The following is a 144,179-nucleotide window of genomic DNA, read 5'->3' as shown; positions in this document are numbered from 1 at the left end:
TAACTTATGGTAAGTGTGTTGAGGCGGGGAGCCGGTGGGTGGCTCAGCGGTCTCAGTCCTGCTCCCAGGGGACTTCAGCTTCTCCAGCCTGGGCATATGCAGAGATCTCCTCATACAGATCTCCTCCACAGGTCTCGATCCCCAAGCCCTGGGTCAGACAGAGGGATGGGAAGACGGTGTTTTAGTACTTTACATCTATTTTTATGTGAGTCCCATTCAGGGCGTACAAACCTGAGGAAACCTGAGGAATCCTAGATGAAAAGCAACAATCTGCTTTTGTGGTTTTTAAGGTTCAAGAGTCAAAGCACAGTAAAATTTGTTGTCTCAGTACATCAGTTTTAAGGCCTGTGTACTTCATTTGCATGACTGATAGATAAAGATGTACAGCTGCTCAATGCCATGGCAGAGTAGCTCACATTCAAAGTTAAACATCTTGAATCGTCGTCTTGCAATATGAGTTTTACAAAAAGACAATAATACAAAACACATTTCTTTCACTGCTGCTTTGCACAGCTCTGGTGTCATTCTAAAGAAAAACATTTGAGCTAACTAGAGGATCTCACATTCACATCCATGCAGTGAAATAAAGTGACATGACAGGAAAACACTTGGCTTTGAAAGACCTGCTGTGTTAGAATAAGACAAAGACTGTGGCTGCATGCTCACTGAAGCAAGTACTGAAGTGTGTGTGTGCCTTTGTGTGTGTGTGTGTGTGTGTGTGTGCCTGTGTGTGTGTGTGCCTGTGTGTGTGTGTGTGTCTAACCTGGCTATTCAGCATGGTGTGTGTGTGTCTGTACATGTTTTTGTGTGAACATATTACAGAATACGTATGACAACTTAAATAGAATCATGAATAGTAGTGATTTCTAGATTTCTATATTATAATAACTATTATTAATACAGCAATTCCAACCAACCTCATAGATGTGATCAGTTTCAGGCTCTTCATAAATGGAATCCCTTTTCTTCATCTGTAAAAAAAGAAAATAAATGAAAACCGTAAGTAAATAAGGGCATGTACAACATAACTGTAATGGGGAACATAAAGTTATTATGAAAATAAAATATTTAAGTTAAGCTTGAAATTAACACAAACCACCAGCAAAATAAAGGTAAATTTGCAGTGGCTGGTGAGTATGCCTATTCTACTAGCCATTTTTATGGCTATGTCTATTCTATTCTGTTCTGTTCTGTTCTGTTCTGTTCTGTTCTATTCTATTCTATTCTATTCTATTCTATTCTATTCTATTCTGTTCTGTTCTGTTCTGTTCTGTTCTGTTCTGTTCTAATAACAACCTTGGCAGAACAGTAATTCAAATGGATGGTGAGAATGAAGTTCTGAATCCACCAGCCACTGTGGCTGATTGGTTGATTAGTTTCATGTCCTTATCTCTAGCCTTTAAATTTAGCTTGATGCATAAAATGGATATGAATACTGTTATACACATGCTCAGTTTTACATTGTCCGATCACTTCACTCTGGTGTTCAGTGCTTCTTGTCACTCACCATTAAATGGTTGCGTAGCAGAGGGGCAGCAACACATATGGCCAACAGCAGGCCCTGGAGGATCATGAGGCCGTCCTTCAACTGGCTCCTGTAGACCACCGCCTCAAGACTGGTGACTCCTGTGTGAGGCGAGAGAGATGTGTGTGAAGTGGGTGTTGGGGAAAAGTCTAATGGCAGATACTGGTGCAGATATTAGTTAAAAAAGCAACACTTAAGGTAGTGATCCATTGTATTTCTGTAGATCAGATCTGAATAATACTTTATATAAGACAAGATTAGATAAGATAAGATAAGACAAGATAAGATAGCACTTTATTGATCCTCTTGGGGAAATTATATGTCAGATGATATAAGGGGGTTTGAGATTGGAGTGGAGATTCCTTCGCCTGATCAATCATTTGATTATCAGCAGTGTATCAAATGAAGCCTGTTGGGGAACCCTGAGCCTGCTTTTTTTCTGCAACCAATAAAGACACACACGTAGATAGTACATGCTCCATACAGTTACAATAGCTGAAATATTGTTCCAGCCCCTTACTGGCAACTTGCAGTTCGGTCCCTGGTCCCCATATATTGTTCAACTTGCAGTAGTACACTGCGCTGTCAGTAATGCGCAATTTCTTGAGGGTGATGGAGGCGTTGCTGTTGCCCTCTGTCCTATTGTAGATGTGGATCCGCTCTCCGGCATATACTGGGGTTCTGGCCTCACGCTTCACTTTGTAGTCGGTGGCCCTGAACCACTCTACATGGGCCGTCTTGTTTTTTTCTCCGCCCACACAGTAAATGATCACCGCTTTTTGGTTGGTTTTCACCCCATAGAACCGGGGCTTCTGGCTGACCTGTCGAGCCACTGTGGGGGAGAAAGAGGGTGAATTGTTAAACACTTTCTGGACATTACGACACAGTTATAGCGGCACAGTCACTTTTAATCGTGACAAAGAATGGAATATCTTAGTATCTTTCACAGAAATATATTAAAATAACCAAGGAGACATCAGTTCATTAACATGACAATGACTGTTCTTATACACTCTTTGTCTCAGAAGGCAACTTCCTCATTTGCCCCCAGATGGCCAGGAAGTGCTGGTAATGGAGCCGAAGTCAAAAATAACATGCAAAACACTTGTATGCAGTGTAAATGTGATCATACAGACTTAAAAAATAAAATTACAACTAAATTACTGTGTGAAGTAGTGGCACAATGGTATGCACTAGTCTATAATAACACTGTAACAATATTCTGCATGTTACTAATATTGATATTTGTTGCTAATATTAATATTGATTTTTGCATAATTTGCTACATTCCTGTCGCTAATCAAAATGATGTTAGAGTGAGAGTTTACATTTACCTGAGAGATTGACCAAAGCAAGCCCATAGCATCCAATCAGCAGCCAGCGCATGGTGAAAAACAGAAGTAAAATATTCCTAATGCAGATGTATACAAGTTGGCATTCCTCTACAGTCATGAAAGGCTTGTGTGCAGGGGGAAGAGGTTCCTGCACCACTGGGTGTGTTGACTGCTTGGTTCTACACACCCATTAATGGCAGGCAAATGAGGGGAAGAACCAGAGTCCCACCACAACAACTCTGAACAACATGTAACTTCCTAATGAGCCCCAAACTTGAAAGACAATAACATTTACATTAAAATCCTGTCCAATTTCCAACATTGATATATTAATCAGAACCTGATCAATGGTTTCCCAAGAAGAACGATGATGGTGGTGGCATTGACAGATAAAACCTGGAGAAGCCTATGTTCACTGACAATCGGCTAATTTAGAGACTGACTGGAGATCCATACAATGTTGGAGCTATTAGATCCAAATGGACCTTATTTATTACTGCGTTCACAGTTATGAGCCAGTAAATGTGCACATGCAAAACCATCCTAGGTAGGCTACTACCACATTGTCAGTTCCCCATTCATCATCAATGGAGTAGCTCCAGGATTTGTCTTTTGATGACTTACACGATTTCATGATATCTATCTTGGCTCTCACATCTAGTTTCGCAATAGACTTGTTGATGTTCACAGAAATATAGTAAAAATTATATTTTAGAGAGGTTTTTTGACTTTATAGCATATTATCATCTTGTCTTCATTAGACTGCATCAGTGGCGTGCACGAGGACCGGTGGCGCGCAGCACCTGCCCTTTTGTGATCAGATGATCTTTTGATTCGTGACTTTTTTCCTCCTTACACTCCAACAGTCAAGCCCAGGCAGCGATTAAAACTCGTCGTTTCAACACAATAACACTCACTAATTAGCTATTGAGCACTTATCACGACATTTCGGTTATAATATTCCATTTGAAACTTTTCATAGCGTTGCTCTCACACTTTTGCCTGGGTCCAGACAACTCACACTTCCTTATTTAGGCTACTTTGCTGGCTGCCGGGTTCAAGTCACATCGGAAGAACGTTATTTTGTGCCGAAAGCTTTCTTCACTTGGTTTTAATCACTGCAACGTCCACATCCACAATCATTTGTACGTATTAAGTTAAAAAATCAATCATAAACGAGCAACCGCGGATATTTCTCGCTTTGAGTGGGTGTAGTTGATTGTATTCGTGTGAATCTAACTGATAATTGTGATTTTCAATACTTTGGACCGCCAACATCGGTGGATTTGCTGCTTGTGTTGACACACTTCGTTGGAAAATATCACCCCACATATCCTACTTATAGGCCTGATTACCACTAGGAGGTTGACATAAACGTTTTTCTCCCACTGGGAAGCCCGTATTTACGGAACATCCGGAGAACGCAGCATCAAAGCACTTGACCGGTCTATAGGCAGGTCCCGTTGTGAGTCCCAGAGTGAGTGTTGAAATAGGCTACTTTTTGGATTCAGCTGAAGGTGTAAAGTAGCCTATGTGTAAGTGAAAAAGCACATCATATCAAAAGTCTCTTAAATAACTGGATTTAATTGCATACTACTGAATGAAGAGTTTAATAGGTAGGCTACTAGTGCAGTGCCCGTTCGCGCCGCTGCGGCACAGAGCGCTGTTCGCTTGTTTGTTCAAAGTTTATTAATATTGACCGTGTCGCGTGTCCAAATTGCACCAAATTCACCAAAGTCGATCGGACGAACGGTTCTCGAGATATGCGACGGACACACACACACACACACACACACACACACACACACACACACAGACAGGTTCCTTGCTTTATAGTATGATTACATCGTCAATTTGTGATAATTCCTCGCAATCAGGTCCATTAGCCCCTTTTCTCTGCTGTTAAACTGGTTGGGGATAAAAAGGGCTTCAGTAAGGGTCACTTAGATGGAAGAGCTGATGTTGGGTAAGCAAAAAGCAATCACATGTTAGTGACGACTCAGATTGAGCAACTAGGCCTATTCTAATATATCTATCACGTTTAGTCTTTAGTGCCCTTTTATAGCTTGACAGCACCTGTCCTTGTGAGTTGTATTTATTTTTATTTTACCAGGTAAATCTAATTTAGATTAAGAGTCTTGGCCAAGAAAACCTGGCCAAGAAAAAAGCATCAAAAAGATTCATAAAAGATGCCTCAAACTATTACAAGGTTAATAAATAAACAGAACAAAGACAGTTTCCAATAGAGTCCATCTTCAGGCCCTTCATTAGCATTTTAAATTCTCCCACAGAGATCAGATTCGACAGCTTTAGGTCATTCTGTAATGAGTTCAGAATACATGAAGGTCTTTTACCAAGGTCAGAACAGACATTCAGACCAGACAACAGGAACAACTTGTGGCTACAACCAATCATTTCCTAGAATGAAAGAAAGTAAAACAGAAAGAACCCAAATTTGAATTTCAACTTTTTAAAAAGACAATCAATGTGAGGTTTAAAGGATAGATGATCATCAATTAAGATACCCAGGTATTTGTAACTGAACACTAACTCAAACTGCGTGCCTTGTGCGATGTTAGTCTGTCCATGACACTGTTTTGGATGCAACTTCATCAACAAACAAGGTGCTTTTAGTGCAAGTGCAGTCATGAGTGAACTATTCATAACCAGGTCATCCAAGCTGATCACGTTTCCCTAATTTGAAAGGGGATATGTACCAAACTGTCACTGTCTCAGCTTCCACCTTCTGTTGTACGTAGTCTGGTCGATTTACATACAGTGTGGGAGCTGGTGATAGACCACTGTTTCCATCATCAACTTTCATTTGTCAGATTCTGCCAGGGCCCAGATGTATGCTGAAGGGGAATACCTCTCTCACACAGTAATGGTAATAAAAGATGATTCAGAGGATCAGGCTTCGATAGGATAGGTTACAGTTCAGAGTCCACTGAAAATATACAAACCTTTCATTTTCGATTGGGGATAGTGGCTGTCCTAAATCATGTAAGTTGTACCTTTCCATCCACAGAAGCAGCAAAAATAGGGATAAATAAAGTGGTGAACCGTTCAGCATCACCTGTAAACAAGCACTGTAAACACAGCAGCCACAGGTGGGAACTGTACTTAATGTTTGATGGACATCAAGGTTGGACTGGGCGATATTGACAAAATCAAATATCACAATATTTTAGACCGAATACCTCGATATCGATAATGTGACCATATTTTGGGGATGAATATTCCTGCTTTCATAAGATATTTACACACAAGGAAATATGGAAAATTAATAATGATCATTAGTAATCAGGAATGTGTACTCAGTAATAAGTAATGTGGATATGATGAGCGGGTAAAGCCAATCATTGTTCATTTTACTCAGCCAGAGCAGGCTAATAAGTTCACAAAATTGTGTGACTTTACTGTAACTCAGCCTTGAAGATTTTATTACGAAAACCAAAATCCCAGATGATATCTAGTCTCATATCACAATATCGATATTATTGCCCAGCCCTACATCAAGAACTGTTGGTGAAGAAGTTAAGCAGCATGCTGAAAGTCACTGGCTGCAGGACTGAAAGCAGCCAAACTCATTTCCAAAGCACTAATCCAGCTGAGCGCACATCCTTCTATCTAAAGCGTCCTGGCACCGGGCAAGGTACTGCTTAGTGTGCAACCTCAAAAATATGCAAATAAATCACAGAGGCCCCCCTTATCTCTCGTAAAAGGCAGTGCTTATTTTGACTGTTGACATGGGGACAGTCCAACACAAAAAATAAGGAAGCGACCAGGCAGATAGGGCAAATGAGTTGTGTACTGATACAGTGTAATGGGAGAAAAAACAGGGTTCCTCAATGCTTCTGTACTGAAGATGAAAACATGACAAATGGAAGAATACTCCAAAAAGCAAACACAAACACAATTCAACCTGGCTCTTTTGAGCAACTGACACTGCTGACAGGACTACTAGTTACCTGTGAAAGCCATCTCCCTGCTGAGTTAAAAATAAAAGGTGTGAAAGAATTGAGAGTTGCCAGTCCACAGGGCCAGCAGAGGGCCTCAGTGTAAACATTACCAAGCAGCACATACAGTCGCTAGTACTGACAACACATAGAAACACACTGCTTACTTTTCCCCATGAGTAATGATTTATTCTAACAACATAGTTCAATTTTTTTACAATAATAAAATAATATAAATATACAATACAGAAGAAGAAAAAGTCTAAAAAAAAAGTAAAACTTCCACCAATGAGCGCATAAGTAGGCTATGTACAGGCAACACTGACTGTGGGTGTACCAGTTAAGCTCTCCCTCCATCAAAAATGTAAACAAAGGTGTATATATCGTCTAGATAATTCATAAGATTGTACCATCAGAGGAGAATACAGCCGAATGGTGCAGCGGCGCAGTGGATCTCGAGTGGGATCGCTGCCGGTCTCATTACACACTTCTGACAGGAATAACTGCCATGCTGCGGCAGCACGATAAGACAAAGAGACCCCCTTGCAGTTGATACATTCATTTTTTTCCCCAGGGTTAAATGTTAAAACAGAGTGAAGCACATAAACAAGGTGCTCTGTTTCTGAAGAGAGACAACCTCCTTACAACAAAGCTAGAAAACTGTAAAAGTGCTTATGTCATTCATTTATAGTTTCAGAGTAAGACATTTTAAATCAGTTAAGACTTACATGACAGTAAGTGAAGCAACTTTTCAACATGAGGACAGACTTGAAATGCAAAGATCCATTGGGCTTAAAGTGGCTTTTTCTATTGAAACTGAAATATACTGTAAAGTTATACATTTTGTGTAATTAAAAAGCAAATTTGTATATATATAATATATATATAATAATAATAATAATATAATATATAATATATATATAATTTGTATATATATAATTTGTATAATATTTCAGCTATGGAGTAGTTTATTTTGTAAATATCTAAATAAGCGTGATTATCTAAATGTTAGAAAGTGGCATTTTCCCTTAATTTCAGGAAGCAAGGAAGTCATGTATTTTATCCAAAACTACAGTTAGCTTCCTTTAAGTTGGCAAGCAAAATGTTGAATCAAATCAAAGGACAAACACTGCACTTGATCACACACAAGACAAAAGTCCATTTCCCATGTACGTACCAAAGTAACATTACTATAATTGAGTGATTTAGTAGACAAACGTAGAAAACAGATAAAACAAACATCTGTCGTACAACCAAGTTCATGTAAACATCGCATATAAAGTCAACAGTCACAGATAGCCTCACAACCTGAAAAGTGAAATGGAAACCCACCCAAGGGAAAAAACAAGTGAATGCTTGCTTTGCTGAAAATGGGAGATGCACAAGATCAGTAACTTTGAGATAATCTAATATCTGAGAGAACAAAAAGCACAAACAGAACATTTATGAGACATGCATATATTAGTGATGGGATCATCTTGGAGACAGGAGGGTCTCTCAGTTACACAGTCAACTGCTCTAACGTGACCTGGAGGGGATATAAATAGTGCAATGTAAACTGGGTCTTTTTGAATGAGCCTGTTAGCATGTTACTCCGTGTATCAAGGGGCATTGATTGATGGTGACTGCCTGAGCTGGCCCACATTATTGTTAACTAATAATAGTCAGTCAGGTTGATAGAGATCAGGGTTTCACTGGTGGATTGGGATAAATCCAGTCCAGATAAGCCTTACTTTTTAGATATCAATTTATATGTTACAAAGTAGTAGTGTATACGGCTAATAGTGTATACGGCTAATTGAAATAATTTGCATGTGGATCCCTCACACTGATGAGATTCCACATAAAAGTGACTTAAAGTAAGCAGGAAAAGGAATTTGCTCAGTTTTATTTTTCAAAAATGAAAACAAATAAATTGACTTCCAATTGTACCATTTAGCAATTACAGTAAAATACTGAAATGTGAGTTTCAGTGTAGCTCTCATGATGAAGTAGTGCTGGGTTTTCTTTAAAAACACCTTATGTATACCAATTTAATTTTCAAATATAGCTCTGTTAGAGAGTTGGAAAATAACGCTGCGTTCACATAATATGGGAAGAAGCGAAAGAATGTTGTTGCTACAACTTGGACGCGTTTTTGTTTGACTTGTTAGCACACCTACATTTACAATAATTTTTAATTATGAATCTAAAATCAACTATAAACAAACTGTAGCAGACACTACTGGATTTTTGTAAGTAGTCTTGATTGGATTACTGTGAATATAATTGATCATTTTGATTTTTGTTATCTTGGACCACTGACATCAGTGGATTCGCTGCAGTGCTTGTCACCTGTGTTGACATTCTTCTGCAATTTGTAATACCAAGTGGAAAATTTTGGAGACTACAAAAAAAATCCCACATCCTACTTGTAAGTGCCACTAGGAGGTTGACATGAATGGCTTTTCCCATTCAGCAGGTGGTATTTATGGTAAATCCCGCATGACGTGAACGCAGCATCAGATCCCATAATAATAATAATAATAATAATAATAATTCATCTTTTTTCATGTGATATTCAGGTTGTTCTTTGGCAAAAAAACGGGGTGCATGGTTTGGTTCTCTAGTAATAGCCATCCAAAAAGAAAAACTTTATTGCTAAGGGCATGCATTAAACTCTCATTTGGGAATTGAGTTTACATATAAATGTTATGGGGAACTACTTTTTAGACTTCTCAGAAATGTCAGGTGAGCAAAACCTTGCTGTGTCATGTATTTCAAAGTTGCTTTTTCACTGGACATAATCTATCACTTCACAGGTTCTTGTCCACAGTGACCTGATATTGCCTTAACCCAACAACAGCAACAAAAACTAAACTGTGGAAGAAACTAACTATGGCCTTAATTCACAACTGAAATGTCAATCAAAATACTTTTTGCCCCCACCTGAATGCAAGGAGACAAGCATCACAGGCACAGAAAATGGGTTTGTACAGGCAAATTTGCTGGGTTGTACACTGAATTTCTGCCTGTGTCATTTGACTTAAATATTCTTCGCATTTAACATTCAACAAAGTGATGTTGATTTAAGGTTATTTACCTCTCCTATCCAGTTGGTGGCTACTTTAGCTATCAATGGCTATCAGCAGAGAATCAAACCATGTACTCCACTTGGTTCTTAACCCACAGTCCAAAAAGCCGCTTAAATATCACATGAAAACACAGGAATCATTTGTTAAGTTTATTAATATAAAATGCAAACATTCATTAGCATTAGACATCTCTTCATCTCTCAAGTGGGAAAAGTCAACTACATTAGCGACACTTTCCCTTAACTGCTAACACTACTTCCTCAATTGGTGAAAAAAATAGTAGGAAGACCTAATTAATTCCCTTGTGCTGTTTGTTATACAATCGACTCTCGTAAGTTTTCCTGTAAGACGAAGACCTTTCGGTGTGGGGCAGAATGTAACACAACCTCACTGGTGATCTCTACAGGTACAACCATGAGATTCGGCCCGATGGGTTCTGGACCATTCTGGGACCCTGTGGTGCATGACAGTGTCTCTGGTGTGACAGGCTCTTGGCTCAGTAGGGACTGCAAAGCAGCCTGCTCCATCTCCTCTGCGAGGTCCGCGTTGCTCCCATAAAGCACTCCCAACTTTAGTGCGAGCAGCCCCTGCCTCTCTGGCGGATCCTCGTCTTCGTCCTTTCTCTTCAGCCTCTTGGAGCGGCGCATAAAGGAAGCGTGGCGTATGGAGCGTTTCAGCAGGCGGCTGCGGTACGCCCTCTGAATGACCACGGCGGCCATCTCCTCTTCTTTGCGGCGCAGCGTTGTGGTAATGGGCGCGAAGGAGTCTGAGGTGGGGTTGCTCATGATGAACTTAGCCTGGATGCTCTCCCGCATCGCTGCCATCTCCACCGTATCTCCCAAGACCATCTCGGTGACAGCCAGCAGGATGTCCAAGCAGTGGATCCTGTCCCCAATCACCAGGGGCAGGTCCATTTCAATCAGACGAAGCCGGTTGGGCTTGGCCACCTTCAACGGCTCCTGCAGGGCGTCACAAAAATCTGACAGCCGGCTGTAGTCGATGAACTGAGTGCCTTCCGTGTCAAACTTCTCCCAAGTCTCATTGAACATCTCAAAGTCGTCCTCGCACAGCAGGTCGCCGCTCTCTTCCTGGGCCACATTGAAGTTCTCCAAGATGATGGCAATGTACATGTTGACCACCACTAAGAACGAGATGATGATGTAGCTGCAGAAGAACATGATGCCCATGCCCGGGTTGCCGCAGTTACCCCTTACATCCGAGCCTGGGTTCTCAAAGTCTGGCTCACAGTCTGGATACTCCCTGTTCAGGATGGGGAGCAAAAGCCCGTCCCAGCCCGCCGATGTTGTAATCTCAAACAAGCAGATAATGCTGCCGCCGAATGTCTCAAAGTTAAAGATGTCATCGATTCCAGCCTGCTTTTTGACATAGGCAAAGTTAGACATGGCAAATATGGAGAAGATGAACATGATGAGGAAGAGCAGGAGACCAATATTGAATAGGGCGGGCAGTGACATCATCAGAGCAAACAGCAGCGTTCGAATGCCCTTGGCTCCTTTAATAAGACGCAGAATCCTGCCTATTCTGGCCAGTCTGATCACTCTGAACAGAGTGGGTGACACAAAGTATTTCTCAATGAGGTCTGAAAGCATTATACCTGAAATAAAAGGAGATGCACTGCAGTTAGGGGGGATATCTTTACATCCATGCTTTGAATAAAGGCTGTTTAAACATAATTGCAATTCACTTTCCAATCAATATAATTCAAAGCTGTATTAATGTATTAGATACCCACCAGATATAGACAAGATGACCACAACAAAATCAAAAATGTTCCATCCATTGGTGAAGAAGTAATATCGGAGGGCAAACAACTTTAACAGACACTCTCCGGTGAAGACGACAATGAAGGCGAGGTTGACTTTAAAGAGGAAATCCTCCTTCTCTGCACTTTGGTCGTCCGTCTCCACCATCATGGTCACCATGTTGAGGCAGATCAGGACCATGATGAAGATGTCAAAGAACTGCTGACTGATCAAGTCAAACACCACGCCTTGGATTGGGTTCTTCAGGTCAGAGGGAGACAGGGGGGTTGGGAAGGCAGGGGACAGAAACACAAATTCCATGGGGTCATTTGGGCTGTTCACACCACTGCTGTGCAGAAAAGGTTAATCCTGAGGTCAGTGATGACACCGTCATGCCACACATGCCGAGCTGATGTCTCATTGGCTTGGCTTCCCTTGTTGATACATATAAATCTCAATGCAGTTAGATAACAATTTAGATTCATTAGAAGAAAATATGGCATGCATCACAACACACTTATTACTAATATTATCACTGACTGAAATAAAAATGTGGTTATAAATGAATACCGTAACATACTGTTGGTCGTGGAATTGGCTTCTGTGGCTTCTTGGAACCAAGTTTCTTCATGGCGTCGTAGTATTTTTTTTGCTCCTCAGTCATAAAGATGTCTTTATCTCCAAAGTGCAGACACAACAGAATATAAAGCTCATTATGGGGATCCATATATGAAATGACAACAGTTGTGTGCTTTAAACTGAAACACAGGTGTAATTTATAGAGAAATCTGGCATTCCAACAGTTGGAATTTCTTAATTCAAGCAGCGTGATACTTATCTTTTTCTTTTGCTGGTTGAAATTGTCAATAATGACACCAATGAAGAGATTGAGTGTGAAGAATGAGCCAAAGATGATGAAGATGACAAAGTACATGTACATGTAGAGGTTGATCTCATAAGAAGGTTGATCCTCAACCTAAAAGGAAGCAGAAATTTCATCTTATTATTTTGGGGAGAGTGGGCACCCCGCCCCTTCACAATTTTGTTTTTATTAGGTAGGAAATATGAGTGGGATACAGAGTAGGGGAGATCAGTATAGAAGGTTATGGTGGAATTCGATCCTAGCCAGGAAAGGCACGCGTTGATCCAGAGACGGGACTCACTTCACCATCACCATCTGCACTACAAGGTCTGATCATGTACATATCCAATTATGTCAGAATGCAGAGTGGTAAGAGAAGGCGAAGGGGAGGGAATCTATATGAACCCCCCAGCTAAGCAGCTGGATTTATTTTTTGGCTGCACTCCAAGAAGTTTTTTATATGGCCAGAAAAAAATTGACTTAATGTACTTACTGTCTTTGCCAATGAAGGCTATTTACTGCCCTTTATTTTCTTGTTCTATAAAATCATTTCAAAATACAGTTATTTGGGGATTTAATTACTCCATTCTTGGATAATTACTGAATTATTTTAAAGTAGAGAAGTAGAGAAAAATCAGATTTTCTTTGTGAATTAATAAAATGAAAATACTTGCATTCAAGCACAACAACCTTTTTTGAGAGTGTTTATTGCCTTTATTTAAAAAGGTACTATAAATTGCCTCAATGGCTATTCTTAATACTATTAAGTCATTTTCTAACACACCAAAAGCAAAGTATATAGAGTGACACAATTTGATGAAACGGGGGCAATGTAGACAGACAAAAGAAATTCCAAATAATTACATTAAAAAAAAGACTTAGGAACCTGGTAATATCCTGGGAACAAACAATGCTTCATTCAAGGTTTAGTACTTAGGGAGACTGTAAAAGGAAGTTACCAACAAACTGAATGTTCAATACAGTAAAATATTGAAATTGTAAACAATATCTACCTCTCTTGAGTCAACTGCAGCATACATGATGTCCATCCAACCTTTAAATGTTGCCTGCAAACAGAAAGCATTGTTTCAAGGAAAATGTATAGATCTGTTTCACAGTCTATCGTATCAGCAGTGTGTTCAAACCACAACAACCTTTTTTTTGTGCATATCATTGAACCAGTCTTGCTCACCACTTGAAGCAGGGACAGATAGCCCAGTCCAACATTGTCAAAGTTGACCTTGACGTTGACCCAGCGGGCCTCCTGCGTGGCTTCTTTGATGGCCATGCAGTCGCTGAAGTTGTTGACCTCAGTCATGGGGAAAAGCTCCTCTGTGGTGGTGTTGATGCAGCGGTAGAACTTTCCAGCAAACAGGTTGACCCCCATGATGCTGAAGATGAGCCAGAAGATCAGACACACCAGCAGCACATTGAAGATGGAGGGAATGGCTCCAACTAGAGCATTCACCACCACCTGCCCAGCAGAGAGGATGTTGTTTCAATGTAAACAGTTACTGCAGTGAAAACAACACTCTAAAACAATATCAGTCAACGGCATTACACCAATATCAACAACAATCATGCATTTTTATCCATAAAGTACTTTCACAACAAGTAGCATTCATCTCAAAATATATTCACACAATAATAATAGATTACGTACATCATATATGCCAACATATGTTAAAAGTCAGGGCACTTTTTTGGTTAGATTTAATTCCCCAAAGAGTCTTTTGTTTGCAAGAGTAAGTAACAAATTTGCTATGAGCCATTACTATGCTCATTCAATGCCATCAATCACACTGGTAGGCTTACCTCAGTCAACTCTGTTACAGCACCCATGGTGTAAGCATGCAGTCAACAAACATGGTAAGGGAAAGCCAGTCAAGTTAGTATAAGAGTGCATTAAACATCATATGTTTGGCATCTTGTACATCAATGCTAGGCATGCACATCATTCAAACTTTGTACAGTACTCAGGTATACTATGTGCATAAGATTCAAAATTAAATTAGGATCAATATCCAATAACTCACCCTCATCCCTTCAAATCTTGACAGTGCCCGAAGAGGCCTTAGGGCCCTGAGTGTTCGGAGAGATTTGATTGGTCCAAGATCAGAGTAGCCCAGCCAGTTGGCAAATAAACTAATGAGGGAAACCTGTGGCAGAATCGAAACATTTCCTATTCAAGTGTTACCACTGAGTTTATCTGAAAAAACCTGTTCCATGCCAAACTGAAAATGTTCAACTAACTAATGAAGAGTAAAACACTTTCTTCTGTTGAATTTATACACACAGGCCAGCATTAAAAGAAGATTTCAAAACTTACATCTACGATGAAGAAGTCCAACCAACACCATGCGTTGGTGAAGTAGGTCTTGAAGCCATATGCCACCCATTTAAGGAGCATCTCAATGATAAAGACGTAGGTGAACACTTTATCGGCATACTCAAGAATAATTTTGATGGTTCGGCGTCTTTCTATGTGTACGTCTTCAAAGGCCTGCCAAAAGTAGATACATGAGACACTTCAAGTCTTGACAGTATCATAAAACTTTTTCTAAATTTGTTGCACTGATGACAACACTCACCAGAGCTCCACTACTGAGGAGGATCATAAAGATGATGAAGGTCTCAAACCAGTCATGCTCCACGATGGTGAAGCAGGTCCTGCGGAGGTTCCACCAGCTCTTGCCTTTACCTTGTGTGATGTCAACAGTTAAACATGGCCAGCGCCTCACACAGTCTGAAGGGAGAGGGATATCAAAATTAACTCTTTGTCTAGTGTCATATCCATGATTAGTCCAAAAGATGCCAGATTGGATGTCTAAAAGGTGAGCACTGGTACTAATACCTGCAGCCAAATGATTTGCTATATTTCAGAGCAATTTCTGCATTTTTGTCTATGAGGGCACAAACACACACAAGCACTGCTATGAACAAAATACAGTGTGTTTATCATACCGTCAGTGAAGCAGGCCTCTGGGTCCACTGGCTCAGGCTCTTCCTCTTCCTCCACCTCTGGTTCAGGCTCAGGTGGTCGGTAGTCCACTGTGCTGCACACTGAAGAATCCCCATCATCATCCAGCGCACCCATCAGCTAGCCAAGAGACAAAAGAGAGGCTGAGTTACTAAGCCACCAGCAAAATGAAACATAATTACTATTTCCATTTTTTTTTTCAAGCAGAAATCTGTTTAATCATCTTCACATGGATCTGAACTGGTAGCAAGGGTTGCTTTTGGTCATAAATGTAGAGACACTCAAGATCATTTTGAGTTTATCTACAGAGTTACTCACTTTGACAAATCCTGGTAAATGATGTGCAGCTTGTAACATTTCCTGAAAAAGCACAGGAGCAGGAAAGGAACTGTTTTTAATGAGTGTTCATGAGCAGCAAGGCAACAAATGAGGAATACTCAAACATGTTTTTCCTCCTGCATTAATAAGGCTACATTAATTAGCCTCTTACAAGACGTGGCTGGATGGGAAATAGAACCTTATAAGCTGAAATGAAGTTTCTGAGAGAATAACTTTCTATAATTTTAAATATTTAACCTCAAAATATATACCCGTTTATTCCTACTGAGGATCAAGAGCCTATCCCAGCATGCATTGGGCTGAATGCAGGGAAACACCTTGGATAGGTTGCCAGTCCATCACTGGGCGAACACACTGACAGACAAAAACTCACACCTAGGGGCAATTTAGAGACAACAATTCACCTATCTTGCATGTTTTTAGACTGTGGGAGGAAACCCACGCAAACATGGGGAGAACACGCAAACTCCACACAGAAAAGGACCAGGGCCGAGATTGGAGAACGTTCAGTCTGTACAAATAGCAATCCGTGTCCACTGGGAACACGAGGATAACAGCAGCACCCAGGTTACGTTTAAAGGGATACTGGCATGTTGCCATCTTATGGTTCATAGCTGTTAGTATTACAAGGACAGCAAAGCTTATAATCAGTGTTGGTACAAGAGCACACCCTCCATTGTTAGAGATATTACTGTATATTGCTAACAGGAAGAAGCTGTCCTGTTTCTCTATTTCTGCTGTGTGTCCACTGCAAATTTCAGCCCAGTGAACATCAAAATCTACTGACAGAAACTAAACATAGAAGTGAGAAACATTTTCAATGGTGTCATCTTGCAAGTTCCCCATTGACATTTAATTCAAAGACTTAAGCCGCTGCAACAGCTTTCAGACATTTTTCGTTTGGTTGCTAAGAGTTTGAACTCCTGGCTGTTGGTGTGATGTTTTCATCAGCCATGTTCAGCTGTCAACACATGATGAGCGGTCTAGGCTGTCCTCACCATGCCGATACGTCATCATGGAAGCGTTCATATCAGGAAGGAATACAAATAGGGACATACAAATAAAAAAATGGCACTTCTTCTTATACAACCAAGAAGAGAACAAGCATGTCATTTGTGATCATTTTCAATCCATTTAGCTCTGTGAATCCAAATACAAAAGCCTAATTTGCCAAGCCAGGTATTACACTCCTACGTGAAAGTAGGATGCGAGCTAAAATACCACTGTGGCTGATGGAACTAATAGGTGTTGTATCACAAACTGAACTGTCTAAGATGAAAAGAATAAATTCCAAATTATGCTTCAGGGGGACACATAAACATATATTTTGCCTTAAAGCTTTTCTATGTGACCACTCTGATTAATTCTATTCTGATAAGTACAGCTGGGAAATGCTAGAAATATTTAAGACAAGAAAGTCCAGGTTAATTCAAGCATCAACAGCCATAGATAGATAGATAGATAGATAGATAGACAGACATGTTGGTTAAGGTTAAACAGGTTGTTCAGTTTCCTTACATCTATTTTTCCTACCATGTGCTGCTGGTTATTTTCCTCATCTGAAATCTCAGAGGCATCATCATCATTCTTGTCATCCTCATCATCCTCCCCAAGGTTTTCAAAGTCTGACTCTCCCTGGGCAATCGGCACATTGAGACTGAGCTCTCCATCCACTATGAATCCAGAAGGCCGGCCTTCAACTAAACAATTAGTTATCCCATCTGCCATTTTCAAACTCTGACTGGTGTCCAAGTGGTTCATTTCAATGCCCTCCATTTTATCGTCCGTATCCTCTGGCTGGCCCTCTTCAGGCTCCTTGGGCTTTCTGCCCAGTATCTGTAGGACCAATCCAACGATGAAGGCTTTGACCCAGTCAATGCCCCGTGTGATCCTGCCAATGGCTATCTGGAGGTTGTTCATCTCTCCGTCGTCGTCCCCTGCTGAGAGGTTGTCTCCGCTGAATGAACTGAGCAGCAAGGCCAGGAAGAGGTTCAGCACCTGAGGACAAAGATGTGGCATGGGCATGTGAAGGAGGGATGGAGGAATCGAGAAATATGCACTTAAAAATTTAAAGTTGACATTGGAAGCATAAAGTTAGATTTTCAAACAAAAGACAGCTACAAAACAGAAACAAATTCAAAACGCTGCATTAAGTAATGCCTCAAGCAACGATGCTCATGCTATCGGGCCTGTTCCTCTTGTACCTTCAAAAGATGAGCGGAAAAGGTGATTGTTACCTGATGTACCATGAAAAGTTGGAAAAGAAAAACCTTCCCATGCAGGATATGCATGGTCTTTCTTTAGTATGTTGGTCTATTTATAGCAAATAGCTAGAATTTATCTGTTTATGTGTGTAGTCAGTGGTTGAGAATTAAATTGTCCTAAATGAGACACATTTTTCTATAATTAAAAGTCAATGCATACCAACTAAATTTTTGAGGTGTTTTGGTCCTATAAGAATTCCTGCTGGAAATGTGATCGTCAAATTGCAAGTGAACAGAGAATGTATCATGGAATCACTTTAGTTACTGAGTATTGATACATGCTGATGTTTTTAATCACTGATCGGTCGCTTTGGCCAAACTGTGCCTACAACACTGACCTACACACAAAACTCTTGAGTGGCTCAAATACACATCGCGTATCAAGTTGGCCTTGTGATGGCACATCGATAAATATTATGTTGTCTGCCGCCTGTTGCAGAGGCAGCTATCTTTAGTGTCTAAAACCTGTTAGTCAATTTCTCGGTTCCTATTTCCCAGGTTTAGCGGGAGATCATGGTTACACGGGCCGGGGGCAGGCTGATCTCTCGCATTCCAGGGTAGGAGCTGTGAATCAGTAAGGGGGCTGAGGGAAAGGCTGAGCTGGACAAAACACAAGCCCCACACTGAGGAGGGGAGGAGCTGGAAGGGGAGTGGGAACAGAGGAATTTTGAGGAAAAACGGCAGTTGTAGCAGATGAGAGCAGAAGGACAGCTTAAAGGTGAACATCCATCAATTAAAGAATTTATATATGTTATTGCTATAGTCTAGGACAGCCGTTCAATATTTATGATCATGAACAACTTCAGACAACGAATGAAGGACTTACTTGGTGGATCCATGGAATATTTGTGTGTATATGTGAAGAAGCTTTACTTTTTTTTGTAGTGTTGTCACCAGATAATGTACCATGATTCCCAGAAGATTCCCCCGGGTGCTTTCCCAGTTGCCTTTAATATCATTCTGCTTGGAGCAGTTCCAGTGTGCCTGATAACATCAGAGGTTGAGTCTTCCTTTTCAGGTTTCTAGTGTTGAAAGAGAGTTCCTTATGTCCGTAAATGATGATTGGACTATTTCATACTTTAGGAATTACATATAGCAATTCTAAAATGGAGCGGTTTTCCACTTAAAGAAGAGGAATTGGGGGAGTGGGCCAGGCATAAAGCCAATAAAGTATAGTAATGTAACAGGTGCCGAAATTAAGAATAGAGGTGAGATCTTGGGGTTTCAGGAATGGTTTTGGAACAAGAAAGATAACAGCGAACAGCACAATACGACCAGTATGTTGACCATGAAAATGAGAGTAAATCCACTGTGCTCAATATGCTGCAGCATTGATGAGGCAATGTGATTACCTCTCCATCAATTAGAGTTCAATCTGCTATCGCATGGCTTTTCCCCAACAGCCAGTCCCCTGCCCCCTGACTCTGCTCGCTCAGCTGTCTGTGTTTGTTCCCTCTGTGGCGGCATGCTTACTTGAGCTGGATCTTAGCACTTACTCAAGGTCAAAACCACTGTTTGCTGGCTCATGTCATTTGATTTAAATAGAAACCCTCTCCCGTTAACTGTGTAAGTATGTAATTTGTCTTTGGGGCAGTGCAGACAGTGTGCATTTATGCTTAACTTTAAGTATGGGTGTAGGGTTGGATGGTGGGGGGCGATGGGGGGTGTGAGTATGAGACACAAAAAAGCCATGGTAGTTTTGGCACAGTGCGGTGCAATGCTTTTGTTAGCTCATGGCGATGAGACATTTCCTTTTCATTTCTATGAATAACCCAACAGGAAATGCTTTGGGCTCTTGTCATTAAATATGATGCTTGATATGATGCCTGTATGTGATCGTCTGCATGTCCTTCTGTGAGGCCAAGATACAATGTCAGGGACAGTTCTTGCATGCTCCAGACATTGTGAATTCTTTACTTTGCACCATATGAGTTTTGCTGTTTCTTCATGCCAACTCACCCACTCACTGTGTGAACCGAACAGCTTGATTCAACTTGATTTCAATCAATCAGTTATTATCTATTTATCTGAATGATAGGTGTTAATATTCTTTTATATATACAGTATATCCTCATAACATCTGTGTTAACTAGGTCCATATACTGTATAACTCAATTACATTTCTGTTTCTGATTACCTGTCAAAAAATCTCTTGTGTGATGAGATTCTGTCATGGATATGCTGTGCTCATACTATACTTTATTATAATGCTGTAATGCCCCCCAGTGGAAACAGTTTTATCCCCCAGCTGCCCGTCTGTCCTTGGCATCCTGCGGCTGCGGGGTTAACAATAGACTGCTGAGACTTGCTGACCACAAAATCTCCTGGCATTATAATATGATAACTGTTAGATTTAGAGAGATTTTAGAATACAGTTTGCCAGCTTTACAACTTGACAGTAGTGACAGTTGTTCAGAGTTTAGGTATTGCATGTGTTGTTGAAAGGCAGTGTATGGAATGACCATCTACTTAAAGGATTTATCTTGAATAAGCACTGACTATATATTTATACTGCCATTCATGAACCTAAGAGCGCCATAATCTTAACTTTCATTCTGCTTCAATACAGCCACATGAATAATTCATTTTTATTTTACTCGTATTATATCCTAAAGGAGCAAATATTTCTGTCAAAAGAAATTGAATTGCCTACCAGAACATCAGTCCTTTCTGTTCACTAATACACAGGTCAGACTGAGAATTCAGGTTTAAGGGTTAGGACAGTGATTAGTAGTGAATGAGCATTGTTGCACTTACCACCAGATTTCCGATGACCATGACCATCATGAAGACGACTAGGCACATCCCAGCTCCGGCCACCTCCATGCAGTCCCACATGGTCTCGATCCACTCGCCGCAGAGAATGCGAAAGACAATGAGGAAAGAGTGGAAGAAGTCGTTCATGTGCCAGCGTGGCAACTCACAGTCCGTGGCAATCTTGCACACGCAGTCCTTGTAGCTCTTGCCAAAGAGTTGCATGCCCACCACCGCAAAGATGAAGACGATGATGGCCAGCACCAAAGTCAGGTTTCCTAAAGCTCCTACCGAGTTGCCAATGATCTTGATCAGCATGTTGAGCGTGGGCCAGGACTTGGCCAGTTTGAAGACACGAAGCTACCTCCAACACAGGACAGACGTAAACAGAGTGACAAGAAAGACAGTGAATATTCATGGGAAGTAATGTCATTGTGGTAAATGGTTATCAAGAAATTCAAACAGTGTGTCTTACCAAACGGAAGGACCTGAGAACGGAAAGGCCCTGGACATTAGCCAGCCCTAACTCCACCAGACTGAGTGAGACAATGATGCTGTCGAAAATGTTCCAGCCGACTTGGAAGTAGTAATACGGGTCCATGGCGATAAGCTTAAAGACCATTTCTGCTGTGAAGATCCCAGTGAAAACCTAAAAGGGGGATAAAATCTTTTACATGGACTGACAAAATAAAGTCAGAGACGTTGGATCTTTTCTGCAACATGACTTTAAATTTCAAGTGGTACATATTCACCAGATTCCCCACTGAGAGCATGTTGTCAAACTGTGGGGTCATGGGATAGTGCTCCATGGCCATGAAGAGGGTGTTGAGCACGATGCAGATGGTAATGGCCAGGTCGACGAAAGGGTCCATCACCACAAAGTGCACCCAATTTTTAAAGACCACCCAATGCACGCAGCAGTCCCACTTCAGGAAGGTGTCAGCGAACTTGTACCAGCCAGGTGGACAAGGCCTCTGAGCCTCCTCCAGCTCTAGACGAAGACAGAGAGAAAAAAAAGGTGTGTAGCTTCATTAATTCTGTAAAACAAGATGAATGAGAGGGAATAGTAAGCATAGATTAAAAAGCCCCCAGGAGGGATATGGGTGATTGACCAGCATTTAGTAAACCAATATTATTTCTGCAGGTCACTATGAACTCTTGATAAGTGACAGATTATTGAGCATACTGGATATTTTAGGTAGGCTACCATCAATTCTTTATAAGCGTATGGTTTATCCCTTGGTGGTATGCAGGATACAGTTAAGGCTCTGAAACAGAATGCAATGATGAGTGACATTAAAATTCATGTCTTGTCTGTGCCAAGTCATAGTTAGGCTGAAATAGCCCAGGCTTAACACCTTGAGGGCATGTCACTGAATGTTGACAGGAATCTCTCCCCCACACAATGTGATTAACACAACTATGTGGCAAACTCTAGACAATGCTACTGAATTGGCCTTGGATAACTGAGTGCACAATGTTAACAACTGCATGATAATCTAAGCAATTACAGCTCACATTAGAGCATTGCCTGTATGAACTCAGAACTAAGCCCCATCTACAGTCCACTAAGGGACTTGACACTTCTCCTACATGCTTATGCTCTGTTGCTTAGCCACAAAACAGTGCCTTGAAATGGACAATATGATATGATAATATAGATATTTTAGTGAGATCAAACCCATCAAGCCTATAAAATATTCAAAAATGTAAGACTTGGTAGAGCAAAAGATTTACAAATACATAGAGATACTGTATGACAATTAACTATGCTTTATGATTAGTATATGTAAAATTATTCATGATTAGTCACAATGTCAAGTTTCTTTCTCCAGTGGTACTGTACCTTCCATGGCTGCTGCGGTCAGCACAGTCAAAGCACTAGCAGTTCTCTGTTTCAGGCCTGGTTCCTCCAGATGCAGCATGCTGTGCACAGAGCCTAATGACTTCTTCCTGCGTTCATCCTCTGTAGTGGACTGTAAGATACGTTGATAAACTCAGAATTCATCTAAATTTGTCAGTTAATAGCCCATGAGCTCACCACTAACTTCATAGCCCCAGAGAACCTCATAGTCAGAAATCAAGGTCAGCTCAATAAAGCTACCAAACTTCTCTCTGGAGACACAGATATTTTGGCTGGCTTGGCAAGTAGCTGGCTGCCAATTGTCTGACAGACTATGGGACACCTGACATCTTAACTATGCATATGACCAATCAGCGCATTCAATAAAACCTGGGTGTAGGTGACATCATTTACACCAGGAAGCACATTCTGTTTGGAAGGAAGTACAATCTGTTTGATTCTGTTGAAAGCCAGAGAGTGTCAGTCAAATTTCCACAGTGCTGACAGTTATAATAATTTGGGTGACTTTACATTAACAGGTCCTTTGTTAAATTATATAATGATATTTAGAAATGTAATTCTCATTGCACTGGACCTTTAAAGTAAAGGTAAATGGATCAAAGGCTTTTTGAAACACCCAAATCCACTAGACCAATTATGCTGCATTCTAAAAACAATACATGAGTAAAATAAAGCCACCTGCATTTTCACTTGCACCTAGCCAAATTCTTGCCTTTGAAATTTTAACCTAACCAAGTAAACTATGGCAGGATAGTGCGAGACTAACCTCATCCATGGTGGGCACTCGGTTGATGATCAGACGGGGAACGAGCCTCCCATTACAATCCTTGACAACTTCAGTGTCTCCAAGGCTCCATTCGTCATCTGCCAACTCAGACGCTGTGTGAAGACTGAGCGACTTCCTACTGGTTAGAGTTGCCTGGCTCCCACCAAGATGGCCCTGCTAGGTAACAGACACTTCTCATTTGGTAACAATGGACACTTCAGGTTCTACCTTTTAGCATTTTCAACACTCTTGGTATCAAGCTCACAACTGCAACTACTACTTTATCAAACTAAAAGCATAGCCATTTTATTGTAATTTTGTTCAGGGGACAAAAAAATAATTTCCATATTTTTGGCTGGGCAAGCAGGTGGCAGCAACCTCAGCTGGCAACCATCCAGTTTAATTAGCAGTAAGCTTAATTGGTTAATTTACCATGGAGGTTAGCGACTAGCTAGCTTGCTTTGATTATGGTAGCTCACACAGGCCACAAGTGTTGAGGCTGTAAACAGATATGTCAGACTAAATAGAGACATATGATTAGCTGTGTGGTTAGCTGTCACCTCATTGCTTGTGATAGCTACCTGCTCTTGATTCTTGAGTTGCTCTAGAAGCCGCTGGAACTCCTCCTCTTTCTCTCTGGCCTCTCTCTGAGTTGCCTCATTTTGCTCATCATAAGCCATGGCTACCACAGCCAGGATGAGGTTGATGAGGTAGAAGGAGCCCAGAAAGATAATCACCACAAAGAACAGCATGTACGTCTTTCCAGCTGCCCGTAGAATCTGCATATGGAACAAAATGAAGCTACGAGAACTAAGGACACAATTTTAAATCGTTTCAGGTTCTAAGTTTAGATTTTAAAAATGAAAATGATGTGAGGTTTCATAATGTATGACCACAGAAGTCTTTAATGAATTTGTTACAAATGAAAGAAGTGCCAACCAGCTGGAAAAGGTTCTCCCAGTAGTCCTGAGTCATTAGTCTGAACAGAGCCAGGAAGGCCCAGCCAAAGGAGTCAAAGCTGGTATAGCCAAAGTTGGGGTTCCTCCCAGCCTTCATGCATGTGAATCCTTCTGGGCACTTTCTGTCAATGGGATAGTGGTGAACAGTCAGTTTGCTATGAATCCCTCCCTGCCACTGAACCATCCCCCACCCTCCACCCTTCTATCTCTTTAAAAATGTTTAAGTAGCCAAGGCCCAGACATACTAACATAACATACATAAAAGCATCGCTTAAATGTAAGCTTTAAAATTGACCAGACAAAATTAGCATGGTAGCATGGATGATATAAAGTAACATACCCAGCATCAGAGCTGTTTCCACAAATAAGAGCATCTGGGCTGCCTTCCAAATAATAGTGATTCTCTATAACCAAATCAGAAAAGAAACAGAATCAAATCCATTCCACTGAGGACAAAATGCTTAAAATAGCAGAGATGACTTGCGCTAAACCTACCAGTATTAACAATATATTCCATGAAGTCGAAAGTACTGTTGGAATATGCTGTATTATTGAAATCCATGGTATTATTGAAATCCATGGTATTATTGAAAGACAGGGTGTCGTTGAATATGGAAGTGGAGTTGAAAAATGTTTCATTTGTTTGGATGGGCCATCGCACACATTTATTGCGCAGATTTCCCATGAAAAGTTGAAGGCCAATAAGGGCAAAAACAGCAAGGGCAAAGACAGTAAGAATCATCACATCCACCATTTTCTTCACTGACTGGATCAAGGCACCCACAATGGTTTTCAAACCTGACGAAATACAACGGACATGTCAGTGAAAGTCCAAACAGCTTGAAAACAAAAACATATGCTCACAAATATAACAAATTATTAATAAACTGTATAGTACACACGAAATAAGGACTGCAAATTTCAATGAAAAAATGAGAATCAAATGATGAAATGGCAAAGTTATATACTCACTCCATATATAAAGCTATATCCTCACTTACATACTGACACACACTCAATGAACATCTCCCACTTCTTTAGAACATAAAAAACAGCTTAACAACCAAGCGTTTAATACATAAAGGAAAAATGTACCAGGAATCACAGTAATTGTTTTAAGGGCTCGAAGTACACGAAATGTCCTGAGGGCCGACACATTGCCAAGGTCAACAAACTCAGTGATGTATCTGAGGAGAGACAGACACGATGAATCAAATATGAATTCCTGTTCATAGTCCTATTCTGCACTGAAATATCTGAACTGTTAATACAAAAATGCACACAAAGTAAAAAAGGACACACACAACACAAGACTTATCTTTAGTAGATGATGTTTTAACAGTGTTTAGATTGGTCCACTTCTTGATAACATTACATTTCTGTTATCAAATGAATTAACTCGGTTAGATAAATGTGCACTCAGATACTTACGCCATGCTGATCACCATGAAATCCAGCCAATTCCATGGATCTCGAAGGAATGTAAAAGATCCAACACAGAAACCTCTAGACAACACTTTGGTTGTTGCCTCGAAGGTATAAATACCAGTAAAAACATACCTGGAAGGAAATTGTGCACCATAACTTTCTAAAGAACAAAACATCAAGTACAAGTTGTAGAAAATTTAATACAAACATAAGTGACGGCAAAAATACAACAGCAATATACTCACTCAACAGTTTTACTCCATGCTGGTGGGTTGCTCATGGTCATGAATACACAATTCGACAGAATGGTAATCATGATGAACATGCTAAATAATTTGATTCAGAGTTAAGGAAACTGACTTGGATATAACATATATATACTGTATATAAGCAGAATTGTCTCCTAACTTCATCTTTCATTCATCATTCACCACCCACAGCACTTCACATTTGGTTCAAACTTAAACACACTAAATAACTTGCAAACACTGGAAAGAGCAGCAGAAAGGATATGAATGTATGAGAATTTTGATGGCTCCTCTCCTAACAATACTAAAGGGGCTCAGAATGTAGCAAGCCGATTCAGCATTGAACCTGAAGATTGTGTTTCCTCTGGTGATTACAATGAATGTCTGAAAAACACAAAGAAACATTTTGTATATGGCTGCACACAGATATTCCAACTTCTAAAATAACAGCAAAATAAATAAATAAGTGATGACAGTCCTGAAATAATACACTAAGATTCAACTGTAAAGCATGCATACCAGTTATTCAGACGTATGCGTTGCATGAAGGATATTGTTTGCAGCTGTAATAACTAATGGAAATATATGTCAAGTGATACATCCTGCCACATTACAAGGGTATGTAAGGAAGGCAGTAAATATAGAATAGGAGTCAAGCTCATTAAACACCCAAGTGTGCACTGTGGCTGTGTGTTGGGCTTTCACTGCTATCAGCTGGGCCTGGGTGTGCCGGGACTGACTTTCTGCGCTTTGTAGAAGGGGTCCAAGTCCTCCAGAGGGGTGTTGAGCAGCTCTGGCGGAGGGTCTCCGTAGATCATGGGCAAACTCTTGCCCGCCTCCAGATCAGTGTTCGGGGCTGTTGGCCCTTCCTCCTCATGGCCGTCTACTTCTGCGGCCCTTTTCCTTTCCTCCACGAGCCTCTCGATCTCCGCCAGCGATTCTGGGGTGAAGAGGCGGAACGCATGGGTGCCTTGGTGAGGGAGCAGGGCCATCTTCGCATCGCGAAGGGATACCACCACACCGGGGTCTCTCTAGAGGGAGCTGGAGAGAGCGGTAGGAGTGAATACAGAGAGCACAGTAGTCACCCTGTCATATCCTGTCATCCACAGAACATCACCGATAGCAGTTCCATCATTTTCTCTGATGTGATATGGTCACCAAACGTACTGTATATACACAGCAGAGAGAGCTCACAGCTAATGTTGTAGAAATGTGACACAAAAATACAGTTGAGCAAAACATTATTTATGACCGTAGACAACATCATGCTACACAACATATCATTTACATACAGTAAATAAACCACAGTAAATAAACCACATTAAGTTTCACACAAACCTCAAACAACAGACCAAGTGCAGACCATATTAAAGGGCAAATCGGGTATTGCAAAAAGCTTAGAGAAGAATGAGTAATTGATTCTTTTAAAGCTTGTGTGCAATGCGGTGTAACATTTTGATTTGATTTGATTTGATTTAATTCATCTGACAACTTAAAAAACACATGAACCATTAAGAACAATTTACTTCCATTGTGGTCTTCATGATATAAAGATTGTAATGCAGGACCATGTGTGAAAGGTAGCATTGTGTGTGTGTGTGTGTGTGTGTGTGTGTGTGTGTGTGTGTGTGTGTGTAGCATCTGTGGTTTATGGTTTATGTCTCTGTGTGTGTTGGTAACGATCACAGGCCTAGTCGCCTTGATCTACGTCCAACCCGCCTCCCCCCGCCCCACCCCATTCCTACCCTCCACCCTATCCACCCTATGCCCTACATCCCTAACCCTGCACCCATCCCCCCACTACGCCACGAGCAGGATGGAAGGTGGCCCACGTAAAAGTGTCAAGGTAATGACAAAGTGACGAGTCGCGCTCAGGACGGGCAGTCAGGGCTTTGACACGATACTTTCCCACAGTACCAAAGAAACCCTGACATTACTTGTGTACATCAGATTACTTATTAGTTTAGCAGACGCTCCGTATCCTGGCCAAGTGGCTTTGCTTACATCCTTGACGTGTTTAGCAACTAGTCGAGACCATTTGGTTTCCTCAGGAGCAGCTAAGGTTAGGCACCTGCTATCAGAATCATAATACAATGCTCAATTTTCTAATCCTTGTATGGAATCCACTGAAATGTACATCTGAACAGTGAAACCATACCATCAACATAGAATGGACACTGCAATATAAAACAAAAGACATCACTTGTATCATATTTCTTCACTGTTATGTAATAATATACATTTAACCTGAAGGTGTTATTTTATCAATAAAGAACTATGTATGAAGGTGCCTGAACTAAATTAATTGGGTAAAACTATTCGCAAGTTAGTAACAATATCGCTATGCAAAAATGTATTACAAATGATTTTGCTTTAATGAAGATGTTCATTTGAACATTACACTTCAAAATGTATTTTATTGACAAAACACAATATGATCTTGCTAAAACTTGACGTATTCCTTAGAAGGAAATGGATTTGCGGGTACTTATGCACAGTATAACAAATGCCCTCTAAAAGCACAAATCATTTATAAAAGCAACTCAAATTCATATAGCATCACATTTTTGGTTGTCACCTTGTGACATCACCACTTTCAGTAATATCTATTAAATGAAAGTTGAATGTATGAGTTTTCTGAAACTGAGATACAGATTGTATTAATTAAAAAACACAAGGAGGACCAGAGATTATATAGACAACAATATAGACACTAAAACAGATAAAGGAGCCGGTAACAGACTCTATAGACTCTGTAGAGAGTAGAGTCCCTGAGTTCACACATAAGATACAGAGGGCAGACTGGGCTATGAACATGGCAACAAGAAATACACAGACTGATGCACAGCGATAGCCACTGATGAAGCATACATGCATACACACTCACACAAGCTCACTTAAACAGAAAATCACGCATTCACACACACACGAGGACACGCACACACTCACACAGATACAGTGGCTGCCCAGCTGCTACAGGCAATCAAGACGGAGCGTCATGTTACAGAAGCCCGATGACTCTGCTCATTCCTTCCTGGCTGAGCCGTCGCTCTCTGCCTCACATCCCTCCGATAAACAGGACGGCGTGCCAACTTAACTTACCAGGCTAACTCCTCGCTCCACCACCTTCTATTTTACACGGGGCCCCAAACCCACCGAGCTTCCGCCTCCACACCCTTACCCACACTTACACCCATCCACCCCCTCGCTACATGACACCTTTCATACTACTCAAACATCCATCATTCCTCCTAAGCCCCATCACTCAGGCTCCCATCAGCAACGCCCCCTTTCCAATTCCCACACTCTCTCTCTCACACACACACACACTCATGCACACACACACTCACGCACACACGTGCACGCACACACACACACACACACACATACACACACAAAATAGACACTCTGTTCTCCTTAAACAAACCACTACTCCGTCTGTATTTCCTTTTTCCTGCCCAAAACAACCCTTTGGGTTTATTACCGATATCGACTGGGTCGCACAGTGCCACTGCGGTCACTTGTGAACGAGGCATCCTGGGCCATCCAACTCCTTCTTCTATTCCCTCCCTCCCCTTCTCATGACCTAGCCTCCCCCTCATCATCCCATTTCAAGACCCCCATTCTGGGAGTCATGGGCCCCGCTGCCTTGGACCATGGGCCAGCCTTAAAATACACATCCTGAGAATGGATTTGTTTCTCCGTGGCTTATGGGAACCATTTCCTGATCACATTATGTCACATCATTAACAGTGAGGCCATCAAAAGTCATCGTTTAAAAATCCAGGTCCCTTTGTTGAAAGCTTGGCAAAGAAAAAAAAAAGAAAGTTCTTTGCTGAAAGGCGATGATATAGCTGGTGTGGGCTTGAGCCAGTACTGCCTTGTCTCCTGTGTCAATTAAGTAAATAATACGTTTTGGCGCCATGTTAACATTTGTAGCTACGTCTGTAAGTGTACATTTCTCCACACTGAAGAGCCAAGGGTAAGGGCCTAAAGTTAGAAAAGAAGGATATTCAATATCAGTCAAAATAGATTCTGTATATCAGGCTCAAACTCATCATTAAATATATTTAACTACAACATTAAGTGCTAATGCCCAGAAAATATAGTCCTGTCTCAATTTCAGTTTCATCTGATATAAGCAGAAGCAAACGACTTGAAGTACATATTAAATGTCATTAAAATGATCTACAGAGTCTGACTGAAGACAGTTTCATGACAATGCTCCTTTGGTCTCTGGGGGAAATCATACTATATGGACAGGTGGCAAGCTGCGGGAGAGGGAATTCAAGATTTCTGAAGCTCCCTCGGACAGTAACATATGTCACCTTGCATGTCAGTGAAGGCCATGCTGCCATGTGACATTCCGGTTGAGGATATAGACGGTGTAATGTAGACACCCCTTCGTTACACTAGCCGGCCGTGGAATGTGAATGCCAATATTCCTATCCGGAAACTAACTGAACCAGCTTTGGGCTTTTGTCAAAAGGGCAGCATGAGTTCATACAGCAAGAGATGTTGTGCTATATACCCGTCAACATGTGACAAACTTCATTTCATTGGTTTTCTGTGTCTTGGGTGTTAAGTAGTCAAATTACCAAATGTCATCAGTGAAATGTGAGAACAGAAAATTACTCGCTGCGCTTCTTTTGGAACTCCAAACATACAAGTATAAAAAAATATTGCCTCAAAATCTAGACTACTTCCTGGTTCATCTTGAGAGATGAGTCACAATTCTTCTTCACTGTTCTTTACTAGGATAGCTGTGATTTTAGCTGAAAGTGTTAAGTGCTTTATGCATTGTGATACCATAGGAGGTTTATGTACCTAAAATATTAATGCCATGTTAGCTTAATTCTGGTTCCCCTAAGATGCCTGGAATTTAGTGCAAGTAGAGGCATGCCAAATGCCAACATTGAACTGCACACATCTCAATCCACAGCTTTACAGCACTTACCATGCCTGGAATGTGGTTAAGTTGTAAACGAAAGATCTACAGAGCAAACAAGGGCTTTTATCCACACGTCCTTTGACATTTGCAGTGCCCCTGTTCCCCTATTTTCTCACGGGGTCAAATCGCAACACTAGTTCGCTCTCTCCCTGCTCTCTTCAACACCCTGTCACCCACCAGTTAACCTTGTATTTCAAACCCTATAGGGGGCCACATTAACAGACCTCTCCGCCTGTTACTACTTCCTACCGTGGCATTGTATGTTGCCACTACATGCAGTGGGAGGCACGGTGCATACTTCAAAACTATTCAGTAGGAATAGCAAGTATGGTATTCTCACATGCATTATGTCCATGCTGAGAGGACAGCTGCTGTCATTCATGGTATGCCTCTGTCGCTGCATGCCGAGGAGCTGTGAAGACCCGGAGTAATCTCCCTGCTGCAGACAGCAGATGGCTATCAAGCACATATAGGCCTACTGAATATTAAATCCAGACTTTAATTGGAGTACAGAGCCATCAATGTGTGTGTTTGGCTGACTACGGACTTAAATGTTTCACCACAACTATTTTCTCTTAATCTAATAATTTCAAATAGCCTAGATCATGCTAGAAAGACAGCTGTAGGCCTATAATTATTGAATATGGTCCATGTAATGAATGGGTTTGAGAGTGGTACATCCTTTGCTGTTCTCTCTCTGCACTGCTGCCTACTCGCCTTTTTGATAGAGAACATGTAGTCCTACAGTCCAATATTTCCCAGGTTGGTGACCAGAATCTCATCTCATCATAACACCGTTATGCGAAAAAACACCTGTTTATTGGTTAAGCCTTTGATCAGAACGTTCCCTGTACAGAGCAAAAATGGAAGAACAGCAACATCAGTGGATAATGAGAGCATATTAATAAAATGTTACCAACAGAACCTGAGCTTTTATCGTTAGGGTACTAAAATAACATGGTCTAGGATCTAAATTTGTATAAGACTAGCCATATCAAATAAATAAGCTAGAAATTACGCTGCTTTGGTATAAACATGTCAACACAAATCTAATACAACAATCCAAATAGATTTCTTGTATCTCAAATTGACCCATTTGGCCCTTTGCACTGACAGCACAGAAGTCTGAGAAGACTAGATAGGGCCAAGTGATACGGGGAATATTCCATCCAGCTTGTGAGAGACCAGGGGGAGCTATTATCATATTCATTACACCAATCAAGTCCTTTGAAAGGCACTGGTGTCTGGAAAGTGGCTGCTTATGTATTACAACAAGTCAAGCCAAAGACCAGAGAGACCTGCTCGTAAAACCTGAACCAACCAAACATGACGATATGATGGCCTGTTATGATCGCTATACAGTTTAAAAGGAAACAGACTAGATTATCAGAGACAGTTCAACATTCATGTACAAAATATTATTCATGTATCATGTGGTATACAATATTCTCATGGGATCAATCAAAACCATGGATGGAAGAGAACTATGATGAATTGGAAAGCTCAGCAACTGAGACAGTAAATTTCGAGAGGAAAAATGGTTTCCTTATCTTTAACCTTATTTCACCCTTTGACTACTCTGGAAAATACAGCGGCCTAGCCAAGCAGTCACATGGGTTCACTTGGTGAAAGAAACTCAAAACCAACACCTTCTGCGTCCAAGAACATGTGATGCGAGACACACACACACACACTCAGGCAGAGGAAGACCACTGCTACATCTTTACACAGAAATGCATGTAGCACCTATCATATAGTGTTGAAACCTACGAGAAATTGTGTATTTTCTGCCATCTATTGCATGTTTGTTGATAAAAGTATGATTTTCAGCGGAGGATGCAGTTTAGAGAAGATTCAGCCCAAATAATAATAAGCAGAAAAACATTTAAGACTGAAATAATACAATGTGCAAACAAAACCCACTTGCACAAAGGAAAGTAAAAACACCACCTGATGATCCCCATCCATCTTGAAATCTGCATGGGCCCTGTTAGGGCTCCATTGTAGGGACCCATCCTGTTACATAACACTTGGTGCACTGCTGACAGGATCTAATATGAACAGGAGCTACCACCAATCTCCACGTCTTCCAGGGTGTCCAGGGATCCGCTTCGCCTGGGGCCTGGCTGTCTCCATAGTCCCACACGTCTGATTTGGGCAACATGGATTAGCGGCAGAGAAATGGTGGGGTATGAGCATCCACAGCATCACAGTATCTTGCCCATCTGCCATGAAGACACAGGCTAAAAATAAAACTTTTCCCTCATGGGAGGAGGCATGGTGGGGATTGAGAAGGTTGAAATCGCCCGCACTGGCCAAAGGACCTTCGCACCTGACATGTGCGTTGGATGAGACATTCACCTGGCAGGTGAAGACGTGGGCTTGTTGTGATGCTCGTGTGCAATATCCCCTATGGTGGGAACAGTGTGATAACCTATTGGGACACCATATACAGTATATGCCCCATACCACTGCATGCACACATACACGTATACAAATGTGACTAAACTGGCACATACACACGTTTGAAAACACTGTTGAGAAGCCATAAATCTACCAATCCAAAATTTGACCTAAGCTCAATTACATGTCCATGTTTATTATTAGAACAAAGGTGGTTATATTAAAAGGTGTCTTTGCCTTTCTTTTCTTCGGCATTGCCTGTGGTCAACTAAGTATTTTGTGTGCCAAGACAACAAACAATTTGCGCGGGTATACAATAAGAAAATATAAAATGTAATTCTGTCTTCTAATTGACAACTTTATGAAACAATAGCCAAATAATTCACTATTGCTCAACTATATTAGCTGAGCAGCCAAGTAACTTTCACCACAGTCCAATGAGACTAGGAGGAAAACCCAACCATTACTCAAAATCATTCTCTATTTTCACCATACTACCTTAAAGTTGAGATGATGTAAAATTAAGCCATCTCAAGCCAGGAAGGAGAAACATAAATATAAAAGCCGGATATCTATCGACCAGGGAAGACATTTAAAAATAGCACTAAAAGGTAAACAATCGAGCAAAGCTACTCGAAACTTGTAAGTTAAACCCCTTCAACCAGACAGGACACTTTCATATTCTGAGAAACATGCAGGACTCATCTTCAGACTCCACAACCCATGCAACACCAAAGAGGGCAGGTGGCGGTTTACCTTGCAAAATTAATATTTCCACAGAATTTAGGAAACTTCTGAAAAAAAAATCAAGTCTTCCGTGAAGCCTTTTTACTGAGGACGTAATTCTGCCCTTCTGGCAGCCAGTGCGGGCTGCAGGACAGCTGTTGCTGACGCAGTGGTGTCTTAGTGAAACCTGAGAGTTGCTCCAGGTAGGATCAACGCGTCCGGACCTTCTGACACTTCAACTGCGAAACAGGTTCTCACACAGCTGGTCGCTCCTCCACGCGCTTCTGTCGGCTTTTCTTTTATTTGGCTTACAGTCAACACCTAAACGGAACAGAGGTGTGTCGTAAGGAATGACAGTTTTCTTGTCATCAAGTATTCTCTGAATTGCCGATTGCGACGTGGGATAGTGTGCCTGCTGACACCGTGGATCAGTGCGCACAGTTTATTAACCAGTGCGTGTTTCTGTTCAGTTGCAGTTGCATGAAAAGATGAGGCTGCAAGATGTAGGATGGTACAGAATAAAAACAAATCTATTGCCTTTTTTCTTCAGATGAAGTGAAGGAAATGCATCTGAAAGACCGTAATTTACTGCGCCCTCGCCTATTGTACATGCACTTGATTAAATAATGTATCATTTTCATAATGTATCCTCACGTTTTTGTTGTTGAACTTTGCAACTTGTAGGACCTACATTTGAATAGGAAGATTTGCAAAAATAAACCGTACGTTTAGCAACATGTAGTTGTATATTATTGTATTATTATTGTATAATATTTGTGAATGTGCAAAAAAGATCTGTAGGCTAATAGCACAAAAACTTTTGCGCACATAAAAATACACAGACAGCCCAATTTTACAAGTAGCAATTTTTTGGCAGATAGGCCTATGTGATGCTTCCACATGATGAGCCAATGGGGACGCAGGATTTTACATCATTTCTGACTATCCCACTTGGTTGCCAGTTGTTCTTATTACAAGCTGAATGTTTTCAGAGAGTAATGGAGGAAAATTAAATGGAAAATGGGAGGAAGAGTGACTGACAACCAATGCTGGGTCTGTCAGTTCCTGAGGGATTCCAGATTCAGTTTTTCGATTTATACAAACAAATTTGTCATAAACAATTATCTTCCTGAACTGTACCAGAACTATTTCTATATAATTAGCTATATCATACAGATTATTGCAGTGATAATTGTAAAAGAAGCCCACGCCTACTTACTGTTAATAAATTAATTTATTTGTATGGATTTGTCTGTACTCTGATTATAATAAAGATGGAGCAGTCAGTTCCTTGTTGCTGAGTGGTGAACACAACCACCAGAGGGCAGCATGGTGGCTTTCAATTCCCTTGACAGTCTCATGTTTTGTTGATGGACTTACCCATTCTCCCTAATCCCCTTGTTCAAAGCAACAGATAGGCCTACATGTCTTGAAAAAATTGAGGACACAACATTACATTACATTTTAACTCCATACACCTTCTTAGAATAAATTAACAGGAGACTGACAGCAGCTCCCAAAGTGTTCATAGGACCCCAAGTAGATATTTGTCTAGGGACTCAGATCTGAGAAGGTTTTGGCCAGCAGATGTCCATCTGAAAAAAACTTTATACTTGATGATGTAGCAGAGGATGGCCATGCTCAGATTTCACTTTCTCTCAGTGCAGTCAATTGTTCATTTGTCCTTCATTTTGGGAACCATACTTGACTCAATGTCAGAGAGCACAAAGAAGGCCAATCACTTGGCATATCCTCTCTGTATGGTTTGCAGTGCATTGCTGGATCAGCAGTCTGAAATAGATTATTGCTCCTGAATTGGAGACTGACTTGTTGGACACACAGAAGTTTTTTGTGTTTTTCTACTACTAAAATAAGATTTATTCTGTAGTGCTCCTGTCAGTTGTGAACCAGCGAATGTTTATGCAGTGATGTAGTCGTAAACAAAAAGGTGGGTAGGCCTAAACTATGACCTCCAATCATTGATCAACATAAAGCAAATAACCACCAATATAAATAAAAGCATTTGCATCTACAGCATTAATATGCACTTTCCATTGTTTCTTAAAATACCACATCTTCATATAGCATACATCAGTTTGATACTATGATGTGTGCTACAGATTTGTTTCAGAAAACAACTCTATTTTGCAAATAAAGAGTTGGGTAAACTGAGTTTAGTATAGCCTCGCCCCTGCCCATAAAAGATACCCCTGGGTTGTCTATTCATAACTACTATTTATTTTCCCACTTTTCAGTTCATTAAATTTGTAATTAACGTTACCATATTTCCATCAGTCATGAAGCCGCCATAATGGTTACTGTTGTCATGGAAACGGTGATTCAGATTCTAGTTACGTCTACATCTACGTCTACGTCCATACCTCAGTAGCGAGAGTGAAAAGGTTAATTTGCTCAATTGATATGTTTTATATTATAGGGCCGATATGAAGCACCCGAGGTAACTGTCGTGAAAATAATTTGATAACCTTGTTTTACTCTCAACTGCATACCAGACTTGAACTTGCTTTCCAGTGCTGTTTTCTGTCTAACTCCACTTCTCCCTTCCCTTCTGAGGGCAGGTGAGTTTAGGAATGGGAATGAATAACTAACGTTAATTAAATTTACTTTACTTTTTTTAATCAGTGATTTTACTTCTGCTGTTTTGGCAAATGCGAGTTAGCAACGTGCTCAAATTCACCAAAACAATTAGCCAAATAGCCAACTAGCTAGGCGCGGTCATTGGCCGTCAACAGCCAATCAAATGTCCGCACTTCCTTGTCTTCATACCGCTATAACGTTAGCTAGCTTTGCCGGGCAAATGCAAAATGGACGAGAATTTCGTCACAGCTATCAAAGCTTCTCACTTCTCAACAACTTTTATTTGAAGGACCAAAACAGTGCTTGGAGAATGGTTGAATCCATCGTGGAGGTTCATTGTAAGCTTTGAAATAATGTTATTGAGTCTTTTTTCTGTTTAGTTTTGACTGATGCTACCTAATTAGTGCTTGCTAGCTAACTATATATGTTGACTGTTGTGAAAGGCAATAATAATAATAGAGCAGCGAAAAATGCATGTTTTACCTGTTCAAAACTTTGTAGCTTGAGGAGACCGCTACATAGACGCAATCTGGGGCTCTTGCACCGTCTACAGTCAGTCAAAATAGAGCGACCCATCTATGGTAACATATGGAAGTAAACCGGTTTCAAAATATTACTGCAGAGCGTGGTAGTGACCCAATATTTTCGAGCACATCCGGTGACATTTGTGGTTCACGTGCAAGCGAGAGATGAAGAGTCATGCTTGGCTGGTAGCAACTATTTGAATTTCATTGGTTTATTTATGTGTAACAGCTTAGCTATGTACTGTATGTAGTATTTGTAGGATTTTGTGTAGTTTAAAAACCATTTTGAAGGAAGATATAGAAAATTAAAGCTTGAAACTGATAATTTCTGTTTGAAATAAGAGAGAGAGGGCGTAGAGAGACGTCTGGGTAAAGTGATAGAAACCTTATACCCTTCAGTTCTACCACACACTCCTTTGCCTGTGGAAAAATAGTTGAAAATACCAGTATCAACATTAACATTCGCCCGGGAGCTTTGACCTCTATGTTGCCTAAGAGAAAGTTGTGCTGTGAATAACCATCTGACCTCATCCACAGCAGACCTCTTAAAATTTGCCTACAAAGCAAACAGGACTGGGGGTGCAACTCTCATCATGGTCAATATACATAGTTAGTTGCCAAGCACTTACAACAAGCCAAGGCCTTTGCACAGATTCTCTTTATTGATTTTAGTTCAGCTTTTAATACAATACAAATTCATATGCTTCTGCAGCGACTTCTCGACTTGGGTCTGAATGGGGGCCTCATACACTGGATTAAGGACTTTTTAACTGATTACCTTTAGAGAGTGTGTATTAAAGGAGTATTAAATGATAAGTAAATGAAACTTGTTATTGTTAATAGGCTACAGCTGGAAAAATAATAGACAGACAGCAAAAGCAACTGGATGAGTACAACTCAACTGTACTCAACAAGTCTGAAAATAACCCAAGTCACCTCCTCCACCATGAGTTTGAGATCCAACGTTCAGCCTGGCGCGTTGTCGATGTCCAACCTCTGTAAGGTCTTTAATCCCTAAGGCAGTCAGCATCCTCAACAAGATGAACTATTGCAACTGCATTGTACTGAATTGGTTTGTGTCTGCCCTGCATCAGTACTGTTGTTGTATATGTGTGTACTTTCAATTAATGTTTTTACTTTGTCTGAGATGAGCCTGAGTACAAATTTCCAGCCTAGGTTGGACAATAAATTTCTTTTGTATTCTATTGTATTCTATAATAGATGAAGAAGCCATATCTCTGGTGATAGGAGAACTACCAGAAGTAGGACAATATTGTGTTGGAGGACCAGAGAGACCAGAGCCTGAACTCTCCTCATTTCCTGGTACCCAAGAAGAGCATCAACATAAGGCTGATCTTGGACCTTTACTCTCTCACTGCATGCAAGGTATTTTATTGCAATTTGAAAATGAATATGTAGCTGCTCAGCAACAACAGAAACAGCATTGGTTGTCACTTTTACAGTACATTTTCAAGGCTTATAAAAACACAAGCCAAATTCAGCTTTTAATTGGTAGAACTTGCACCCATGTACTCTACTCAGACCACATCACTTGGATAGACAAAAATTACGTAAAATCCAGTGACCCCATTGGCTCGTCACATGGAAGTGTGAAAGTTCTGTCAAAATTCCATGTATGTTTCAGTACATGTAGAATTTGTAGACAGCATGTCACGTGTAGATCTGAGTTGTGTGTGTTTTTTCTTTGTGTACATTGTACAACTACAAACCCTAACTCATTCAAAAATGGTGATATATACAACAACATAAACATTTATGAAAATCAGGTTATGGATTTGGCTTTATTTTTGCAAATCTTTTTTACACATTCACAACTACAAGTACACCTCTGTAGACTTGGGTCAGTCTAAATCAACCCCAGCTGCGTATGGGCCGATAGGCGGAAAAAGGGACCAACATTTTTGATTGGACTTCATAAAACAGCCACTATATGCTCAGTGAAAGGGGAGGGGATTGCGTCAGTGCGCTTCATACACTTTGATTGGGTGAGGAACCCTGTCAATGTGAAGGCTATATTTGGCTGAAAGGTGTGTAGCATGATTATACAAGGAAAATGATATCTGTGATTACAAACGTTTAACTGGGTGTCATCGGATTCTTGGAAACGGAGCCTGCTGCAATTTTCCCATATTCGTCTCTCCATGCGTGCAAACTGTCCAGTTAAGGATTGCACATAAAATTACAGAAGGTGCTGTTAATCCATTCACAAGTCATCAGAAACTTAAAACTGATTCTTAGATTCATGCCAACTTTGTTTACAACTTTGTTTACACAGCAATTTTATGAGATTCTTAAAATACTCTTGGTCAGACTAATAATAATAACGTTGTCAGTGAGACTATAATTTACAGCATGAAACATGGCATAATATCAAAGAAATATCTAAAAAAAAAAATCTTATTTATAAAGGATGACTTTCCAACTAACAGACACCACCTTCTCTCAACCTCATCTGTCCTCTTTCCATTTGCTGCCTCCCTCCTGTGTTGATTTAGATAAAACAGCTGAACAGAAATCTAATCCTAGGCTCTCTTACTCCACGATGACAATGTTGCAATACTGACACAAAATGAACAGGCGTGTGTTGGAAGGGTTGGACTGATGAGCACAGTGGCACTACCTTGTGTGACTGCTTCTAGACATGAGGCCTATACTGTGCACAAATAGTCTATGGCATTTTAACTGATGAATAAATAATCTAGTCATGTATATACACTTCACTTTTCAATGAAGAATAGAAGAATTAGTTAGAGAGTAGCTCCATGTGCTGTACACAACAAATCTGGCTTGTTTTATACATTGCTAACTGTTAACTATTGATCTCTTTTTTTCTATGGTTAACTAGTGCCATCCTCTGGTAAATAAAGACAGGTGCACTACACAGGAGTACTACACACTTCACAGGATTGCATTGAAGCCTAAAGGCCTCAGTACCCTTCCATAATGGCTGTAAGGGGTGGGTGTTAAGGCCTGTAGGCTACCTGCCAAGTGTTGCTAGAGAAAGCATTAATAAATGGTACATAGTGAGAGAATAATTAAATTTACTGGGCCATAGTTGTCAAGGAATAACTAAAAACTTAATGAGTAAACCCCTTTAAAGTAAATTTGTGTACCTGTTATAACTTACATTCCCTACGTTACATTGAAACTACATTAAAAGTAATGGTCAGGAAAGAGAGTAAACTCATTTAAAGAGAATGAACAAGTGCAAAGCTACAAATGTGGAAAGAAAAATCATCCACTTCATCATCTTTATCTTGAGGTTAGGGGACATATTCTTGGGTTGGCAGATTGATGGCATTGGTTTTAGTCTCAGGCCAGCATCCTCTCATCATCTTCTGAATTTCATTTTGGACCTGAAAGAAAATAAACATTTCTTAATGCTGGTTCATTTTGACAAACTTGGCATTGATGAAATAGTACTGTATTGTGCTACCTTAGCGTACCTCTCCATTTAAAAAGCAGTACAACAAGGCAACAATAAACCCCTGTAACAAAATGAAAAATGCAAGTTATGTAAGTAATGTAATTAGATTGTCAATAATACAGTCTTTATCAAAAACCGTGTTTCAGCATACAGTAACTCCTGTAATAAACAGTGAATCGTGAAGACTTTGGATCATATATTAGTAACTCATCTAGTTACAGTATCTATTGAGTGATTGGTAGGTTGAAGGATCCGGTACCTGGAAGGAGCCTAAAACCAATTCCAGGTAGAGTCGGGGCCCTATGCCAACATGCTCCGGGAACAGGGCAAAGACCACGTAGTGTATGCCAAATAGAGGGATGAGCAGCAGAGTGGACCGAACTAGCCTCCTGCAGAGGGCAGCAGACAACGGGAAAGGAGTGTTATAGACTGAAAGGGAGTGTGAGATATTGAATAGGAGAAAAATTATTCAGTTGTGTTTTTTTTGAATGGATGGAGAGAATAATTTAATTTGTGAGAATAATGAATAAACTAAAGTGGGGCAATGAGCAGATTGGCATTCACACTTAAAACATCCAGTCTTACTTGTATGGTGGTCTTTCACTTTGGTTCAAATGTGTAGCCTTTGTCTTCTGAACAACAATCCTGATGATGTTCGTGAAGATCAGAAGGTTTATCTGGAGACCACATAACAATAATACCAAGGACTGTAACCTGTGGTGAGAGAAGTCCTGAAATCCTGTTTGCATGTTTTCTGCATGAACTATTTCCTTGTCATTGTGCATGCTAGACGAATGTAGAGAGGTAATAGAAAGGATATTTGCTTTGAAATGATAACATAACATGATCACTTGAAAAATGAAAATAATCCCCAAATTGTAAAAGCCTAGTAGCCACACTTTGTGATTTATCCTGATGAGATGGGTGTATTTTTATATAAAAACTTTAAAAATGTTTGTGCAGCTTTAATATATTGCTAAAGAAATACTTTATTGTCTCTCTTTCTAGTTTATGCTTCACATTTCTCCTTATATAGTTTAGCAAATCTAATGATAAAGAAATGAATGAATGAATGAAAGGTGTGTAGGCTACTACAAGTCTTACAAAGATAGAGAGTAGGATGGGAGTCTTGATTATCCACCACAAACCACTATCCAGGTTATCCCAGCACCTGTGTATACAGAAACAATATCTTGCATTAATATAAAATGAAATAGATTGTCTAAATATAGTAGTATATACAGTGTGTCCAATTGTATATAGAACATTTGCCTGTTGACTTTTACTTACCCCTCATTATCAAACTGGCTTTTTAGCAGGGCCCAGGTTACAATGGTTACTGATGGAGTACCTACAAAAAAAATCAGACATGCTAAAGTAAAGGCAAACACAGGTGCACAGACAGACACAAGCACATGTACATACACAGCTTACCCCAACCTGTGATGGTGTAGACCCAAAAGAGCTTCCTCTTTTGACTGAAGGTGAAGAGCAGCAGGGTCTGCAGGTAGAGGCCCTCCACCAGCAGCCAGAAGAAATTAGCCAAAACACAATACTGGAAGAACGTCACTGCTGCTTTACACTTCATCTGATAGGAAACAAAGGACACTTGATGGAGTTTCTTGCACTGGAGGTCACAGTACAGTTAAACTCTAAATTGTAAATACAGGCTTATAGCATTTCCAATTGTGATCATTTTAGTTTTGTATTAAGGCTTGATTGATATATTAATATATTGACCTTTCACCAATATATCAGTATCAGTAAGATATCAAAAATATACATTAAGGTTAGCACAAAATCATGATATTTACACACAACGATTTATAGTTGTTTATATTGTTCAATATCGTATCGGTATCAGGCCCAAGAGTCACGTGTAGGCCCCAACCTTACTGTGGAAACTGTACAGTGGTCCATGCTCTTGTCTGCAAACAACACTGCATCTTTGATAAATACAGCCAGGCTTCGGAGCATGAAGGTTGAGAACAGGTTGAGGTGGATGTAGGTGCGTGTACACAGCAATGTCCTGTGATATAATGTATAAAAGGATACAAAATGCAGTGAATGTGAATTTGATATACAGAATATCTTTCTGACTTGATTCATTTCCTCTAGCCTTGTACTAATTTCGACCATTTCTTTTAAAGTGGATCACTATCATTTTATGTTTAAATTTTAGATTTAAACACCTTGATCATCATTTCTGATTCTACTTATCCATGTAAGGAATAGTTTTCAGATGTCAAAGCCAACCTGAAGAAGCAGAAAACCAGAATGGCAATGAAGAGAGCAGCCAGAGAAACTCCATATCCAACACTGTAGATCAGCTTCAGAGTATGAAAGTAATTTTGCTGGAACAAAAGATGAAATATTTAGCAGGCAGAACCTAAGTCATGGCTCCCCTGTTGGCAAAAGTGTGGATGTGCTTTTGATTTTGTTGAAACCCTTTGGTGAAAAGGGATCAGCTGGGCACAGAGAATGCATGCATTAGCAAACTCAAGCAGCCAGTAAATTTGACAGAATGAAGTACACAGTATTTAGTGATGAAATTAAAGTTTTAAGTATACAGTAATCCCTCCATTTTGTATGTACCTCTTTCCCTGTATCCTCTTCTTCCTCATAACCCTCATAATAACAGGCTATGTAATATGGCAAGCTTGGCTGACTCCATCCTTGGACTGTACAATTCCTTGTGATGAGAACTGTAAAGAAAACATTTGAAGACATTGTGGGACCCTGCCAGTATTCAGACTTGTACAATTCAAAGAGTGCAATACAATCTTTAGGTCTAATTTCTTTTTCAGGTACTCCCTCAGTAATTAAGCTGGTCTGGATCGTTCTTAAACAGCAAATTCGACAATGAATGGCGAGTAAATATCAAAATATCGCAGTATACCATTGAACACCATCACCACTGCTATCTATATTATACAGTCTATAAGCTTACCGCTCTTTAGTTAAATGAAAATACCACTGACTTATTTCCTTCATTACACCTCCACCCATCTCTGTATCAGTACACTTATTAAGCATCCTGGTTGTTTTGAGGAGCCATGGATGATGTAATGTTTACCTGGAGGAGTGTCAGGCTTCAGCAGGGGGAGAGGACAGTGGACGGAGATGCTTTCCCCTTGGGAGGCGGCTGGCCAACAACTCACTCCATCCCACTCCATCGCACAACCTAACACTCAAATAAATTAGTAAACGTCTACATATGTCTGCTGAGACTGACACAGAAAAGATTGTATTCATTTTGCAGTTTTGAACATATGTCAGTCATCCTCTTTTCTTTCAGCTAATTTATGACATTTTCTGTAGTCCAGAGGAACATGTACCTGTAGTTTTATTATCGGTTGATCGCAGTGATGCTTTACTAGTGGTCTGCATCTTGAGTTTACATTTGTTTTCTTTCTCCAGGAGATGGTGAACAATGGAACATTCTGGATGAGTTGAATTAACCTGACAGAGAAACACAGTCACAAAACCACAGATTAATTAGTTATTTATTCAATCTGCCCATTATTTCCGTGGAGGCACACCTTAGTTTACATATTGCACAAGGGATAGTTACAGCGCATCCTGCTGGTTGATGAACCATTAACCATTACAACGATGCATATTTCTGCAAGAAAGCTGACCATGTAGAGATCAAATTTTAAACAAAAATCACTAGCTCAACCTTAATATTTTTTATGCACAGTTCACATTATTTATGGCACACTGGTTACAAGAATTCCTCTGAAAATGTAAGTGACTTACCATGTATCTTGCATTTATTAGCATGTAAATGACAGCAGCCAACCTGATGTCCATGGTTTCCAGTGATAAAACACTAAACAACTTTCCACTCAGTCTTAGCAGTCTCTGAGATGGTTGTCGTCAAACAAAAGGATACAAATCCATGGCAACATCCCAAATGGGATAGCCGCATTTCTGTTGTATGACCATTTTCTTATCTTAAATGGCTGACCATGTTCCTGCACTTTAAAAAATGCTCTATGGTTCAAGATATGGCTTTCAAATGTTTCCTCTTCAGAATTTGTTCACCTGCTTTCTCTGTGCAGGTGGACTGATGTGGGACTTTTTGCAGACCTCAAATCATGCATGGCATGACTGAACTTACATCTCTGTCATAAAAGCATGACATCACCTGGGAAGTATTCAGACCAACTTGAAATGACACAAACACAAACAGAAAACAACTTTTATGCAATGCATAATTTATGGCATATACTGTAGGCGTAATTGTGGACTGCTTTAGAACAAAAGACATGGTAACCATATGGAATCATGTGGTTTTTAAGATCTTTGTAATCTGAGCTACAGGCATGGTTTGTGGTCTATCCATAATTGAAAAAGGGCAAGTCTTCCCAGTGTAGGAATAATCATGCAATATTCAACAAAATGCTAAGAACAAGGTGGAAATCAAATACAGGGAAGGTAAACAGAAGGCATACCTACTAGTCCTGATTCATACTGTTAGAAGAGCACAAGTGGAGTCTAGTAATAGGTATTGCATAGATACATGAGCTCATCGTTCTGACCTTTGAATTGTTGAGCTTTGTCGTAACATAGAGGAAAACATTTTCTTTAATTTAAACGTATTGAGGAAACTCCTAAAACTGCCACCACTATGGCATGTCTTCCACTCCAACCCTGCAGTATTCTTCCCCGTAGTTGGCTGTCCAAACTTGGTCATAGGAGTCTCTACCTCCATTGATCATTCATGGATGTATGGTGCAGCACACTACTATATCTGTCCCCAGGGTGCAGTGGCATGTTGGGGGGCAGAAGGTGGACCACATATGGTTTCATGCTTCATAAAGTGTGTGTCTGTGTATGATGAAGCTTTACATTCTCATTATTGTTCTACTATACCTCTCGTTACCGTGGGCAGAGGTGGTGAAATGTTTCAGATTTACAGTGTATATACGATACGTTCAGACATATAGCAGTAACAAGACCAAAATAGAAACAAGGTGTGGTACAACAGCCTGCAATCCCTGAGGACATAGTCCACATCTGTAGAGAGAAATGGTGCCAACAAAGCACAAGCAGAACAAATAGGGGGATATGTTCTCCAACCCCACAATATTTATTTATTTGATTGCCATCATAGGAGTATATTTTCCCAGTTGAATTTGCAGCAAAGTGTGTAAAGAAACTAAACATGAAAACTATGCTAGTTTCAAGCTCGCCGCCTGTTTTGTCTGTGTAGCTGACCAATATAACAGCTTAAAGTATCAAACCCAAGTATATCAGTTGTACATTCTAAATTTCAATGTCACATGAACGGCAAAACTCAAGAAGTCCCAAGGCATCCTGCTTAGGCCTATAAATGATTTTATTCTCAGAGGGGGTGAATCTTGAAGTACATGACATCCACACTGCACCTATTACTTTTTAAACGTGCCACTATAAGTAGTGGCTCATTTTTCAGTTTCATACCAACAAGTTGATGTGTTGACAGCATACTAAGAGGCATTCACAACAAATTCAAAGGTCATCAAACTGGGAAGTGCAATCTCCTGACTCTACTTTTCTTCTAGAGGGCAGAGGACTTACAGCTGTGTGAAAAGGAGTGTTCCACAGTGTGATAGAATAGAATATAACTGATGTCAGTGTTGTCTGTGTTGCCGGTTCAGCAGCCAGTGACAACAGATGCTTTGTCTAGGGCTAAAAATGGCTCCTGTTAAAGCTTGTAAAGGTCTTAATTAAGCATTAATCACTCTGTGTCATTGCTAGCTTTACAGCATAATCTTTGCTGTAGCAAGTCCATTGTAGCATATATTTATATTAAGTGTAAATATAGCACTTGCATGCATTTAGTCTATGGGTTTTTTAGTTGTCTTCTACCAAAAATGAATCTCAGACATTATCTTTAATTTATTCAATATGAAGACAGAAGCAGAGCTCTGTCCTGTACTTTCCACTGGGTGTTGTATGTGTATCAATTAGATGAGACAACAACAGTGACTCTGCTATCAGCAAACAGATTAAAGGCCTGTGGACAGCTGACTGTCCACAGGCCATTTAATAAAATTCCATTTAATAAAATTAAATGGAAAAAATGCTTGCGCGATGGATGATATTGATACTGTGGACATGGCTTCTTTGTACACAATTTCCTTATCAGCATATCAAACAAATCCAGAAATTGGGCCTGGGAGGATTAGATGCCAATACTTAGTATTTTCCCTGAATATAATGGACATAGTATTTCCAATATGCACCTTGATTTTGTTGACCAGAGGCTCTGCAAAGCACCAGATTATCTTTTTGGAGGCTATCTGACAGCTTTCGTCTGACAAATGCAGTCTCAGCAACAGAAAAATTGTGACTTTTAGATTTTTTTAATGATATGTTGTGCAGCTGCTGCATTACCCTAACACCAGTATGGCCAGTGTTTATTTACAAAATAATGATTTCATGCAGGACTGGGGCTGTCTGAGGAAGACGCAGATCTGGTGCCTATGGATCTCCTCACCTTCAACAATGAAGGTGAGGAGATTGATGCTCAATATCTCCCTCTAGTGTTTGGGCCTAGTTTGGGTCCTCTACCATCAATTCAGCCAATTTATCATTTACATTCTCCATCATTTGTAAACTACCTCATGTTTGGTTGACAAATCATGCAGTATCATTATGTTACATTTGAATAAGATGTTTTTGAGAGTTGTATGATTATCTTTTAACAGTGTACTTCATTTTCATGTAGTTGAAATATGCTCATGTCAACTTAAAGTTGAAGATAACTGATATTTGAGACCAGCCTCAAATTTTTTACCAACTGGATTATGTCATGAAAACATATGGAATATAACTGATGGAGAGCGATAGAGAAAGAGAGTAATTTAACAGTAAGCCAGGAATTAACACAACTTGTTCATTTGATTTGGATAAAGCAGTGTTACACAACTCTTTTTTTTTCACAGTGTGGAACAGATGGTCAGTCAGTCTTTTCCAAAGTAGAAGTAGTATTTTCCAAAAAGAGATGCTTAAACTCATCGTCATAACTATACTTTCTTCAGTTGACAGTGATATGAATCAACTGTCACATTCCAAACCCAAACTCTCAAGCCACCTATTGGTGTGCAACAATACTTCACTCCGGCACCGCTCCAGCGGCAAGGACAATGGCCAGTAGATACACAACAGCCACTGCTGGTGTCAGTAACCAAACATGGCTGCTGTGGTCAAGGATGAAATGACCCATCAAATGTTTGCCATGCAGCATCATTATACTACAATAATACGCTTCTAAACAGAAATACTACAGAGGAACTCCAATGCATTTTACTTTCAGGGTGTTATTCTGAATTACAAGACACTTTTCCATAAACATCAAGCTTTTCTCGGTTGTTTTATAACTTTTAATTTTCACTTCCAATCAAGGAAAATGCAATCCTATGATGTCATCAAATTGCATTGTCTGAGAAGTTTGAAAGAAAATTGTATGCCTGTACTTAATTTAAACATCTACAATTATGGAAAATAAATTAGAACTCACAATAGAAAAACTATGGAAGTTTTAGGAAGATGTGTACTTTGGCAGTATAACAATTTAAGTCACTTTTGTTAGCATTACTCAATTTCCCCACATTGACTATTAAAGCTACACCAGGCAACTTTGCATGTTGGTAGCTACAAATGGCAGCAACAGGTAACTGTTTGAAAAATTTGAACCTCAGTACCAAGAAATCATGTAGCTGCACACAGCACGCTCATGTTTATCAAGCTGGCCAGTCTGTGATCATTTTATATCAAACCATAACAAAGGGATGACAGAGGCAAAAGATCTAACGTTGGTGATTCCACTTTTCTCTCAACAAGGCGCTCGCTTGCTGCTTGTCAGGAGACAGTTGGTATTTCACTCTTAAGTTTTGATTTGTCACCTTCCTGTGAGTGGAGAAGTGTCCATACCCAACACCAGAATTTTGTTTGGGCAAAAATGATGAATGTGTGAGGGGGGACTGGACGCTCTTCTCTATTGCAGCCCCACTTTGTGATTTAGGTTGATAAGACGGATGCATTTTTACATAAAAATCTTGCCTAGTGCAACTTGAAAGTTTAATCTAAGCCCTTCAAGCTCCACTCCTGTAATGTGCTGCATGACCAAGAAAATAGCGTCCTCTCCAGTCATTGATGTGGTTCCTCAAGGCAGCATCAGACTGCTGGCCAAATAAGGATTAGAAGGGTGGCTTGAGGTTCTTATCTTGAGTAGGATCCCACGGTAGACACCTGGCCCACAGTGAACTCCCACCGCAGGATAAATCCAAATCATCTTCAGCCAGACAACTAGTGGCAGCTGTTGTCCTGGGCAAATTTCCAAGAGGGAAGAGAGGGAGAGAGATAGAGAGCGAAATAGAGAGAGAGAGAGAAATAAAGAAGGCGAAAAGAGTCTTGTGCTGCCAAGACGTCATCGCTTCAACATTCCCATAGAGATCTGACCGTCAATAATTCCCCTGCTGTTTTCCGGAGCTGAATGGTTTCTCGACTCAGTGTAAAAGTTGGCACCGAGTGTGTGACAGTGAGGGGCCACAGGGAGGCCAGTGAAAGAGAAGTGACACAAGGGTGCACTGTTTATTACCCGCGCCCTCCACTGTTTTATGTGCCATGCCTCGACCTTTGTGTGACTACACTGATCTCTCACAATGATTTCTCTTCATTTGCCCATCTCTCACACACAATCATTGTATTTTTAAAGGGCTCTTTTGTGCATTTTGTTAGCAGGGAATATTCCCATACTGCACAAAAAAATAAATAACGCATTTCCCATTCTGACCTAGTATGTTTAGAGATATGTTTCAAAATATATAAAACATGGCCAATAATTGTATTTGTACATGTAGATGATATACAAATCAATTACGTTTTTTGACACTAGAATTATATTGTCTTCTTATGCTCTGCTGACAACATATAACAAATATAGGCTATCCAAAATTAATTTTGGCCAAATATATTTCAAATGTATTTCCCCATATGGTTCAAAATACAAAGTAGGAGAGTAGGAAAGTAGAACATAGGGTTATGGCAAGATTTGAAGCTTGTGTGCGTGTGTGCATTGTGATACAGTGCATTGAAAACAGCCTGTTATATTTGCCTAGTAGAAAGTCTATCCCTGCACAAGTCACATTTGAGGTTTTAGGACTTTACCAGCTGTCAAGTCACAAAACAAAAAAAAAAAACACCTCATGACCACTGAGAAACAGAATGGACTGAGTAGAGTAATCCAGTGTGCAGACAGGTTGCATTTCAAGACACCCTGACAGCTCTGCTCCGCTCCGCTCCGCAGCGCCCCGCTGTGGCAGCTTGTTGAACTGCAAGGAGAAGCTGTGCGCCCGGTGAGCGACTGCCGCTGAAGAGACAACACCGCTGTCTGCACTCAGGTAAGAAAACCGAGATATTTCTGATAATAGGACAATTCAAAGTCAGTGTGATTACATTAAAGCATGAGGGCGAACGGCTGAGATGCGGGTCAAATGCTGCGTCGTAATTCTCCATCGGCATTCGTCATGTCACTTATATTTTTTGCATGAGGTGGGAGAGGTTGGGCCTCTTTGCGTTACACGTATAGAAATATTGTGCACATGAATGAAGAAGGATATTTTCTGCCATTATGTGGCAACAAAATCCTCCAAGATCATTCTGCAGTGATTTATTTCACATGCGTAGGATATTCAAATAAACAGTCATGGCCGGGCATTTATTGTGTGCGCTCTTCTTCTTGTGCAACAATAAACACTGAAACGTGTTTTTGTTGCAGCCATCATTGCTCCAACAGTAGACGCTACACAAGCAGCCAGGCTGCCCATGAACATGGCATTGCATGTTTGTTCATCATTCCCACCAGAAATAGCTCCATCATCTCCGGAACAGGTCCTGGTCTTGGTTTAACCGTATGGACATTGTTCGCGCACACTGTAACGAGACTAATCCGTCAGAATATTTCTAATCTCATTATTATGGGATCGGGGGAGGACAATAATGCAACGATATTTCAGTGATATTAGCTCCAATTTAAGACCGGCGAATTATTCTCCGCTTTGTGTCGTCTGATTTCAGCGCAGTGTGAGTGAGTGTGAATTGGTGGCTACAGGACTCCGCTTTCAGCGTTGCTTTTTTTCCCTCCCGTTATTCTGGATCTTTCGCTTCTTGCATCCGAGGGCCTACAAGGTTTCCAGCACAACCTTGGCTCAGAATGGAGAGATTGCTTCTAAAATGCGAAATTCTATATCTGCTATAATGCAAAACATATCCCCATATTGCATTAATTTGCATGTGCATGTATACTAATTCCCATGATCGTCTTACATTATTGAAAGACCGCATAGGGAATCCGAATGATGCGGCGCCTGTGCTCAAATGCCAAGCCCATTTTTCATTTGATAAATACTGGAGACTGTCCGTGGAGTCGCGTGCAATGCAGCTCCCCCAGTGTGTCAGAGGACGGCCATTGAACCAATGTTGCCCATCTGACACATATGGGCGTTTAAATAATCAGTTTCGGGGTCGGTGGATAGGATCTAATCTAGGTGTATGATTAAAAAGACGCGCGCATGAAGGCACTTCGCCATGGCCCCTTTTCGCACACCGACTACCTTTCCAAATGAAAACAATGGGGCGTAATAATTTGGTTGTATGCCACTAGTAATACCTGTGGGTTTAGACAGGTTTGGTGGAGTGGATGGTTTTGTTGGAATGAACTGCACATCTCTGATCTCCTTTTCTTTGCCACGCGGACACACCTCTTTGCCACCCTCGTGTGAAGAAGATTGCACAGAAAGCCTTCCTTGTGCGCCACGGGCTACATTGATATTTTGCAACAAGGGGAAATGGCATTATTGTATTTTCAAACCTCATGGGGTAGCTATTCCAATCGACCAGATCATTTATTGAAGGAATGAAATAACTCAACATCTTTTTGTAAATATGGTGATGTTTTGATAGACAGAGACAGCTACAAGTTTCTACAGTGCTTTTGGCACGAGTTGGTACTGAAGGAATGTATTGGTATGTACACCCAGTGAGGTATGAGGTGGGTTCCTCCCTCACAAAGAATTAATTAATTAATTGTTCAGAGTTAATTTATAGACCAGTTGAAGGGCATGCCCAAGTAAGCAATCTGGCCACATTTGAACACACAGGTGTCATTTGCATTTGCTGCAAGTAAATAAAGATTTACTTGCAGCAGCTACTAAAAAATCTATATCCCAAGCTTTGAATTGAAAAATTATTCAGTCATTAACTTGAATGACATGGCCTAAACCTTCTGAAATATGACCTGGATCTAGTGCTCCATGCAGCGAAGGCTGACAGGCTATTGGCTATTCCAAAGTATAGGCTCAAGTCCAACGGTGACCGGGTCCAACCGGCCTGCTTGAGCAGCTTAGGCTGGCAAAATAAACGTCAGAAATTAAATCACTTCTTTTGTAATATAAATAAATAAAGTTCCTAATTATTATTTTCATTATAAGCTACTACTCCAGTTTTGTAAAGACAAATCAATGCCCATTCAAAAGATGTAGTGCAGCAAAATAGTATACTAGCCGTATGTATTTTGTGTGTGTGTTTGTGTGTATGTATGTGTGTGTATTCATTCATGTGCATAATAAGAGATGGGGGGGGGTGGTCTGTGTTGGATGTAAAGTGCACTATATAAGATCTAGACTACAATGTCCTGATATAGTTGTAATGTCAAAGGAAGCTGCTCAGATGTCTTTCTGATTGCGTAGTCTTGTTAAGGAGAAGAAGAAATGCCACAGCGGGCTTTAAACTGCATTCTTGTACGTAGTTAATTGGCACCATGCTGATGGAGGACTTTGGCTCATTGCACCAATAGACTTCATTACAGTGGCAGACCAGGGTCTGTGTGTGTGTGTGTGTGTGTGTGTGTGTGTGTGTGTGTGTGCCGGATCAGACCGTAGCTCCAGGCTTTGTGTACATATTGGAACATGCAGCAGCTGTAGTGTCTGAGGCCGTTACTTTGCAGGCTGCACCATGACAACACAAGAAGAATTCCTCATACTCTGAATTCCTACACCGCAAGATTGCACACTCAACAATGTATTCAGTTGTGGTATATTGTACTATACAATGCTCTGCAAAAAAAAGGAACTGGAATGAATGTCTAGTAATAATTATGTGAGAAATAACTGTATTTTATAAAGTCGCCCTGTCTTTAAGCTGAAAGTCAGTAGGGTGTGGCTGACATCCTGGAGTTATGAAAACAAAGGTGGAAAATATTCCACCAATGTAAGTACTTGGCCCCTCGGTTACTAAGCAAACGGGTATTTCTGAGCTGCAGACACAGCCATTAGATGCTGAGCAAGCCGCATGCTGGCTGTGCTGCAAGATGTTTCACTTCCAGCGCTTGGATGGGTGGGAAAATGGAGACCCGCTCTAATTCAGCCCCCCCCCCCCCCCATCGCAAGGCCAGGCCCACATTAGAAAGGTAGAGTCAGTCAGAGATTTTTTTTTTTCTGTGTCTCTCCCTGCCTGAGGATGGGAGGCTGGGAGTGTACAGAGAGAGAATGATGAGGAAAGTAGGTCAGAGATACAGAGGCAATCAAGCATGAGGACAGCATCCCAGTCTCTCGGCTGAACTACAAGCAGCACTGGTGAGCAGGCTAGAGACTGCATCAGGGCGAACCATTTGTTTTTGTGTTTGATCTATTGTATCTGCATGAAATATGAACTCTTCCAGTTGAACCTCAGGTAATTCCTTTGTATAGCTACATATGTAATATACCTAAAGTCACCTTCATTGTCCCAGTGTTTGGTTGCACTCACTTACTGAGTCATTGTATTTTCTGCTTGGGTTTATGTATATGCATCTATTCGTTTGGCTGGGTCAAAACCAACATATTCCTTGCTGTGTGAGTCCATTACCAAATTGTGTAGCACTCAGTGTCGCCGCTGTAGTGCATCAGGGTTAAAAAATAGGCACTGACTCCCAAAAGACAGCAAAATTTAGGCAGTGTCTTATTGCATGTTTGGAGCTATGTCAATATCTCTGTTGACCGTGTTCCTTCCAGAGCCGTCTAAGCGGTTTGCTTGAGAGCCAGGGCCTGTGCCAAGATTACATTTTCACACGCCCTTCCGAGGGACAAGCTGCATCAGCAGACCTTTGAGCCTTTTCCCCCTCATGAAGCTTCAACAAAGACTGCTGTCGTGTTCCCTTTATGTACTAGGTAAAATTTGTGTGTGTGTTTAGTCCCAAAGCAAATCACTAAGGCTTTTGGCCAAATCTAGACCCACCACAATGAATGACACACAGATGTCTTGATGAAAAAAAAAAGTTTGACGAGTAGATGGATTCATACAATAGTATATGGGACAGACTAAGTTAGGGACTGAGATAGTCCTCCATGCTAAGAAATATCCCAAGCAAAATAGTATTTTGGGAAAATATTTAGCATCCTGTAACACAACAATTAGCAAAAATATTTCTTTGTGTCTTGTTGTGTAAACATTAAGGAAATTATTCTCTTATGTCCTGTAACATAACCATGATGTCTAGTGTACATAAGATTATCAGATAAGGAATCCCGTTCTTATCATCCTTGAGTGTGTTTGCTCTCTAACTGCCGGAGCTCCCGGACGCAGAGCGTGAACGGCCTCTCAGAGGGATTGTTTTCGTTGGCATGGGCGCAGCTCGCTTGTTGTTTGGATTCTGTCATGTGTAATGCTACAATGGGAGTTTTGTCAGGGAGCTGTGTTGAGGATTGAGAGTAGACCATTCATTAGAATTTGTATGGGACACACAAACATCACACTACCATTTAAAATATATTCAGAGCTCTTTTTTAACGCCATTTTGGCATTTTTTTTCCATTGGGCTTACACATTTTACATTGTTGTACAAGAACTAGCCTATATTCCAGAAGGAACATGAAGCTATATTGCTTCATATAGAATATGTCCCAGTCTGTGGTCTTCTCTCTAGGTGTTTGCTGGCCTGATCTGGTTGGTCCCATTTATAGCGAATGTGTTTGAATGTGGAATCTTGTTTAAACATCCAAGGTCAGGAGATATGCAGGTACACCAAGGGAAGGTCAAATAGTTGAGCCAATAAAATCCACAGAGTGGGTTTTATTCAGGAGGAGTAACCACGGTAACAGTTTAGGCTATGCTGCCCGTAAAGTCATAACCGGAGCAGGTGCAGTCACACTGATGCATGCTGTTTGAGAGCTAGCCAAAATCCTGTGGCTGGCGGCACCCAAATAGCATTTCATGTGCATTTAAATTTTAAACAATGCCAATTTCATTCCCAGTGATAACATAGGTTTAGCCTCTGACTAATTGTATACTATTGGCACAAATTCCTCAGGTCAATACAGGCTTTGCGCCGTAGCTCTCAGACATGAAAACACAGTCATGTTTATATGCCAGAGTGGGCATGAGGGTGAAAATAAAGATCAGACGCCAGTAAATCTCTATCACGATGCAAACACTGAAAGAGCAGTTTGGATGGCGAGACGATTATGCCATAAGCCTTCAGTACTGGCTTGGTGTGTAAGTTTGTGTGTTTATATGTGTGTGTATATGTGTGTTACAGAAAGAGACTGTGTGAGAGGGCAGTGAAAAAATATGATACAAACAGAAAACTGCTGACGTAACCAGAGGCTTGGATTTAATCTGATATGTAATCCTCTTTTTATGAGATTTGAAGTGATTCACATCTTACTGGTTGAATGAGCATGTCTGGACTGTGTAAGGTTTTTCCTGTGGTACAGTATATAAACCTCTTAATTACCCACTTTCTGTCAGCCATAGCTGAAATATGGCAGTACATAAAATGGAAGTGCTGCACTTGGGTGAAATTTTGGTTCTGTCAAGTCACAGACTGAACAGGTTCAGCGGTGCTAAGGAGGAAACCAGAGTTGGTCACTGGTTGTTTAGGAAGTGCAAACTTATCACAGTGAGGACGCAGAGCACATGGGCAGAAGGGACTATTTTTGTCCATGGTCCTGTAACATGAAGCGCAGACCCCACGTCAAGGTATATAAATAACTAGGTTTTCACAGACACAGTGTCTGTTTACATTTCGTGGTGACGGACTGGGTTGTGTAAGCCCGGAAGACAAAGGGTCCATATATTACGACATAATTATATCTACTCCTTAAAACCAGGTATTCTTCTTTGTCAGTTGCTTCTCATGGAAAAGCGCAACTTGTCATTTGCAGTATATTTAACCTAGTCATCTGACACTCGCAAAAGAACGTGATGGACTAACAATTTAATTCTGTCTTGAACTATATTCATCGTCTTGGTTTATTTAACTTGCTTGGGTTGTGCTCTTTTGTAGCCTGAACTGCGACTGGCAATGGATCAGCACCAGGACTACATGAACAACGCCTCTAACAGCTATAGCTCTGGAGACACCATGAATGCTTCCTTAGCTGGCATGACCATCAACGACCTGCACCACCAGGAGAATGGAGTCCAGATGGGACACAGAAGCCCTGGAGATGCCAAAATGAAAGGTCAGACACCCAGTCATTTATGAAAAATACTCATAAACTAGCATCAGCTGTCAAAGAGATGCTTTTCTAAATTAACATCCAGGCATTTTATTAAGGCTAACAAGGCCAAAGTAGCAGGGTGAGCAAAGAAGACTGAAAGGTAAAAATAAATATACATGATACCGAGTAAGATGACATCATCCAAATGACATCATTAGCTTCATGTGCGATATATGATGGCATCTTTGGCCTTTGTTCCAAAAAAAGTATTAGTCAGCTTTCCAATGAATCCAAATCTGAATGCGTTAAAGAGAAGGACTTAAATTTCCACATACCATTTCCTCAAAGTTGTAGTAGTCTATATTGAGTTGGTTCAGAGGCCGAAGGCCTAGTGTTTCAACTGTGCTTTGTTTTAATCCCTTTTTACATAATGGATACAAGGCATGCTTGACTGGCCCTTAGTCCCTAACTGCAGCTGCACTCTGCTGTGTAATCCAGGCATCTGGGTCAGCCTCCTCAGAGAGCGCCCTATCTCGCCATCCTGCGCCACTGTTAGCTACAAATTCAGTTCATAAACAATCAGGCTTTTAGCAGCACACATAGAGCATCAACTTTTTAAAAGGCACATTTCATAATTTAAAGGGTTATTAATGGCAAAACAGCAAATGTATGGGAAGGAAAACAGGGGAAGAGCCCTGTCTATATTATGTCTCCCTTCTTGTTTGTTATGTACAGAGTATGCAAAAGAAATAATCACAGTAACTACAGTCAGATAGTTGGCTTAGTAGTACACACTGCTGTATCAACAATGATAGGAATTTCTTTTTATCCCTTTTAACCCAATTATCTATATGGCCAATTAGTACGTAGCCTAGCTTTCCCCAGTTTACAACCTTCACTAGTGCAGTCGTTCTCCCCATTCCCACTTTCCATCGCCCCACGCTCAAGCAGGAAGCAGAGCACACACTCAGGTTCCGGCACTTTTATCAACGGTGCAACACATAGTGAGTATCCTACTTACCTCTTTGAATAATAGAGTAGGAGACGTGATTTTGGAAATAGATTTGTGGTGTAGTATTTGTAGTGTAGAGGTCTATGGGCTACTTGTGTGGATATGGATGGGTTAAACCAAGTGTAGAACATTTAAGTGGCTTTCATGGATATGGCTTAACGTTGGTTTAGTTACTTCTGGGCTATGGAGTCCATGCCTAAAATATTCAAGAACTAATTAGGGATGGACTTAGATGTACAGCATTTTGTTGTTTTGGTGGGATTTAAAATTTGGCCCATAGTGATTATCACTTAATCCCTGATTTAGTCCTGGGTCGTCATTCCCTGCAGTAAGTTTACCTACATTTGGGCCCATTTTAAGGCATGTCTGTGAAAGCATCATGTAAATAGCCATTTTAGTCTAGGACCTGCATTAAAACATGTCAGACTGGTTCAGTCTGAAGTGTTTTAGGTCTTTGATGGTTTGTTCTTGTTATGAGTTAAATCATAATACAACAGAGGTGAACGTTCATCTTATTTCCTGAAACAGAGTTGGTCAAGGGTTCACAGTGATCTTGGATTTAACGACTAAATAACAGTGGCTATTGCTAAAGTTCTAATTCTTTAATAAAATAATTTTTAGTTTCATTTCACAGCTTCCTTTGGGAATTCTCACATGAAAATTAGTTTTGGTGAACCTCACCAGTGCTGCCTCATCATCTGTCTGGAAATGTAAATTTCTGTCATGATTAACCTCAAGCTTGACCTCCAACTAACCTTTAATTCACAGAGAAGGAAGCAGTGCTAAGTGAGAATGGGGTTAAAGCTGCGAATGAGCTCTCACAACTAGAGAGCGCCCACTATGATGACGAGGTGCAACCTGGTGCATCTGGGGAGAATGAGGTGCAATCTGGTATGCCCCCTCCACCACTCATTACATGAAGCTTGAATACCAAAGACCTTATTAACACATCTTTTTCACTCTTACCCCTCATTTAGCACATTGCAAGTTATCAGCTACAAATAACATTCCTTTGTTTCAGAGATATAAGCAGAGAAATGTTCATCTTGGTTTGTTGGCTTTGTTTTGCCTCACAGTTCTCTAACCCAGGCTTTCTTGGTCTCTTGGTTTAAATGTGGGTGTTCTACTTCGATTTTGCTGCCTGTATGCTAATATATGCTTTGAGGCCTTTATCATTTGCATGGTATTTATAGCCCACTGGTGATAGCAAGGCATTTCTAGCTGTGTTGTCATTACAAACAATTCATAAACAATGTGCAATATGTGCCTGTTATTTAGGGAACATGCAGAAACACTGTGTCCTTCACAATAGGTTTGTACTAGAGCCATAGATCACTGACTAACATGGAAAATAATGGCTCTCTGTGCTTGTAAGAATTAGCTACTGTAGCCCCACTCCAGTCTGGGTCAAGCATCCTTTGATCATGAATAGTGAGCATGACAGCCTGTCCTCAGGATGGTGGGAGGGACATTCATCAGGTTGAAAGGGCTCCCTGATCTGTTAAACAGCTCCTGAGTCCCTGGACATGAGAAATACCACAGGAGTAAAGAACGCAGCTGACCCACCGCAGCAAACAGGTTAGGAGGTTAGGAGCTGTGATTCTAGAGCAGACTAAGCAAGTATTGGGTAAACCTGTGGAAAGTCTGGGTTGGGGTTTGACATTTCCTATTTTCTAACTAGTGGGCATCCATTTATCCTACAGCAGAGACAGCTGAACCATCTGCAGAGAAAGGGGCTGTTGAACCCGAGTCTGAGCCCTCAGAATTAGAGAGCGGCCCATGTGAAGACGAGGTGCAACTTGGTGCCTCTGGTGAAAATGAGGGGCAACTTGGTATGCCTCTTGTCGTTGAGCTCTTGCTTCTTTTCAGCTGCTTGTGCAAAATTTGTTTTTCTAGTATCTTATAATTTTATGACCATAGCGGCCTGCCATGCTCATGTGTACTCTACATATTGACTGTAAAATGAAGCTCACTACCTTGTTTTATTTCAGCGCCATAAATGGGATTGAGTTTGTATTTGGTTTGCTGACTGAAGTTGTTTTCATGCTTGCTCTGTTTTCTAGTTTTGGGAATCTAATCTTAACTTCTTTTTGTTTTTATTAACTTTCTGTCATTAGAATGCTCCCACAGCCAATGTAAGCCTTTTTTGTTTGCTTTGAGCAGTGAAACGGATCCAGATCTATTGGAATACTCTGGTCCTTTCACAAAACCACTGCAACACGATCATTACCAGAGTCAAGAGGCAAACACAGCCATTTAAAAGCTATATCTTATCCTGGCTATTTCAGAATGAAAGAAATGACCAAACCACAAGCAGATTTTAGATTCATGTGATCTGTTAAACAGATGCAGAGCTCCCAGACATGGGGAATGCCAGAATAATGGAAAAAACAGCTGAAGTACCATATGGAGTACCAGGTTAGGTGTGGTGCTGGACCATGTAAGACTTAAATGAAAATAGTGGAAACCTCAGCACCTCCCTCAACCTGATTGCAGTCTGTCTGCATATGCACAGTTTCAGTGGCTTTAAGTTTTTGGATGATGCATTGATTGAACATTGAATGCACTGAACATTGTTTTTTAACAGTGATTTGCTGTGGGCTTTGTGCAGTAACTGAAAACATGCTGTGAAGTATTTGGGCCTTTTTTGGTTTCTTTGCAGTGACAGTAATGAATGACAGGCTTGCTTTAGAAACTCATAACTGATTATGCTCTTGTGTCTTTCCCATCTGCCTCACCATGTGTAATCAGCGGCTGGAGGAGCAGCTTCAACAGGTACTTCATTTTTTATTGATTGCACTTAGACTGTTTACTTAAGTTATGAGTCAGATATTAATACAATTACAACTACTAGGTGCACCAGAAATAACCCAGAGGGGTATGTAATGTATTTTGTGAAATATGATCCATAATTTAGTACATTTATCATATATTGTTCTCCAATTATCCAAATAATATACTGTACTTATTTATTAATTTAATTTAACTCTTCAGTATTTTACTTTATGTCAAAATTTGCATCCAAAATGAACATTTAGTTTAAGTTCATTGCTTGAGATGAAATTCAAAGATGAAGTTTTGATCATGGATAATGCATTATTTTGCACTGTCAGAAGCAAGTAGGGAAGTTGAATATCACATTTTGAGCACTTTTTTACAATGAATATGCATAATTCAGTGGTATGATGGTTCATTACATTCACTGGAATCAATATGCATCAAGGTCATTTTCCTCTGTTGTCTTTCACCCAACTGCGATGCATTATTGTCCATTTCCATCTCATTTTATTTTGATGTGAACTAAAGTATCTTTTTTTTTAAGAAAGCAACCACCATTGATCACTTCTCAGTTCATGGTCTTGCGTTATCACCTTTTATCGTTTTCAGTTTTTGTTACCTTAATGAAAGACAACAGTTAAGAGTCACTTTTTAAACTTTCCTCATGGACATCAAGTGCACAGTTTTGTTCACTTCTTTACTTCTTGATTTATTTTCAATGGGGAGATGGAAACGAGTGCTGTGAATGTCATCATTAATCTGCTTTCCAAATAAATTAGCGAAGCCTGGCACTGCGGCCCTCAGTGAGTTCGCATTTGCGGCCGATGGATCAAAGCCTGCTGTAGACGGAGCCAATGGGGAGAGCATTGACTTCATGAGCATGGGAGCGTCCTGTTCCCTGGACCCAGGAAATGAGGCAGCCTCATGCTTGGATGGGGCACGGGTGGGAGAGTGTGGGAAGAGGCTAAGTGACTCTTTATGGGCCTCTGAAGACCTCAGCTGTGGGGCGGAGATTAGACGGGACGCGCCGGCCAGCAGGGGGAGCCCGGAGTGGACCGGTACTGCGGATTCTCAGCGGGCAATCAGCCTTGATGCCTCCGAGTGTCTGGCTGAAATAAGCAATCTGTCTGGCACGGCTTTGGTCCGCAGCACAGCCTTGGAAGACCTCACATCCATCGGAGACAGAGGCTTGTGGGTTGATCAGGGAGAGGAGCCCATCTCAAGTGAACACATGAAAGGCGGACTGACTGCTGATAACGCGGAGACTCTAGACGGGGCAACTTTAAAGTCCTGCAGTGGCTGGGACGCCGGAACCAATAAGATCACCCCAGAGAGAAAACCGTCCCCTCATACCCAAAGTCTGCAATGCTCTAGCTTTGATTCTGGCCTTGCTTATCATTCAGAAGATCTTCAGAGGGTGTGTGATTCCTCATATCCAGCACATAGCAATAGGAACACTTCTGAGAGCGATAGCCTTTTAACAAAAATGCCATCTGACGTAGTAACTGAAAACAACAAAACTGACTCATTATTAGATAGAGCCAGCTATTCAAAGTCTGACATTTGTAATGACTCAGAGATGAGCAGTGTGGTTCAGAGCACCAGTGCAACTGAACTCCAGAAAACGCCCCAAAGTTCTCCAGCCAGAAAGTCATTGGTGCCGATCGCTATATTCAAAGGTCTGTTTGCTGTCATATTCACCAATTCAGAACCAGTCCTCTTCAGTTAATTCCTTCCACTTCTTTAATTTACAAAGCAGCTTCTATATGTTATGCAGCACTCTCCCTCAAACTTTTTCTATGGAAATTAACTTTGACCCAAAGGAGAAGCTTGTTGTCCTCCCTCCCCACGTTTGCTTTTTATTTCATCTATCCATCTTGCTCACTCTGCTGGTTATGCAGCCCCTGTAGCCACTTTTTGATTTATACAAGCACTATGTATACAAAATGTCACATTGCATGCTGCGTGCCCTACATCACAAAGTGTTGATTTCATTTGGTCTTCTCTTTGCCATGCACATGCATACAGGCACACACTTGAAAATAAAATACTCGTCTTCTTGTATTTCACTTGGGTGGATACAAAAGAAAAATGATTGAAAACAATTTTGGCTGGAAGAAAAAAAATTCTGGTCAAAATCTTGAAGTCTGTGTTTCTCCCTCATTCCCATAGCTCAAGCAAAGATTGATAACGACACTATGGAAAACAAGGTATGTGAACAAGCACAAAAAAGATGTGTCACTCATTTATTTTATCACTGAAGACTAACCCAGTTAACATTCCATTCATCAAGCTAGCTCCTTCATTTTCCATTTGTGAAATCATGCCTTTGTTGTTGTAGATCATTGTTAGAACCATTGTTTTTCATTCATTTTTTCCCCTTCATGAAAAAGACACAAACCGCCACCAAAGCTAGACCAACCTCTTCCCTTAAAAGACCATCCATAGTCACCAAGGGCACAAAAACACATGCCTCCTCCCGAAATGGTCCCAGCTCGATCCCCACTAAAGCCAGCGACACAGAGCACAGGCAGCCCCGAGTAAGTACAGGACGGACCTGCCCCTGCTTATGTCTGAGTGTCTAGACGAGACCAGGCCTGTGTTCAGATTGTCAAACTGGATGCTCACTGTACTGTTTCTTTTCCTCGATCCTCTGATAAAAATTTTATTTGAGCGGTCACGGAAATGCTAAACTGACATTTTTCAGACAATCTGAATGCAGCCTAGCTTGCATTGATGTATTTGTATCAATTCACATTCCCATTCATCAGTGATAACAGTTTTGGCACTTATTAGTTCAACCTAATTAGAATGAGTTGTGCTATATGTTGTTGTGATGGCTGGTGTGATTATTCTGTCAAGACATTTCTTGATGGTAACTGACTGCCTTGCACTCCAATGACAGCATAATCAAAGCACCTGCAGCTTTCCAAGATAAAACCAACATGTTTGCTGAAAAGTAAATTACTATTTGGTTGCTCTGTTAATTTACAGACTCCTGGCGGTGCAAGGCCTCAAGCCCCAGGAACCAAGATTCCTGCCAAAACTCCAGCTCACCCAGGTACGTAACTATGACTTGACCATTTCCATCACATGCTATATGGAGTAAGAAACTAAGGATTATGTATAACGTGTCATATTTTTGCAATCCAGCTAGCACCAAGAAACCTCCCACTCCAAAAAATGACAAAGGTAAAAAGCAAATACACATACCACTGAGAGAGACCACTTTTAGGCTTGCATGGCCTAGGCTACTTGATCAGCACAGTGCCACAACCACAGTCTGATCTGGTCTATCCTAGATCAAACTTGGTCAGCTTTTTAGCAGTAGAATTCCTAGAACTTTTAAAATTTGATTTGTATTCATCTATAAGTTATTTTTTATTTTTTATTTTTTTTCTTTCATTAATGCCCTTTTGATGACTTGTGAATTTAAAACCTCTGACCTGTTGCTTATCCAATTGGTTTAAGATGCTGCGAGTGGACAGAGCAGCCCAGGTACTCCCAAATCCCCCTCTAGCCAAGCAGTTTCTGCAAAGTCTGTGGCTGAGGCCAATAAAGTGAAGAAGATTGCAGTGGTGCGTTCTTCACCCAAGTCCCCTGGCTCCCTAAAGGGCCGCCCACCAGCTCCTCTGGCCGCTGCTGCGCCCATGCCAGACCTGAAGAATGTCAGGTCCAAGATTGGCTCCACAGAGAACATGAAACACCAGCCTGGTGGTGGCAAGGTGAGTCTAGCAGCTAGTTCTAGTATTACACTGTGGGCCTCAGACGGCACACAGTCCAAACCCTCTACTGCAGTTTGCAGATTGGAGTTTCAGTTATACAGACGTTTCTCAGAGGCCAAGCTGCTCTGGAGACAGAAACAATGTTATTGGTTCATTTAAACCTCAATGGGTGGAACCGAAGAACCAGCATAAGTTGGCTAATGTACTGGTGGCCAATTCTGGACACACATTATTTGATGTGGTTTCCAGTCTTGCTTGTAGTTTCCTGCTGAAAGGCAAGTGATGTGAAATCATTCATATTTAAGAAGCTACAATTAAAATTTTATATCAAAAGATGTGTATGTTAGATTTGGAGAAAGGTGTCTGGAATTGGCCGAGGGTGTCGAGAATTAGCCACCAGAAGGACCAACATATATAAATACAACATAAATGGCAAGTTGTTTTTTCATTAATTTATGACCATGGCATAGATGATCTTTGAAGGTCAGCATGCTAGCTAACAAGCTAACATAGATAACTTAGTATGGCGAGATTGTATTTTTCATGAGAGCTAGCTTCATAATATTAGCTTCCTCTTACCCTTTGCCTTTTTCACTGGACGTCAGTCTCGTGACTTAGCCAGGAAAACTAGTTATTTGGCTTCGCCCACTGAGGTTAAACTCAACCATTTAAATATTTCTGCCTCCAGAGCTAAAACTCCATTCTGCAGTCTCCAGACCTTTACACTGCCATCCAATCTGCAGTACAATTTACTTCCATCCTTGCGTATGCATGCAGGTGCGTGTAGTGGTGGGGTGTGAGGAGAGAGGGGTCCATTTTAGCATTAAAGGCACTGCAAGATTTTATGTAGGCTAGATGTTATCTATATTTTCAATACATTGCTGTGAAACACACACAGTGGAATCTCACTAATTCCACCGGTTTAAATGACAGATAGAAAACTGTTTAAATGACAAGTCTAAAAACATTGAAATATGCCAAAACAAGCATACCTGACATTTGTTTCTACAACACTGGCAACCTAATTGTAGCATACTTAAGTAAAAAGCAATTGCTTTTCCATTATGGAATCTGGTGGTTCAGTAAACTTCATCAGTTGTTTAATCAGAATCAGAATCAGAATTAAAAGCCCTCACCTTAACAAAGGTCAGCGACAGCATGTTACTTGTAGTCATATTTGTCACAAACTTAATTATTTGCTCAGATCAGACAAGATCAGATCTTTATCCAGTTGTAAAAGTAAGTAATAGCTGTAATATCTCCCCTCGGGCTGTGTCTGAGTTTACTGTGGTTTTACATGGTAAAATGACATATCACCAAACTTGCTGTCGAGACAACATTCTTCTCTGTAGTTTGGAGCTAACTTTAGCACTCCATGTGAATAATGATGACTTTAATTTTGCCTCATCAAGTTTGATGAATATATATTTGAATTGATTTTGATTCTGAGCAATGGAAATTTAGAGCTGTAGGTTAAATTTAGTTTAACTGACTAGTGTTTCTAACGACTTCCCAGTGTTGGAAGGACAAGTTGTTTAAATGTTCCCATCTACTACAAACAGTCGCCCCAATGATCCTCTTTGAGATTTTATGTGGTCCTTTGGTCCTTACTCGGAAATGGTAGACTGGTAAATTACACATCAAAAGCAGAAGGGAGAGGAAATACTGAAGTGTCATTACAAAGCAGCTCAAAGGAAAAACAGAACATTGTGTATTATCAGCTGCAATCCTGGTCAAATTTTCAAGATCAAGGCATAACAAGAAGATTAAAAAGGAAATTATACATGAGTGCACAGATTGAAGTAGCCCCAATGTTGTTCACCTCAAACTGTATGCTGAAATTTGGGAGTTAAATGTGTCCTTACAAGCAACAAACATACCTCTTACTACATAACTTTAGACTGTGTGAAACATTAGGCTCACCTCTCATTTACTACTATAAAAGCCTCACAGCTCATGAGTCAAACCAAAAGTTCATCTCCTCTCAAAATCTAAAAGCTAATGGTGTCTTTTCCTACGTCTACATTTTTTCAGGTACAAATCCTTGAGCGGAAGATCGACTTGAGTAATGTCCAGTCTAAGTGTGGCTCCAAAGACAATATGAAACATGTACCCGGTGGCGGCAATGTGAGTAACTGAGGGATGAACTCAACACCAGAGTCTTGAGTATCTCTACAGTTATGATCATCAAATCAAATCCTTGGTAAAATCGAAAAATGCTCTCTTACTTTTCCAGGTTAAAATACTTGATCAGAAGATGGACTCGCTAGAACGATTACTTATAACTAATTTAAATAGAATTTGTCTTCTGTTAGTTCTCAGTGTAAAAGCTCAATTATTAAAGGTGCAGCAAGCCAACAACACGCTGCTTTAACCCATTAATGACGTGAGTCCAAATATCTGTAGTCCACATCTCTACAACATCTCACTTACTTACTTACTTACTTCTTTTGGCCTGGTCCTCTGCCGCAGCCTTTCTTATTTTAATTAATAAAGAATATCACTTCCTTTCGCATTTTACAGGTCCAAATCCTTGATAAGAAGTTGGACTTAACCAACGTCCAGGCTCGCTGTGGCTCCAAAGACAACATAAAGCACACACCTGGTGGAGGCAGGGTGAGTAATCTGGAACTAGACCCGACTTGTCTTTGACTTTCACCTGAATATCAAGCCTCTTAAAATAACTGTCCTTAAATTGATGTGCCCAAAATCTGTTTTTCTGCACTCACTTAGATGGTGCGTCTTCCACAAGTAGAGGAAGTGTTCGCAATAAAAACAATGTGGCAGTGTGCCAGTCCAGTCTGCCTTCTCAAATAGCCTGCTGTATAATTTCAATTTGCAGCTGCAAATTTCAGTAGCTACAATACTTTGTGTTGCAAATATCTCATTTAGCTTTCCCTCGTTAACACAGGGCTGAAATCCTCTCATTACAATAGATTTGCTGGTCTCTCTTTTCACCTCAACCTTGCTGCTTTCAGTGACTCCAAGGGTAACAGTCTCTTCCCCTACCTCTACTTTTCCAGGTTAAAATACTTAATCAGAAGATTGACTTGAGTAATGTCCAGTCTAAGTGTGGCTCCAAAGACAATATGAAACATGTACCTGGTGGCGGCAATGTGAGTAACTGAGTGATCAACTCAACACCAGAGTCTTGAGTATCTCTGCAGTTATGATCATCAAACCAACCCTTGGTAAAAAAAAATAAAAAGTCCTTTCCCATCCCTCTTTATCAGCCAATTTCCTGGTTAGGACTCACTCCCTTGAGCCTCATGCTCCTAATGCCAAGACAATTTTTTTTCTCTACCAAAGGTCCTCATTCGCAGCTCTGCTGCTATCAGTTTCTCTAGGATAACAGTTTCTTTCCCTACGTATTGACTTTTTCCAGGTACAAATTCTTGAAAAGAAGTTGGACTTAAGCAATGTGCAGTCCCGGTGTGGCTCCAAAGATAATATAAAACATGTACCCGGTGGTGGCAATGTGAGTAGCTAAAGGATGAACCCATGGCTAACTGCAGTCATGCAGCTCTTGCCAAAGCCCTTCCTTGCTTCTACTGAATGCATCTTCAACAAGGAGCAGGATGTCACACTACTGCACGAAACCTCCTGTACTCTGTTCAACCCATGTCTGTCTGTGACCACAGAACTCCCACTACCCAACTGTGAATTATTAATACCTCCCATTAACAGTGTTGTCATAAAACCTATGGATGGTCATGAGCATTTCATAATTTAAGATACAATAATACTAAACTGTAGGAGATACAGCTACTGGTAATCCTGTCTCTTTATAAGCAGTATGTACTGTGTGCCATCTTTACCTTGCTTGGCTAGCTGGCTTAAAGTGATGCTTTTGTTGTATGCTGTCATGGTACTGTGTATTACACACAACAGATCTATTGCAACAACTAATAGTGTTATGTAATGCTCATGGTCTAATGTAAGATTGATAAATCTTTTTTGAAACTGTGCCTGTTAATTTTACTGATTGGTGGTGAGAAATATTTCTCAATCCAAACCTGTCCCCAAAACAATATGCATGATTACTCTATATGAATGTTTACATTCATTGAGAGCCCAAACCGATCTATCCTTTAATTCAGCAGAGCTAATAATATTTTTTAAGGATGAACAGATCAATTTCATATCAGTCATATGACTTTTCTAATGATTAAAGCAATCAAATCGTGCCATGAAACGTAAGGAGAAGAAGTCTCTAGTCAGTAACAAAGAGTCTCTGTCCTCCTCTCCACTGAACTGCGCCTGTTGTAGTGAACAATGTGATGACCTCAGTTGAGAGAGACTGAGCGCTTTGTGTTGAGAGACAACAGTCATGACAGGGAGCCTGTGATGAGGGCATGGGCAGTGCATGTTAAAGAATGCAGATTATGATCCATTCAGCTCAATAGTAAACGATTTTGACACATACATACAATTGAAACCTGATCATTTTTCTGCATTTCTTAGCTTCCTATTGAAGTGCTAGCAAAGCTTGCAAGCCTCATGGGTAGTATTACAAAACCTTCACATCTAATCCAGCTTCCTTTGAGTCCCTGTGGGTGTATTTAGCTTTGTCTATCAGTGTGTGATTAGTGTTATATGGATTTCTGTGTGTCCTATAGTGTTAACAGTGTTTTGTTCTGTGTAACCTTTAGAAAACTAACAGGCCAGTTTATGGGACCAGTTCCTCTATGGTTGCATGCAAGGCGAGTTTACAGCAACATGTTTTCTTCAAAACTAAAACTCTGTTTCTGCTCTCTCTGTTTTGTCCCCTGCAAAGATTCAAATTGTGCACAAAAAGATTGATCTGAGCAATGTTACGTCTAAATGTGGCTCGAAAGACAACATTCGCCATAAGCCAGGTAAAAAAAAAAGAAACAGGAACTGTACTGCTAAAATATGTAGTAATTAAAATGAAATATACATAATATAATACATACTTTTGAAATAATGTCTTAATTCACATAGTTCTACATACCTTTTATTCTAAAATTGCAATTGTATCTGATGTTTTTTTCTTAAAAATACTATTTATTCTATATTTAGGTGGTGGAAATATTGAGATCAAGAATGAGAAAATGGACTTCAAAGTCCAATCCAAGGTTGGCTCTCTTGACAACATTGGCCATGTGGCTGGAGGTGGGCAGAGGAAGGTAAGACAAGACAGCAGTGCTCCAGGTTAAAGTCACTAGATTACGTGTCCATTATTAGTCATAGCATAGCCTATTTCTTCTTTTTATATTGTTCTGCCAGTTTTCTCTGTTGCATGCCCAAAGCTTTGTCTGCACAGCAGGAGAGCTTGCTCAGCCATTTTCCTTTGAAAATCATTTTTGATGATAATCCTAACATGACTTCAGAACTAACTTTAAAGCAGTTTAAGTAGCAGATAGACCTTTATAGATATGTCTCATTTCATTAATCCAGCCTCATCTTGGGGTTTACACACTGGGTAAAACACAGACAGCATGTATTACACACTGCAACACGATCTACTCTGAACATTCAGACAATAATCTCAATGTTAACTGAAACACAAAAATGAAATCAAATAAAAATATATACATTTCGTTGCTGCCCGGTGAAAACCTTGAATCGAATGTCAGCTTTTCAGGAACTAAGAAAAACAGCCTTGTTTTCAGTTTGACCACCATGTCTTTTTGAGTTTATCTAATAGGTTTTGAATGTTTCATAAGACCATGGCTGGTAGACTTTTGCCATCCTTCAGCTGAAGTTAGAAAATGAAATTGGCGTTATGAGGTTTTCACATGACAACAGTGATTTGCAGAGCTTCCAAGCGCGCTGCTCGGCCTGCCAGGTGACTGTGGCTGCCTAATCGCTCGCTCCCATTCCCCTTCTCTCATCCTTCCTTTGGTGTTGCTGCTCTCTCTCTCTCTCACTACTCACCACCTTCCCGCTTTTCTCCCATTTTGCTGCAACCGATAGCAAGCTTCAAACGCCTCCATCCTTGCTATAATATCTTACCATCCAACTGATTGTCAGTTCATCATAAAATTATTATGATTATCATTTGTCATTATCTGCTTTTTATTGTCATTCAGCGGAATTTCATTTATTTTTCACATGTTGTGTTGCGTTTTGATTTCTGTTGACGCCATCACGTGTATTTTGTTGCATGCTTTGTCATTCCCTCACGGGGGCTTCGCTCTGTAGAGAGAGAAGGGGAAGGAGGCAGAAGGGAGTTCCTCAGACAGCCCCACAAATGGGGACATGTTCGACCCCTCCCCCGCTGTCACTCCCCCACAGTCACCTCAGACTCTCCCCTCAGCACCCATCACACCCATCTTGACGAACCCCCTCATAAAGATTGAGGACTCCTGTAAGTACTGACAAGCTGTGTGTTATGTGGTGTGCCACTACCAGTTCTAGTCGATATACAGCTATGCTTCTCAACATTTTTTTACAACAGCGAGAGCACAAACTTTAAGGGACAATACTAGTGTTTTTGAAATGCAGTTGGAGTTAATTCCTTAGAGATTGTAGTTTGCCATTTCTTTCCACTGTATATTTGGTTCTAGTAACCATTTTACACTCATTAATCACTGCCAAAGGCTTTCAGTGTATCTAAAAATGCACCTTAAACTCCCTCCATTACCCTCCAAAAAATTGTTGACATGACATTTTAATTTATGAGGTGACACGTTATCTGAAAAGTTGCTTAACATGGCATATTCTTCAAATGTAGAGATTTTCACAGGTTTCAGGGTGTTGAACAAGCATTTTCTAATGCAATGGCAGCCAATGGCAGTAATTACTGGCAGTTATCTACACAATGGCAGTGGCAGTGATTTGCACAACTTCATTTCAAAAATATCTACATGTGAAAGGGTTTGAGATATGAACTCCTATCGAGACAAGAAAGCAGAGACCATTTCCCATCCTCAAGCAGTGTCCATGTCATTCAGCACACCAGATGTGGCATATTTTTACCCACCAGAGGACGCTGTACGTCACATAACTGAGCCCCAACTTTCTGTCTGAATTCCAGACTGAAAAAAAAAATAAATGCCCAAAATATCCACACATCTGTGCACTGGACACAGGCCCCATGCAGCTCACCCAGCAGGATTTGTCTGTATGAGTAACGGCTGATCTGTCCCCCCTGCCTTCCATCACAGATTGAGTCCCACAAACTGAGTTTCCGCGAGACAGCCAAGGCCCGCACTGACCACGGCGCTGAGATCGTCTCCTTGGAAGAGTCCCCCCACCAGCTCAGCACCGTGTCCTCCTCCGGCAGCATCAACATGGCGGACTCTCCGCAGCTCTCCACGCTGGCCGACCAGGTGTCTGCCTCTCTGGCCAAACAAGGCTTGTGAATGCACACTGTTAACGAGCCCCCCCCCCCCCCCCCCAACCACACTGTCACGTAGAGGAGTTGTGATGCCTTCCTCGTCATTTTCACAGGACTTTTTTAGCTACCCATCACTGTTTATCCTTCACTAACATTTGAAACTGTTCTTGAGGCATTACTAGCAGAGGTCTTAAAAAAAAAGAAAAAAAGAAAATAGATTAAAAAAGTAGGCCAAGATACGTTATTTTATTTCTCTCTGTGGTCCTTGATCTCTTATTTGCCATTATTTGTACCTTTTGTAAGTGCCCCTTTAAGAGTTGAAGCACCCCAGCAGAGCAGAATCCTCCTCATGGTTCTGGATAATTGTTTTAACGTCATCCACATCCTGGTCATTCTAATGTCCTGTTAGACAAGTCAATTTACTGTCACCATGAATTCAAACCCCTTAGAGAGTTCTGTTTTCAATGTACAAATCATCTTTGATGGGTGTCCCCTGATGGTTTTTTGATACATAGAAAACGACCTGGGAAACCAGAGGGTGCAGACTGTGGGTGCAATTTGTACTGAAACAGAACATGAAACAGTTACAGGATATGGTGAGGGGGATGGGATGAAAACTGTTAAATTTAAGTAGTGAAGTTTCTCTTTAAGACAGTAAAATGCTTTCAGACCTCACTGCTGTCTTCGCTTTGTGTAGCCCCTACATTTACTGCCCACGAGCTAGTTCAGAGGAGGGACAAAAACATCAGAATGGCTAGAGTAGAAACAGTGGTTTGTGTTGGGCACAGTTTTCTAATTGTATTCTGTGGATATGACATGTATTTGATATGGAGAAACATTTGTATTGTGCCTGCTACTGTCAGTGTTAATTTATTTTTTATGTTACTGCTCTATTGTAAATGCGCTAAAGCTTGACTTATGAGGTGGAAAATTATACTTAGGCATTTTAAGTGTAAATGTCATGGCCAAAACACCCAGTGTTTGAAAGAGATGAACAAGGGCGTGATCAGTGTGTGATAGTCACAGGTTTCAGGCCATGTCCAGCTCATCAATGATTATAGTATTACAAGTCAATTGCATTCATGTGCACTTACCTAGGCAGGTAGTATGGTGTTCATTGCAGTTATTGCAAAAAATAGTCTTGCAGGCTGAAGAGAACTCCCTAAAATTAGTCAATTTACAAGTAGTCTAGAAAAAAATAATTAAATGACTGACCCAGGACAAAATATGGCTGTCTTGAGAAGCGGAGAGATGATGATGATTGGGGCACAAGTTGAGATGAGGGATTTGGCAAGCATTGCTAAACTGAGTGACAAGAGAAACTGTATAGCTATGTGGTCATTTGCTTAGGCGCAACATAAAGAAACGTCTCTGTACCTGGGCATTGAACTTGTAAAATCACAGGACTTGTCATGTGGCCCTGTTGGTTGCGTTCAAACATCAGTGAGAAAAGGCCCGAGCTCTCTGTAGAGCTTTTTCATGTCAAAGCCCCACAGAGACACACACTGGCCCATTAGAAAAGATTTGATCTGTTTATACTGTAACAGGGAGAGTGAACAGTCATTACTCTTTTTCTTATTCTATCACTGTCCTATCTTCAAATTAAATAGTGAAATTATAGTATTCCTCATTTTGCAAGTTGACTCCCTGAACCCCACCTTGGGAATCACTGCTAGAGAATTTGATATGTAATTCTATTACACAATACATTGGATCAGACATGACAGTGAATCCATTGAAATATAAAGTCTAAATTTATTATCATAATTATTAAAATGGACTTTTTGCTGTAAAGAAACTTACTGTGTTATAGTCCTCAAAAACAATCTTTCTGGTGAATTTCATGCAGTTATTTGTACATGGAAAAATTATTTTGGATTTGTCAAATTGAACGCAACCAGCCGCAGTTTAGTTGTCACTTTCCCTCTCCTTTGCCTGTGCTGTTTCCTCAATTTGTAATAGGCAAAATGAGTGGTCCTTTCTTGTGCTCAAAAATTTCCATCCTAATGTTGATCAATATTCCTACGGTGATTCATCACTATTTATCTCATAAATAGCTGTCATAATTAAACGACTTCTTGCATGCACCTCATGTAAGAGAAAGCTGTCTGTTCGTTGCCTCCCTTTCACCAAGTGGTCTCATTGTATATCCTGTTAATATCTGAAGTTATTAGGAAGGATATACCGAAAACCCAGGACTAGGTTTTACAAAGTGTGTGTGTGGGCGGGGCTAACCTTTAGGCCAACCCTTCTCCTATAGGCGGGGACAAAGATGAATTGGTAACACAAAATGACAAAGATTCCCACACTTTGTTCCCAGCTGTGTATGTTTGACATGTATTGCCAAGATGCTACTTTAAGTTGAAGGCTCACTAAAGAGCAGGCGCGTAGGACTTAAGGGTGTGCTTGCAACATGATAATCTGCATGCTGAATTCTTGGTTATTTTTCATCACTAATAGACAACATTCATCTGAGTGTGCAAGGTAAGACGTGAGTGAGGGATGGGACGTTGCTCCCAGTGCACAGTGGGGAAGAAACTTGTTGGGAAAAGGTTGTGCTTTGGTGGTTCTCTCCAAGTACCTCTGTACCGGAGCTACTGGAGAGGATTTTGCAGTAACAAATCTCATCACCTTTTGGTTATTTTTGACGCTATACAGTTGTGGAAATGTGATTGTTATCGTTATTGTGCATTTTATCAATAACTGGTTTATGATGACTCTTGTTGCTGTATGTGTATTTGAAAATAAATGCTATCAAGTCACTGTCTTTGCAAGCTGAAAGAGAAGAATTACAACAAAATGCTTCACACCGATAAGAGTTGAGGCCAAAACGATCATGCCAAGTTAAACATAAACGTTTTAATGGTACTATTTACAAAAAACAATTCTGCTTTTGATTAGGTTAACTGCTGCAACAATCAAACAGGTACATTGACATCTTGCTTAACTACAAAAGAAAAAACAGAGTGATTGAATGACTGTGGCATAAAAACACAGGTGTAAAATTATACAACCATAGATTTTGCATAGCAATTAGTTACTTAAGGGGGCAATAGTGTGGTTATGACATTGTGGGGTGGCAAAAACAAAATTCATCTTGCAACAGAGTAGTCTCTAGATCAGATCAATCTGAGCAGTGAAAATATTCTCAACATCAGAAAATATTCCCTTAAATTGTAAAACCTGAGCTTGGGGTGGCTTCTAGCTAAGTAAGAGCTGCTACATTTGAAATGTTTGCAAGAGAACACTTCTTATTCTTGTCAAGTTCAACCAGAGGGTGGGGAGGGGGCTAAATTGTGTTATTTCTATTATTTTGCCACAATTTGATTTTTCTAACATAATACACCAATGACTGTGTGAAGGGGAAAAGGATTATCCCCATTACCTGCATTTTTTCATAAGTGGAAAACCTTCTGTGTGCTGTTGTGATAAGACTAGCATTAGCATGTTTTCAGCATGCAGCAGCGCTTTCTGTAGGGCAAGTGCTCTAAAGACACCCCAGCCCTCCGTGCCTTCGCCCTCTAACAAAACTGTGAGAGACTGCAGGGCAAGAGAGGAGCTGGACACTCTCCAAAGAGATTCAAAAGGAATGATTTACCATTCAAAACACAAAGAATGTGTTACGCTGGAACAGACAGAACAGATACAAATAAAAAGTGTCAGGAATGAAACAAACAAAGAAAGCAAACCAACAAAACTGGACTTGGCAGTTGGAGAAGAGCTCTGGTGATTTCAGGCGACCTCTAGGGGGAGAGGGAGACCACATCTCAAATGTACCTGTTTATTTGGATGGGGGATAAGAGGATATTTTTTCATGTTTTGTTATTTGTCACTCCACTAAAAATGTACATGGGAATTACAAGCAAACTAGTCAATAGAAAACACCCTTTGGCCATACTTTGAGGAGTCCGCTACATAGTGCGCTACAAGTGTACACGCGACATATGAAACACCACTAAGCCCCCATGTACATTGTTTAGCCTACTACAGAAATCATTTTTTGTAACATGTTGTTTTATACTTTTTTTAACATTTATTCTTTTTTCCTGTGACAAAAACAAGTGTAGGGAAAGGCTTCTATCTCCATAATATTCACTAAAAACTGTGAAAAGTATTAGACTGATGTTTGAATATCAAACAACAGGAACCCTTTTAATATCTTATTTTGCGTTGAGGTTCTGCTTGTTAATGCCAGAGAGGGGCTGGGGAGGGAGTGGGGGACCTCAGCCTGTCAGTCATTCATCGGTGGGCGGCGGCCTTGTGTTTGGGGCCGTCGTCGTCACAAGGCAAGTCCATGTCGTCCGAGTCGAGCCTTCCATAGCCCGTCGCTCGGCAACCCGAGATGCTGCGCATTCTGGGCCTGATGAGATGGTCGCTCTCCGCCTCAGGCTCCGGGGCCGGGTCCTCCGACAGGGGGAAGTTTCGACGCTCCCACGGCGCTACCGTCTGGAAACACCGACAACACTTTTAAATCAACAATTCAAATTGCATTTCAAAGCTTTAATTCAATCACCTGATGAATTAAATTGTCAATGGAAAACTAGTTGAAGGTAAGTAGTGGTGTCATTCAGAGCCAATTTACATTTCCCCAGACATTTTGCAATGCATGCTGTCTGCGAATAGATTTTCTCAACATTTACTGGTTTTTCTTCACTTTTAAAATACAAACTTCACAGTTTCACACCTAGCTTGAAATAAACTGCTGTCCCGGCTAACAAAGATTCTCCAATTAAGAGGGAATGGATGTGACAACTAAATTTGTAAGGCAACGTGTTTTTAAGGGATTGTTTCCTGGTGGAGCCTTTCATTGCTTCCTGTGGGTGTCAGGTGATTGACAAACAAAGAGTGTGATGTAATCACAAAGGATGTCAGCCACTGGTGAAAGGTTTTGTCTACATCCTGTATTTACATGATGACACACACACTGTGACCTGCTCATCCAACTAAAGAGCCTGAAATATTCTCTGGTCCAGTCAGAGGTCTCTGAATGTGCACATCGATAAACAGATGTGATAAGACAGAGAAACTTGGACAAAACCAAATTAAGGCTTCACATTTAGCATGATGGATTATCTAGCTCATAAACATTTTGCTGCCATTCATTTAGTTTAGTATGAAAAACAACTTCCACAGACTGTGGAAATTGTCTATTTCCAACTAGATGATTGGCACAAACTTAAAGAACAAAGCAAACAAACCAAAAAACTGGTATTATCCTTTACAATTGAAGCAATTAATACTAATGCCCAATAAAAGATTGAATGAACTGTGTAGCGACCAATACATACCCTTTCTTCAAAGGTGAAGTCGGGCGTAGAGCACCGTGTGTCCTCGTTGGACAGCAGGCGATGGGAGTCCCTGGAGCAGGGTGTGTGGGGGTTGGACGTGGCGTCGGGGCTGGCCGGACTCATGGGCGAGGGCACATGGCTGTAGTCGTGGAGCAGAGGACAGTGGCCCGGGTCTGGGGACGCAGGCTGAGGGGTGGGAGGGTTGGTCCCGCACAGCAGCGGTGTGGTCCGCCCATCGACAGACTTGTACGACCTGAGGCACAAGACAGTGTCAAGCCAGAGGGAGACACATCTACAGTCTACATCAGATACAACAGGACACTTTCTCTGAACATTTATTCCTAACTGAGTTCCATTCATAAGGACTCCCATGTCGCTGTGTGTTCTATAGCATTGGTTCTCAACGTGGAGTTCCAGGGGGTCCCCAGCAAATTGATGAATTGTTAAACTTCACTATTATTTCATTTACAAGAAGTTAACACAATTAGAGAATGTAGAAGAATGACTGTTTTGATCGTAGTTTCACTGTTATCTCTAATCCTACAATACAAAATCTCATCAAATCGAGGTCTGTGGCCTTAATGTGGACTAATTTAGGGGTCCTTGATATGAGAAAGGTTGAGAATCACAGTTCTATAGTACCGACCTGCTGCCCCTCCTCTTTGCGGGAGCCAAGGCCATCCAGGTCCAGCGGGAACGCTCCTGGTCCTCACAGGGCTGGTGGAGCTGGATGAAGGCTGCATCTGACAGGTCCTCCACCTACACACAAACACACACACAAAATGGCAGCAGGGCCCATGAATACTGATCTAAAATCCTCAGTGACCAGGTCCTCTTGAGTGGCTCATTTATAACTAGAAAAGCAACAGAAGTGTGCCTGCTTTAGCTTGAAGGTTACTAAATTAGATCCATTAAAAAAGGTAACGTTTTAAAAAAGTGTTTACAGTTTGACCACCAGGTGTCACTATCAAATCTCTCTGCCATGTATTTGAGAGGAAAGAAAATAGGAATTCAAATTAAATTTCGTAACAGAAAGTGTGCATCAAACAGTTAAATACATTGATACATCCCCTAAAGTACCTGCACATTTTAAAGTAGAATGATCAGGAACTAGGGGGCCGAAAGACGAAGCTTACTGGATCCTAATCTAGGACACCTAATACACATCACCCCAGACAAAGCTGAGATATTGAGTCAGCCGGTAACAGATCAAATCACTTACCTCCGCTTCGTTCTCCTCTTCAGCTATGGGCTGGGAGAAGATGTCCGCTTCTCGCCAACTACGCAAATAAAAAAATTTAAAATGTGAGCACAAGAAACCAGTGGCTTCTGTATCGTCTGCAGCAATAAACCCCATGTCTCTTACATATCCATCATAAATATCAACTAATTACTGCTGTCAAAACAAGCAGAGTAAGCCTGATGCCCTGGCCTGACAGTGGGGCAGAGGCTCCAGTGGGGAAAGTTACCTGGGTGTGAGAATCTCTTTGTACTGCAGCTTCTCCACTCTGGTAGTGGCGGCCACAGACATGGGGATCACTATGTTGTTGATGTCGAACGAGCTCTCACCTCGCCTCCTCTTGATGGGCTGCTGTTGGGGGACAAAGACACATACATGTCAGGGCCCAGTACACCAAAACAGTATTCTATGCTATAAACCGAGTCCCGTTTCAAATCCTCATTTCACTATTGCAGAGAGATTGCAGAGACCATCAACATCTGTAGTTTGGTTAGACTGTGTGAGAGAGGGAAGCAAAGCAACTTGGTTTTGCTTGACTGGGATCACACTTTTGTTTAAAAAGAAAAATAAATTTGCAATTTGAAATAGTCCATCTCTTCAACACTAATTGAACTTTGGTTTAAGGAGGCTGTGAACTAAGCTCCCAACTATACTCCATATTATCCAAACCAAGCCCTACACATTAATTTCAATAGGCAATACAGTCATCACTGGGTGTGAAGCATTCTTCGACCTACTGGTGCAACTTGTTTATTTGCTGGTGACACAAAATGAACAGTTTACTGGCACCAGTGGAAAACGTTAGCCCAGAGCACTAAAATGACTCATTTTAACATCCTGGTTAATTTTCCATTTCAAATCAATACTGACTGCTCAGCAACAAACCGTGAAATCAGTCCACTCTTAAACCAATTGCGAGAGCAGAGTAGTAGTGGTGGTATTTAAAACATGCTATTAATAACTTGTGAAATGTTCTTTATCTATTCAAATAATTATGGACATGATGATGAGCCCATCAGCTATAACAAATTTGTTTTGACAAATTTTCAGGTGTGTATGTGTAGACTACTATAAGCTAATTAGGCTATCATTAGCTAACTTACTAATGCAATGTCAGCTGACTATTATACTCCCATTTGATTTTTGCTAGTTTTGTAAGTACAACATGCAGCCAATTACAAATTCATTACCTCCTAAATATATGGTGTAGGCTAATTTTCATATTGTGCCTCTATTCAGTAGACCTACATGCCAGCAAAGCACCAACTGTTTGACCAATACCATGTGCTGCATCATAGGTGCATTGATTTATGTTGATTGTAGTTTACCAATACCCTTTCAGTGCTAAACAGCATTATATTTTTTAGATGTAGTTTTGACAAACACCAAGTCTGAATGCAAACAGTCAATCAGAGCACCCAAAATAAACATAAACCATTACTTTCGCTATGCCTCAACCCCATTCTGCTCTGAACACTTGTGAAACTGAAACCGAAAATGCGACCGTTTCCTTACAGGTGTGCTTGGGACACTCTGGCTGTTGGGGCCCAGCGATGTTGAGTTCTCTGAAGAGGTGGACAGCTGGCGCGTCAGGGGGCTGTGGAGGGACGAGTGCATGTTGGCCAGCGTCGAGCAGGGGCTGCCTGAGTCCAGGAAAAGCTTAGGGGAGGCTGGAAGACGAGAGACAAACAGATTCACATTAAGATAATCACCCAGTTTCCTTGAGCCATGACAAAACCATCAACTTGTGTGGATGCCCATGACTGGACCAAAGCAAATGCGCCCAAAACCCCAAAATGGTGGAAGGCTCAGGGGATAAATAGGGTTGAGTTCCATTTTTCACCCCAGGAACCTTTAATATATTAAAAAAGGACCTTATAATAAATGCATTTCCTTTGCAAATCATTACGGGGTTTTGAACCAGGGCTTCATTTATAAAATCATGACTCACGGTCAGTCCTGTCCAGTGAGTGCTCTCTTAATCTCTTGCGGCTGTAGCTCTTGTCATAGGGCCCTAAGGGGGAGGAGAGGGCCTGCAGCCGCTCGGTCTTGCACACAGCCTGGCTCTCCATCCTGGCTGCGCTCAGAACAGCACTGCTGCCACCGACACCGCTGTCCACTGTCCTGGGCTTCTCAGCACGGCTCTTATAGTGGCCCAGTCCTACAAGAAGGGGCACCGAACAGGTTATCATGGGGCAGGGAGTTGGCATGCGTATACCCTTGAAATATGTCAAAGGAATGTGCATTCATAGGGTGTCTTGCAGCAAGTTAAATTAAAAGACATTTTAAAGACTGTTTAAATACACTTGGAATGCAATATGTGACCAGTTTCACTCCTAAAATAAAGGTGAAAATGAAAACGCTTGCAGTCCTGTCTGAATATACAGAAGGTCTTTGTGACTGAGCTGATTCTTATTAGAAAAACTGCCTAAACCAAAGCCCACCAAGAAACCACAACATTTTTAAGACCTCTAAAAAATCGGAGATCTTTAGCGCTACATCAACACCATGTTGAGTTTACATAACATAATTTAAGACATTTTAAGACTTTTTCAGGACGTGCAGGACGTGATTCGTTATTGAGTTTGCACGTGTCTCTTGTGTTCTTCAAGGAGTCAAACTGTGTCCTTGTCTGCAGCACATGTACTTACTGACTGCCATGAGTGAGTTGGTGAACTTGTGCTTCTCTTTGGAGGTGGAGAGCTTGTGTTTGAGGGAGAGCTTCTTCAGTGGCTTGCTCCTCTCCAGCGCCTTGGTCTGCCACTGGCTCTTCATCACTTGCTGCAGACGCAGGCCTACACAAACATCTGAGGAAGACATACACCAAGCGTTAGACATAACAGTATAAAAAAGCAAACCTGTAACTAGGAGATTTCAAACTTTCAAATTTCAGACTTCAAACAGATTGGCCAGTTGCAGTTTGACCTTATTACAGTATATGAGCTTATGCTAAATGCGTTGTTGTAAATGCAGCTTAGTCTCAACTATGTATCATTTTTAAGAGTTTCATGGCTGCCTTTTTGGGACAACACATCACCATATTCCAGAAATTCCTGGCTTTGTGGAAATCCTGTCTTTTCTTGCATTTTACAAATGAATTAAAATACAAAGGGAAAACAATTATAACTAGCAGGAATAAACAGGAAAGAGGGCAATATTGTCACTGGATGTAACAGGAGCCCGGTACTGGGGGTACAACACATATGCAGGGCCATATTATACCCATTTCAGATAAAAAAAGATTAACCGGATCACTGAAAATTCTCACTGCGCACGTGAGAACTTTCTGGCTGGAACGATCTCCCCAGCCACTCCTTGTTTTTCTTCCCCTCTAGATGTAAAATAGGAAATGACTGTGTAAACTCTGAGCTCCCATTGGGCGGGGTCGTCCCGTACTGACCGTCGGGGAAGGAGAGAATGGGATGGACGCCAGGATCCAGTCTTGACAGACGCTCCAGGGTGGGCAGCTCATACTGAGGGTCCTCCCTGGGGGTGGGCCGGCCACCACACATCACACAGCTGGGGTTGACCCTGCAGTTACACTGGATACAGCTGCTTCTCTGGGCCTGCGGTGGACAAAAATGGGTCAGAGATAGTAAAGCGGTGTTTCTGCTACACAGCACACTGAATGAGCACGGCAAGGTCATCACCTGCCACATAGAGAAAACTTCTCAAAACACAAGATCTCACCAAAAACCCCCACTTAATGCCTATTTGTTAGAAAACAAGAACAGATTCTATGCAGTCCCATGGCAATGATGTATAGTTCTTAAAATAGGAGGAGGATTGTGGGAGTTGTAAAGGCAAGGTGTGAAGATTCATAGTTCAATTTTCACCATAATACAACTTTTACTTAATTGTATTAATTAGATATTACTAAACAAAGAGCGGAAATAATGTGTAGAAAATTATTCTCTTAAGTGCTGCAAACAGTGATGAAGTTAGCGCACAGGTGTCTCAGTGAAGTGTCTCATCGATGAATAAATTTGCTTCTGATACCATTGGCGTCATGGCGACAGGGTATCTGCAGGTTTCAGAGAGCCAAATTTAGGACTTTTTAAGACCTTATTAAAGTGTACCTGGAATTTATTTCCAGACCAATTAAAACAACCACAGTAAGAAACAAAACCAGCCTCTCTCTAACTGAACTTAGCTAATGAAAGTTCTGAAACTATAAATGGGCAGTATAAGAAAAGATTGTCAAGGGACATGAAGTCCAATTTTGTTTAGTAAAGCAGATATGATTGGGGAAATAAACTTTTGTATATCTAACCCTGTTCTGTATTAATCCAAGTGTGGACATGCAGCGCTTAGAGACAATTAAGCCCTCACATACATACATTTTAATAGTTTTTAAGGTCTTAAATTTAGATTTGAATTTAGACTTTTTCACACTCTAGAACCTGCAGATACCTTGACCAATAAGGGATGGGAAAAAGGGAAAAAGGATGATTCATCAGCCCATGTTGCCATTTCCTCAACTAAAACTTGTGAGCTGTCACAAGGTTGATTACTCTACTTTCTTGTCTGTTTGCCTTTGCAGGAAGATGCCCTACTTTTTCATAAACAAGTCATCCATTTCATGTTTACCTAACTATTGTGTTACAATGCAAGAAACTAAACCGGAATTGCAGCCTAAAACATGCTGAATGTTGGCTGAGAATGATAATTCATTGTGTTGCGCTGAAATGTGTGGCCAAGCATATAAAGCCAAACCCGCTGCAGCGCTTCCATACACATTTCAGTATGAACACACCTACGCACACATCAGCATGTAATCTCTTACGCCACAGTCACACCCTGTCAGTTGAAAGGATTACATAAATTTTACATGAGAATTGTTACCACTGCATATTTGCATTGGGATACATTTGCTCCATGCACTGAACTTATCCAAATTTTCCACTGATAATGTATTCAAGGTTGTATGATTTCCGTTTTGCTGACTGTGGATGGAATGATGGAATCTCGGTTTAAAAATGGAATAAATTCAGAACACAGCGGAATTGTGAGGTTTTGAGTAATTTTTATAGAAACATATTTTACTTTATATCATGAAAAGATGGAGAAACATCTAAATGTCTTGGCAACACACACAGGGAGCAGAGCTGCATTTGTGGGACGTGTGTATGGTGTGTGAGTGCATATGTCTGTATATGTGCGTGGGCTTGTCAAAATGTCAAAGTGATAGTTGTTAACAGTGAAGGCCTACAAGGAAGTATCAAGCACCAGCAAGAACATGCAGGTATGCATGTGACTGCACATAATTCTGGCACTAAGTTGCAAGGGTGCATGCCTCTGCTACACTCCACTAGAAACCACATATTCCACTTGCCATACATTTGTTCCATAATCAGCGGTAGCCTAAACAGTTCTGAGCTAGGCTAGTTCTCCCTTTTTTTTGTTGTCTTTTTTTCTTCAGTGACCAGTTCTGAGCATTATCACACTGGAAACTATGTAAATTGCACTGTAACATAAGCATGTACATGCCTACAAACATACACACAATGAAACTCACCTTGCCGTTGAGGTTGGGCACAGTGTTGGGTTGAATGAGCCGCCGTCGTCGACAGCTGACTAGGGGTCGTGTGCGGGCAGCCACACATGTGCTGTCATAGGCCAAGGGCTGTTGGTGCTTGGTGTCCGCACTCTCTGCCATCCTATCGTAAGGAAAACCAACAGGGCAAATGAAGCAACAGCTTTCATCTTCAACGTAAGCTCAAGGAATTGTGCCTCGAATAACTTGGTTAACCAAAGACATATTAATAACATTTCTCAAGATAAAAGGAAATTCAACATGAACTACAGACACAACTGATCATCTTATCTTGTCATTATTTTGGTAAGCCAGTGGGCACGCCATTTAGCTATGAATCAGCATTAGGATATTAAATGACAAGATATTGATAACTCAAAAATCCCAGTTTGAGATGACAACAGTAATGGCAACAGTAACTTCAGCATCTTTTTATCACAAATCCTAAGCTTCATGATTATCCAGAATTCCCCCAGCAGCATTCTCTTCCTCAGCATGCAGACGCCCTGAACTGTAGAATGAGGTCATCTTTTGCAGCGGTACCTGTTGAGGACACCGTTGACTGGCCGTCCATTTTGGCCTTTCCAGGGGCCAGGCTCTGTGGTGGTGACGTGGGCGGTGACTGTGTGCTCCAGCCGTTCTGAACTACCATCCTGGACAGACAGATAAGACAAGCCAGTGAGGCTACACCTAATGTCAACCGACACAACACTGGCTGACCAACAGCACTTAGCAAATGCAAAATAGTTAAAAAGGGGTATACTACATAATACAGCTGAAACCTGCCAGTCCCATGGCCTTGAATTATTCAGTCTACATTTGTGAAAAGAGCAGGGTTCCCCAAGCTTAAAAAAACTATTCTGCAATGTGATCAAGATGCATGGCTTAAAGCTCCTACAATCTTTGTTTAAGCTTTTACACCCATCAAAGCCTCATTTATTCTGAACCAATAATTGGGCCCTTGTCCTTTTTAAATTGCTCAACTATATGCCATCACAATTTAAGGGTGTGACCCACAGCCCTCTCATTTCTGGGGTGTGCTAGCCTAGAAAATCAACTTGCAGCGAGCAGAATCAGTTCTCACCAGTTCCACACTCACCAGTTCATTATTTTTCTTTAACCTTTATTCAGCCGTCCCTTAAAGATTTAAAATGTTTTTTTTTTCCTCAACCAGAGACCTGGTTGAGAAAGCAGTCAGTGGCTGACGTTTTGTTTTAGACCAACATAAAACAATGTACCTCAGCAAAAACACAAAATAGCATAAAAAAGGTCAGTGGAATGAGAAAATTGACTGTGTGACCACACAAAATGCAGTAGCCAAATTGCAAACCACCAAGATCAGGGGCCAGGCCTGCAGAGATACTGGCAAACGCACATTAGCATAATCAGTTTAAACTTATCCAGAGAGACAAGTTCTTCCAGCTTTAAATAATGCGGCAATGTCAGAGACGTTGAAGGAGCGCAGTACATGAAAGCTCTTCTGCCTGATTCATTTCAGACCTTTTGCCTGATTCATTTCACACCTTGATGTCATTTCAGATTCATTTCAGACGGGTAACAGAATCAAGTCCTGTGACTGTAAAGAGTAATTTCCACCAAGCTATAAGAACAAATAAGGAAGCTGAATAGTCTCATAAATTATCATGTATCAATGAATAAACCTGTAAGTGAACAGGGCAAGTCAGTCAACCTGAACTTACAAGGTATGAGTGTATTTCTTAACAGTAATAAATCTCAGTGCTTTATGATAAGCAATGTCCAAGGCTCAGAGACATTGGGAGGAGATGTGAGTGTAAAACATCGCCTCAATCAAATACTGGTATTAAAGAGGCAGTGACCTTTTTAGCAGCAAAATAAACATGACTTCCTGAACTAAAACCGTATTTCAGCTTTAGTTTCTTTACAAGGTCCTGAATATGTGGCCTGAGAGAAAGGTGGTCATCAAATCAGAATGCTAAATTCTTTCAAGACTCAACAGTTCACATCACTTTGCCCCTTCATGGTAACAACAGGCTTCTGTTTTCCATTGTTTGTGTGTCAGAAGCATTAGTGGATTGACTATTTAAGAAACTGGAAAGACCTTTCCAAATTTCAATCCCCATATCACCCTACACATTACCAGCTTAGGTTAGGCTTTAGCAGAAAATCGAGAATACTCAATAATACCAACTAAGCAGTCCCAGGGAATAGACACTCTATATGAATTCAGAACCACTTCAAACTGTTCATGAATCTGAATTGACTAGTCTGCTTGGAGGCTTCACATGCATGGACATTGCAAATCAATTTATTTTGCATTTCAAGTCCCAAGAAGCTGAGAATATGGTTCAGCTGTGCAGGAAGACACGCCCCTCTGTTCACCTTCACTCTGCTTACCTGAGTATTTACAGGCTCTGCCTTCACTTCTGTCCCACCAGCAGGCAGCGCACTGGGGGCGACACCTCCCAACTCTACTGAGCCCTATGGAATTGAGACCCGAGGGTTATACTTTCACCCCAAAGACAGTGATACCAAGTACCAGTTACATGACATAAATACACCACAGCAGCTCTCCTATCATCCCGACACCAAGGGAAGACTTAAAAGCATTGCTCTCTATCCTTGTGACCAGTGATAAAACAGCTAAGTGATTGTTGACATGACTGCACATAAGCAAACAGAACAGAGGCGCTGCTGAATTACATTCCAGCATTGAATAGGCACACAAACGGGTCCGAACACAAACGCATCTGACACAATGCAGGGTGAGCCACTGACCTTGCTGGCGCGGATCTGTCTGTAGATGTCAGTCTGCTGTCGGATGCGGTACTCCAAGTCCGAGATGTGGGCCTGGAGCCAGTTCCAGTGGCTGATGATGGCAGCTCTCTCCACCGTGTAGCGGCTCTCCGCCCGCTTCCATCTGGGGAGCACACAGGGTGTGAGCGTTTAAGGTCAACAAATGACAATAATTCTGAATGGAATTGTACAGCCACCAGTCACCTTGTTCCCAAGTAGATGTCTAAAATGGCAAGCTGACCAGCCTCATTGAACATAGAATGTAATGCAAAATCATATATTCTGTTAATGTGCAGAATAACAGATTTTCTTCAAAGATTTATGCAATTGTAAGCACTGTTCAGGTCCAGCACAGAGATTGCACGCATAGGCCTACATGTGTTATTTTTTTTTTTTAAATCAACTTCAATTACATTCCACTAGTTCAAGAGAGATTTTCCAATTGTATTTACTGCCAAAGTAAAATCCAACATCACACTAAAAGCATCCTATCAAACAAAATAAGTCACCCTTTCACACAAAGTATATCACACAATGTTTTAGCATTCAGTCAAAATGATCATTTAACCATATTATTATCCAGCAAGCCTCCAGGCATTTCCCCTGCCAGACTGCAGAGGTCAGTGAATCAGCATTATACAAAGCTGCCAGCACTGACAATTGCAGGCACCCTGGAAAAAAACATTCTAATCTCAAAAAGCAATAGAGCCAGGCATGCATCATGAGCATAGAAGACAGATAAAAATGGGGATTTCCATTAAACTGATTTCTCTCATGGCAAACAATGAATGCCCAGTGAGAGCAGAGCACTCCATTTTACCAGTATGACACACAGAATGGGCATTTCAAAGGCAGAGAAGAGAGGAAAATGTCTGCTCTTGCACTGTGGAGCAACGACCACAGAGGGCGCTGTTTCATCAAAATATGGGCCGCAGTGACCGTGGCGGAACAATGAAAATAATGACTCAGATGCCAGACAAAGATAGACCTTGCACTCCTCTGTGCCTTCCCCTTCCCACCCCCTTCTCTCTGTTTTCAATTTCCAGAGCTCCACCATGATGGAGGAAGTGCAATAAGGCTGCTGGTAAGACCAGCAGAACAGGAGGTTGGAAGGAAGGAAAGAAAGAAGAGCGTAACAGAAGGACAATAAGGACTGGAAGGCTCTGCCAGCCTGGAGAGCAGCAGACAGGCTTTAAAAGCAATCTATAGGCCACAGGGTGCTGGCGGGGGTGGGGCTGGAGTCATGGAGCAGCGCGGCGGACACTGGGATGACTCCAATAATCCAAGCAGGAATCCTGTCTTACTGTGGGGCTGCGCAGAAGGGGGGTTATTGTGTGGTTTGTTGCAGGCAACAGCAACTCACTGAAGACCCATTAGTGAAATGAAAGTTGCTGTCTTGAATCCTTATTTCGCTCACCCCTGGTCAAACTCAGTCACCAGCACCATTTAACCATCAGTGTTTTGTTCACTGCAACACAATATAAAAGGACATTGCTGCAAATACATCTGCACTGTATCCGGCTGACAACATTTCCTGCTACTGTACAGAGTCAAGCCTAGAAAACATCTATCTGTGTGGCGAATGTTCACAAACACTGCAACACTCTTGAACACGCCCCTGGCTGATCCACCAGATCAATGCACTGGCAACTCATTTGCATCTGTGTGTGTCCCTATAGGGACTCCTCTCAAAACAACAGTGGTGGCGCAGAGCGTGTCACACATTCGATTGCACCAATCACTGAAAGATTGTGTCCTAAGATTCTGGGAGTGGAAGGTGGAGAATTGATCTACCAGGGGAGGAGCAGGCCGGTGTAATGTCCCTGAGGTAGGGCTGGAAAATGATCTCAAGGTGATTCATGCTCCTTATGACGGGGAGGGATGGACATACACTGTGAGGATCCTCAAACCACTGAGGCATGAGCAGACATCTCAGCGTTGGCCTGCTAACAAAGCACAGCGAGGCTGTCCAGAAAGGTCACAGACAAGGGATGTGAAGCGTTGGTCAGGAAAAATGTTAAATAAAGGTGGGGATAGCAAGTCCAGTCCTCAGGACCCAGACTACTGCTGGTTTTCATTCTAGCCATCTAATAGGGACTAATTTAGACCTGGGACGCCAAGTGAATGCTGGGTCCCAAGGACTGGAGTTGGGAACCACTGGTATATGACAAAGTGATGGGAAAAAGGGAAGCAGGAAGAGCTAAAACTGGCTCTAATTGAGAGGCTAAAATACAAACACACACAAGCTGTTAGGAGTCCAATGACCTTAATCGTCAGAGCGAAGGAAGGAGGATGAGGAGGGGTCAATAACAGAACTGGGAAAATCCCCCCTCCCGACACTAGGAGCTCCATCCCCCCCCAATCTACCCTGCACATATTTTCCTCCCCCCTACTCCCACACACACAAAGCACCAGCAGCAATCACTACAGCCGCCGTTTTCTGGCTGTCAGCACATTCTCCATTGTGGTGCTTCTCTGGACGCAGCACATATGTTGCATGGCACTAGGCACTCCTATACCATACAGGCCCTTCTAAAACCAACAACACTGCTCCAAACATGGCCCGGCACTCCTTCAAAAGCCAACAGGCCCCTAGGCTGAGAGCCGACCAGTGAGCTCGTCAACCAGTCTACACCTGATATTCCCGTTCCAGTGGAAATCTACCCTGAATAGAAGGGGCGTAGGTAATGCTCCTTTATCCTGCTCTGTCATCACGGGAAGCTAAACAGAAAAAATGCGCAATCTCTCTACTTCAGGTGGTTATGTCAGGATCACTATCAGTATCCGATAGATTAGTGCTTGACCTCAAATATTTAAATAATTTTATGACGTAAAAATAAACAAATATATGCATGAATGACCACTCTGTATCATGTATACAACACCACGAAGAGTGCTGCTTTCCATAACATGTGCTACTAGCAAAGAACATGCAAGATCAAATGTACTTGCATCAAATGTAAGCACTCATTCGGAAGGAATTTTCAAATGCACCGAAAACGAATTAATCCGCGTCTGACCTGTACAGGCAGGTATTCTGATCAAGAAATCTGTGATTTGCATCAGCTGAAAACTAATCACAGTTAATTAATTCCGACTTTATGATACCCAATTTCACATCCTGAAAAAGTGAGCTCCAAGTACACACGTTCCTGAATAAAGGCAAGGCAAAACAACCGCCTGCATACATTTCACCTTTCCACACCCAAATAAAAGACAATAATATCACCTCGTAATTACAAATCACAAACCATTCAGGCGTCATTCATGCTCAGGAGCAAGAACAGGGAAAATCAAAGCAGCAGCTGTCATTTTAATTTCTTTTGTTCTCTAGAGTCAAGGGTTTTCAAAGCATGTTAAAAGAGGGCTGAAAATTAGCCAAAACATGGGAACAATTTGCGAGGCTGACGATGGCCTGATTTTTCAGGTTCATTCTGATCTGTCATGAACGCCGACTGGTGTTTCACAACACAGCTGGTTGAACTCATCTTTTTGAGGAATTGCAGGAAGAAACTGCATGGGAGCCAGGATTGAGAGTGAGGCAGGCAGAGAGGGTGTGGGGTAGGAAAAACTAGAGAGGGTCAAATTCAGCCAGAGAGCTGCAGCAGTCATTACATAAAAGAGGGGGGTTATGTAACGCCTGTGGGTTCATGTTGAGGAACTGGGGCCGAGCTAAACACATCCAGATGTGTCAAACAGGACAGAAACCTATGCACAGACACACACACATGCATACATACACACAGAGGAAGGGGAAGAGAGGAAAAAAACATAACTAAGCTACTCAGACTGCAGAGTAATGCTGAGCCATAAGCATGAAAGGCACGCTGTAGTCTCAGCCAACCCAGTTACCCTAATTCATAGAGCAGCAGGCAAATAGGCATTTTTACAGCCTTGCTAGATTAAGACCAGGAAAGCAACGTTTACTCTCAACCTCCAGCCCTGGATGGCCTGGATGACTTCTAGATGAAACCTTCAAACCTGGGAACATTTCAGTCCTGATCAGATAATATCACCATTTCAGACTGTTTGAAGTCCTGTCTGTCTGTGAGCCCTTATGTAAGATCTGTGATTTCCTGATGAGCATTATTGTTGCCTCAGAAACAAGAAACTGTGCCCACTCAATTCCCTCTGTTGCTCTTCAAGCCCAGCTCATCTAAGACATCCAATGAATACCTGATTCTAATGCATCTACAATGCATGTCCAAATTAGAGTCATTTCTGGCTAGTATAAAGATTTAATATTGTCTGGGACATTAACATTCAAAGAAGTCATTTCAGCAGCTAGCAACACCCACACCCTGGTAGAGGCCATTACGGACGTCACATTCACACACACAGACACCCTGGCTAAAGCAGAGTGGCCCTGCAGCATAAGCACAGGAACAGATGTTGGCTGGCCACCAATCCTCTAGGATACGGGAAACCACGTCTACAGTATAGGCTGGGTGACAGGATTAGTAGTAAGCAATACATAGCATCCAAACAAGCAGCTCAAATAGGTATTTTCCACACAGCTACCAACTCAGCTGACTTTAAATAATTGAAGTGCTGCTGCCTGAAGAAGACATTACATTGTCTTTAGTGTTGCCTGCTGTACTGCTGTAAGCCATTAATTGGCAACTGAGACAGACATCAGCTGTGAAGATGTGGCATTATGGTTATATACACACCCTACTTCCTGAAAAAATGACTTGTTCACAACAAGGTCAAGTCCCTCCTCTGTGTAGGGCTGGGAACTGAGAACCGGTTTTAAACTTTTTACAGCTGTGGGACGGATAATTAAAAAGCAATTTTCTGATTCTGCTTAATGATACCTCAGAATGTAATACCATGCGCTCATCATACAGCTGCTTAGGAAGGCATTACAGATGCACATTTTAAAATTTCCAAGGCTACTTTCACTCAGTGTAGCAAGAATGATTAGGCTTTCATCTGCTATCTGGCAAAATTCAGTAAACCTAAAAAAAAAAAGATGGGTGCTTGTGTGACGTCATTACTAAAAGAGCATTCAAACACGGCTTATTCATGAACATCCCTGTGCAGCATAATGTTAGCTCTCTAAGCTTGTTTTGCTGAGCTCGAGTTGCATCATTTGTTGCATTGTGTGGTAAGTAATGCCGATGTACGCCGGCTCTACAGCACTCCCTTCACAAAACATGGCTGAACCGAAGTGCTTTAAAGTTTGGCTTAGCTTTATGAGTGTGAAAACAACACCGGTATACACCTGCAGGAAAGTGATTCCCTACAAAGCAGGAATAACCAACATTTGCTTCAGCATATTACAATGTGGTCTGCATCTAAGGTTGACTGTTAGTGATGAGTCTATTTTTGTATTAATCAATGCAGCTACTTTATAAAATGAATTCAAAACTTAGACATTTTTGTATAATTTCCATGTGGAATAAGCCATTATAACCAATCTACATTTCAGTAAGTTATAGTCCAGAGCCCAAATGACACTGTATTATGGTTATCTGTGTACATTCCAGTGTGCAATCCTATTCAACTACTGTATTACAGCTGTTCTGGTCAAAGAGCTGATTTTTAAAAGGTGGACTGGGATACAAGGCCTAAGAATTTGGTCTTCATGGAAAACCTACAATCATTAACTACAGCTTTTTCAAGGATGTATATGAGAGCAACAATTTGTCTGTTTATCAAACAGCAGTAGCTGGCATTACCTTGCTACATAACATGCTAGATAGGTGGCTAATCTACCATGAATAACACTCACCATGCTACTACTCCATAATGCACATCAAGTTGCCTGGATCTGAGATTTGATCCTTTCAGGTATGGCAGTCGCTGCTTTAGTGTGCCAGCTTTGCACTGAACAAAGCACCATATTATTTTGTATCCACTTTGAATATTCCCATACTGTGGATGCTCTTGTTCTGAGGTTTTTCTTCTTATGCAAACATGTCAGAACCATATTCAAAATGAAAATGCACTGATCATGTATGTGCCAATCTATGAAATTTGATAGTTACCATCATCTAATCGTTACATCCCTAATGTGACGATGTTTTTTGATTTGTCGCCGTCTATAAATGGCAACAACATTCCCCCAATATGGCTCACCCTCTGATAGTCTGACAGCACTCATTCACTATTGCTTGCAAGCAAAAACTTATGAATCAATATATACTACCAGTACATAAATGTACTTAATTCACTAAGCAGCTACAACCTCCAATTCTCCCTTCTCCAAACCCCTCTAGAGAGGTACATCTTTCACTTTTGCTGGGAAGGAGAAAATATCTAGAGTGTGAGCGTGTGAACACTGATGACAAGGTTTGGTTTAGGGTCCACATCCTCTCTCCACAATGAGTCCAGCATATCTGGGTAAACAAACTGCCTTACTGAAATATGCGCCTTCACTATGTGCAAAATTAGTTGTGCATTTTTCAGCCTTGTGTGATAGCCTTTATCTGAATACAAAGGCATCAAAAATAGTCATTATTACTCGCTGTGTTTGGCCATTATCCATTTGTTCAACAATGAACAGAATAGGTATACTTGTTTTAAGTCTTAAAACAAAATATTCTGGTTTTAAGAATAAAAAAAAAGATAACCAAATTATGAGAATTGTATTTTAGAATCAAAGATCAGAACCAATAAGCAGAATGGGAACTGATAAAATCTCTGACCATACTTCCATGTGTACTACTCATGGTTTTGCATTAATTAGGTTGTCTATCAATTTCCCTCATTCCCCCATTCCCAAGCCCATCTAACAGCCTTCAGCCAACAACCCATTCTCTTTGAAAATGACATGCTATAGGCCAGTTACCAAAAAAACAACGCTAAAATCATTCCTTTGCCCTTAAATGGGACAAGTCAGAAGTATGAATACACCATAGCCTATTACAATGCCAACATTATAGTCCTGACAAAATACAGCCCATTTCTCCACTTTTGGGTCATGTATGCATTATGCAACAAACGCAGGTCTTTGTTTAGTTAAAGATATGTAGGTCAAAGGTCCAAAGGCAACACAGGATAGGGCAATAAAAATCAGTGGTCTTAGCTGCTTTGTTAATAATCTACCCAGTCCTACACAGGTCACTAAGTCCATTAACACTGCTGACCCACCTGGCAGAATATTTTTTACTTTCCAACAGTTTAATGGCACAGAAAGGTGTAGGCTACTTTGATTTGAACTTCTCATGGAATACATTTGCAAGCCCCCGCTGAGATGAACCCAACATCACAACAGGCAGCACACAAAAACACAAAACCCACACCTTCTGCATTACCTGCCCCCCCACCCCCCCACCCAAGGTTTCTTCCTGGTTTCAGTTGAAATCAAAACATTCACTTGCTCTGTGGGCGCTCGCTTGTTCGCTCTGCAGATAAACAAAATGTTCAGTTTCAGCCTTGGCCCTCGCAGGAGGAAGCACTGTGTGAGGAGAGAGCTTTTTACTTTGAGTCCATTCGAGCCTGTGTATTCTCCACAGGATGGTACCACCCACACAACTACACAAGCTCTCTGAGCGAATGGTATCTCTGCCCCTCCCTGGAGTTTGACCGTACCACTACTGAGGCAGACCAGGCAGTTATAATTGTCATTAGCACCTGCTAGGCCTAAGTAGCAGATTGCAGAGACTGGAACAGGGACTTTTACATGACAGCTGGGGGACCCTTAGTACCATGAAGATTAGAGAACGTAATCGCTGGCAACAAAAGTACTGTCTACATCTCCCATCTACAATAAGCCTGATTTGCCATCTTCAGCTGGGCAACAGATTGGGAAAATTACATATTTTGCTTAACATAGGGCATTTTGCCTCTGATAGCAATGGCATGTGGTTTCATAGAGAACAGTATGGCCGAGTCTTAACAATCGACACTCTAAAGGAGGTACAACACTAACTGCTTTTTCATTAAAAATAGCATTGTTGACAACCATCCCATGTTTTTGCTCCTACAATAGCCACTGCAAAATCATGTAATATAATCTGTACAGCTTTAATGAAGGTACAAGTTTTAGATCTCTGTGAAAACAGTGGTTTTCATAATTGAAAACCACTTATTCATAATTGAAAAACAACTGGTTTAAGACACACTAATCCAGACCAGTGACTCTCAATCATGTGCCATCGGCCCATCACGGCCCAACAGTAAGCAGATTTTCATTCCAACCGTAGTCTACACCAAGTGATTTCACCAATGAGTTCACTTTTACTTACATTTTGACATGTCGCTGCTCAATGTCCACTCTGGCAAGCTCCTCCTCCTCCAGGTCAGAGTCTCCCCCAGAGCTACTTTCTGTCACATCCGAGTCAAAAGCGCTCTCTGCTGAATGCAGGTTGGCCGTTCCGCTCAGGTACAGCCTCTCCAGCTCTGAGGGCATGGCGCCGCTTTTCAGGAAGCGACCCAGGCTGTCTCTGCTGCCTGAGGAGGAGTGGCGTCCAGTCCTCCATGTGGCTGTGGGGGTTGCCGTCTCTGGTTTGCGATTACCAGCCAGCAGTCGGTTGAGAGCCGAGTCCAAGAAGCCACCCAGCTGCTGCTGAATGTGGCGCTCCACCTGCTTGGCCTGTACCACCTGAAGACGCTTGCGCAGGCGCCGCAGACGGCTTTCAATCTCACCTTGGCGGCTGCTGTTGAGAAGGGTTCGTTCCCTCACGTGGGCATCAAGGCTGTCCAAGGAAGAAGAAGAGGAAGGAGGAGGCTGTGGTGCAGGTGAGCATGCTGGAGAACCCTGCTGGCTGCTACCTGGTCTTTCTCTATCAGACCCATGTGGCTGATTGGTAAGCGTGTGTGAATCAGCCTCCTCCAAGTTCACTTGTTCATTAGAGTTGGGGTTGTCGTGGGCAAAGGGGGAAGGTGCAGCAGACTGGACCACTGGCGGTTCAAGGTTGTTTCCATCTGTGTTTCGAGAAACCCCTGAGGAATGCTTTTGTTTAAGGGTTCCTTTCATCAGGACGTGCCCCGATAAGGTGCCCGTCAAGGTCTCAGAGTCCAAGGGCAGGTTCTGGGACTGGGAGTCTGTGGTGGCAGAGGGCTTGTCACCATTCACCGCCACCACGCAGCCAGAGCCGGACATGGTGGCCAGCTTCTTGGCCAGGCCATTGACGGGCGCCATGGGCTGGCCACCACCGTTGGTGCTACCACTCATGAGGCTTTTGAGCTGGCCGCCAGACAGTTCTATTGCCTGCCTCTTCCTCAGCAGGAAGTCTCCTCCGCCGTTGAGCAGGGAGCTGGGCAGGATTCTGTGACTTTTCAACACAGACTGTTTGATGAGGACTCCTTGCAGCTTGATTGACTCCTTAGTTGAAGGGACAGGTGTCACATCAGAGCATAGGTAGGAAGCCACCAGTGGCTGGAGCTTGCCCAGGGCCGAGGCCTGGGCCGCGGAGTCGGCTTGTGGCTGCTGTTGCTGCGGCTGCTGCTCCTGGTCGCCGCCACAGAAGTCGAGAGGGCACTCTTCGGAGGCGGCCTTGCGCTTAGCGGGGCCGCTGCTATGGATGAGGATGTTGCTGGCGTTACCGTTGTTCTCTGCGCTGCCCGGTGAGAGGCTGGAGGACGGGGCAGCCAGTTTGAAGCGGATGTGGTGAGCTTCGGCTGGGGCGTCGGTGAGAGCGGGCGCCATCGCAGCCATGCAGTGCAGAGGGACGGGCACCGCGGCCTGCTCCACACCACCCGCTTACTGCCCCGCCAGAGGACAGCCTGGATATAACAAAAAGAAAAAGAAATAGGGAGGGGAGACAAGAAATAAAGTCAAACAAGGTAGACCACTGTGCAACTCAAGCACAAAAAAGGTTACCAGATCAAGCCCTGATCCTGGCGGGTGTGGGAAGGTGTCAGGTATTTTCTGATCAACAATTCAAAAGTAACAATCAAAAGTCACAATCTTGTCCAGTGATGGACCCACAAAACAGCAGTGTAAAGAGACAAATCCAGAAATTACCTAAAATATTTTTGCTTCAAGAATTGAATTTAATAATGAAACCAGCAGCTTCCTACAGTTTGATTTGGATGTGTGCAACCACAATTACTCAGAGCAAAAACAAAAAAGGCAGTCAATAATAGCCTAGGCATATTCTGAAGAAAGACTGTGTATACAAATATAACAAGTGCAGTCTCAATTAAAGACCATGAGACTGTTTTGTGGCCAAGCAGATTTAAAAATTCTAACTTGCTCTCACTTAAATGAACCAATAAAAATATTTGCTCATCTTTCCCCCTGACATGTCTGGAGTGGAAACTGCAACAGGCATGTAGTATGTACCCATTAAAATTGAAACATACAATTGGAGGATTCCAATTATAAGTAGATACAATTGGAATCCTCACACTACAGGTTCTTTAAACCAGTTTAAGTCAGTGGAAAATTACAAAACACCAGCCAAAAGACAAAGGGCAATTTTTTAAATATTTGGTAAATTAGAAACAAGGGAAAAGGATTATTGCCACTGCTAAAGCCTAACATGAAGTGCAACATACTGACTGAAATATAAAGCTAAAGTGAATGTCTACAACGCTAATCTAGTTCAAAGCCTAATCTAATGAACTGGTGACTCACTGACATTTTGTTGACCTGCTGGCTGCTACTGTCGCTAAAAATGATCCTGCAAGGGCACCAGGAAAAACATTGCAGGAGAATAGGAGGTACATCTGTGATGATCAAATTTACTTGAGCTTATAGGCTAAACCATACATTTAAGTTCCGACAAAATTCTAGCAGGAAATAAAATTTTGATACAATCATGAGCACAATGAGGCCTGCATATTGGTCCAGAGAGCCCTCTTCCAAGACTTTATTGTTAAATATGAACAAATTAATGAGATGCAATGACCTTGGGGAGTGGGGTGCAAAAGCAATAGATAGGATAACAGCAGACAGCATAGCTAAATCCCAGGCCAATAAATAATTCCCACTACACCCATGCCTGTGTGAACAAGCCTTCGTTGTCATTTACTCACAAGGCTCCTCCTCAAAGAAAGAGCTCTTGAATTCAACACTAGCTGATGAGGGAAGAAACAGGCAAAGCCAATGCAAATTATTCAAACCCTACTGCCCTACATGTGCCCTGGTAAGTCAGTGTGCAGCAGGGTTCCACACAGGGTGTGTAAGTAGGTGGATTTAGGCCTCAGTATTAGTCCAAAGCACATGATGTCACCCTGCCTAGCTTCCTGTGTCAATTTCAGATGTACATAACAAAGCTTTCTAATTTCCCGAATGGTATTTAGACAGCACAGATATGGCTCACAAATTACAAACATATGTAATGAGAATAAGGACGACGTGATTCAGGGGAAAGTACTCTTTTGCGGGTTAACATGTCGGTCAAAATGATTGCCCGTCCAATCATATCAAATTGAGGGACGTTCCTTCCAAATAATGCAAGAGATGAAAGCGGGCTGCTTCTCCCCGTATCGTCTGTCAGGCCAGATGAATGGGGGGCTCAGTATTTCACCGCAGTTTCTAGTCAGCGCGCACTACGCCATGTTGGTATTTCCGAAGGAGATTATGCAATGCAATTCATCCACCTAAAACCGCCCATTCCGCTCCGACAAATACACCGAACTTGTTAACATCAACGGCAGTGGTAATTTAATAACTAACGGTAGTAAACGCATAATCATCATTCGCTTGCCTATCGTGTTAAACATAGTGTGTTACAACAGCAATTTCTCTATTAACTGGCTGGCTAGAGGTGCGACAAAAATGTCTACATCAAACGTTAGCCAGCCACAACCACCAAAATGTCCCCCTGATGTTTACAATAATATTTGTAAATTTATGGGTAGGCTGGCGCCTCGGTCCATGTCTTCCAGCCCTGAGAAGCTACGACTGCAACATTTCAGGATCATGCATTCTCAATAGCTTTCGCGGAAAATTATACAAGATTCATCGCGGGTTAACATGATCGAGCCCTGTCAGTAAACATGAGTAGTCGATCAACATATCAACCAAATGTAAACCACCCGAAGCACCAAAGATGAATATCAAGCTAAACCATGTCACTCAATACACTGCGTGCAAATTAATGCGCTTCGTTTCTGGCTAACGTTAGCTCAGTAAAGCTGCTGATGCAAGAAACACAGCCTGCTAGCAAGGTAGCATGCAGGACTAATAAGCCAATTGCAGTCTAACACTACCTACTCACATCACATTTTATATGATTTATCAGCTAATGTAACGTGATGCCTTTTCTGTGCTTGAGAAAGCGAACGTGTAGCTTTTCGCTAACCCCGACAGCCAAGTAAACATTTTAGTCAGTGGCTACGTTATGCTCATTTCAACGATGGTTTATACATGTTAAATTAATAACGTGAAGAGCGACATTATTTACCAAAGGCTAGAACAAAATATTCCATATGCATTAAGTTAACAGAGTGAAATTCAGAATCGGCAACTTTGCATGCGTTAGTAGTTTGTAAAATAAAACCGCACAGCGTTATAGATCACAACTTATTTTAATCAACGCGTTAAGACCTATTGCAGAGTGCAGACATGATAACGTTATACGTTGCAATCAGGTAGCGAAAAAATACACAGGCTGCTGATGTAAACCTATGTGACCACTCATTTGTCTTGGTTCAGCACACTAGTTGGTTGGCAATCAAATAGTACGTAATGCAGATATGTCAAAAGCCGAGAAGTTGGGAGTAGACCTTGCCAGTCTTGCTAGCTCGCTAACAAAGAAAAAGGAGGAACCTACCACGTGACGAGGTTGCACTATCCGAGGGAATTTCGGTAACAATCCCCCGCAGTTTTGGTGAAAAAAACAAGGGTATTATCACAAAAAACACGGATTGGTTCGATTACTCTGCCATTAATCAATCCAAAAATGCGACCAGATTACCAAAAGGCCCGGTTTACAGAGCCGCTCGGGTTCGTTCCGGATTCAGGCAATGGGCGAATCAACGAACTACACCTTGCTCGCCAGCTAGCTCGCCTCGCCGCTACAGCGAATATAAGGCAAGGCCGGGAAACGGTCCTTTCTACTCCAAATTACTTCAAATGTAGGTAATTTCACAATAATCCTTTACCAAAAAGTCCAATTCTCAATAAGTGAAAGGTAATCCAGATGCCAGTTTATCGCGAGCCTTTTTCTCTCGTTTTAGGGAGAGACGCTTAGAAAATGGCGGCTAGCTCCTCTCCCTCGGATTTGAGTCTGACAAACATAGAAGTGCTGTGTGCGTGTGTATGTATGTGTGTGTGTTGCTTGCTGGTAGGCGGGAGACATTTCTCATACTCGCCACTAGAGTAAAGGGCAGATAAGAAACGACATAAAAAGCTCAAAAGAAGATACCACAGGAGGGCATTGTCTTCCAAAAGATAGCGCAATGTCAATTTTGCACTTGTTAGGGATAGACAAAGTCATGAAGGTAGTTATGGTTACACAGGAAGCATTGGTACTGTTAGTTAAGACTCTCCAACTATACATAAATCTTCTAATATTTTTTTCCCATCCATGCCGTTTCTGTTTTACACACCACCTGCACACAATTGTACTACAGGGAATTAGAATAACCTATAATACATACATCTTATTATTCTTCTAAGTAATAATAATAAGTGCAGGGAATTAATGTCTCATATGTTCCCTATTTCTCTTGGGCATTACAGGAGACAGCCCCCTTGGGAAAACTGAGCCGAGTTGAGACTGCCTGCCTTTCCATGGCACTGTTCACAGGAACTAGATCACCCACCATTACAGCAACATTATGAAGGTACAGCCCATGGCCACTTGAAGGAGCTCTTCCACAAAATGACTGTTCATCAGTCAGTCCAAATAAACTGAACAACAACAACAACAATAAAACCTATATTATGTAAGGAGAGGGGGGAAAAAACAGAATCCCACCAAACTTATATCAAGCAAAACCTATTCCATCTTCACGAATCACTAATTGCAACGGGTTTTCAACAGTATGCACTGAATATATTGACACAAAACAGGCACTACTCTTGACTGCTCTTGCATGACATTAGACCTGGCATCTGAGTTGTATGTGGTCTTGTGTGCATTGGCTGATAAGAGAAATAATCCCTTATAACTTTGTAACATATAGCCTAGCTCAAAGCCGAGACTAAAGGTTTAACACTTAAATATATTTATTTACATGAGGATGACTGGCCTTAGTCCTAAAATGACTGGTTATGTGACAGAGGTATGATTATACAGCTGAATCTCTCAGCTGTTCCCACTGAAGAATTTGAATTTCTACAGCCTTTCTAATGTTTCACACTCTCTGTGCACTCAGTATTTTTTGGCACATCTTACCCAAAATTGATCATTCTAAATAAAGCACAACATTTTTCAGTTTTTGTGAGAGCTTGTCAGTTTGCACGCCTTCAAGGAAATCAATTTCCTACATCATGATCGAACAAAATACACACATTTTTAAAGTCTGTCAACACTGCAATTTGCATGTAGTTGAAAATGTAATGCTGGGTTATATTACACTTACTAATTTGTAGATCTCCAACATTTTCAGAGTGCATGGTGCGATGATCTGCTTGGATAACAGAAATATATCTGTAACACTCCTCTCTATAGTTTTCTTAATGAGAAAATTTATTCCCCAGGTGGTTCATTCTGTAAAGCTAGAAATATGGGCAGGGGGTATAAGTTTTCAAAGGTAAAGTAAAAATGATTTATCAATGATTAATTATTTTGGATTGGTTTTCAAATAGTGAAAATAAATTCTGAGCAACTACATACAGAGAATGTCACTGTTGAATGCTGCAGGCTAAATCTGTAGAATGAAATATATCTACGTAAAATATATTAATCTTTTTTTTTTTTTAACTTAGGTTGGGATACTATCCTCTGAAAGTACTGAGGAGCGTCTTAATGATAATGGAGGTTAACTTGGCTAGCTGATACATTTTGTTCACCCACTATACTATGATTAAAATTTTAAGCAACTGTGGCAACTTTCAGGGATAAAATAATGTTTTCAAGCAAATGTATTTAAACTGGGTTATCCACAAGATCCTAATTATTATTTTGTTTATCTTAGCAATATCTTTGTCGATAAGCGATCGTTGCAATGGTGTGTTTGCTGCACTTCCTAGAGAGCAATTCACAAGCAGTGTGGCCAGTACTATGACATCTTTTAACTTGAATTTTCTGTTGATGAGGTTTGGGTTTCTGCAGGCACCAGTCTTTGTCTGTTCAGCCCTACTGACTATCTTTGCTCATGCTAACTACTGTAGTTGAGTTCAATACCCCTGATCAGCCAATGTTTGTGAGTTGCACTGATGTTGGGTTAAGTGGTAGTGCAGATGAATGAATGTGACTTATTTCCTCCAGGGCTTGCATGACCTTTGCGCATTACATTGTACTACCAGAGTGGACATGTAGATTAAGAAACAAATTATCTGAGAGAGAGAGAGAGAGAGAGAGAGAGAGAGAGAGAGAGAGAGAGAGAGAGAGAGACTGTCTAGCTGTCCCAAACATGATAATAATAGCAAAATGTCTCTTGGTAGGCAAACAACAGGTGTCGGGATCAAATTGCTGGCGTTGTTATTGATAGCTACATCCAATGAGCTGTATTCATGGCAGTCCGCTATATTGCTAATTGGTAGAAACGTTAAAAAAAGGTAATAACAATACTAAGTTATAAATACCTTTAACTCCATTATTGAAAGACTCCATGCAAAAATCCAAGAGGCCATAATCCCAATTGTCACACGTGGAAATAACGTACCACCTAGAAGCAAGAAAAGATAAACAGACAAACATAAGTTTAATTGCATTTAAATATTTCGGCACAAAGCCAAGCTCAGCAGATAAAGTTGCAGACTGACTTGGCTGCGGTACGGGTCTCAATGATGGTCTCCGTCCAGCTGGCAAGCTAACGTTAGCTAGCTAACTAGAGTAACGTTATCATTGCAAATTTATTATGAAAAAAGTTTTAGATGTTATTGAGTGTCAATATTGAGTTTAGAAAATTAAAAGCAAGTTATATAAGGGGCTTCTAAGTTGACTATCATGTCACTGAATGTCTTACCAGTGATATTTGTGATACAATTAACAGTACTTTCTCCAAAAGCTAGCTAGCCCAGCTAATGTTTAAGATTGCTTGCAAAGGCAGCTACACCAACGTCGTTAGCTAGCGCCGAAGGGCTGACCAATAACAGCCAAGTTAGCTAGCAGGCTAAGCTAACGCTTGCTAGCTTGTTTGCTTCCCAATCCCATACTGACTTCCCGATGACTGCCGTTTTGTGAATGTTTTGCAGAAAACTGTACAAAAAAAAACAAACCAACTCAAAGCAAATGTCAAAAGGTTGAACTGAACGAGCTGGTTTTCTGACAGTGGGAACATTCAATTATTTTGAGAAAATTATAAGACAAAATCTTACTTACCTGCTTGTCCTGTTACTAACCCTTGACGACTTGATAACAACCCTCCTCTAGCTTTGCCATTGGTCAGTACTTTGAATTCAGGCTTTCTATTGGCCTCCGTAGTTGTCAATCTTGGCAAATACCCGTACAGCGGAAATGTGGACGAAAGTTCATACTAGCACGAAACTTCATTATCCAAAATATTGTTTCAATTCTGAAACATATTCTATTGTCTCGTAAGGTCACAATAATTTCTGAATCAGTGCATTTGCTGTGCCCTTAGACGAGTGTTACCTACACAACACGCATGCTAGCTATGTACAGTCCAGCTTTATCATACATTTTCTATATAATGTATAAAATGCATTATTTTAAATGATCGGTCATTGAGACTTTACGCATTAATGAGCTATTTATTCAGATCTTCGCAGGACAGTTAAAATCACTACATGATAAATGCTAGTAATTGCAATAATTTTCTTCTTGTAGCCTATGCCACACATATTTTGCCAGTGAAATGAGAGGTGATGGACATGGGCCTCTCTGCCCATCAATTTTCCCCCATCAGAATATGAAGAACACCAAAGTAGGACATAAGCTTGAGACAGAAAAGGAAACATGCTTTCCAAGAAAGCTTGTGAGTGGAGTTGTGGCTGGAGGGACGGAGGTTGGAGAGCTGGTGAGGCAGGAGATAAGAAGAGGAAAGGGGCAGAGGATGGATGCAGATATAAATCAGTGGGGCAGCTTTGGGCTGGCTGTATGAAAGGCCAGATTGTGGCACTGCAGTGGGAGAGCTTCAGATTATTTCTGAGGGAGTGATTGTTGGAGAGGTTCCCATGGAGTGACTGAACATCTCTCCACATAGCAGTGTATATCAATAATGTAGGAAAACAGAATTGTGTGTCTGATCACATCCAGAGTTACATATTTACTTTCTGTGAAACTAAAGAGATGGAGCCACATCTCCGTGGCAGCTGAACAAAGGCCTAAATTAAGGGGATGTCTTTCTACGTGTAGATGGATAGGCCTAGTAACTACACACACAATTTTGGAAATGTGGGAATCGCAGTTCACTTGCAGAATATTTATTCATACTTTATTTAGTCTACTACTCTGATATGTTTTTGTTTTTTTAATGCATGTGCGTGAAGTGGCTTCAGTTCATCCATCACCTCCTACAATATTTATTTTCTTGATGCCTGTCCTCTTGCCATTGTGGCCAGGTAAGTCAGATGGAAAGCGTTCCACCCAAAATATCAGGCAGTCAGACGCTCCTTATAGAGGAACACACATTCAACCAACTTAGGCCAGCTGCTCAGTACAGAAGTAGACTTACACAGTAACTGAGATTATAACTACAGGTAGGCTTGTAGCAGAGATGGGCGCAGAGGAATATCGCTCCCTTGCTTGCAACTATGATTTCAAGCATTACACATTCCTTGGCATAAATTGCTAACACCTGCTTGTTTGTCTTATCTTTTCCTCTGGGTGCGTTAGGCATGATGATGGACAGCGTAGGGCAGGAATGACGGGGTCACTGATCAAGTCGTGTTCCCATTATGAAAGATAGATCTACCAGGTTAGAAATTGACGTATTCCATCTCAAAATGTTGCTACCTTAAATTAATAAATCAATATTTGAAAAAAAACAATGAAAGATGGTTCCACTTCAAATTGCTACTATTTTGTAAGTCAGTGTCTTCATATAGATAATAACTTATTAATAATAATTTAGTTAATGATTTTTTTTTTAATAATGTTACCCTTACCCTTCTCTTTGTGGGAGTATATCTTTTGTGATTTTTATAGTGGCTGTAGATCAGCATGCTTTGTGAATACAGGTCCAGACACAGACACCCATCCATGTTCTATTGGTGAACTGTGATTCTGACATTTCCAAAATGTGTGTGTAGTTACTAGGCCTATCCTTCAACATGTAGAAACACATCTCCCTAATTTAGGCCTCTCTCGTTAAGCTGCCACGGAGATGTGGCAGCATCTCTTCAATTTTAAAGAATGTAAAAGCATAACTCTGAGATCAGACACATGATTCTGCTTCACTGATATGCATTATTGATATGCATTGCTATGCAGAGAGCTATTCTCATCTTCGGTTCACGAGAATCTCTCCAGTCACCACCACAGGATCCATCTGAGGCTATCTTGCTCCAGTCCCTCAGTTCTGGCCCTTCATACCACCAGCCTGAAGCTGCCCCATTAATTTCTCTCCATCCATCCTCTGTCTCTTGCCTCCCTTCATCCCTGGCCCAACCTTTCCCTCTCCTCAACCTCTCAATGTTTCTTTCAGCTCATCCCTCAGCCCGATTTCACTCGTAAGCCTTGGTGGCATCTGCAGTCACATGCTGTGTTATTGTTGATAGCAGTTTATAGAGGGCACGTGTAAGAGAGTGATGTCAAAGAGTCAGTCCAAGGCCTTGATCCTCAGTATTTTTGGATGGATGGTTTCCCATTTTTTTTCTCAAGTCGTGGTCCTGCTCAAGACTTCTTCCCCACCATATTCTAAACATTTGTGGATCTTCAAAGTTCAGTTACTGTTAGTTTTGCCTCCCAAAGGAGAACTTGTATGAAAGGGCTTGCTTGAGAACTCAGGAAAGATTCAAGTGTAGTTGTAGTGAAACAACACTAGATGGAGCTGGGACACAACATCCTCAGCGTACTGTTGAACCTGATGAGGGCTGAAGGCAGCTTGCTCTGACAGTGACTATTTTTACATGCACGAAGTAAGGTCTTATTCAGATTAAGCTGTTTACATGCACCTTTTATACCTTGCGACTGAGTATTACTGTTGACATGAATAAACCAATTAGCAGCATATTCCTGTCTGTCTGTGTTGTCCATACAGAACAGTCCTCCAGCTACAAAGTAGTTAGTAGCAGAGGGAGAAAACCAAAAGTGAAAGGAGTAAGATGTGTATATGTAACGGTAGCCTATTTAATATCGGTTTAGGCCAGGCACCGTGACTGAGTTTCTCATAATCGGAGTATGAGCTTAACTTGGTTATCCTAACTGAGTTATGATGTTTACATCAGTCGACCCCAAATCAGGTTACTTGAGTAACCAGGTTAAGAGTTGAATTCTCTGTGCATATAAATGTAGCATGAGACCCACAGTCTCGACCATTAGGCATGACAGTTTCCTCATGGGACAGTCCTCTCTATCTAGTATATCACATAGCCTATATTTGAAATGCAACAGACATGCATCAAAGATTTCATCAGGATCCTCTTCTCAAATGGGCTTTCTGCCATTACATAGATCATTCAACTGCTTTTATTCACATTGGATTATATTAGTGTTCCAGACAAATTGGCATTTTGCAATCATCAAAGCAAATCAGACTGGGAAGCACAAGTAGAATACAACTTAATTTAAAAAATTGAAATATGTTTTTTATTATGACTTGGTACAATCTCATCAATAATTGTGAACATGAGGAACTCTCTCCCAAAGCTAGAAACCCCAGATTAAAAAAATCTTATCCGTAAAATTGTACTATGTAGCCTGCAGCTGCTGCATAGGCAATGACTGGCTTTGTGTCTTCAAATGTCTGCCTGCACTTTTACATCCAAATGAGCTTGAAATTATGGTAGTCCCTTGAGTCCTGAATCAGAAAGTGTACCCCGATCCTCCGAAAATCACCCTGAACACTGTCACATTCATTTTTCACAATTCTTCCCCATTTCATTCTCTTTGGAACTGCTGGTGCGACACCACAGATTAAGAAGCAGGACAAACCCTTCCCTCTTGCTCCTGGTTATGGGACAAAATAGTGGATGTTCACTTGGGCAGAAGGATCATGTTTAAAAGCTAAAGTTCAGCGGTACTCCCCTCTGAGACATATACACAAATCTTAAAAGGATCACACAATGCCAAAAAGTATTTCTTGTTTCCTTTTTCTCCAGGGAGTCTAAAGACAAATGGCAATGTCATCCAGAGCAAAGGCTTTAAGCAGATACCTGATGTAACAGGAGTTGAATGTGTGTCCATCTCAGCTATTTGTTCCATTCTATCAAAAGCAACACTCAAGCACAAAAGTCATATTAATAATATTGTACATAAATAATAAATAATAATAAATAATATTGTAATTTCAGCTGTTCGGCCCATATTAACCATTCGATGAAAAATGTGTCATTAATTGTTAAATTTTGTCTATTTTTTACCCAAATCTTTTTATTGTTTTGGAAAGATACTAATTCATGAATATCTTATGCTTTTTATTCTTGCCAATACAGATCTTAAGCTATTTTTTTTATCCTTACAAAGGTGCTGTGCTTTAAAAGAGTAACGTGACTATAACCTGTCCTATTGGGCAACCTCATACAAAACAAAACTTCTTGATACCAAGAGTTTTAATTTATTTGAGCACTTCATCTAGTGTTCTTGTACCGCAGAACTTCTAATCATTCAGCAAGTAGCTACACAGAATGCTTAGTTAGGATAGCTGATTGCCATCGAGTAGAATTTATAAACCAGTAAGCATTAGGATAATACACAACATCACAGTTCAGCGTATTATGCATTGCAGTGTCACCTGAAATTCTATGTTTGTTTTTTTTTAAATAATTAGACATTTTTATTTCACATTTGACAACCAAAGCTCACATATAACTTGAAAGGGATGATAAAAATCCATAACAATTGACATCATGATTTTTAAGTGTGACAGAAAGATGAGGTCCATGTACAATGTTTGACAAAAACAGCAGTTCAGAAAAATGCAAGGGTGTTAGGCATATTGGCATGGTAGGAATGTGGACTGTGACGTGGATCCATGTGCTGATCACATGGATACTGTGCCCATATGATTTACAGTGTGCGCTTTGTTGTTGTTTGGTTTAATTTATATTTATGACAACTCTATTGGATTTCAACAGATATTTATGTACAACAAATCAGTAACAAAATTTCTGCACAGTCCGTTCAAATCCTATGCTTCCAATCCACGCAATATCACAGAAAGTCAGTTGTAAATGGTAGATAAAAAGATGAATGATATACTGACTGGATGTATCCTTCTCGGCTAATTGAGATACTCCATAATTGGCTTCTTGTTGTTAGAGAGGCAGCAATAGCAAATCTCTTCATTCAGTTGGAGAGTATGGAATGTGTTTAACCTTTCTGGAAAGTTGATGAAATTAGCACGAGTGTACCGAGCAGAAAGGGAACAGAGGAAGATCGCACATCACCGAAGTAACAAACACTATGACCGGACAATTGTTTGTGACAGTGAAATAAAAAAAACATTCAGAAAAGTTCATTGTAATAACTTAGTCACCGCCCCTGTAGCGAGATATCATTTGAGTCCAGTGTCCGCTGGGACGGAATTCAGCTCAGTGCAGTCCAGCGGCACAAGCTCCAAATTCCCATTGATGTAAAATAGCCACACACAAAAAAACCCCACAGTGCAAGCAGGAATATAACAGAACATTTCTATGGCAGGCAAACGTTACAAGGTATTGAGAGCTGTATGTTCAGACCCAAATTCAAAGTGACACAGACCTAAACTCAACTTGGTCACTTGCCTCTTTTGATCCACTAACCTCTTATATCATATAGTCTGCAGTGTCCTCCACCCCTGTCCCCATCCATCTTTCCCTGAAAGTCTGCTTAATGTCCTTCCTGAGTTCTGGGAGACTGATTCAGTCTCTCTCCCTCTCTTAGCCTTGTCCCAGCTCAGAAAGTGCTTTAGTGTACTCCAGTGATGTGGCAGAAAATGATGACAACCATAGCTGGAGGTTTCTCCCAAAGCACGCATCTAGGACAAGGCTGGTTTCCTTTCTCATAGCGATGTGGACTGCTTGATGCTGTGAAAGCTGACCCGCGAAGGTGAAGTGGGGATGGACATGGCCTGGGTCATCCTGGCCCGGATAGAGTGCTGCTCCTGCCACCGGTGAAACCGCTTCCTCACAGCTGACCGTACCTGTCGAGAACAACCCATAGGAATTAGGAAGCTGGCTGGTCAATCAGCTGATTGATCATTCCGTAAACCTATTGGTGAATGAATTTATTTGCATGCATGTTGTATTCTAGCTCATATCGTAGCTCATATCCAAATCAGCGCTATTGGTGTACATGTAAATGCACTCATTTGTGAGATTGGAAATATAAGTTTTTATCTAGGTTTTATCTGGATTTGGTTCTGTAAGGTTCTATCTGGCTGTTTATATATCACAGTTTCAATGGGAAACTACATGAATATGCAATTTATATATCTTTATATATCTGTTATTTCACAGGACATGGCTGGTGGTAGAAAAATAACAACACATACGCATTAAGTAACAAAAAAACAAAAAGGTCAGATAGAACCTGATATTTCCAAGCTCACACAATGGCAAACATCAGAACTGCTTGTTTATACAAATTAATCTTACATATTTCTCCTAGTTAAGAGAATACCTTGAATATCTAGAGCTGACATATTTTGCATGTATCTTAATATTTCTGTGCTATTCTGAGTGAGTTTCATCCCCGATTTGTCCATGGAAACAAATTAGGACTGACAATGTCATAGTGTAGAAATTGATGTCACTTATGTTGGCACATGACAAGTCTTAATTGTGCCCTAAATACAAGTGCTCCGAGCTTCATCACCCAATTCTCAGCATTACCACACAGCACCAGCCACTAAATAGGGAGCAGGGAATTGGCCTAAAGTTGGGAAATATAAATAAGCGTCTGAGCCTAGGGAACATAAAATGTTAGATCAATAGCAGATGTGATTCTGCTTACCTCACTATTTAGGAAGCAGTAAAATACTGACACAAAGAAGCCCTGCAAGAGAGGGAGAGGGAGATAAGGAGAGGAACAAAACATCATCAAATGGAGGACATCCGATGCATCAACAACTCTAATCCCGTTTTAATCGCACACACTGCAGCTTATCACAAACACTCCATTTATTCAATTGTTTCCTGAGAGGAGCACGATTTCTGCTGTCCACTCATTACCATTACTGTCTATTTTGCATTTAAAAAAATCCATCCACACAAAAAGATGACATTATACTCAGGTAATAGCAGCTCATCCCTGTAAGCTTTTGGATGTTCAAATGTTTACAAATTCACTGTGTGTGCTAACTAAATCAAACTAAAACATACCTGGAAGGATTCTAAGAATGAGTTGAAATATATGAAGACGATTTGAGAGATCTCGTCTTCCCCCGGGTTGACGAAGAACAGCATATATGTGATTCCCAGGAGAGGAAGAAGTACCAGTGTGGCCTTCACAGCTTTCCTGTAGATAAGGAGACCGGTGACCAGACGGCCATGACAGACACACAGACAACTCTACAGGCACCAAAACCCTTTTGAATGGAGAATGGCGATAGCACTTTGTCTTACTTTGTCTTACTGTCTTTAATATTTCATTTCACCCACACTGCATTGGCCTCAAAAGGCCCTCTTGCATCCCCTGACCACACACCATTGATTAAGATTAAGTATAAAACACACTACTGCATCATCAAAAGAAAAGTAGTGGAGTATCTCAAACATTTTCTTTTTCAATTTTTCTCTTGAAGTCACATTCAATTTACCTGTACTGAATAGTCTCAGATGTGGTGGAGGCTCGCAGTTTGGTCATGAGGATTCTCACTATGTTGAAGAGGAAAATAAAATTGATCTGTGGGGAAATCAGACACAGCATTGTGTCATTCTTTATAAAGACATTACAGTGGTATCCCTAAGGACACTGTTCCTTGCTATGCACTCCATTCTCTTTACAGATCTCAGGTAAATTGATGAGAAAGTCTGTAATAGAGATACACCAGATGTTCAGCTTGTTACCAGCCAGTGTATCAGTTGTGTTCAGTGAATGTTAATAATGCTAATAAGCATATTTTTTTTCGATTACCTGAAGTGTTAATTGTAATTTTCCCAATTAGTACTAGTACTCAAAGTGCAATGACAAAATTAAAAGCGTCAAGTGATCCCCTTGACGGAGCAGTATAGGTGTGAATGATGAAACATGGCAGAGAAAATAGCTATAGGAATACTTTCCGAGTCCACTTGACCTGACCTTGGCCTGAGCAGATGCCTGACAATCTTTCAGGGACTATCCATCTTGCTAGTCTTTACTCAACCCCATACATTAGTGCTTATATTAACATTTGAATAACCTCCTTTATGTAATCATAATTGTAATAGTAGTCGATAATTTTATTGCCAACATATTGTGAAAAGCCACCAATAGTGAGCCAAGGTTCAAAACACAGCACCCTGACAACAGACACCGCAAGTATTCCTGTGACCCTAGAATGATCCTGCAGGATCAAATGCTAGGTAAAGAAATAAGAGCCAGGCAGAAGGGATTATTGTAAACAAGAGTAGCGAATTTTCAGTGCAAGCAGGAGGGTGATATGGGAGGAGGAGGGTGTGCGCTTTAGGAGAAACGGCAAGGTAGGGGAGAGGCGAACATGAAGTGCTGCTCGAAGAGATGAGTTTTTCAGGTTGCGACAGAAGATAGAGGATCCGCTGTTCTGGCTGGGATGCGAAGGTCATTCCACCATTGGGGACCCAGCGGGGGTCGAAATCGAGTGGAGAAATAGCCAGGTTGCTGCAGAGGGGGGAGTATTAGCAGAGGCACTGGTCAGGCGTGTGCTGAATGAGTTATAGGGGCTGAAGACAGTATTTTGGGAGCCCAGCCAGGAGGGAGTTACTGTAGTCCAGACGTGAGATGACTAAAGCTTGTACGAGGAGCTGGGCTGAGTCCCTGGTGAGGCCGGGCTGGATTCGACGGATGCTGTAGAGTGCAAATCTACGGGATCAGGCTGCGGCGTTCATGTGAGCCTTGCTGAAGAGTTGGCTGTCTAGGATCACATGGAGGTTCTTAGCGGTGCGAGGAGGAGTCGGGGTAACGCGGGGGTGTTGTCGCAGCTGATGGAGACGGCAGACGGCAGGATTAGGCCCAGTCTTGTTATGTTTGAGATTGAGGTGGTGGGTAGACGTCCATCTTATGTGATCTCTCCTCTTAGCTGTACTTAAAAGCCTAGCTGCTGAATTCAGAACTAGTTGTAGATGAGAGAGCGCTTTATGCTTGAAGCAAGAATACAGAGATTCACAATAGTACAATAGTGAATACCAGGTGGAATAAAAGTGTGAATCTCTTTCTCCAAGTGTGAAAAGTATGGAAGTAACCTATTTTTAGAGATATTTCTTAACAGGTAGAAACAAGACTGAACATCCCTTTGGACAGACTGGATTCTCATAATTCAGGGCAGAATCAAAAATGACTCTCATATTTTTGGCAGCCATAATATAAGCTGCCAAGTGGCTAAGATTTATAAGTTACACTTGGTAGGCAAAATATTAGAACATCAGATTTATCGTTACGGAGATGAAGAATGTTTCAGCACATCCAACATTTCATGTCTGCTCGACATTCTTTGAGAGTGTGAAGACTAACTACTGTATAGCACTGGGCAGCTCTAGATAAGGCAGCCTCTGCACTTACAGCCACTATTGGGGGAAAAATCTCTTACCACTAACACGAGAATCATGGGACCTTGGTAGATGTAGTCTGTGTACACTCCAGCTCGCTTCCCAAACCAGCACCTGAAATGTCAACAATAGCAATCAGTCATGCATACTTCTCATCTCATTCAGGTGTTTGCATTGTCATTCAGCCTCCTTAATAATAAATGCCCCTCCAAGTCCAATATGTGTTGGCATTAATTTCCCATTTTGTGCTCTGGGGGTCTAAAATGGCTTAGTTGAACAAACACCTCAATCACACATGGCTGCCAATTGGCAATTTGCCCAAAACATGAGTTAGGGAAACATAGAGCGATTTCTTGTTTGGCTGGCGATTAATTCTTTCAAAGTTACACTTAACTTAAAATAATACAAATTTAATCCCTTTTAGATATCACAGTCCTTAATGTTGAATCGATTATCGCCCATCTAATAGGTGCGAAAAGAGACTACTAATATCAATCAAACTGAGCATTGCCAATTAAAGTGAAAACGGCTGCAGGGGTAATGTGTCATTAAGAATCCTGTACAATGTAAATGTGATTACAACAGGTTATTAATGGACATTCATCTCTTTAATGCAATACACTTTGACTTTGCCTTCGTCCTTCAGTATGGGTGCTGAGGGAAACAGGAAGAGGTTCAATCTCTTTGCATGTCTAGGAAATACATCAAGAGTCAAATCAAAGGGCTTACTTCTCATTGTCGTAGTACAGTTTCCCAATGGCCCATGCCACAATTATCGGGAACGGTATACCTGTGAGGCGAAAGACAAAGTGACAGTTTCCTTCATCTTTCTTAGCTATGGAAATCACATAATACCACTCCAGGGATTTCACACTGGAATATCAAATCCTTGTCTTTTTTCAGTGCAGCACCAGTGCCTGCCAAGCGCTGCCAAAAGCAATTGTCGGTTGTGTGCTGTGATCCACAGATGCAAGCCAAGACCTGTCACCAGCTGAATATTTCTTTGTGAATGAATGAAAAGCTGGACTCTGCTTGATGATAATGCAGTGTGATTTTCTGTTTTGCTGACTTATAGGGCTATAATAAGGCGGACAAACTGCCATTTCTCGCTGCCAAATTACACTGACAAGGAGCAGGAAGACCTTGCCATCCTCCTTGTCATCCATGTCTCTGGCCATTGGCAACAATGCATTTCATTAGCCATATAGTGTATGGTCCACAGTGCAGTGTTAAACCTCAGGGAAATCTACTTTCACAGCCCCAGATGGCTTGAACAAGCTGGGATTTTTTTTTCTTATCTCTTGCCCATATCTCTGTCTCTGACTTATTAATATTTCTGTTCTGGAGGCCTGAGAGTTAAAGCTAAGTGAAGCAAATAAAAATTGATCCTATTTATTTTGTTCACAGCCGTGCTGAAATATTCTGCCATTTCCTGTTCACACAGTCATTTCCGAAGAGACTTCACACCGCCTTGGGGGAAATGTAATCCAGCTGGCACAATACACCTAATCTCAGCACCACATAGTTTGGTTTGACAGTGTGAAAAGGGGTGTTTCGTGAACTCCACACCAATACATTTCACAGCTGCCAGAGGAAATCCTTGTATGTCCAAAAGTCAAGCAGTCCTATGGTCAGGACGTTTAGTCATGGGACCCATCAGACTTTCAATTCGGTCTATGCAGAAAGTGGATTTTTTTAGTTTAAGTTGAGTTTAAAGAAAGTTCAGTTGAAAGTGAGTTGACCCAAACCTGCTTTTAACATGTAAAAAATACGAAATGTGCCAAAATTTGAATTACAAGGTTTTCATACAGCTGTAGCTGTTTAAAATGACATGTACATACACCAGCCGATGCAGATGAACATCCACTTGCGCAGCTTGTCGGTGGAGTAGGTGAGGACGATGGCGGTGTGGAGGTAGCAGCCCTCGCCAAACATCCAGAAGAAGTTGGTGGAGTGGAAATAATTGAAGGAGGCGGTGACCAGGCGGCACCAAACCTACAGAATGAATAGTTTTGTTAACTGTTTCTCACAGTTAGAGTAATGGCTGATTTATTTAATAGTGCAAGAGAATGTGTATTGTGTTAAATGATGTGAAAAATTGAAGATATGACGCCTGCACTGCTTATTACGTCCGCCAAGGAGGTTATGCTTTCACCCCTGTTAGTTTGTTTGGTTGTCTGCAGGATATTTCCAAAACCGATGATCAGATTAAGTTACATTTGATTTAAATACATAAAATTTGGTGGACAGATCAGCCTTGGCCAAGGAACAATTGATTAGATTCTGGTGGTGATCCAGATCTGGGATTTCTTGTTGTTTTTTTAGCCATAACTATGAAACATAAGATAGAGACTTGACTCCAAATCCCACAGGTATGTTTGCAGGATCAAGAAATCAATTTAATTTAAACTTTAAGTGATAGGAATAATGTCTTTGGGTGTGAGAGCAAGTTGGACAATTGTTCAGTATTGGCTGAGTGTCTTCCAGTTACAGCCCATCACTATACACCTATAGAGAATAAGAGAATGTTTCTGTTTTGTACAGTCAATTCCATAGACCGCCACTCACCACATTACTTTCGTGTACTTCGGGGCTCATGGTCATTTGGACGACAAACCAAGTAGCGTTCCTCAGGATGAAGGCAGTAATAAGGTTCCAGTGTATGATGTTTCTCAGGCAGCGGATGCTCCTGTGAGACGGGGAGGAACACAATAACCTCAGGCATTGTACACGTTTTTGCTTCTTTCCAATGTTTACACAACATCCTATTGTGCCGAGGAAAAGTTTGTGATTTCATACTGAGAGGAGAGATGCATATCTTCTGGGACAGTCGTAACCTAAAAGCGAGCTTGTGACCAGACCGGCTGGAGCTATCTGGGTGAGGGAGAGGGAACAAGAAGCGCTTTCTCCTCCTTGAACAACTTCTGTTGCATGTGAGCGAGTCTTAATGTGTTTGTGCGAGCTGAATTCAGAAATTTAAACTCAAAATGATTAGCTATTATTGAGTCATCAGATCACTCATAAAGAAATATCTGAAAGAAAAAAACTGAATATGTAGATGAAACTGATTCATAATGAAGAAATATAGCATTCTACATCACTCTGAAGTCTTCCTCACTCGTAATATAATATGAAGTAACATTTTATTCACTATTTGTACTCTTGTTTTTGTCGTGTCCTGAGAGTCTGATGTTTTTTAATGCTGTACATAAATTGACCTTAGGGTACAATTAAAATCTACCCCAACTGCCTCAAAGCGTGTGGTTGAAAATAGAAGCACACGACTGAACGGACAGAACAAACCAACCTCAGTCACCGTAGTGACAGTCTCATTTATTGTCACCAGCTGACGGCATTATCAGTGAGCAAAGCCTGCTTCTTCCTCTGCCAACCATGAATGACATGATTTATTTTTTAGCATGCATCAATTCTTAATAGGTATCACTTGCACCGGCTTTGTGCTAACTGTGCAGACACACATGAGTAAGAATTTTCCAGTGGCATCATACTTTTGTTCCTTTTCACGTGGCAAAAAATGTACAAATTAGGGAACTCTAAAAGGGAAAAACAACCTTATTAACAGAGAAACAACCACATGGAGATGTTGCACTACACTTTGTAATAATAAATTAGAATTCTACAGAAGTATAAAAGCAGCCCTTGGGGCTACAACATGCGAACCTACACATAAAGCGGACCATATATCACTGGTGTCCTATGATCTAGCAGCTAATTTACCCCCACTGTGTTATTGGAGCTGCTATTAGTTTGGTATCACAGAGCCAGCTACTGCCAGGAGGGCAGTGAGGGAAGTTTTTAAAACAGTCGTATTCATTACGCTGCGTGACCTCACTTCCCTTGGCAGCCTGCCAGTGGAGCCACCACAGACTGACGCGTATTAATTAAGAGGAAAGCTGAACACTTCTCCAGATGGGCCTTTGTTAAAAGATGAACTGGGTTCAATGCCTTCTGAAAATCCCACTCTCTCTTTCTCTTTCTTCTTCCCTTCCAACTCCCCGTGCCACCATCCACAACCAACAACAAACTCAAAAGGAGTGTTGGCCTTTCTCCGCACAATCTCATTACAAAGTTAAGAAGGTGAGCAATGAATGCCAAACTGCTTGACTATACCAAAATGCCATTTATACCCTTATCCCTCATCCATCTCGCTCCCTCTCTGTCCAAACCACTGTGGCCCACAAACACAAGTAGTGCATAAACGCTGTCCTGTAGAGCTTCTATTTATGACGTCTCTCTGTGCCCTTTCACGCTTTTAGCACTCCCTGGGGGTGTCTTGGGGATCGATAACAGCTACGGCTGTTGTTGACGGTGCTAAGACCTTTCTCTCCTTAACGCACGGTTTATTCCTGTTTGTCAGAGAAACCCATTCCACCTCCACCGCCGTCCCACCAGGCCGCCACAAGACTGTTTTGGTTTTTGCTGCTTTCCGAGATGGGGCTATTATTCCCATTTGTGGGGAAATGTGCCCTAGTTTTGTGGGCTTCTAAACCCTTTTACATCTGCGGGATTGAGATAGGGAAGGTTTCATCCCATGACCAAACGGTTTTTGAATAAGAACGAGAGGCGCTTTGAACGAGGGATCTTGAGAATATGACGTCTCTGTCAGATCAAGGATGTCTTAAGGATTATCAGTGGCCTGGTGACAGTGGAACTGACACTTACCTCAAACACAGGAAGAGGAAGAAGGCTATGAGGAGAGCCACCAGAGAAATACAGTGACCCAGGAAGTTTATTATCACAGCTATTTGGTAGTGCATCTTGCCTTTTTTCTGGAAGAAAAAAAAAAGGAAGAAAAAATACAGAATTGTGTAAGTCTTTAGGGCATTTCTCGGAGTGTCGCTTCTCTGTGTCACATTTGATTTACAGAAACAATATATTCGTGATAACAAAAGGCTTAAAAGATTCAGAATCCTCTTTATTCTATTTTGGGCATAATGTAATTTGTTAGAACTGACTGGTGCGATCTGAAACATGAATACATGGATGCTCGCACTCTCTCTCACACACACACACACACACACACACACACACGCGCATACACATATATATATATATATATATATATACACACATGGGGCCTTCCAGTGGCAGTACTGTAGCGGAAGGTATTACCAGTGGAACATAGACACATTTTTGACTAAATCAGTGCCTAAGATCACTGTCTGTGACTCAGATATCCATTGTGATTGGATTTCCCCCACGCTACCAACAGTAATCTTCGCTGTAAGTGGATTTATGTAACCCACTGGTGTCTACGCCCAGATTAAATGTGGGCATCTTTAATCCGTGCCCCACCCACCCTGAAATACGTCATCTGTCCCATTCACTACATTGTGGTGCACCAGCTCATATCTTTAAGTCTTTACAAGTCCGGTGGACAAAGACCAACAATGCCAACTGTTTTCCCCCACATGGTTACATCAAAGGACTACACCGACTTTATGAGTTTGGCCCGTTGGTCACCTTACCCAATATCTGACAAGAGGATTGGCACCAAAATCATGAGTCTGGTAGACAGTTCTGTCCGGTGTGAACGCTTTAGCATACAGCATGTTAGGTAATCATAGGCAACTAGCATTATCCAAAGTATGAGGATAGACCTTTTTAGTAGTTAAAGTTGGTATTGTTTTTTATTCTATGGCCTGTAGATTAATGACTTCTGAAAACAACATTTCAATTGTCATCATTTGTGAAGTCTGTTATGAGTCAACAGCGTAAAAACGTAGTTATACTGGAAGTCTTGCAGGAGAGATCTGCCATTGAAAGTGGATCTTTTTGTCGAATTTTATGTCTATTTTACCAATCTCCTAATCAAGCCTGGCAGGTTTAGATGTGTGTCATTACAATTAACTAACCATCCAGCCTTAGAGCTGCCACAACCTCTCACTTTCTCACTTTCAGGAAAATGCTAGTCCCCTAGAATGACTTAATGTACTGTAAGCTAAAGCCTTAGCATGCATAGACCGAGCTCACAGAGGTGATTTTGGTGCCAATCCTCACGTCACATATTGCATAAGGTGACCAATGGGCCAAGTCAGTGTACTCCTTTAATCTCTATATCAAGGTGTTTCATAATGCAGGTGTAGTATCGGAATAGACATTTCTAGTTCTGGCTGTCAGCCATGTGTCTTCTGGTAAATTGTCTTTCATGGAAAGTAAAGTTTCCATGACAAATTAAAAAGACAAGTTAATTTGATTTAAATGTCAGCATATTTTCCAGACAATAGAAACAAGTCCTGACGTGAATCAAGCTAACAATAGATCATTTGGTTTTATGGCTGATAGTAGGGCAATTTGAAATGGGAACTGAGTTTACACCGAGGAGGAGTGGATGACAAGGGGATAATATAAGACTCACCCACCACTAGCCGCAGGTCTCACCCAGTGTGTAGGCCACAAGAGTCGAAAATCAAACCTCACTCTCTGTCTCTTTCTCTCTCTCTCTCTCTCTCTCACTCTAAAAAATGACAAAACCTCTCATTGTATGTGTGAGAAAATAACCTCGAGCTGAATCCCAAAAGGAAAGAGGATTTTTTTTTTTTTCCTGAAACAAACTTTCCAATAAGCTTTGATCTACTCAGCTGCTCCTCCCAAGTGGGACCGTGAAACATCCCGTTCAATACTGGCTGAACTTAAAAGAGAACCTAGTTGGTGTCCAGCCCCTCCCACCCCAGATGCCAATCAGCCCCCCATCAAGTGATTTATTTCACAGCTAGAAAAGGAAAAATCAAACACACATTCTAAAAGGTCAAATACACTATATCCATCATCTGCAGGGATCGATCGGACATCAGCCATAGAGACTCTGAATGAGCAGTAACTGAAGGATTTTCATTCCAAAACACTGCTGCCTCTTGTTCAGAGATCAATATCTGTATTCATAGATCAATATCTACAAATTAACCTTACAAATGACTGCATCTTGGATTGTTGCATCTAAGATGCTATTAGCCTCAGCGATATTCCATAATGAATTGTATATATGCCATCATTTTGTCAGGATAAGCATCACTTTAAAAAGAAAAAAAAAGATAACTCAACAAAAAAAAAAAAGAATACAGATTTGGATTGTCTTAAATAATGGAAACAACAAAACATGGTGACAAACCTTATTTGAACCTGAGCAAACTAAGGTTGCAATGTTTATGCAAATCATCTTTTTTATTATTAATTCGCTTGCTTTGTATTATGTTTCAGCACATGGTCAAGCCAGGAAAAACAAAAATACCACATATTTCGATTAGTGTTAAGTTAAGTAGTTTTAGATTTTACATAGAATAGTTGGCTTCAAATTTCCACTTGCGAATGTTATAGCTTGATTCTGGGTCAGACTGTTCTGTCTGAATGTTTTGTCCCCTGTTCAATCCTAATTAAAATGACTTTGGAGCACAGTGTGCGCACATCACATCTGCACATCACAATACAGCGTCCAGGTGGAAGCTGAGAGCACGCAAAAAAAACAGTGGCATGTAAAAGGATAAAGGCCTATCTGGAGCACTGCGGGAACATAACTGCAGCACTTTTCAACCAAACCCAACCATGTTGTCTTCTCTGCCGCGCCTTCACAACTGGCTTCACAACTGGCTTCACAACTGGCTCACATCGCCAGAGGACGGCGCTGCTTAGAAAATCACTGTATTTGCTGTTTGCTTGTTGCCAGTCCTTTTTGAAGAATTTCCCAAATTAAACACTTGGCTGTCTAAAAGAGAAATAGCTGTAGGTTGGTTAACACTCTAACATCAATTTCAGACCCCCCCCCCCCGCCGCCTCTCTCTCTCTCTCTCTCACATACACACACACACACACACACACACTCACACACACTCACTTACTCACACTCACACACTCACTGTTATTTCCTCAAATTATGCAGCTGTCAAATGAATTAGCTCAGGATCTAATTCATCACATAACAAACAGCACTCCCTTTGCAACAATTTGCATGGAAGTCCACCCCATCACCCCGAACCCCCCCCCCCACCCCCCCACCCCCAACCCCCCACCCCCCACCCCCACTGCCAAACCAGCCAAACCCCCTGAACCTCGGTCAGGACAGGATGACATTAGTGTCACAATGGAAGCACTTGTGCAATGCTAATTTGAAATATTTCATTGCGCTTTTGAACCAGAATCATTCAGTGAAGCTCTTGCAGATGCCATAGTACATGCCATGGATTGTATTTTCAGTGTTGTTGTTGTTGTTGTTTTTTTGACTGAAGTGGCCTTTTAAGGCTGTGAGCACCGTGGGAAACCAAGGCCTGCATCACAATTTACTATAAATAAACCTCAAATACAACTGCGGTGCTAACCTTCTGCAGTTCAGCACTAACCTTGCGTTTGTTGTTTGTTTTTGATTAACATGTGATTCTTTGTTGCTGTTCCACTATGTACAATCGCCCTTTAAAAGTGTTAAGGAAAACCCTCATTAATCGTGATGGACACACTCACACACACACACACACACACACACACACACACACACACACACACATTGGAACAGTGTCTTACCTCCTCATGAAGTATGGCCTTACACATGGAGTAGTTCCCCTTCAAAGCCCATGTCCCATTTGCTAGACATTTTCTGTAAACGTTATCTGCAGCAGAAGAGGAGGAAACGGAAGGAGACAAAGGCTGATGTTAAAAGGTTAATTCTCTCATAAATACAAATGGTGTGGAATTATAATCTGCTTCTCTAAAAGGTTCCATTTCCAATTGGTCTCCTCCAATGTAGACCCAGTCACTTGGTGAAAGTCAATTCAAGCCAATTCTTAGTGGCACTGTGACCTTTTCTGCTTTTGAAACTAATAGGGAGAGATATCATTAGAGGAAGTCTTAGAAACTGTGATTTTTCACACGTCTGCTGTCAGGACAGTCTACCACCCTCTGCCCAAACATTGTTATTATTTTTTACATTTATTTACACAGTGTAACTTTACTGAGCAGGCGTGCTATTTTTCAGTTATAACCTGCTACACACTGACCCAGTTAAAGCTGCATTACGGCAACTTTGCATGTCGGCGGCTCCAAAAGGCAGCAAGAGGAAACTGTTCGAAAGCTGTTTGAACTTTGGATACCCGAAAGTCATGTAACGTGGTATCAGTAAAGGGATGAGAGAGGCAAAAAAATAATTGAAAAAACACTGGTGAGTCCAGCTTTCTCTGGACAGAGCACTGAGACAGTTTGTATTTCACTCTTAGGTTTCGTTTCATCACTTCTTGTGGGCAGAGGAGTTTTCCTACTAGTGTCCATACCAGAAATAAATTCAGGCAAATAAGGCGAGTCTACTGTGCCTCAATTATGGGGGGTGGAACGCTCTTCTCTACTGCAGCCCCACTTTGTGATTTAGGCTGATAAGACAGGTGTATTTTTACCCAGAAATCTTGCTTAGTGCAGCTTGAAACGCACGCACAAAACAGTAAACAGTTGGCTTCTGCCACTAGAGGGTTAGATAGGTGCCTTGTTGAAGAGCTGAAAAACACTACAGAGACTAAGACTAATACACACACGCACACACGCACACACACACACACACACACACACACACACAATCAAAAGATTTAAGGCACAGAAAGAAAATTAAATTGTTAGCTGAAACATGCACCAACATCCTCATGATTAGGATGAGAGGTTAAGATCCTAATTGTGCAATGAGGCTCCTTTTACCCAAGGAATGACCCTGTGTCCAGTCTGTGAACATGAGTGGATAATATGGCAAAACACACTAAACAAGGTTGCTTTTTACATGGAATAAATTGACCCTAATTGCACTTTGGGAAGGTCCCTAAATGCACGTTTAAATAAAAATGAAAAGACTTTTGGGAAGGGTAGTGAATAAAAAGGTATTGGGTTGCCTGAGGCCAATGATGTGCAATGAGCTGGGTTAAAATAGCATGTTGACAGAGTAAGGGGACTGTCATCCCAAATCTATATTATCTAGTCTGTGATATTCGCTAAACCCCAAGTGCAAAAATCAGGGAGAGTTTAAAAAACTGTCTGTTCAGAATTCTGACACAGTGAAAAGTTAAGGTCTGCTACATGTACTATATTTATTAACCATAATGATAAATGTATTTACATTGTAAACAAATACAATTTTCAGTCCTGTTAAATTCCTAATGGAGTCTCAAGGATCCATGTAGTAGTTATTTTTAAGAGTATTTGAGTCTTTCAGGACAGCCCAATATGATGTTTCAGTCATAATGGATTCTTAGATTCCTTAAGGACGATCCCTCAAGACCTTCAATGCTTTAGAGATGTACTGGAACATGCAAAAATCTTGACGGTCTTGCTGAGTGGGACAGGGTCACGTTCTTGACTTCTGAGTGGCAGAGCAAACAAATCACTCATGCGTTTCAGCCGGCTAAAACTGACTGAACCATGATGTCTGATGGAAACTGCAGAGCCATCTATTAATAAGTACAAGTTCTAGACATGCTATACAGTAATTAGTTTGACCTAAGTAAGTTCAACTGTTTTACTTGTTTTCTCTTCACTTTAAAGAAAACTGTTTATTTGGCTCCCAAATGTCTCTGCTGAGTAATATTTCAGGTTTTCCAAAATAACTAAAATTTGCCTTTTGATTGGTCACTCAGCTTATTTTTCACCCAATTAAAGCTTAAATACCACGTTTGCCAGCTAACAGAATTTGCTGCCATCTTCAACTGATGCTGACCTGAATAAATAAATGCTTATGCAAAAATGCAACCCATGTTTCTGAGCCAAATTCAGCCACTCATACTTGACAGAGCAATGTGGATGGTACATTTATTATTATACTATATACATTGTGTCACCCTTCCCATTATGATACACAAATTCTGACTCTAACTTCAGTTCATTTGTCCTTTCTTTACACATTACTCTATGGTCACAGCGAAAAACTCAGGTCACTCTGTCAGAATCTAAGTAATAAAACGAAGTAAAAGTTCCGTTATGGTGAAAATTAAACTATGAATCTCCACACCATAGCTACAAGTATTCACACAGCTCCCATAATCCTCCTCTCCTATTCAAATCAAATTCACATGACATCGCATGGAGAATGGGAGAAAGTTCTTCCAGGTTCTTCATTGCAAATAATTTGCATGGACTAAAGCTAAACTCTTTTATTATTAACACATAGATTTTATATTAAAGCACAATGTTGTAGAAGGAATGCTTCTACGCTGTGTATGTAATATGTTACAAACTGTTTGCCAACAGTTCATTTGCAAACGTTGACTAGCAAGCCAAGAAGCCTGACATTAATGTATTTTACAAAATAGCTGATTAACTGAGGAGCCAGAGAGCTGAGATCTCATGCAAATAAACTACTACTTAATTAATGTCATGAGTCTAACTTGGTCTAACTTGTGCTTTAGACAATGAATGTAAATTTATTTAGGCATAGCTTGCTGTCAGTATGTATAGAAAGAGGGGAAGAGGGTCTTGCAGCTAGTCAGTTAGTAAATCAAGTTAAGATTGATTTAATTTAATAATGTAAAACACGCAAGCACGGGTGTGATTTGTTGCCTGCTAATCTCTCCCACTTCTATCGTGACCCTGTTTTTTCAGATTGGCTAATAGATTCTGAATCTGAAAACATTTGTATAGCCTGGGGTGTGTGTTTAACACAGGGATGGCATGGAGTCCAATTCCTGACGCTTCAAAGAAAAAAATAAATGATTTATCTGCCACAACTATATGTGAAAATATACAGCGTACACTTTCAGTGGCGTTTCCCCCCTCCAGTTTCCCCTCCAACATTCATAGTCAAATTAGACCTCATATATAACAAATACATACATAATGTGAAGACAAAATATGTCAGCTGTAATTTGTTACAGTAAAATACACCTTAATCAGATTGCAGTTATTTTAAGGTTACTCCCTGCTAAGGTTGCAGGGGTGAACCATTGACAGCATCATAAAATACTATTTGCATAGGTCATAAGCTCAAGGTCCCTAAAATAACCACTGATTTCATTTGGAGAAGTCAGTGGGGTGACTGTTGCCAAGCTGGTTATTGGCCAGGAGTTATATTAGTGACATACAGATTTGTCTCATCTATCTTAGATGGCTGATATTGGATTTCATTGTTTGTAGCTATGCAGCCTACAATACAAATCAATTTTAATCTTTGCTTAGTGATGGGACATTGTTGTTTCTGAATGGGTGTTAAAAACAGTAACTGCCCTGTGCCAGGTGCTAAATCCTCCCTGTGGAAACAAGAGCAGTAGGTACAGCAGTCCTTGCCATGTGGCTGGAACACTGGCACCCCTCCAAGCCTCAGGCTAAATGATTTGCCCTCTTTCCCTCCTGATTCCCTTTTCATTTCAATTCCAAACAATGCGGTTCACACAAATACACTTCCACTGCAGCACCTTATGGCTTAGTGACAAAGATGATTCTTGGAGGATACTGTGTGCACCTCAAAAGACACCGAAGTGGCAAAGCATGACAGAATAGTCCCTTATTGAAATTAATTGTAGGCCTATACCAAGCAAATATGCTGACCCAAATTTAGTCACACTTGATTAGCGCCTCAACACATTGGATTAATGATTGCAGCTAAGTAGCATCTTCCTCCTCTGTGTATTTTGTACGGGGGTCTAATTAAAACCAACCCCACCAGAGAAGAAAATAACAATTTATGAGCACCAAATGAGTTTGCAAACTCCTATGTTTCTTACGCTGATATAGAGCAAAACAAACTGCATAAATTCGAGAGGTAATGTGATGCGCTGACTTGTTTATGCAGGTCAGCCATTGTTCATGGAAGTGAAGAGCTGTGCAGGGGAAGTTAGTGTGAAAGGAAATTATCCTGGCTCTATAGCTGTAACTCAATCTGTACCACAAATAAAGCTATTTCACTAACAACACATAAAACCTGAGGCAAGACGAGGTGAGTTTCTTAATTGAATCAGTGAGTGTGTATATGACTGTAACTTTCCACATGAAGTGATCGGAGCTAGTTAATAATATTATATAAGTGTCTTTCTTGTGATTAAAAACCTCAAAGAGCTCTACATGCAAATACCAAATGACTAGTGGAAATGGTCAGGTAGTGCGTTACAGAGGCAGGGGGCGAACACGTCTCCCACTGCTCCCATCTAGTTATAGAAACTAATAGAAAATATCAGTGGTGTTCAGATGAGCAGTTATACCTGCCCTCTGGAAGCACATGCAGCGCTGCTTTCCTGGGTGGGAGCCCAGACTGCCACCTTATTTTCATAAAAAACCTGGTGAATTCGCCCAAAGGACAACTGGCTGGAGCTATTCCTAAGAAATTAAGGGCAGTTAATGTTGAAGGGAACCAATGCCAGTTTCACGCTGGGTGTGTATTCTGGCCCGAGCAGTACAGCTCAGTTCAGTTTGGTTCTGCGGAATGAGACGCCCCTAGGGTTTACAAAGTACTGCATAGCCCTTTTTGGAATGAGGTCTAAAGAGAGGAGGATAATCTACTTTCCATTTCAGCTTACTTATTAGGGCCCTGGAGAGTTGCCAGGATGTTTGTAAGGAGAAAACACCGGTATGCACCTTTGCAGGCGTGCGCGTGTACACACACACACTCACACACACACACCACTTCAGCCAGGCAAATGCATACACTCAGTATCTCTTTTGACTTATCTGTCGCTCTCTATCTTTCTCTCTTTGATGTTACCCATCCACTCCCCCACATACACTCATAAATTAATATTCAAAGAATTCTCCACTGTGCTCGAGCTCATTCAACAAAAAGATGCATTGCATTCCCTATGAGTGAGCAAAAGGATGAGCAGGGGCTGGGATTTTGCCACCCCACTGACCGCGAGCACTTCTCTAAATAAAACACCCCCCCGCCATCCGCTTTGACTGGCGCAAGACCCGACAACTCACAGCAAGTCAGTGAAATGGGCACTCACATAAACAAACATGAGCGCATTCATACACACAAATGCATCCATGCTTCCGCACATATAGTACACAGACACACACACACACATATATACAAATGCACTCTGGTCTCCCTCTGGGGACCATTAAGGGAAAGTCAAGCTTGGCAAAAAATGGTGAAGGGGTTCGGGGGTGGGGCGAGACATGCAACAACAAAGATAGTTATGCCAGGCTGAGTCACGAACCAAGAGGAGGGCGTGCAGCGCCATGGGCACCTGTCACGAATCAGCGGCTGAATGGTCTGGACAACGCCCCCTGGATGTCTGTCATTCCCCCCATGCATATGTTTGACAACATGGTGTAATAGTCCGAGAGAGCATCAAAGATATCCAGTAGTTTGCAATGATTAGATATTTAGCATATTTAGCATGTGCTGATAGCTCCAATTAGGCTTAGTTCCGGGCTGGTAATCATCAAGAGTCTCAGCAGGACGTCTGATCCAAGCACGTTCGCCTTTGTAGCTCTTAATGCTTTGGCCAGCGATTCAGTCAGCTCTCTTAATTTGACCAGTTTGATAAATGCGGACGGCGGACTCGTTCTGATTAAAAGATGCACTCAATGGAAACATGAAAACAAGCTCCTATGGCTCAGCAACTTAAGTCTAGGATTTGTCACAATCTAATTTTGGAAATCCAGCCCAGTACCTCTATCCTGATTCATGGAACTGCTATTTCATATTACTGCTATTCAGGGCAGGAAGCAAACATGTTCAAGCACCAGACACAGTGGCTGTTGGATTAAAAAAAATCCAATTCGATTTTGCATTTTTCACCGGCCAAATGTATTTTTAGGAAATAGCAGAATGTCCACATGTGGGTTGTTTACTTGTCACAGTGACTGTTGGCAATGCAGACAACCTTACCAGCCACAATAGCAACAACAACATTTGCCAGCATTTGGCTTGTGGCTAATACTATTCCCCCTACTGTACCAGCTGTGGGTAATCTACTGTGAATTATGTGCAGTCTTCTTACTTTTGGTGTCTTATGCAAGTAGGTCAAGATGGGGGGCATGCTAGTGGCTGAATAGATTTAATATTGTGGGTTTAAGTCCGGTTCATGACCTCTGTCATGTCATCCCGCCTCTCCCTCCCATCTTTCATCTAATTTTGTCTCCTTGCACCGTGCTGTCTAGTAAAGCAGGAACTGCTTAAAAATAAGCTTTAACAAATAGGCAAAGATGGTAGATTAACTCCTGATGTCAGGTTGTAGCATAGAAACACTGAAATTGATAGCTACTGTCTCTTGGTGGCAATAAATCAGTTACCAATGAAAGGGAGTTGAAACTAATATTGCTGGTGGTTACAGTCTGCTCAACCTGAATCCCAACAATCCTTGGAGAGTGTTTTGGCTGAGACAGGATACTGGTGCGTGGGGAGAGACACAATTAAATCTTTTGACAATCAGTGTTGTTTTGGCACATCAAGATGTCAAGCACTTTCAAATTTAAAGGCAAAGCTTTTACACATCTTTTAAAAAGTCAGACCTCTTAACTTTAAAAGCTGAGACAGTCCTCCCCCTGAAATCATCTACTTCAAATCCCACTGATACCATCTGAAACCTGCTTGTAGCACACTCAATTAAAACAATGCACTAAAGCTCACATGGAAACAACAATGCTGCTGTCTTCATTTTGTTATTGAAATATATGGAAATTAGCTACGGAGACAGACATCAGATTATAAAAAAAGGAAAAAAGGCTTCTGCCTGTAATACCCTGAGAATCATACTGTAGAGTGTAGTTATCTAGAGGGAGCTCTGCGCTCCAGCTCTCTCATCTGTTCACCTTGTCTATAGAGAATTAGACCCTTTCTGCCATTTTCTGCTGCTCAGTGTGTGTGTGTTTAAGATGAATAGCGTGATGGTAAAAGAAAAATCTAAACATACTTTCAGAGTTCTGTGTCCTCGCTATGATAAAGAGACTGTGTTGATGCAATGTTACAGCAGAAAGGAACTGGTAGCTTCAGCGCAAATTGCTTGATATACAGTATAAGACCTTGAATAAAAACTGAGAATTATTTTATTCTAAAGTGGTGCATTACAAGAGTCTACAAAGATAAAGGAAATTTTTCGACCTTTGAAATAGACAGTATGTACTTTCTGCAGAAAAATGCATTTTGTGGACCATTTTGTCTATTAAACTGCAGCAATTAACAGGTCAGGTGCTGGTGATTACTTGCATGAGCTTTCTTGGCCTCCTCTGACCACCTCTATGAACAATATCAAATATTTAATGATGATTCATAATACATTAATACTAAAAATACACCTTAAGAACACAGTAGTGCTGTTACCCTTTTAATCAAGCCCATGGTGTCCAATGCAGTGCTAATATCATGGAGGAAAGTGAAATTCAATAAGTCTAAATCCTGCATAAATCTATTTATTTGGTAGAATTCCATAAAGCAGCATAAATAGGCTGCTACCCTGTAACCCGAATCCCTTCGAATATGCTTACTTTTTGACCTTTTGTGGTCTTTTGGAGCCCTTCAATGGTAATGTCACATGATGAGCAGGTTTTTTTTCTAGGCTGTTAGGCTATGCTTGAACAGAGAACATTATGTTAATCCCCAAGGTGAAATGAACCTCTGGATGTCAAATTATTGGCGAGCTCAGGCTGAATCATGGAGCCGTTCCCTCTCTCTTACAAGTGCTGTAGTCCTTAATTCCGCAGTGGCTCCTAAGGGTCCTATGGGGTTTAAGGCCTTAAATTACCGTGAGACACATTTTTAGAAAATTTGCTTTTACTTCATACTTTTATTGAATTTAATTTATGCCAAAAGCTATATCTGCAGGGCCTTGATTGCTCTAGAGCCAGGGTTATTTTACATCTTTTCTTACTGTGGACCCGCAAATAGACACATATTAGACTACAAACCCCCATTTCATATGATTTTGTCCCAGGGACCCCCATACGGGAAGATATTTGTTGGTGATTTTGTATTGAATTTTATAACTGTCTACACTTTATCTGGGGAGATAATAGCGGTGAGAGTGAAATAAATTATTATAATAGCCTTTCTCATACATTGTCCAATTGGACTATTCCTCATTTTGCTGGGGGGACCCCCTGGAACCACCTCAAGGACCCCTTTGGGTTCCCCCAGACCCCAATTTGAGAACCACTGCTCTAGATTTCAAATGGAGTTCAAGAATAGTCAGCTACCAAAACCTCTGCACCACTTTCTTACTTTCACAAAATCCCAGCCTAAAAATCATATTTCTAACACACCTACAAGGAAAAGTACATGTAGGTCAGATTATTACATTCCATGTTCCAGATCATGTTTCAAGCAGTAATTTTGACTGTATTGATTATTGATATTAAGAGCTGGGTAAAAAAGCTAGTAGTGACTCTCCAGGACAGATAATGTCAGAGTTTGACTGCTCCTGAATGTCTGCGTGTATGTGGATGCTGAAAAGTTAAAGTGCTCTACCAAAAGTGAAATATGGTTTTAACGGGCTCAAGTGTTTCAGAGATCAGTAAAGGTGTTTTGAAGCGCATTTAGTGTATCGTCCCACTTTACTTTTACCTTTAGTCCGCCTGCAAACACCAGTCCTCACAGCCGGTGCACTACTTTTCTCGCTTTCAAAACACATCACGCTTTTTGAGCTCCTTTCTTCTAGCAGTCCATGAAGAATTATCTGCCGCAGTCCTACTTTGTGTATGCATGTTTTTTTTTTTACACTCTTGTGTGTCTTGCTAATTTGTATGCTCATGCTAATTTGTACGTAAACAAGATTTGCCCGAGGGGAAGACGAGTGGAAAAGAAAAAAATCATCTTTGGAATCTATTGTCGCTGCAGCTACAGTACTGCTGCACTGCCGCACTCTGGTTTGGTGGGTGGGGGGTTGACTTTGTGGACTTACTGGTGGTGTTGTATCTGACACCGTAGAACATCTCTGGACAGGGTCGTGACACCATCTGCCCCGCACTGCTCTTGGGCCAGCAGGTGCCAATGCCATCGATGGAGGTGTCACAGTAGAGTCCCGGGACTGCAGAGTGGGGACATAAATGTCAGACGCAGACATACATACTCGGCATAGCTCATGACTACATATAGCCTTGGTGAAATTCTGACAATGCTTCAATGATCTTGGCAATAAATGGCGGAGCTGAATAAGCCGTTTGTGTTTGCAGGCTTTAATGATTACTCCTGCGCTGTGCTGAGCGTTGTCTCCTGCGGCACGACGCCAAGTCTATTTCCAGCATTGCACTTATCTTTGATGTTACTCCCTATAATCGGAGATGAGATCAAACTTGCTCCCCATGTGGACTATTCCACAACAACGTTTACTTCGTAGTAAACGGGCAGGAATCGGTTTCACACATCTGAGAACCTGCTGCTCCACTGACCTGTGACATTGCTGGAGGTTTGGTTCCAGGAGGCCAATGAATGCACTGCAATCCAGAGAGAGAATTTCATCAATAACCTGGATCCTTGTTTGAAGAGTTTAGAAGAGGCGGCTACGGAAAATCTCATTAGATCCAAGTTAACATCTACAAAGGGTGAACATTAAAGGGCAACGGTAAACACTGGTGACAGACCTTTCCCCAAGCAATAACAGGACCATAGCAGAGAATATGAATCTAGACATGCCCCGAGGTCCATGCTATTATTGCTGTAATGACTCAAGAAGATTTAGATAAAAAGGATCTGGAAAGGAGGAGGGGCTTGAGGGCAAACTTGATGCTGAATTCTTGTGCTTTGAGATTTTTTCTTTTACCAATACGTTTTCACCCCTTTGCTTTGTATATTAACTCTGAAATGAGTTAATCAAGCTATACACAAGTAAAATGGGAATGCAGCATTTTTACAAAACTTTTTAATTGCCCTCATAATATACAACTACTACTGAGCTGTGTGACAGCATGCTTATACTGTATAATGCAGATAGTATTACTGCAGTGTTGCTGCTTTAAGAGTGGCTTGGGATGCCTTACAGTTATTGCCAAGGGGAAAATAACAAAATTATCATTCCTGTGCATTTCTGTGTATTGGTCTGTGTGTGTGTGTGGTATAGGTCTTTTGCTGTACTTGTGAGGTCTACACAAAAATTGAGCAATTACAAAATATCTACTTTGAAGACATTTTGCCAATATCCACAAGGGTCTTGATTTAGGATGAGGGTTAGGTATTTAGTGGTTAGGGTTATGGGTGGGGAATGAACGCAGAGTGTGTGTGTGTGCGTACACATGTGCAATACATTTGTTTCTGTGAGCGAATACGTGAACATTCAAGATGGATTATATTGCACCATACTTCCATTTTAAACCTTGTTACAGCTAGTTGTGCTGTGGTAAGAAACAGTCTGTTATGGCACTGGCACAAAGGAAATGTCCATGTGTTCCTGATGTTAGGCTTTGACTTACATGACACATTCCCTGACAGCATGAGCAGAGCTTCACAGGTCAAATCTGCCAAAGACCCTGGTGGGAGAAGGCTTACGATGGCAGACACCTGCAAACAGAGAAAAGTCCCAGTGGTAATGCATAATTAACGAGTCTAATTCTCATATAATTGACAGGTGATACGCATTGATTCAATGGAAAACATAAATAGGTCTTAGTGCTTTCAGTGTCCTGGTGTTTTTAATCTTTCTTGCTGTGCCCATTTGATTCCCCCATGTGGGATAAATGAAGTTGAATGAAGACTGTTGTTGCCCTTGGGCAGATGGTGCATGTATTAACAACTCCTCTTGCCTAATGCAATGCTCCTAATTTGAAGCACTTTGTTGTCTGTAATCATTTTCTCTTTCAACACTCTTTCATGTTTATGAATTCAAGGTTCAATAAAAAATTAGGAGTGACCTTGTCTCAGAGTGATGTCATGTTACATTTGAATTATTTCAGTTAACACATCGAGATATAAATCTTTACTTGCTGCCAAAACAGTGTGTGTGTGTGTGTGTGTGTGTGTGTGTGTGTGTGTGTAGAGACTGTAAGAGGAACATACCTCAAGTGTGGTGAAACGTACAGAAAACGGCATAAGCTACTGAAGTCAAGCTATGATGAAGCACAGCCTACTTAGTGTCTGTGAGGAGAGAAAGCACTTGGGATATGCAACCAGGCATTCAAATAATGCTTGCATGTTCTTGTTCGAGGCGGCTCATACTATAACTAAGGTTGTCAACCCAAAATGGGTCATGAGCCTGTTTCTGCTGGGTCTTAATGTGGCAAAAGTGCTAGTATGTTTTCACTAGACTGGTTCCTAACCATGGTTAAGGCTATATTGACCCCATTTACATCCCAGGCTAGAATAGACAAGAACCTCTATTCAAGGTTTTTTTTAAATGAGAATATCTGCTTAACACTGAAATGGAACGCTCCAAATTAATATTTTATCCCCTCACTTCAAAAATCACCTGAATATGGATTTCTAACAGCCTGGGGGACTGAGACTGATTGTGGGAATTTCCTATCCAATCCAGGGAGGTTGGCGACCCGGCTACCAATCAGTGAGTAAAATGTATTACACTACATGTTGCATGGTGTCACTCCTGCTGCCATAACACTAGAAACCACTGATCCATAGTGGCAGACAGTAAGTATCTGTCACTGCCACTTTATGAGAGAGAGAAAAAGAAAAGACCGGAAACCGTTTAATGTCATCAGTTTTTCTTTTAGTTTAACAAATACTCTAAGTGACTTTAAACTAGGTTAACGCTTAATGCAGCGGATCATTATGAAGCACAACTGTCTGTAGTAGACTTCTAATCCAGATGCACAGGAGACACGGACAGATTGTAGCCTATTACATATAAGCCCAATGTTTCCTCTTTAAATAAAACACACCTATAAATAATGCAACATCTAACACGGTAACCATCTGGCATTTTACTCGGCTGTAATCATTAGAAAATAATGGTCCTTAAAGCAATATTCCACTTAGTTTTAACATGGGGGTTATTCAGCACTTGACCGCCATGAAAACCAGAATATAAACTAATCACCAAGTTCGGATGCAGCTGGACGTGTTTGTAGCATTCGGATCTTACTTCCCATTCATTTGAATGAGCCCACGAAAATAGCCTGAACACTTACATTTAACACGTTTGTGAACAGATTCAACAACAGATCCTGCTACTGTGATTTTCAATTGACTGTTGGTCCAACGTTTTAAAAGATGATTTCGCCAAATAGCATTTTTATTGATAGAAGAGAACATAGCGGAGGGATACCATTTAGGAGAGCTAGTTCCTATTTGGGAGTCCAGATCTACTTCTTGTAAACGAAGAATAGAAATGCAAAATGAGGACGGCCGAGGACTGCTTTGTTGTCTTAAATGCGGGATCTGTTGTTGAAACTGCTCACAAACGTGTTAAATGTCAGTTTTCAGTCTATTTTCATGACCTCATTCAAATGAATGGGAAGTAAAAATCCCAACGCTACAAACTCGCCCAGCTGCATCTGATCTTGGTAATTAGTTTATATTCTGGTTTTCATGGCGGTATGCGGAACATTGCTTTAATATTAATGAAAATTCACTAGCTTTGAAAAATGTTACTCTTGTGTAAATGCACATTCATACCTGATGATTACAGCACAGTGAAATACCTGTAGTGTATCTAGTAACATCACATAAGATGCTACAGTGCCCCAGATTTCAAAGACAGGTTCCCGATCCCCGGCTGCTTCTTTTTCACGCTCAGTGAGTCTGGCCAGGTATCAGGGTACAGTAGCCTACTGCTGCTTGGCCGCCCACTTCCTTCCAAGTAATTACAGCTCAACCAGCAGCCGTGATGTAAATTGATAGGCTAAAACAAGCCTGTAATTCTGTTAATGTGATTTGAGACTGCAACACTTTGATAAGATTAGGTCTAAGTATTTCCAGCGAGCCTCACCTTCGACCTTAGCAGGCATGCGGTGTGTGAGCTGCTGCCTACGGGAGTGAAGTTGGGGCCCATGGTCTTAAATCACAACAATGGGAACACGCCGTGAATAGAAAGCAGGGGGATTTCAAAAAGGTTCAGTGGATTCTTGACTATTCTTAGTGCTGCAGCTTTCTCACACAATGGGTAGGAGGTAGGCTAGATGAAGTAATTCACCTCAGGCATCTGTAATAACATCAGTAAGCAGAGATGTCTCTTTTGAGTGCACCAAACCACATGTCTTTATTGTTGCTTGTGTTGGCTCTCCATTTTGTTTGTCATAAAACAAAGAAGATATAATTAATGATTGAAGTGTAATTGATCTTGGAAAAGCTTTTTTTTCTGAGATAATTTGACTGGTAAGTTAAAAATAGGTTAAAACACGTAAAATCAATAAGTTTGCTTTTATTTATGTGTTGGAAGTAAAATATTAGTTTTACACAGACTGCTCTTGCTGCATTAACGAACTGTTTTTAATCTTCAGTGTCCCAAATCCGGGTTTTTCAGCATCAGCATTAGAGGAAGGCTGTGTGCCTTTAGTCCCAGATAGTGAAGAATCATGTCACTTGGGATGGGAAATAAGCTACTTGCTTTCTCATGCCATCTTAACCTAAAGTACTGGACCATGGTTCAGTGTTTACTAGCAACCCAAAAGTAAACATGCCTTTTGCCGCTTCTGCCTGTATTTAAAAGTAATATGATAGCTTATTAATATGATGCAGATTGTCCATAATATTAAGAGCTCTGTGGAGCAACGTGGGGATGAAAAAAACACATCCAAAAAGCTCAAGGCTTGGATTTCTGTGGTTCAACCCTTTTAGCTGAGGGAAATGCTTTTTGCTTTTAATGGAACATTTTTAAATAGTGGTAAGATGGGGGCAAATATCCAAAACAACATCTGGATGGGATGATATCTGTTAAATAGGCTTCCCCCAGGTTACACTTAGCTGAAGTCCGTGGAAATAAATCTGCCTATCATAACCAAACGATTGCTTATATTTCTTTGATTACATTTGTAAAAGCCGTGGGAGGGAAGATGGGCTGAAGTCTGGTAGGAGCCAGTGGTCAGCAGCCTATGCGCAAAACACACAGAACTTACCTCCACCAGAAAGATGCATATGCGACGCATTTTCCAGACCGTTTTTCACATAATTCTCAGGAGTGTCACAAAAAACGTCTTCTTATTCAAACCCTGTCCATCATTATGACTTGATCATATCTTTCACTAATATCTTTTCATCCGCATCGATTCAGCAGACTCCAGTGAAGCCATCCTTTGAGTTTTATTGCAGCCCGAAAAGTCGCAACACAATTGTTGGAAGATTTCAAGGATATGTTTTTGGAATAGAGATACTGAATTGTCACTTCAGTCAACAGTGAAAGCTCGTAGCCAGACAGAAACGCAATTTATTGCTCCCGTCTCCAACTGCTCTCTCCAGATAGTCGGGCATGAAGAAGACGTGTTCCAAAACAACAATAATTTAATGTTGAATCTGGGCTTGTCGCCCGTGAGCAGCACTGTTTCAGCTTCTCTTCAGGTGATGCACTGTCCTTTCCATTCGGGTCGGTTTCTCATAAATACTCAAATGAAGTCGGTCCGTCAGTTTGTATTACAGGATTGGAAACCAAATCCACCTTGGAGACGCGCACCTTCAGATGGATACATACCCTTCACCGCTGGCCCCGCACCAAAACTCCTTTTACATGCATGGTTTACTCCTCGGGTAACCCTAAATTGTCATATCCCCAGCTTCATTTCCAGCTTCTGACCAGTGAAGCTGGAGTCTACCGAGATGGAAAAGAGTCTCCTCAATGCACCGCCCACGGGGTGCCACTTTTGTTGGGAGTATCCGACGCGACCGAGGAATAACTCAATTCCTCGTCGTGGAGTTAATTATGCAACAGCTCTCCGCTGTTCCAGATCCTAATCTTTAATCCCTTGCAATCTAGACGTCACTGCTATGAGAAAGTTAAAAGGACGGCCCGTTGTAAACTGAATTGGGAGGGAGGATCTATGCGCATCACTGAAAGAAAGCTTTTACTGCCAAGCGTCCAGGAAAGGGAGCCCTTTTAACATGTGCCCCCATTTTCAGTTGAATCAACGCCAAACCCAGAGTTAACAGATTTGGCTGTCAGCAAGACAGACAGATGGTCCCACTGTGTCAATAGAGTTCAGCATCCTTGTGGATTTTTTGATACAACGTGATCTCATAAAATGTCAAATGCGTTTGAATAAAAATGCTTTTCAGTGCTTGTGAAATAGCCCAAATAAACTTAACAAATGTAAACAACTGTGAAGCCTGTGATTTTGTGATTGCCTGTTTGGTATCTTACTGGCCATATGCTGGCCTGTGCTCAGATTTTAGCCATGCAGAGCCGCAGGGGGCTTCCATCCCCCCAGTACCTCTGTCTCCGCTGGTTTCAACCCCTGTATACTGGCCTCTATTTTTTTTTTTTTAGAAGATAACTCGCATCATTTTATTAGATGCGATATGCTCACATGCACCAAGAAGGTATGGCTGGCTTCTCATTTTCATTGAAGCTTTGAATGCACAAAATGCTTTATGCACACTGTGCTAAAGCCTCCCTCAGATCCACTGACATGCAAAGAGGCATTATTCAGGAGATGCTTTAATCCAAGGTGACAGTGCCCTCCCCTGAGTATGCCATCTCGTGAAGAGTCAGGAGAGCCAAGACCATAGCAAACTGGGTTAAGTGTGGTTAGGATCCAATTTCAACTTATTACGAGTAGCCGATCCCTCTAAGGGCACAGTGTATGGCTTTTGTGAGTGCGTATCTTTATCCTACACACCTGTCTCTTAAGACTAGCATTCAGGTGTTGAAAAATCCAATCTTAATCAACCTGACAGGTGTCGAAAGGGCTGTCATGCATGCTTTAATAAAACCATTTGTTTTGGTATTACTATGCTCTTTCTGACTCTTTGTTGCCAGGCTACCTGGGTTTAAGATAGTCTTTCTAATCCCCCCCCGGGTACTGCAGCTGGAAGAGGTCACCACCATGAAGCAGTCCTTCAACACGGACTGGCCCTCGTCTTCGGACTAATCTGAAACATGATTTATCTTCAATCTAGGCATGATGCATCCCAGCTTTGGAGACATCATGCATCCTACCACGTCTCCATGGTATCAAATCCTGGCAGGCTTTGTGTGTGCAGCACTGTGCTAAGGGTCATTCCAGTTGCATAGGCCAATTGGCCAATTACGAAGCAGGCGCTCACAGCATATTGGGGTGTAGTGCATTTATGTGATAAATATGCCATCAGCCTCCGTAGAGGTCCGTATAAGTGCACTGTTGTTTTCTGAATATGAGTGTGCCTGGTGCCGGAGCCGTGCAATCTAGGCCCACAGCGTGTGGAAACTGGACTACTCACACTCGGATCGGAAGGAGGGAAACAAGTGAATTCAGAAGTGTCCCAATGAAGAGGATTCAACTACGGTGATGAAAACTGTTCTCATACTCTTCACAGAGAATAAGGACAACATTTTGAATTTATCAATTGCTCAGCTGGACAAGCCCCATGATCAGAAATCCAATCATCCAATCACCTTTTTTGAATAGCTTTCCCAGATAGGCAAACTCGTCAAGCCACCCAGTGAGACGGTGACCTAGAAAAAGGCATCAGCTTCATATTTAAGCAGTGTGTATGTGTGTGTGTGTGTGTGTGTGTGTGTGTGCTCGTGCGCGGGCTCGTGCGTGTACACTCGTGCTGATTCTTGTTTTGAGTTTTTGCCACATCTGTGCATAGCCTTGCTGGCACATTCTGAGCAACACTTCAAGAACCGCCCAACAATAACAAACACAAAGAAGTCTACAACACACTCCTCTCCGCAGAAAGAATTGTCACCCTCAGCCAACACAACGACGGGTGTATGAGGATCAAGCAAAGTCAGCATGCATCAAGGAACAAGGAAGCACCGGTTCTGTTTATTCACTGAATCTGGAAAGAATATATTTATGATCTGATTGAGTCCAATATACAGAAATATTGGATGTGGTAAACAATTTCAACAGTCAGTCCTTGAACACTGCATGGGACAGAGCCAATATGAATTATTGGTAAAGCCTTCAGAGGATGGTGTATTGATTTTATGACAGCGCTGGATGTAGTAGCACCTTCTAAGCATGACATGACACTATGCATGCTGATAAGGTCGCCTGACAAAGACGGGCCTGTGCTTACATGCACCGCTAACCTTTGCAAGATACAAGTAGGTTCCACTTCATGTATAAAGCCAAAGTGTTTACACCCCGATAAGTAGCCTCCTTAACATGCATATTCACCACAATGACACTTATGTAAGCCCAGGGTTGAGAGGTAAGCGAGTACAGGATTATAGTTATCTGATTACAAAAAGATTGTAGTGGTCTAGATAGTGCAATAAACACAGTATTTAATTTCAGGTACTTTATAGGGGATTACTTCTTGGATTACTGGGAAACATATTTGGAAAAGACATTTTGTTTGTGCAATTTTAGCCACATCATTTTCCACATCTTGAAATTATGGGGATGATAGTGGTTGTGTAAGATAATAACAACACAGATAAAATTGCAGCCTGTGCACTGGAATAAGGGTTATTGTATTGTAAGTGTCTTGTCCATGTAACTGCAAATTCTGTGGGTTTGGAGGCAACATAATACACAAGCAGTAACTGAAAGTAATCAGATTACGTTATTCATTTTGGGTAAAACCTGCAGATTACATCGCTGATTAAAAAATTCACAAGGTAATCAGTCATGTGGAACAATCGATTTTACATCTTCCCCTCCCAACATGGTGCACATCCATTCCTATTTGACCCGTGGAAACAAGCCGGCTCTTGCTGCTTTCTTCCCATCATAAAAAAAAAAACCAACAAAGACAAATGCTCTGGGCCCACGGGGAATTGAAGTGTATGTGTCCTTAATTCATTTGGACACCCAAAGTGTGGTTCTGCCCTACATTCATCCATTACGGTAATGAAGTCACCAGCAAATGGACAACAAGATGCAGCAGGCCAGGCTCCTTGACCTTCTTTAACCTATCTTGTTCATTTTTCACCCATCCATCATCTATCGATTACACTTTCCATTTATATGTATCAATGCTATCCACCTGTCCATCTGTCTCTGTCTCTTCCTGCCTTGCTGCCTGTTTGTAATGTTAGAAAAATGGATTCTGAATTGTACTTCCACCACATGCGTGATACAGTAGATATGCAAAGGAGAAATAAGTAGCACAAAGCGTGGGTGCTGTACTGTAATGGCATCACAGCAAACACGCCCGGGCCCGGCCCAGTTCATGGGGAATTGATTATGGGTTGTCAGTGGTTCTGGTGGCAGGTCTTTATTTATCAAGTGGCCGTGTTCCCATGGACCTGGCAGAGCTGCGGCAGGTGTGAAGGTCACCAAGAGAGTCGTATTTTAATCAAAGACCAAGGAGCTAAAAATAAAGCTCTCCCAGCGGGCACTGCTGAGACTCAAGGAGATGTGAAAAGGCTCTGTAGCGTACACATTTTTAATTATCACGCACAACACGTTATGCGTAGATGTCAGTTGGACAAGTTTCTGTTAAGAATGCCATCAATCTTGAGCTGTGCGCTGCAGTGCACCTGGAGTGCGGCTGGGGCCAGAAATTATATGGTGCCCTTTAAAAGTAAATTCACGTTCCTGAAATGAAAACTTACACAGCAATTGCTTTGATGGTGTGTGTGTGCCAGGACTATAATGTCTCATCATCTAATGTCTGCTATAGTGCGTGTGCATGTGTGCGTATGTATGCGCATTATGTGTGCATGCAGGAGCAAGTGAGTGAGAGGAGAGAGAGAGAGAAACTCGAGTTAATAACCACAAATTGAGTGAAGGAGCACCTTTTGTTCAAGAACTCCTTATTGTGTTTACTTGCCTTCCCAGAGACCAAAAAGCATTGCTGATGTTCCAGACAAAATGGTTTCTTCTTACAGTTCCCTCCCACAAATGAATGTGTGTGTGTGTGTGTGTGTGTGTGAGTGTGTGTGTGTGTGTGCATGCGTGTGTGTGTGTGTGTGTCCAGGTGTGGTTGTTTGGACTAAATTGAACTTGGTTTGTGATAACACGCTGTGTTTACTCGTAAAAGAGAGTTTTATTGTTTGACTGTTTATGTAACAGTGAAAAACAGATTTACTGTGGTTCTTTGTGGGATTCTTTACGAACAGACTTTTGATCTGACCTTTTATGTGTTTTGTTCAGAAACTGACAATGATGCAGGCCAACAGATTTGTAAGTGTCAATTCACACACTATACAGCCACCTTCAGTGGATCACTGTTGAGATGTGTAGCCCACACACTGGTGGTCAAAAAGTCAAAGCCTGATGCCAAGAATGTCTTCCTGCACAGCTTTCAGCATACATCCAGATTGCTCTTTGCTGTACCTATTACCTGTAGTATTGATTTGCTCTCTCAAATCAATACTACAGGTGTTAATAGTGGAGTAATACAAGCTCCTTTCTGATGATAATACAGCAAGATTATACTAATCTCATGAGGCATTCAGTGATGACATGAATGCAACAAGTGCCCTCTCACCATCACAAGTGCACTATGACAAAGGTCACTATCAGCAGGAAATCATTTGTCAAGCTCTCTTGTGCCCCCTGCTGTTGGATTAGTCTCCCAGCAGGAAGGCTGATTAAAGCCGGGCAGGACGTACAGCAGAGCAGTCACAGCATCCCTCATGGCCTTCACCCCGTCTCCCTCTCCTCCACTCCGACTTCACTCAATATGTGCAACTCTACAAGGAGACACAAGACACTGGACTTGCTGTACCCAAATAATGAGGGTGGATACATAAGACATTAAAATCCTTTACAATTGTAAGAATATGAATTTCAGGAGGCAGTTAAGGAGGAAGAGTCAGTTAGGCCTGTCCAAAAGGAGCTGAAGAAGAAGATACTGAATGGAAAGAACATTTAGTGTGATGGAGGTATAACTGGCCAAACACACGCACACACACGTACACACACACACACACACACACACACACTGCCCATCCCTCCTGCTCTCTAACTGATGACAACATGACTCTCTGGACCCCCTCCAGTTTGACTTCCAGACCCACTTATGTTATGATTATGATAGTGATATGGACAATAGACACAAGTGTTTCGCCCATTGTCATTTTTTTGTACATCTGGTGCCTCCATCTGGAGTTTTTCATGAGGTGGAGAGCTAATAATGCACTTATCCAAATCTGCATGCCCTGTTCATGTTATCTACATCTGTAATTTGAATGTATTTGGTAGGTTGTATAGTTTTTACACTGCAAGTCACACCTAGACACAGTCTGTACACATGTATGGCCCTCTGTTAATGTGAATTCCTGTGTTAATGTGAATACGAACACACTTTTGCACATTCTTTATAGTTCATGCTGCAATCTCATTCAGTCATTTGTTGTTTACTGTATGTTATATAACCCTATTTTGCCATATTCTTCTTTTTCTTTACTATTATTTAACAGATGGAACAATTTTCCCACATGGGTCATTTCAGTTTCATCTGAACTTATCTTCCTAACCTTGTTATGTGACTTTGATCCCATTCACTCAGACCAAAATGTAATTCTTCTGTGGAGAAAAACCCAACCATTTGGCCTCAGACTGACCTTAATTCTTCAAAAGACTGATTCATCTTGAAAGGAGAATGTCATGTTCCCTGAACTTGCCAGAATGCCTGACCATGTTATAATAATAGCTGAACCTACATCTACTGAGACTGTAAGCAAACCTCAAGCTGTCATGATTAAGTCCAGCATAATGTTGTTTGGCTTAAGACCAGTGTTGGTAACAGTGAAGACCAGTGCTAGAAACTACATTTTTCATCCACTGTGCACATGTCACTGATTTATTCCAAAATGCTAACCAGCTAATTTGATCATTTTATCAAATAATTTTCAGAATAGAAAAAAAGCTTCCTAATTATGGCGGGTAAAGGAGAACCTAACCAGTCACATGCAAAATTGACCAGTATTTGGCTGGTGGTAATTTCCCACCCTGTTGAGGATATTTGGACACCATCTTGTCTTTAATGGAGGGTTACAGTCTTCTGTGTGATATTATTTCTCATACCTGCAGAATGAATAGCTCACTGAACAAAGCCTCTTGCATAATGACCATCTGCTTTTGATGAATAGCACTTATTCTGCATGTGACAGTGGTAACAGTGCCACAGTGGAGGAGGTACTTTGTCAGCAAGGCATTTCACCTTTGCATTTCTTTCAAGAGTGAAGGAGATGAGATGCTTTTAACGGAGCCTCACATATCACATTCCTGTCAGTGTTCCTGTTATTTGTCGCACAACGTGAGTTGTCTGAACATCTGAAGAGCGTCTTTGCAAAATAAATCAACAGTGACAATCGTGTGAAAGGCCTCCAGCAGAACGGTGCATTGTCCAAGGAGGAAGTCACAGTGAAAGTTTCCAAATCTCTGTTCCTTCGGTTGCTTCCTGATCCAAACCTCATGTCACCAAGCTGGGTTGCTCCTATGTTAACCAAACATATACACATGTAGGCAGTGGTGGAAAGTAACTAAGTAAATTTACTCAAGTACTGTACTTAAGCACAATTTTGAGGTACTTGTACTTTACTTGAGTATTTCCATTTGATGCTACTTTATACTTCCACTCCACTACATTTCAGAGGGAAATATTGTACTTTCTACTCCACTACATTTATTTGGTAGCTTTAGTTACTTTTCAGATGGAGATCTGACACAATGGATAATATAACAAGCTTTTAAAATACAACACATTGTTAAAGATGAAACCAGTGGTTTCCAACCTTTTTGGCTTTTGACGTCTTACAAAAAGCAGTGTGTAGTCGGGTCACATTTCAGATGTCTATGAGTTGTTAACAGCTCCACCAAATAGTGATTTTTCCCTCTAAACCTCACATGGTTTCATTTCAATAAATGTTCAGATGATCCAATATTTCAGCAAAAATCAAAGATTAGAGAAAAAGTCCAAAAACTGAAAGCAGATTTGTGTATCAGAACTTTGTTTTTTCTTCTTTCCTCTCCCATTAATCATCTCACGACCCCTCAGATGTATCTGGCGACCCTTTGGAGGGGCCCGACCCCTAGGTTGGGAACCACTGGACTAAACTAGCTAACTGTATATAAAGTAGTTCAAACTAGCTCCACCTCCAGCAGCTACAACAGTATCATGCTGCTTACACACTGATACTTCAGTATTAATAATATAATGATGTCATATATAATAAAATATCAGTCAGAGGGACCAAACCACTACTTTTACTTTAATACTTTAACTACATTTTGCTGCTAATACTTATGTACTTTTACTTAAGTAGGATTTTTCATGCAGGACTTTTACTTGTAATGGAGTATTTCTACATTGCTGTATTGGTACTTTTACTTAAGTAAAGGATCAGAGTACTTCTTCCACCACTGCATGTAGGGGAACATAAATTGTCTCACTATTAAGGATGGCATGACTGGCTATACTTCTACCCTGAATTTGAATGGTTATTTTAGGATTGGCTTTGTGCTGAGGAATGTAATTTACAGTTTTGTACAGAAGTCAGTAGTTACTTTCCTTAATAAGCTTTATTTAAGAGTATGTGTGTATTGATCACTATTTCTGTAATATGCCAGTATTCTTTTTCATCTATCTGAATATAATTAGCCAACGGCTGCCTAATATCCAGCTGTGGTCGTTTCTGGGACTGATGTTAAAAACTATCAAAAAGACAATTTCACTTTATGAAGCCATTAAAAAAAACATTAAAAAGACAGAGCAAATTAGTTTTCCCCTGGATGACCGACAGTATTAGGTGTGAAGATAAATGTGTAGTGTTATGGCCAAACTTCTAGATGCCACATCACTATGGGATACTATAGTTTTCCAATTTGCAATTGTTTTTATCTTTATTTTATTTTTCAAAAAGACTTACATTTTTAGTTTCAGAAAGCTTTCAGACATGATTTGTCAGTTTTAGTGTTTATTTAGGTTATTTGACTTATGAGTTTCATAGTATTTCTCAGTGTAGTGATAGTAAACATGGCTATATTTCTATAAGTTCTCTCCTATACCTCTCTTGATTTGGCTTTAACTAAAAGACTTAACCCTTGGATTATGTTGAAAAAATGATGTTACGGGTCAAATTGACCTGCAGTTTAAATACAATCAAAAACAGATAAAGAATCAGGTCAAAACAGTAAAATGTTATTATGCCTTCTCAGAAAATTCAGAAAGAAGAAATATGAGAACATATGATATATACACTATATTTAACAACTGTTTAATAAACATATTTCCTTTTTTTCCAAGCTGTAGCATTTTGATAACTCTATTTAATTAACGTAATGCAAAGATTTTCAATTTCCCTAAATAGGCCTATATATTTTTTGTATTTTGTAAAAGTAAACTCAGTTACAGTTACTGTAGATATTAGGATGGGATGATCTGCTTATCTCCCGATTCAATTTCAGACGCAATACAGGGTTCACGATTCGATACAACCACGATACAATGTAATAAATAAAAGTTCAGTGACAACAAAGTCTGACTGTGCAGAATTATGTTTATTTCTGAGCCACAAATCTTTCTAGCGATGGTATTGGCTCGCTAGAATGTCAACAATAATTTAAAAATGATATTACAAAGTGACAATAATATAATTTGGATGGAGAG

The 144,179-nt window shown here is 41.1% G+C and overlaps 6 protein-coding genes across 10 annotated transcripts in view; 1 reads left to right on the top strand and 5 right to left on the bottom strand.

Moving 5' to 3' along the window:
- Window positions 1-2,999, bottom strand: part of cd79b (CD79b molecule, immunoglobulin-associated beta) — a 3,666-nt gene extending 667 nt beyond the window's left edge. The window contains exons 1-5 of the mRNA XM_071545765.1: window positions 2,860-2,999; window positions 2,046-2,357; window positions 1,508-1,626; window positions 918-971; window positions 1-148 (exon numbers count right to left, since the gene is read on the bottom strand). The exon at window positions 1-148 is cut by the window's left edge and continues 667 nt beyond it. Of these exons, the coding sequence (XP_071401866.1) occupies window positions 53-148; window positions 918-971; window positions 1,508-1,626; window positions 2,046-2,357; window positions 2,860-2,977 (699 nt within the window). The 5' untranslated portion in view covers window positions 2,978-2,999 and the 3' untranslated portion in view covers window positions 1-52. The remainder of the gene's footprint in view (window positions 149-917; window positions 972-1,507; window positions 1,627-2,045; window positions 2,358-2,859) is intronic.
- Window positions 3,000-10,206: 7,207 nt separating this feature from the next.
- scn4aa (sodium channel, voltage-gated, type IV, alpha, a) lies at window positions 10,207-27,111 on the bottom strand. The gene is made up of 25 exons (XM_071545735.1): window positions 26,860-27,111; window positions 26,466-26,503; window positions 26,117-26,197; window positions 25,875-26,003; window positions 25,539-25,630; window positions 24,939-25,241; window positions 24,784-24,847; window positions 24,424-24,565; window positions 24,066-24,263; window positions 23,485-23,658; window positions 22,701-22,830; window positions 21,607-21,845; window positions 21,330-21,503; window positions 20,858-21,214; window positions 17,370-17,834; window positions 15,482-15,617; window positions 15,109-15,263; window positions 14,847-15,020; window positions 14,554-14,676; window positions 13,710-13,991; window positions 13,531-13,584; window positions 12,490-12,631; window positions 12,236-12,333; window positions 11,646-11,916; window positions 10,207-11,507 (listed from the first exon to the last, which is right to left on the bottom strand). Exons 1-25 carry the CDS (start codon window positions 27,109-27,111, stop codon window positions 10,207-10,209), a joined length of 5,574 nt encoding a protein of 1,857 aa, XP_071401836.1.
- A 13,494-nt stretch (window positions 27,112-40,605) lies between these two features.
- On the bottom strand, window positions 40,606-44,648 carry ghrhr2 (growth hormone releasing hormone receptor 2). Its single transcript, XM_071545746.1, has 13 exons — window positions 44,532-44,648; window positions 44,108-44,231; window positions 43,846-43,953; window positions 43,365-43,474; window positions 43,026-43,123; window positions 42,666-42,798; window positions 42,204-42,357; window positions 42,060-42,120; window positions 41,874-41,940; window positions 41,355-41,446; window positions 41,029-41,158; window positions 40,789-40,830; window positions 40,606-40,698 (listed from the first exon to the last, which is right to left on the bottom strand). Exons 1-13 carry the CDS (start codon window positions 44,583-44,585, stop codon window positions 40,606-40,608), a joined length of 1,266 nt encoding a protein of 421 aa, XP_071401847.1. The 5' UTR covers window positions 44,586-44,648.
- Window positions 44,649-53,293: 8,645 nt separating this feature from the next.
- mapta (microtubule-associated protein tau a) lies at window positions 53,294-73,812 on the top strand. Of its 2 annotated transcripts, XM_071545752.1 has the most exons (17): window positions 53,294-53,395; window positions 56,086-56,263; window positions 58,023-58,145; window positions 58,958-59,086; window positions 60,006-60,029; window positions 62,205-62,242; window positions 62,426-62,572; window positions 63,027-63,093; window positions 63,186-63,224; window positions 63,504-63,757; window positions 65,792-65,884; window positions 66,281-66,373; window positions 66,781-66,873; window positions 67,143-67,235; window positions 68,535-68,616; window positions 68,801-68,907; window positions 70,891-73,812. In XM_071545752.1, exons 2-17 carry the CDS (start codon window positions 56,104-56,106, stop codon window positions 71,086-71,088), a joined length of 1,740 nt encoding a protein of 579 aa, XP_071401853.1. In that variant the 5' UTR covers window positions 53,294-53,395; window positions 56,086-56,103; the 3' UTR covers window positions 71,089-73,812. The 2 variants fall into 2 exon arrangements, with proteins under 2 accessions (XP_071401853.1, XP_071401854.1); XM_071545753.1 differs by lacking the exons at window positions 65,792-65,884; window positions 66,781-66,873; window positions 67,143-67,235 and adding an exon at window positions 69,926-70,091 and having other exon boundaries at window positions 70,891-71,023.
- A 90-nt stretch (window positions 73,813-73,902) lies between these two features.
- Window positions 73,903-101,577, bottom strand: kansl1a (KAT8 regulatory NSL complex subunit 1a). Of its 3 annotated transcripts, none has more exons than XM_071545755.1 (15): window positions 101,498-101,577; window positions 94,098-95,577; window positions 85,885-86,026; window positions 85,504-85,587; window positions 83,671-83,780; window positions 83,110-83,251; window positions 80,992-81,157; window positions 80,243-80,398; window positions 79,543-79,752; window positions 79,107-79,261; window positions 77,821-77,942; window positions 77,574-77,631; window positions 76,998-77,110; window positions 76,352-76,604; window positions 73,903-75,509 (listed from the first exon to the last, which is right to left on the bottom strand). In XM_071545755.1, exons 2-15 carry the CDS (start codon window positions 95,507-95,509, stop codon window positions 75,303-75,305), a joined length of 3,330 nt encoding a protein of 1,109 aa, XP_071401856.1. In that variant the 5' UTR covers window positions 95,510-95,577; window positions 101,498-101,577; the 3' UTR covers window positions 73,903-75,302. The 3 variants fall into 3 exon arrangements, with proteins under 3 accessions (XP_071401856.1, XP_071401855.1, XP_071401857.1); XM_071545754.1 differs by lacking the exon at window positions 101,498-101,577 and adding an exon at window positions 98,577-99,012; XM_071545756.1 differs by lacking the exons at window positions 85,504-85,587; window positions 101,498-101,577 and adding an exon at window positions 98,577-99,012.
- Window positions 101,578-108,018: 6,441 nt separating this feature from the next.
- Window positions 108,019-134,617, bottom strand: LOC139666491 (corticotropin-releasing factor receptor 1-like). 2 transcript variants are annotated; one of them, XM_071545736.1, is made up of 14 exons: window positions 134,588-134,617; window positions 130,991-131,078; window positions 129,962-130,018; window positions 129,487-129,612; window positions 120,209-120,294; window positions 116,363-116,469; window positions 114,248-114,368; window positions 113,521-113,674; window positions 112,409-112,469; window positions 111,721-111,793; window positions 109,777-109,862; window positions 109,340-109,475; window positions 108,972-109,013; window positions 108,019-108,159 (listed from the first exon to the last, which is right to left on the bottom strand). In XM_071545736.1, exons 1-14 carry the CDS (start codon window positions 134,615-134,617, stop codon window positions 108,019-108,021), a joined length of 1,308 nt encoding a protein of 435 aa, XP_071401837.1. The 2 variants fall into 2 exon arrangements, with proteins under 2 accessions (XP_071401837.1, XP_071401838.1); XM_071545737.1 differs by lacking the exons at window positions 129,962-130,018; window positions 130,991-131,078; window positions 134,588-134,617 and adding an exon at window positions 117,010-117,014 and having other exon boundaries at window positions 116,363-116,457; window positions 120,199-120,294; window positions 129,487-129,556.
- Window positions 134,618-144,179: the final 9,562 nt, after the last annotated feature.

Source organism: Centroberyx affinis, unplaced genomic scaffold, assembly GCF_046629955.1.
Source record: "Centroberyx affinis isolate AG114_WGS23_722 - 3 ecotype Tasmania unplaced genomic scaffold, CSIRO-AGI_Caff_v1 ptg005038l_1, whole genome shotgun sequence".
NCBI classification, from domain to species: Eukaryota; Metazoa; Chordata; class Actinopteri; order Beryciformes; family Berycidae; genus Centroberyx; species Centroberyx affinis.
Note: the sequence above shows the minus strand (reverse complement) of the source record. Positions and strands in the feature narration are given on the sequence as shown.

What these genes read in the sequence shown, in the direction of transcription:
- scn4aa (XM_071545735.1), bottom strand. Translation starts at nt 27,111, where the DNA reads ATGGCCCTGCTCCCTCACCAAGGCACCCATGCGTTCCGCCTCTTCACC. An exon ending in GGGAGAACCTTTTCCAGCTG is followed by an intron (nt 24,264 to 24,423) that starts GTTGGCACTTCT and finishes TTCCATATGCAG; the next exon opens with ATTCTACGGGCAGCTGGAAA. An exon ending in CAAGATTTGAAGGGATGAGG is followed by an intron (nt 13,992 to 14,553) that starts GTGAGTTATTGG and finishes TCTGCTGGGCAG; the next exon opens with GTGGTGGTGAATGCTCTAGT.
- ghrhr2 (XM_071545746.1), bottom strand. Translation starts at nt 44,585, where the DNA reads ATGGACATCAGGTTGGCTGCTGTCATTTACATGCTAATAAATGCAAGA. An exon ending in AAGAGGATACAGGGAAAGAG is followed by an intron (nt 43,124 to 43,364) that starts GTACATACAAAA and finishes CTTTTGTTCCAG; the next exon opens with CAAAATTACTTTCATACTCT. An exon ending in TGGTTTTAGGCTCCTTCCAG is followed by an intron (nt 40,831 to 41,028) that starts GTACCGGATCCT and finishes ATTTTGTTACAG; the next exon opens with GGGTTTATTGTTGCCTTGTT.
- mapta (XM_071545752.1), top strand. Translation starts at nt 56,104, where the DNA reads ATGGATCAGCACCAGGACTACATGAACAACGCCTCTAACAGCTATAGC. An exon ending in ATGTACCCGGTGGCGGCAAT is followed by an intron (nt 65,885 to 66,280) that starts GTGAGTAACTGA and finishes CGCATTTTACAG; the next exon opens with GTCCAAATCCTTGATAAGAA. An exon ending in ATGTACCTGGTGGCGGCAAT is followed by an intron (nt 66,874 to 67,142) that starts GTGAGTAACTGA and finishes GACTTTTTCCAG; the next exon opens with GTACAAATTCTTGAAAAGAA.
- kansl1a (XM_071545755.1), bottom strand. Translation starts at nt 95,509, where the DNA reads ATGGCTGCGATGGCGCCCGCTCTCACCGACGCCCCAGCCGAAGCTCAC. An exon ending in GTCAACGGTGTCCTCAACAG is followed by an intron (nt 83,252 to 83,670) that starts GTACCGCTGCAA and finishes TCCTTACGATAG; the next exon opens with GATGGCAGAGAGTGCGGACA. An exon ending in ACTTCACCTTTGAAGAAAGG is followed by an intron (nt 75,510 to 76,351) that starts GTATGTATTGGT and finishes CGGTGTTTCCAG; the next exon opens with ACGGTAGCGCCGTGGGAGCG.
- LOC139666491 (XM_071545736.1), bottom strand. Translation starts at nt 134,617, where the DNA reads ATGCGTCGCATATGCATCTTTCTGGTGGAG. An exon ending in TATGCATCTTTCTGGTGGAG is followed by an intron (nt 131,079 to 134,587) that starts GTAAGTTCTGTG and finishes CTCTGTTTGCAG; the next exon opens with GTGTCTGCCATCGTAAGCCT. An exon ending in TGTCACAGGTCAGTGGAGCA is followed by an intron (nt 129,613 to 129,961) that starts GCAGGTTCTCAG and finishes CCCACTCTGCAG; the next exon opens with TCCCGGGACTCTACTGTGAC.